At 41.2% G+C, this 128,260-nt stretch overlaps 2 protein-coding genes across 4 annotated transcripts; one reads left to right on the forward strand and one right to left on the reverse strand.

Annotated features, from left to right (window-relative positions):
• Positions 1-1,353: 1,353 nt before the first annotated feature.
• LOC144500454 (zinc finger protein Pegasus-like) lies at positions 1,354-17,340 on the reverse strand. 2 transcript variants are annotated; one of them, XM_078223389.1, is made up of 4 exons: positions 17,199-17,340; positions 10,859-11,023; positions 7,294-7,476; positions 1,354-2,587 (listed from the first exon to the last, which is right to left on the reverse strand). In XM_078223389.1, exons 2-4 carry the CDS (start codon positions 10,989-10,991, stop codon positions 1,662-1,664), a joined length of 1,242 nt encoding a protein of 413 aa, XP_078079515.1. In that variant the 5' UTR covers positions 10,992-11,023; positions 17,199-17,340; the 3' UTR covers positions 1,354-1,661. The 2 variants fall into 2 exon arrangements, with proteins under 2 accessions (XP_078079515.1, XP_078079516.1); XM_078223390.1 differs by lacking the exons at positions 10,859-11,023; positions 17,199-17,340 and adding an exon at positions 10,270-10,453 and having other exon boundaries at positions 1,614-2,587.
• Positions 17,341-17,616: 276 nt separating this feature from the next.
• acadsb (acyl-CoA dehydrogenase short/branched chain) lies at positions 17,617-68,583 on the forward strand. 2 transcript variants are annotated; one of them, XM_078223388.1, is made up of 12 exons: positions 17,617-17,851; positions 31,860-32,019; positions 41,400-41,500; positions 46,207-46,413; positions 53,774-53,944; positions 59,292-59,417; positions 62,861-62,953; positions 63,409-63,498; positions 65,657-65,794; positions 66,262-66,361; positions 66,809-66,925; positions 67,547-68,583. In XM_078223388.1, the coding sequence occupies exons 1-11, from the start codon at positions 17,825-17,827 to the stop codon at positions 66,877-66,879; spliced, it is 1,284 nt and encodes a 427-aa protein (XP_078079514.1). In that variant the 5' UTR covers positions 17,617-17,824; the 3' UTR covers positions 66,880-66,925; positions 67,547-68,583. The 2 variants fall into 2 exon arrangements, with proteins under 2 accessions (XP_078079514.1, XP_078079513.1); XM_078223387.1 differs by lacking the exon at positions 67,547-68,583 and having other exon boundaries at positions 66,809-67,278.
• The last annotated feature ends 59,677 nt before the right edge of the window (positions 68,584-128,260 follow it).

Below are 128,260 nucleotides of genomic sequence, written 5' to 3' on the forward strand. Positions count from 1 at the left end.
GGATTGATCCACAGGATCAGCCAAGCAGGATGTCATACCACCAAGAACAGAACGAGTTCAGGTTATTCATTTTCAAGTATCCAGAGACCTTTACCCATAATCATCATCTGACCAGGTTTTAAACAAACAGAACTTGAGTAACAGGAACAAACAACTTTCAAAGTAATTAGCAATATCTTACTTGTGCACTCTGGGAGTAGGCCCCTTGACTTAACTCTTGACTCAACCCTTTGAGGGCTCAAACAGGTGTCTTATAAGAAAAATCTCTAGGTTCCCGCAAACCTTCGCCTTGTTCTCTTCCTCATCAGAGCAGGCTTCAGGATTTCAAAGTGACACCCTCCCCCGTCCATGGCTCCAATCTTGGAAAGCTGGACACTGGCTCAATGTTCATTGACCTTTCTCTTGGACCATTTGTGGGGATCGCGGTCTCTTGTCCCTTAACCACCTGATAACATCTTTGAGGGTCAAATGCTCGGATTACCACAAGTCAGAAGAGAATCTTACCATTTTTGTTAAGTGGTGGCAGGCCTCACATTTAACATTTTTTGCTGTTCTCAGCCAGTGTATTCAGTCACCACCTCTATGCCAACATGTAGTGAACATCATCCCTACAGGACCTCAGGTTATGTAGTCACTGTTGTTTAGAACAGCCAAGATGACCACAGATTTATAACCAGCTCTCAACACAATCCATTATCAATGAAGTGGAAAAAGTTTAACATCCCCTGACTCGACTGTTGTAAGTGCATACAACATAGGCATTTCAACCATACTTCCTGTTGGCTGGACGAATAAAGGAGAACTATCAGCGGAAGAGAAACACTCGCTATTCAATTCTCCACAGTTGTTTTAGCCATCACCACTTGGTGCCCAGAGGGACAGTGCAACTCACTATGGCATTGATAACAGCAAGATTCCCACAACTACATTAACCAGCTCCTCAACCTGATTTGAGAGTCATAGGTACTCCCACCAATAAAAAGCTTTTCAAATGGACTTCATCAAATGCCTTCTAGAAGTCCATATAAACAACATCCATAGATATTCCCTGTCCACTACTTGAATCACCTCTTCAAAGTCAAACCAGATTAGTCAGGCATGACTTGACAAATTAGTGTTGGTTATCTGATCAGCTGAAAATTGAAGGTATTCAATAACATTTTCCTTAATTGTAGACTCCAAGAGCTGCCCAACAGATGTTAGACTAACTGGTCTATAATTCCCTGGTTTCCTCCTTAAACAGAAGACTGACATGAGCAATTTCGCAAAAGGAACAGATACTGGAGAGAGAGTTTTGCAAGACTATAATTAGGATACACTGTATGTACCAACTATTTTAGAGAGAAACAAGCTGGAGGAAATTATTTTCTTATTTTCTCATTTTGTTTCATCTTTTCCATCAACTGTTTATGCCTTCCTTTTGGTCTCAAACACATGTTATAGCTTGTTTATGTTTTAAGAACATAAATGATAAACCAAGCAATGAAAGAGTAATTGGGTCATTAACAACCCAGAAAATATAATTCACGTTTACTTAAAACAAAATTGTAAACTAATTTAACTTTCATTATAGTTTTACACAGGATTGAGAAAAAAGTTACCATACAATAAAACAAGATTAATTTAGGTTATTTTTTAATAGCTTTTTAGTACAAATAACATTAAGTTTGCTTATGCTGACCTCTGGCAAAATGACAAGCAAAATCATATTGGTTTTTACATTTACATCCACATATGTTACACTGAAATGGATTCTCATAACCATGGCACCCCATGTGAATAGTATAAAGGATATTGTCTGCAAAGTACATGTCACAGTGTTGGCAGTGATGCAGAAGCTGGGGATCCTGGACTTGAATTGGAGGAGCAGGAGTGCTAGGTTGGCTGTTCGTCATGCAGGGTGAGCTCATGTGAGCACTGCGCTCACTATTAGGGCCTGGAACAGGACTGAAGGTTCTTTGATTATGCACAGGATGTCTATCAGGACTAGCATTGGATGAGCTTTGAGCCACACTAGAAACTACAGTAGTAACTATTGGTGCCATAGATTGTGGTATAAGATATGGTTTCTCATCTCTGCATGTCATATCAGAAGATGCTGGAGCTTGGTCATCTTGCGAAAGGCTGGAAAGCTGGCCAGCTAAGGCAGAAAGCTGGTTTAATGGATTATCCACCATCATGTCCTGTACATCCCTTGAGATTCCACTAGTCTGTGCTTTTGTCAGACCCTCATAAGATTCAGCTGAGATGTTATGAGAAAACTCATCAAGGTAATCTGTCTTCTGTGCCACCATGGGAGGACTGAAATTACTCAGAGGTCGTCTTCCATAACTCAGGGAGTAGCTGGATTTTTTCTGCAAAATTCCCATCATTCTCTTATTGGTCAGTGATGTCCTGCGTCCTTTTAGAGGAAGTAGTTTATGCCTGCGCCTGCGATGGTGGGATAAATTACTTTGATCACTGCAGCGAAAGGAACAAAGCTCACATTTATATGGTTTTTCACCTCTATGTGAGCGCATATGTGCTTCAAGGTGACGCTCATAAGCTGAAGCAAATGGACATAGGTGGCATCTGTGGGGTTTCTCACCTGCATGAGAAAGAACAAATCAGCAAAGTTATTCCACTTTTCCTCTTAAAACTTTATATCTTAAGCAAAATCTGAAAGATTTCTCTCCTTCAGGTTGGAAAAAATACCACTCAGCTTCCCAAATGCTTCTGTAAGTATTTGACATGAGCCAAACAGAGGAAAGCTTCAAGATTAGACCCCCTGCCTGTGCTGAGTTAGCTGATCTCAGTTCGAGCTGTATAACAAAAATGCCCGTTTGCATTTCTAGGGAATGAGGGACCAGTGTTACTCATTCAGTGATTCATACTGGGAAATGCAAGTATATGGATATATGAGGCGAGGGGCAGCCAACTAGTCAATATGACCTGACGCGTCTCAGAAAGAGGTGAACATTTGAATGAGACAAAATTCCATGGGCATCCATGAAACTGTAGACCAGCAGAATCACCGTATTCAGGAAAAGGGAAAATGCAAACAAGTGAACATGACAGATAATATACTTAGTTTGAATATACGCCAACAGCTCCTGTTTTACCAAGGCTATTTTTTAATCTGTAGCCCAACCATTTAAAAATGATTGTCCCGTGACCAGAGTGTGTAAAAAGGAATATTGTTCTGGCTGTCACATTATAGAACTCCATTGGGAAAAGAAACTGTGCAAAGAATTAATGAAAAATTCAATCATGTCCAATAATAGTAACACAATAAATGTAAAATTATGGATCAAGGAAGTTGTTTGCGTCTTCCTGAACTTATACCACTGATTTTCCTATAAAGGAAACTGAGAAAAAAAAAGGATCTTCAGATGCAATCATTCTCTAAGCTTGCACATCAGAAAGACACACAATTTAATAACAAGCATTTTTAAAAATGACTACATGTTGGCCTGGAGTTTGCAGAAACAATGGTTAGGCTAACGTATATGGCCTAAATCAGAAAGCAACTTGCAGCAATCACATGTGCACATTTAAATGAAAAAAAAACAGACATTGCCGTCAGGAATACTCCGTCCCTCCACTGTTGCATTGCAACAGTTCTCGCAAATACTCAATATCACTGATGGTATCAAGTTGTGACAGTACCCAATAAAAAGCCCCAAAAAAGGTAAGGCTCAGTGCATTCAAGATCAGATTAAGCTTTAATGAAATAAGTGATGATCACTGCCAAACAACCTTCCTGGCCCCCAAAAATGTGACGTCTTATTCCTTCGAAGTTTGAGATTTTTAAATATATGCATTTTTCACATATTGTTTCTCATCTCTTTTAATCCCTTCTTTCCCAATCATAATTCCACTTTCTGTATGTGATTTTATATAGTGAATTAAGTGTATTCATACTTTCACTTCAGGCTTCCTGGTTTATACTCTATATCTCAGTGAGAATTCTTTAGTCTAATTTGAAGAGCCTTGCTGTTTTTTGTCCTGTTTAGACATCTAGATCTCCTGGAGAGTGCACCACACTAGAAATGATTTAATTGCATAACTTGCTTCAAAAGCTCATCAAAAATTTGTGGGCAACTGTCAATGTAATGCACAGCAAGCACCATTCCTGTCATTGACCGAAAGTCTAGATCAATATATCAGGAATAAATACCTCCTCCTAAGGTTTGCTTTATGGAATTAGTATGTATTCTTTTGTCAACATCAGTTAATATCTATCTTTGGAAAAACCCTGCACTCATCATCCTTCAATCTCCAGTGACCCCAAAATTTAATTGTTCTGGAGAAGATGAGCCTTGTAGCTTGCATTTCCAGACTGCAATATATATTCCAACTACATTTGGCTTGCAAAGCCAAAGTGAAGTGTTATGAAGCATAGACTCATGAAAATGTTCACCTGGAACACATTTGTACAAAAGCAACTGTACCATACCCCTCTGCATGTAAAGAATTAGTAATAATATCAAGTGCTGCAAATAAGCATAATGGCCACGATTTTTCAGGCCGTTCACCGCGGGCACACAATCTGAGATCCCGGGCCCTCCCTACTGACATAACCAGGTTCACACTCAGTGAGGACGTGTACCAAACAACCAAGAATTTAAATTTAAGTATTCATAAATGGCCAACGCCATTGCTTTCGGGGTCATCAGATGTTCCGTCCTGCCAGCATGACGTAATGCTGGAGGCGAGTATAGCACCTGGGTGATGAGTGACATGACCAGATGGGCACTGCCGTGGGTGGGGTCAGGGTCTCTAGGGATCACATTGGAGGGGGTGGATTCATATTATGTGGGATGCAGGCAATGGTGAGGGGAGGGGAAAAGTGGTCAAATAGTTCCAAGTCTGGAAGATGTGTAGCTTGGAGGGCAATGCTGCCCTTGTCCTTTGAGGTGGTAGAGGTTGCGGTTTTAGAAGGTGCTGTTCAAGCAGCCTTGGTGAGCTGCTGCAATGCATCCTGTAGAAGGTGGTTAAAGGGGTGGCAATGAAGCAGGCTGCTTTGTCCTAAAAAGTGTTGAACTTGTTCAGTGTTGTCACAGTCACACTCATACAAGCATGTGGAGAATCTTCCATTGAACTCCTGATTGTTCATATTTTAAAGGCACAGTCTTTGGGGAGTCAGGAGAGGAGTTACTTATCACAGAATTCCCAGCCTCTGACTTGGTCTTGTAGCCACATTATTTGTGTGTTTTTTTCAGTTCAGTTGCTGGTTAAAGATAACCCCCAGGATAGAGCGGCAAGGTGGCACAATGGGTAGCACTGCTGTCTCTGGGCGCCAGGGACCTGGGTTCAATTCCAGCCTTGGGCCAATGTCTATGCGGAGTCTGCATGTTCTCCCCATGGCTGTGTGGGTTTCCTCTGGGTGCTCTGGTTTCCTCCCCCAGTCTGAAAGCCATGCTGGTTAGGTGTATTGGCCATGCTAAATTCTCCCTCATTGTGGTGCCGGAGTGTGGTGACTTGGGGATTTTCACAGTAACTTCATTGCAGTGTTAATGTAAGCCTACTTGTGGCACTAATAAATAAACTTTAGGATGTAGATAGTGGCTAATTCAGTGATTGGAATGCATTTGAATGTCAATGGGAGATAGTTAGGATTCTCCCTTGGAGATAGTCATTGCTTCGCACTTGTGTGACATGAATGTTACTTTACGTATCCAGCCCAAGCCTGGATACGTCATCCAGCTCCTGTTGCATGCCAGAGTGGACTGTTTCAGTATCTATGGAGTCACGAAAAGTACTGAATACGGTGCAATCATCAGCAAACAACCCCATTTCTGATCTTATGATGGAGGGAAGATCATTGATGGAGCAGCGGAAGACGGATTTACACTGGGACACTACCCTGAGGAACTCCTGGTGCGACATGCTGGATTTGAGATGATCTTCCTCCTACATCCATTTTCCTTTGTGCTATGTATGGCTCTAAACCAGTGATGAGTTTTCCCAATTTTCATTGACTTCAGTTTTACGAGGCCTCCTTGATTCTACAGGTGGTCAAATGCTGCCTTGATGTAAAGGGCAGTCATCCCAACCTCATGTACTTAGAGTTTCAGAGACTAGAAGAAGTGATATGTAAATCGCAAAATTCAGTATCAAAATTGACCAAAAACAGAAAATTTGGTGCCTGAAACATTTTAACAACAGGAATATAAAAGTGTTTTAATGGCAGAGTGCAATGTGTCATGTTGTATGGGTATGGATATATGTTATATATGCACAAAGGTATGATGTAGGTATACATGAAATATTCACTGTTTTTAAACTAATGACTGTATGATATTTTATACTGGAAGTAAAGCCAAAGACAAATTTTCACTGTTGCGTGGACAATAAAGCTTCCTTCTATTCTATTAGCCGGTAAGGAATACTAAAATTAATGATGTGAAGGAATTGATAGAGGTTTTTAAAATCCTTTTATGAATAGCATAGGGGTCTAATTAGCTCAATTGGCTAGCAAGTAGTTCATAATAACACCAACGGCATGAGTTCAATTTCTGTTCTGGTTGAGATAGACTTGGGATCAGTCCCCTCACCCTGCTCCTGAGGCTGGAAGGCAATGGCAAACCACTGACAAAAAAAAGGTAAGAAGTCTCATAACACCAGGTTAAAGTCCAACAGATTTATTTGGTAGCAAAAGCCACTAGCTTTCGGAGCGCTGCCCCTTCGTCAGGTAAGTGGGAGTTCTGTCCACAAACAGGGCATATAAAGACACAAACTCAATTTACAAAATAATGGTTGGAATGCGAGTCTTTACAGGTAATCAAGTCTTAAAGATACAGACAATGTGAGTGGAGAGAGCGTTAAGCACAGGTTAAAGAGATGTGTATTGTCTCCAGACAGGACAGTTAATGAGATTTACCTTTAAGACTTGATTACCTGTAAAGACTCGCATTCCAACCATTATTTTGTAAATTGAGTTTGTGTCTTTATATGCCCCGTTTGTGAACAGAACTCCCACTTACCTGGCGAAGGAGCAGCGCTCCGAAAGCTAGTGGCTTTTGCTACTAAATAAACCTGTTGGACTTTAACCTGGTGTTGAGAGACTTCTTACTGTGTTTACCCCAGTCCAACGCCGGCATCTCCACATCAAAAAAAAATGCCAGGGGAAGTTGCTCAGGATGAAGATGATGAACAAACGTCCTACTTTTGTGCAAAGCACAAATGAATGAAGCATCCAATCAAAAGCATGTGAGTAGTCACACTATTTTACCTAACCAGTTCTGAGTTCAACATAGTAACTCAATAGTTGGTGCTTAATTGTGTAAGCTATCCTGTCAAATCTATTACCTGTGTGCATTCTTGTGTGCTCCATCAATCGTGCTATCCCTTTGCTAGCATAGTTACAGTACTGACACTTCAGTTTTCCATCAACCGTTCTTTCTGGTCCTTCTCCTATCATTCCAGCGCCATCATCAAGAGAAACCTCAACAGAAGCATGGTGGATTCCATTTTGGTGATTTTCAGTCCCAGCTGCCAATAAAAGTAAAAGTATTGACTAAGACAACTTCACAAATTTTAAAAAGTAGTTCAAAATATGATTACAAACAAGATAATACTAATAGACCGTAGCTTAAACAGGCATTCTTGTATAGTAGAGACATAAAAGTACAAGACCGATAAACCAAGGTTACTACAGAGGTTTTTACAAAAATAAATGTTTGGAATTACAGAATGTAATTCTAGCCCATACTCAAATCCAAGTCCTGCAAGTCCCATCACATCCAGTTGTGAATGGTGTTGGACCATTGAACAACTAATGGCTGGGAGACTTGATGCCATCATTGAGGAAAGGGAAGGTGGAAATAGGCAATCTTCGTGGTGGAACGGACATTATTGGAAACACACCTCAGGGTCAAATATAACACCAAGATTGTAAACAATCTAATTCAGCTTTAAACATTTGACAGAAAGATGGATTCAGTGGCAGGGAACAAAGTTTATGGAGCGATGATTTTGATCTTCCCAATACTCAGCTGGAGGAAATTTCTGCTCATGCAGTACTTTCAAGTTTTGAAAACTAATGAGACAAATTGACTAACATCACCCTAGAGGTTACCATTGACCAGAAACTGAATAGGACCAGCCATATAAAGACTGTGGTGACAAGAGCAGGTCAGAGGCTGAGAATTCTGAGGCAAGGAACTCTTCAGTTATTCCTGACTCCTTAAAGCCTGTCAGCATTCGACAAGGCGCAAGATAGGAGTGTGATGAAATACTCTCTCCACTTGTTGGATTAGCGCATCTCCAACAATACCTAGGAAAAAGTAGCCCACTTTATTGGCACCCCATCCACCACTCATACCATTCAATTCCTTCACCACCGACACGAAGTGCCAGCAGCATGTACTATCCATAAGATGCACTGCAGCAACTCACCACAGCTCCTTCCAAATCCGTGATCCCTACCACAGGGAAGGACAGGGGCAGCAGCTGCATGGGAACACCACCACCTGCAATTTCCCCTCCAACTTGCACACCATCCTGATTTGGAGCTCTGTTACCATTCCTTCAATGTCACTGGATCAAAATCCTGAAATGCTCTTCTTAACAGCATTGTAGGTGTACACTGCAGTTCAAGGCGGCGGCTCACCACCAGCTTCTCAAGGGCAGTTAGGGATGGCCAATAAACGCTGGTCTAGACATGACGGCCACATCTCGTGAACTAATAAATAAATAAAATTGGACGTAGTGGACCAGTCAAGAGAGGTACTGGTGAGAAAGAACTGTGTGTCAACAACTTACATGTGGAACTGAGGGGCGGCATGTATTTGAGAAATAGGAAAGGGTGTGGGGGCGTGCAGGGCAAGTGGCAGCCCTTTGGGATCCCTCGAGTTAACAGTGCAGGAGCAGGAAGTGAACAGATAATTTTCTGAATATGACTGGCTAGTTAAACTAAGAAACCAGGTGAGTATAGTCCTAACAAATTAGATAAGAGAAGAGACATTACAGGGGGGATAGTATGATCAACCATGTCAGAGGCTGAGAAGTAGGAAGAGGGATAATTTACTATGATCACAGTCACATAGGTTGAAAGTTTTGACTTTGACGGCTAGGGCAGAAACGTGATTCTAGCGTGAAGTTCCAGGGCAGAATTTGGGAGGCAACAGCACTTTTAAGGATCTGAAAGAAAATAAGGTTGGAGAAGAGGAGCTACTTTCATTAAACATTCAAGAAGTAAAAGTATGTAATGTTATCTTCCTCAGTTTCCTTCTACTACAATGTGTTTAGTGTTTTTGATTTGTTTTAATTATACAATACCCAATACCTCAGCGGGTATAGGCACCAAATGATTTTGGATCAGATAGGTCTCAGGTTCACTCAATCAATGGTCTGTTCTGGTAGTGGAACGCAATGACTGGATCAGGTTGACTATTTCTGGTCGCTATTCAGTAATCCCCAAGTCTGCACATGGATATTACACAAGGATAACTTTGAATTTGGCTGCAGTTAAACAGCAAAGCTCATGTTCAACATAAAAAAATAGTCATTAAGTGCTGAAAGGGTGATAGAACTCACAGAACTAACTATAAGACATTAATTCCAGGAGCAAGAGAAAGTTGAAAAGATAAATGTACAAATTCAATACATTTTCATATTATACAACACCTGTTAAAATGTACTTCACAGAAATACAAGGTCAACTGCATTTCAAAACCTCGATTTCTTCACAGAAAGTAGGCTTTTGCATGCAGATATATTGACCACGCACAAACCACTTGATTGTTAATTTACGAGACATTTAAATTGATAAAAAGCTAATCCTTCCAAATAGGAAGGAACTCAAGAACAAACTAAGATGGGATCAATAATACATTGACACAGTAAAATACAGCCAATCGGGCATGATAAAATCACGCAAGTTAAAAATACTGACTTCTTTTGTCATAAAACTCTATTATATGAAGCCTTTTCTTTTAAAACTGAGTTTTTCAAAGATTAATTCCAAGAATTATTAAATTTATGAAAAATTTGCATCTTAATGTCTTCTACACACTGCACCTCAGCTAAATGAGAAAGTGTAAATACACAGGTGTTTTTAAGTCCTTGTTCACTATACCATCATGCATAAAAATTCTTGGGTGTTTGTTACAAGTCCAAAGTAACCAAATCAAAAGTTTCCTTAGTTTAGGGCAGTGGTTCCCAACATCTTTTATATATTATGGCACACCACTATACTATAAAAATATTTTGAGGCATATCTATTTTTCCTGTTTTCTTCCTGTACTGGGAACTTTGTTTTTAAACTTCTCCCTGTCCGCTCACCTGTTTTTTTTTAACCTTTCCCTGTCTCTCACTTCTCCCAGGGATTTTGCAGTCTTTGAGTTTTCGCTTTTTGTGCAGGTGCATGGGACTTCTGTCTTCAGCTTATGCGTAGTTTAAAAAATCTAAACCACGCATGTACAGCTCTTTCCCAGTTGGCGCATGTGCAGGAGCCCCAAGATTCGTCCAGTCTTGGAGATGCCAACCACTGAGCTGAAGATGAAGGTTAGTTTTAGTTTAATCACATGAATTTTGAAACATTTTGAATCTATTCTCATGGCACACTTGGGGAGTCTTTATGGGACACCAGTGTGCTGTGGTCCACTGGTTGGGAACCGATGGTTTAGGGAAACATTTGAACCCTTAAATTTTGCGTCACTGTTGGTATATACTTAAGAATCATATTCTCTCCGTGAAAGTTTTTGTAATCTTCAAGCAGAGACTTGATATACTTCAACCCAATATTTTATATAAACATTATCTTGACTATAGATGGTAGAGGTGGTACAATTCTTTTAACAATTAAATTCACATCCAAGCTTAAGTTTGCGCAAGCACATGTTTAACTACAATTAGCATTTTCTTTCCTTACCAGGCTGAAGTAATTCTGGTTCCTTTTCATTACATACTGAGCCGGAAATCATATTTACATGCTGTGTTTGCTGAGTGAGATACTCTTGAAAATCCTTGACAAAGTCTACAGAATCATTTCTCTTTTCTCGCATATTCTTACTCTTGATTGAAGCTTCTTTAATTCCTTAAGAAAAAAGGTTTCAATATCAAATATTTCATATCCACCATGTTATTGGACAATATTATTCAGTATGCACTTGCATTATTCAGATCTGAAAATACTTTCAAGAATGCTGTTTTATGCAGCACAGTGGTTAGCACTGTTGCCTCACAGCGCCAGAGACCCGTGTTAGATTCCTGGCTTGGGTCACTGTATGTGTGGAGTTTGCACTTTCTCCCGTGTCTGTGTGGGTTTTCTCCGGGTGCTCCGGTTTCCTCTGACATTCTGAAAGACGTGCTGGTTAGGTGCATTGACCCGAACAGGCGCCAGACTGTGGCGACTAGGGGAATTTCACAGTAACTTCATTGCAGTGTTAATGTAAGGCTTACTTTGACTAATAAATAAACTTTTATTTTAAATCAGAAGTCAAGAGTAAATTTCTCCATTCATTCGATCCATTTTCTAGTTCCACATATAGCATATTTCTTTCCCCCTCCCCAGGATTGGGTCAAATTCTGAAAATATACAATATTGAGCTCCAAATTATAGCTCATATTGTATTTGCAGTTATGTTACATTATTGATTTACATTAAACAAAGAATGATGGAAATACAAACATAGGAGCAGGTCATTCAGCCCTTCAAGACTGCTCCATCATTCAATCACTGCTCAGCCAGCCGCTCAATACACCCCCCCAACCCCACCCCATCACTGGTATCTAGAAATCTGTTAATCTCTAATTTTAACATACTCAGTGACTGAGCTTTCACAGCTGTTTGGGTGAGAGAATTCAAAAGATTCACAACCCTCGAGTAAAAAAAATGTCTCCTTATACAGTCCCAAGTGGCTTCCCCCTGATTTTGACTCCCCAACCAGGGGAAACATTTTGCCTGCATTTACGCTGAGGAAAGTCTAACCCTTTTAATCATTTTGTAGGTTTAATGAGATCACCTCTCATTCGTTGCAACTCTAGGGGACACAGGCCCAGTTTCCCCACTCTCTCTTCATAGGACAGTCCCACCATCCCAGGAACAAGACTGGTGAACCTTTCTTGCATTCCCTTTATGGCAATAATATCCTTCCTAAGGCAAGGATACCAAAACTACATACACTATTCCAGATGTTGTTTAACCAAGGTTCTACACTACTGAAGCAGGATTTCACTACTCCGGTGCTCAAATCATTGTGCAATGAAGGCTAGCATTCCATTAGCTTTCCTAATTGCTTGCTACACTTGCATGTTAACTTTCAATGATTTATTGATGAGGATACCCTTTGTACACCTATACTTTCTAATCTCTCAGCATTTAAGAAGTACCCTGCACATCTGTTCCTCCTACAAAAGTGGATAACCTCACATTTTTCCACATTATATTCCAACTGCCATGTTCTTGCTCACTCACCGAGTCTGCTCAAATCTCCTTGAAGCCCCTTTAAATCTTCCTCACAATTCACATTCCCACCTAACTTTGTGGCATTTGCAAACTTGGAGATTGTACATTTGGACCCCACATCCAAATCACTGATCTGCTAGGGCCCCTCGTACTCATCCTTGCAGCACCCCACTAGTCACAGCCTTCTTAACGGGAATGATCTGTTTATTCCTACTCTCTTTTCCACCTATTAATCAATTCTTAATCCATGCTGATATATTACCTCCTATCTCATGTGCTTTAACTTTACGAACCAACCTCTTGCGGAGTCTTTATCAAAAGCTTTCTGAAAATTCAAGATTGTTACGTTCACCGACTCCCCTTTATCAATTCTGTTAGTAACATCCTCTAAAAAACTCCCAACAGGTTCAATATGATTTCCCATTCATGGATTTCCTCCGGGTGCTCCGGTTTCCTCCCACAATCCAAAGATGTGCAGGTTAGCTAGATTGGCCATGTTAAATTGCTCCTTAGTGTCAGGGATATCAGCAGGGTAAATACATGTGGTTATAGGGATAGAGCCGGGGTGGAATTATTGTCAGTGCAGGCTCAATGGGTTCCTTCTGCACTGTAGGGATTCTATTCCATGATTCTATTATTAGCAATGCAATGCATTTAAGTGTAAGGAAAGGCAGGAGTGAACTCTATCAATGCTTTAAGACATTCTGGTGCAATCTCATCAAGGGAACACTGGTGCTGTACAAATACTCAATAATTGTGGCTTAGGACATGTTCTGGTCTATATCGCCACACAGAGCAAACCTGCTGGAATGGTACCAAACTGAAGTGAAATGTTTGCAGAGAGAAAAAAAACGGGAATTGAAGTTTGTAAGAAAATTATTTTGGGAGCAAAAAAGTTAGTTGTGCTAAAACAGTTCACCATAAAAATGTAGAATGTTAGGTTGACAGAAGAAAAGCACTGTCTCAAGTATAACAAACTTTTGCCATTATATTTCACAATGATTAATATTCATAGGGGTCAATGGAAACTTCAAACTGACGGGAAGGTTGAGTGACATTTAGAACTGACAGTAACCTCAAATAATATCAACCAACAGGAAGTGGGAAACCAATATTGGTCACGGAGGAAATATATAAAGAAAAATTTAAGGTAAGAACTCTACATGCTTGCAAACCAGACAGAAACCATGAAGTGTGTCACTGTTATAATGTATACACTGATTAGCATTCATTGTTGCTACTGCAGGCAAGAACAGTCGGGTGATAACTGCTTCAGCTATTCCATGTTCCCAGCTCACCTCAGATCTTCATATCGGAAAATCAAGGCTTATTTTGTGAGTATGAAAACGAAATGCATCTTGTGCAGTTGTGGAGAATGATTTTTTATGACAATCAATGATTCAAAGTTTATATAAAATGTCTCAATACTCTAATTCAATTAAAGCCTTTGTCAAAACTAATTTAACTGACGTCGAACTGCTTTAATACAATTATTATTGTAACTTCTTGAATTTTCATCTTCAAATCTAATTCAAACTATTTTAATTCCTAAAATACTGTTTGCAGTGCATTCATATGAAAACAAACTAAAGAGCTCTAATTATTCCTTGTCAGACTCGTCAGTGACAGCATTGACTCTGCTGCACTTCATAAATCGTAACATACCAGACCTGTAATCATATACATGAGCAAACCTTTTAGATCTAGCAATGATCACAAAAATATCTGCTTCAAGTTATTAGAGAGCCAGATCTATGATTTCATTTTTAAAGTTAAAATCTCCCCATACACGACATGTACTTCTACAAAAATAAAAGTAAATCTCCATAAATTTAAACCCTTTTTCTCAATAAGCATCTCCATCCTCTATAGTCATCTCTGAAACACCCCCAGGTTTCTTCTTTAGTACCCTCGTTGACCACATCTACATATATGGTCAGTTTCTACATTTAAGTTGACCACTGTGCAGGCCATCACTAGCTTCGACTCCATACCCATCTCTGTTGCCAAATTATTTGTCCAATGTTTTAAAGAGCCAGAATTCTCCCAAGTGGAACACTGAGAATAACAAAATTGGTAAACAGCTCATGCTTGAAGCTCCATTGCTTTGCTATCCATCCCAACTTGTTACCTGATAAAGCATAAGACTGTCTTGTTATTACTCTGGACTCATCTTCAAATTCCATATGTATTCAACACCATAATAATGTTTCCAAATCATCCACATTTGCCTTTATCCGAATCCTAAAGTTGCTGAAATTCTGATGTTTTCATTCCCTCAATTTTAACTTTTCCAAAGTCCTCCTCTTCAGCCATTGCAAGCTCCATCTTTCCTGCCGATTGCTTGCTCCATCTCCCAGTGAAAATAGTTTGTCTATAAGTCCTAGCCTTACTCCTTTAGCCTCTTCAGCTTTAAGTCCAAGCCTGCAGCCTTTCACTCTTTTGAATGAATAAAAACTCCAGTGTATCTTCCCTCCATGTTGGTGGCAGTCTTCCTCAGTACTGTCCTATTGTTTGGAATTTCCTCTTTAAGCTAATCTATTTGCTACTTCTACCCATCTTTAGGAGCATCCACACAACAGCCTATGACAGGGATTGGAACATTTACTATTTTACAGTTACATTTAACAGTATTACATCACTGAATCCCACACCAACAATATCCTAGGGATCATCACTGACCAGAAACTTAACTGCACTAGTCACATAGATACTATGATGGCAAGAGCACATCAGTCTTTGGAAATTCTGCAACAAGTATCTCACCTCTTGACTTCCCAAAGCTTTTCCACCACTGACAAGGCACAATTCAGAAATGTGATCGAACGCTTGCCTGGGTGAGTTCAGCTCAAAAGGACAAAGCAACCTCCTTGATAGGCATCACCTCAATCATTCATTCTCTTCATCATGGTTGCAATGTGTACCACCTACAAAGATGCACTGCAGCAACTCACCAATACAGCATCTACCAAACTTCTCTCAGAGGGTAGTGAATCTCTGGAATTCTCTTCCCATTGAAGCAGTGGAGGCTACCTCGTTAAATATGTTTAAGTCGCAGGTAGATAGATTTCTGATCAATAAGGGAATTAAGGGTTATGGGGAGCGGGCAAATAAGTGGAACTAAACCACTATCAGATCAGCCATGATCTTATTGAATGGTGGGGCAGGCTCGAGGGGCTAGATGGCCTACTCCTGCTCCTATTTCTTATGTTCTTATGTAAACCCGCAACCTCTACCAAACAGAAAAGACAGCAGCCAGACGCAAACACCATCACCTGCAGGTTCCTTTCCAGGACACACCATCCTGATTTGGATCGCAATAGTCATGGAACTCACTTCCAAACAGTAATATGGGTGTACCTATGCCAGTAAGAGTTTTAACAACACCAGGTTAAAGTCCAACAGGTTTATTTGGTAGCAAATGCCATTAGCTTTCGGAGCGCTGCTCCTTCGTCAGATGGAGTGGATATTTGCTCTCAAACAGGGCATACAGAGACACAAAATCAAGTTACAGAATACTGATTAGAATGCGAATCTCTACAACCAACCTGGTCTTAAAGATACAGACAATGTTGGACTTTAACCTGGTGTTGTTAAAACTCTTACTGTGTTTACCCCAGTCCAATGCCGGCATCTCCACATCATGTACCTACACCACACAGACTGTAACACTTCAAGAAGACAGTTCAACACCAACCTCTCAAGGACATATAGGAATGGGAAATAAATGCTGGTAATACAATTTTGTTAATGAATAAAAAATGCAAGCCACTGTAGTCAGTAGAACTATTGTGTACTTACATTTTTTATACATTAGCCCTTTTGTTTTCTTTTGCATCATTGGGATAGTTTTTAAACACAAGAGCTTTCACAGGCCCCACCAAAAGGCACTTCTTTGTCCCCTTCACAGACCTCTATGTGGAATGGCTGTATGCACACAGGCAGTCACATATGCTTTGTGACTTTTGAAGTCACATATGCTTTGTGACTTTTGAAGTCACATTGCTTTGTGACTTAAAAAAAATAACGGAGATGTTTATTTACGTTAGGCGGCTCTTATAGATTTTGGCGGCGGGGAGGTGGAATGTTAAGTTTTGTACGGGACACGTGTGTTAACCAGAGTAACTGCTTGCCTTCTCATTGGGGGAAAAACATAGTGGCTTGCACCAGTCCACTCCTCTGAAATCAAAATGAAACACCATCCTCGACATAAAATAAAAAACGTCTTTTTTTTTGTTTACGCGTTTAAAATTGGATGAGCTAAAATACCAGAATTAATTACGTAAAGGAAGAATGATCCTCCCGCCTGCCCAGCCAGCCAGCCCTCCTGTAAGGCCGGGGGCTCCAGTTTACAAATGGCTGTTGTGGTGACTCCAACAACCTGGCTCCGACAAAGAGCCCGCCCCCTTCCCCCGCGCCCATTGGTTCAAATCAGCGGAACGTCAGAGCCGCGCAGCCTGCGATTGGTCAGTCGGACTGTCACTCACAGAGCGGGCGGCTCAGAGTTAACATTGAGAAACGGGCCGCGTTATTTTAAATATCGACAGACACAACATTCCCCCCCCCCTCCAAAAATTACACACTAAACAGGTACAAGATAAATGGCTTGGGGGGGGGGTGGTTAAAATCGTCAGTCTCTTCTCCACCCCTCCCCCAATGTTTCTCACAAGTTGTGTTGTCGGCCGACGACAGAGGCGGCTCGAGCGCTTTCGGTTATTTTTCAAATGGCCCATCCGGGAGTTGGATTGTTGGGGGGAGGGGAATCAGGCCCGGGGAGAGCAGAGTCTCCCCCCTCCATCCATACCTTCAGCTTAATTCCATTCACTCGACAGCGGCTTCCAAACAGCACAACATAGCGGGGCTCCCGCTGAGGGAGAAAGACGGGCTTGTAGACAGGAGGCGAGATGGGCGAAGGAGGAGAGGGCCACCCCCACTTTGCTTTTTTTTTGGATGGGTGTCCGAGGGAGGAAGCTTTTCGCTTTTTAAAAGATTTTCTCCGGCCGATTTCCCTTTAACCACAAATCCCCTCCGAAGACGAAGGGAACAAAAGGCCGGCGTCGATGTCACAGTTGAGATGGGACACACATCCGCGGGTATCCAGCTGGAAGTGACATCAGCGGGCGGGGCTGCACCATGCCTATCACCGGAGCTTAGGCCTGTTAGCGGGGCAAAGCCAGGAGGCAGTCCTACAGTAGGCTGCTGCTGTTGTTGCTCCTCCTCCACTGCAACCTTGTGGGACTAATTTCCCCCGTACTCGTAAAATACACGGTATTTTCTTTTAAGCAAAATGGAAATAGCGTCAGTTTTTTGTTTTTCCGGGTCAAAATCAATATAGTGGTGATGTTACGTGTGAAATCTCGCCACTCCCTTTAAACAGCAGTTGCATACTAATTTGTCCAAGATACTCTAGCGTCTGTTACAAAGGACGAAATGGCGATTTGGTCATTGCTTTCCAGGGTGAGTAGAGTTTCTGCTACTCAGCAATTTGGATTTGCCTCCAAAGTAGCTGGATATTTATCGTTTGCTTAATGTATAATAAATGCTTTGCGCAAATACATCACTAACAACGGATTCTATTTGCATGGAGCTTTTGATGTGGTAAAATATGATGCTTCACCGGAACATTGCCAAGTGAAATTTGGCACCAAGCCACACATGGGCAGTTAACCAGAAGCTTGGTCGAAAGGCTAAGTTTCAGGGAAAATCTTAAAAAGACGGAAGCGAGTTAGTGAGGCGAAGAGATGTAGGGAGGAAGTTCCGGGTTGTCGACCTTATCTAGTTGAGGGTGCAGTTGCCAAGGTGTACAATGATTAAAATTGAGGTTGCTGAAAAGATGAAAGTTGCATATATCTTGGAGGGTTGCAGGGCTGTTGAAGATTACAATGATAGAGAGGGTCAAGGTCAGGGAGGGATTTTAAAACAATTGTGAGAACTTTAAACAAAAACAGAAAATGCTGGCAAGTCTCAGCAGGTCTGACAGCATCTGTGCAGAGAGAATGGCGCCAACGTTTCGAGTCTGGATGACCCTTTGTGAGATTCCAGCATCTGCAGTATTTTGCTTTTATCTTGTGTGAGAATTTTTAAATTGTGTTGCACTGGGAGCCAATATAGACTAGTTAGTACAGGGTTAATAGTGGCGAGGATTGTGAGAGAGTTGGGACCAGCGTGCAAACATTTTGGTTGACCTCTAATTTACAGAGAGTGCAAAGTAGAGGTTGGCCAGGAGTGTGTTGAAATGATTTGATGTTGAGAAGCAATAGGTGAAACAGAAATGGAGGAGGGGTAATAAAAAATGGATAATGCTGGATAAACTCAGCAGGTCTGGCAGCGTCTGTGGAGAGAAACAAGACAAATCCAAACGACTTTTGCACAGAACTGAAGAAAGGTAGAAATGAAATGAGTTATATCGTGGTAGAGGTGGGTGGAAGAGTTGGGGCAGAATAGAAGAACAGAGATAGGTCAGGGCACAGGAGAGGTTGACAAAAGTGTCATGGAAATGGTGTCATTAAAGGATGAAGAGTGCAAAAAGCAACACAAGGTAAGATAGTAGAATGTGTTATGGGAGCAAAACTGAACAAGAGACAGGTGGCTAAGTCGGAGAGGAGTGGGGCTGTACTGCGCTGTAATGTTCTATGTTTATGTTATGTTAGGGCAGGCCAAGGAAACTAAAACAACAAACCACAAAAAGGGGGATGGGGATCAAGATGGAGGGGAAAGGTCACAGTCGAAAGCTCTTGAACTCCATGTTTGAGCCCAGAAGGCTGTAATGTGTCGAATTGGAAGATGAGGTGGTGTTCTTACAATTTACGTTGGGTATCACTGGAGCATTGCAGCAGGCCTAAGGTTATCAATTAATCCTGTCTCGTTGCACAATATCATGCCCAGTGTAGCCTGCTCTCTGGTTAGCTCCATATATGCTTTTCTAAGAAACTATCATAAAAACATTCTTTGAACATTTAGGCTACTTTTGCCCATCTTTTTCCAGTCCATATGTAGATTAAAATCCCCCTTCATTATCACCGTACCTTTCTGACACGCTCCCGTTATCTCTTCCTTTATACTCTGTCCTATCGTGTCGTTACAATTATACCACTCCCACAAGCGACTTCTTGCCTTTATAATTTCTCATCTGAACCTAAACCACTTCTACATCCTGGTTTCCTGAACTTGGGTCATCCCTCTCTAACGCGGTATTACTATCATTAATTAACAGAGCCACTCTTCCACCTTTTTCCTAGCTTCCTAAATATTACATACTCTTCAACATTCAGGTCCCATTCTATGTCATCCTTCAGCCATGACTCTATAAAGGCTATCAGATTGTACTTATTTATTTCTATGTGCACTATCAGTTCATCTGTTTTGTTTTGAATGCTTTGTGCAATCAGATACAGAGTCTTTAGTTTTGTCCGTTTTTATTATTTTTGTAATGCCTGACTTTATCTTCTGATGTACTCTTAGATTTGTACTCTCTGGCCCTTCCTCCCACAGCCTATATATCATGCACATTTTAAATAGTGGCAAATCTTTTCCAACTCTACCCCATTCATTTTTTTTATTCATTCGTGGGACATGGGTGTCGTTGGCTGGCCAACATTTATTGTCCCAGTTGCCCTTGAGAAGGTGGTGGTGAGCTGCCTTCTTGAATCGCTGCAGTCCATTCAACTTATGGTATTTAAAAGTTATCCAAAACAAATTCTTTCCAGCACTGTTCATCCAGTGGAAATGACATTCTTTGCAGCAGCATTGTTTTAGCTTATTGTAGTACCTGATATTCTTACTGATATTGTGGTTTGTTAAATTAATATTTGTTCATGTTATTCACAGCACCAATGGTACCAAGGTTACTATTTCGATATTCATTATGAAAGGAGTTGCTTCAAGACATTTTAGCTGTGACACTTTCATGTGTAAGGCCCATTGATCTTGCTGTGGTGGGGAAATTGTTGGAGTCATTAATCAGGGATCACCTCAAGAAATTCCAGTTAACCGGGGAGAGTCAGCATGGATTCATATGGGGTAGGTCATGCCTGACAAACCTCAGAATTCTTTGAAGAGGTGACAAAGATGGTGTCATTTATATGCACTTTCAGAAGGCTTTTGCTGAAGTCCCACACAAGAGATAGTTAGCCAAGGTGGAAGCCCATGGAATTGAATGTAGATTGCTGACATGGATAGGAAATTGGTTGAGCAACAGGAAACAGAGTTGCAATAATAGGTTAGTTCTCAAATTGGGAAGATGTGATTAGTAGTGTCCCACAGGGATCTGTCTTGAGGTTTCAATTGTTTACAATGTTCATTAACAATTTAGATATTGACATAAAAAATCAAACATCCGAATTTGCAGATGACACAAAATTGGGCAGCATTATAGATTGTGTTGAGGAGAGCATAAAACTACACCAGAATATTGATAGATTGGGTGAATGGGCCAAGCTTGGCAAATGGATTTTAATATAAATGAGTGTGAGGTTATCCATTTTGGATTAAAAAAGGATAGATCAGGGTATTTTTCAGAAAGCACAAGGTTAAATTTAGTGGATGTCCAAGATTTGGGGGTTCATTTGCATAGCTCCTCAAAGTGCCATAAACAGGTGCAGAAAAAGGTCAAGGCCAATGGAATGCTGGCCTTCATATCTAAAGGGTTGGCGTATAGGGATGCAGATGATATGCTGCTGTTGTACAAAGCCCTAGTTAGACCCCACTTAGAGTACTGTGAAAAGGACTGGGCACCATACATTAGGAAGGATGTTTTGACCCTGGAGTGAGTTCAATGCGGGCATACAAGAATGATACCTGGACTTCAGGGGTTAAGGAGAGATTAGTCAAATTGGGCCTTTATTCTCTCAAATTCAGAAGGTTGAGGGGGTGATATGATAGAAGTCTACAAAATATTTACAGGGAAAGACAGGGTAGATAAGGATAAACTGTTTCCGCTAGTTGAAGGCTCGAGAACCGGGGGTCATAATCGAACAATTAGGGCCAAGCTGCTCAGGAGAGATGTTGGAAAACGCTACACACACAGTGGTAGAGGTTTGAAACTCTCTCTTCCTCAAACAGCAGTGGATGCTGTTTCAATTGTTAGGCTTAAGTCTGAGATAGACAAGTTTTTATTGAGTAGGGGTATCAAAGGATATAGGCCTAAGGTAGATACCGTACCGTAGGCCACAGATCAGCCATGATCTTATTGAATGGTGGAGTGGGCTTGAGGGGCTAAATGGCCTACTCCTGTTTCCATTTTCCTATCTCTTCCCCCCCCCCCCCCCCCCCCCCCCCCCAAAAACCAACCAACCCACAGCCGCAATGTTTCCACAGACCCCTGATTGTGGTCATTCTGGCCTGCCGTTGAGCATGAATCTGGAGTAATTTATTTACATGGGGCCCTCCTGTCACCAACTTTGCCAGATTCTTTAGCCAGTACGGGCTCCCCGCACCACTCCTGGCTCTCTCATATATTACAGTCCTTGTCTCTGTCAACTCCCAAATTGCAGTAGTGTTGTGATTTTTGTTTCTTATTTAATTATTTTCTCTTGCAATAGTTTGCTGGTTTCTATAATTGAGCTTTGACTTTTACAACCCTTGCAAAGTTGAATAACTAATCAATTAACTTATTTTAATTGCTATCTTACTGAATTTAATGTAGTCTCACATCCTCTTACTAAATCTACTTTTCTGCTTCCTGTTACTATTTGCAGTCAGTAAAATTGAGGTGTGGGTGTTTGCTGGATTTTGAGATGAAGGGAATGATATTTTTGGGCATGTGTAGCGGGATCCCCTTTTTAACTCCACTGGGCTTATTTTAGGTTTGGTTCTCCGTTACCCAAACCCCACCAATGCCCGAGTGATTCTCTCTCTCGCCGATGGAACAACGGCCACCTTGCGTCTACTTCACTAGAGTAGCGCTCCCAAGAGAGAGAAAAGGAAACTGCTGCCTATCCACTACCTGGCAGCCTTTCCTGAGTGGGCGGTTTCGAAGCGCCCAGGGTACCCTCAGTTCTAGACTCCAGAATTATGGTAAGGGATATTTAATATTGTGACTTGGTCAGAGATCATTGGTGAGAAATTGAAAAGATCAAAACGGACTCCAATGGAAGTCAAAGATATATATATTTATTAAAACATCAAGGTCAAGATCACCAAACACCAGGAAAACAACACACAATGCCTTATGCTCTATAAGACTATAGCTATGGAAGGAATACTAAAACGGACACGACGGAATGCTTACTTTACACAAGTTTACCAGTGTCTTAAACTATGAAAAATGCACGCAAAAGCCCCCCCCTTTCTCCAAAGCCTCATCCACTGTGATGATCTCGGGAACTTCGCGAATTACCAGGGGATACTCACAATCCTAGTTTAAATTGCTCAGTGGGCTTCGGGCTGCGTGCTGGAGACGAACGAGAGGCAGGAACAGGAGAAGAGAGTGGAGACTGATGTCATGCTGGTCCGAAGAGAAAAAAGAGAGATGGCCGGCCTGACCATCCTTTTTAAAACCTGAAGCAGTGATTCTCTCCCACAAAAACAGTTTCTGATCATTGATAGTTTCGATTGACTGGGACAAAAGGGCCGACAGCCTTAATTGACATTTTAATGTCTTTTAAATGTTCTCAAGTCATCCTGATTGAAATCCCATCAGCGAGATGAGTCATTGATGTTGTCTGTGGATGGAATGATCTCTGTTTTCATTGTCTCGCTGCTGGGCTATTTACTCCTTGGCTGCTGGTCATGGTTTCTCCTTTATTTCCTGTTGATTAGATTATCCCTGTCTCGACCTTCTCGTTATCCCAGCCTCTTGCATATTGATGTGGCCTGACAACCAGTCGGCCATTTTCCTTATCTCTGGGTTTTTTAATCATGGAGGATTTGCCCTAAAACTTACACATGATCACTGGAGTAAGGGTGTTAATGGGTAGGGCAATGAAATGGATCATAGGAAGACTCTGACACGAATATGTTTGAAACTGGAAGTAGTGGGGAGGCTTGTCCAGATTGAAGAATTGTGTCTTTTAAATTAGAAATTGCAAATGTGTTTATTTAGGAATGGAGTGAATGAGAAAGCAGGCAATCACAAAACAGTCAATTTAATATTGTCTGAGCTGAGCTTGGACATGTATGAGCTTGTTAGAGTCAAGAGGGATTTTTGAAAGGTAGGGCACATTTGATCAAAGTTCCACAGAAGATATTGGTCTATAACCTCTGAGCTCTGGGGCTTTTTCTTATCCAAGGGAATCCCAGAAATGCACTGGGAATGTCTCCCGGAAGTCCCTGCGTAAGGATTGCATGACAATTGCCCTTCAATGGGATCTTTCTGACACTCCTGATTCAAATGATAAACTTCGGAAGGTTCAGGCTGTCTTCCAGCAATAGTTATCCAAAGAAAGTTAGAATTAAAACCACGTCTTACTCCTAGGTAACTATAGTGCTGACCCAGCCCTCTCCCTGGCAACTAGTCTAAGGCCAATCTGGTCTGTTCACAAACCCAATGTCATATTTGGTCCTGAGATGAGTTTTTAATCCTGTATCCACGCTGTCACTAAGACTATTTGCGCTTTCACAATGTTGTCCATCGCCCTCAACTCATTTGCTACTGAAGCCCTCATCCACATCTTTCTTTCTCTCGAATTGATTGTTTTTAGGAAGTAGAGTTGGCTAAGTAAATGGTATTTGGCATAAACTATAGTTTTATGTTAGGGTATTAATTTTAAGTTCAAGCTAAATTTATATTTCTCAATTTGTATGTGACTTGAGTTATTTCACTTTAAAATATGCCTGCATTTTAATTAGATTTTATGACTCTAGAGCATGTAGGGCCAAAACAAAAACTGATCTGGGCTGTTGCTTAGTCACAAGAAGCCACAAGGGAACAGAAAGCAACTTGAGGTTCAGTTGTTCTATGGTGAAGGGAGCAGTTTAAGCCTCAGGATATGAAAGGAGACTGCAGAGAACAGGCATTAAATTAAAAAACTGAAAGACCCCAAAACCAGGGAGAGGGACAGAAGGAAGTCCCAAGAAAACCTTCTAGTCGTAGAAAAAGAACAAGAAACTGGAAAAGATCCAGTTAAGTGCAGTGAAGAGCAGAAGTTCCAAGTTAAAAGACAAGATGCCGACCTGATATAACGTGGGCTTGTGAGAAGCCAGAGATCCAAAGGGACCCAAAAGTTGGTGACTCTACCACTGCCTGTAAAGCAGTGGTATTTTTTTGGCATGGTTGGGTATCTGTGAGTTTGCGTAGAAGCCAAAACTTTAATGCACATTATGCTCCAGGGCAGAGGAACAAACAAAGAGAGATTCAAACACTGGAGGTCGGTTCTTGACATTCGGGAGAAGATTCCATCTTCCAGAGTTGAGATCGGCAACCCATGTGTGGGAGACAGCATTCCAGTGAGATCAGTTGACTCACAAGCATCTAGGGAATTGATAAGAAATCCAAAGAAGTTGTTTTGGATGGCATTTGTCTCTTGGTTTCAGAGTGTGGTGTGTCTGACCACAGTTATAGAGTCAAAGGTTTACAACATGGAAACAGGCCCTTTGGCCCAACTTGTCCATGCCACCTTTTTTTTTTGAAACCCCTAAATTAATCCCAATTGCCCGCATCCCTCTATACTCATCGGATCCATGTAACTATCTAAATGCTTTTTAAAAGATAAAATTGTACCCGCCTCTACTACTACCTCTGGCAGCTAGTTCCAGACACTCACCACCCTCTGTGAAAAAATTGCCCTCTAAACACTTTTGTATCTCTCCCCTCTCACCTTAAACCTATGCCCTCTAGTTTTAGACTTCCTTACCTTTGGGAAAAGATATTGACTATCTACCTTGTCTATGCCCCTCATTATTTTATAGACCTCTATAAGGTCACCCCTCAGCCTCCTACGCTCCAAGGAAAAAAGTCCCAGTCTATTCAACCTCTCCTTATAACTCAATCCATCAAGTCCCGGTAGCATCCTAGTAAATCTTTTCTGCACTCTTTCTAGTTTAATAATATCCTTTCTATTATAGGGTGACCAGAATTGCACACAGTATTCCAAGTGTGGCCTTAACAATGTCTTGTACAACTTCAACAAGACGTCCCAACTCCTGTATTCAATGTTCTGACCGATGAAACCAAGAATGCCGAATGCCGCCTTCACCACTTTGTCCACCTGTGACTTCACTTTCAAGGAGCTATGAACATGTACCCCTAGATCTTTTTGTTCTGTAACTCTCCCCAGCGCCCTACCATTAACTGAGTAAGTCCTGCTCTGGTTCAATCTACCAAAATGCATCACCTCGCATTTGTTTAAATTAAACTCCATCTGCCATTCATCAGCCCTCTGGCCCAATTGATCAAGATCCCGCTGCAATTGGAGATAACCTTCCTCACTGTCCACCATGCCACCAATCTTGGTGTCATCTGCAAACTTACTAACCATGCCCCCTATATTCTCATCCAAATCATTAATATAAATGACAAATAACAGTGGGCCCAGCACTGATCCCTGAGGCACACCGCTGGTCACAGGCCTCCAGTTTGAAAAAACTACTCTCTACAACCACCCCAATTTTGTATCCATTTACATACCTCACCCTGGATCCCATGAGATTTAACTTTATGCAACAACCTACCATGCGGTACCTTGTCAAAGGCCTTGCTAAAGTCCATGTTGACAGCATCAACTACACTGCCCTCATCTACCTTCTTGGTTACCCCTTCAAAAAACTCAATCAAATTTGTGAGACATGATTTTCCACTCACAAAGCCATGCTGACTGTCCCTAATCAGTCCTTGCATCTCTAAATGCCTGCAGATCCTGTCTCTCAAAATACCTTCCAACAATTTACCCATCACAGATGTGAGGCTCACTGGCCTGTAGTTCCCAGGCTTTTCCCTGCAGCCCTTTTTAAACAAAGGCACAGCATTTGCCACTCTCCAATCTTCAGGCACCTCACCCGTGACTATCGATGATTCAAATATCTCGGCTAGGGGACCCGCAATTTCCTCCCTAGCCTCCCACAATGTCCTGGGATATACTTCATCAGGTCCCGGGGATTTATCTACCTTGATGCGCTTTAAGACTTCCAGCACCACCTCCTCTGTAATATGTACACTCCTCAAGACATCAATATTTATTTCCCCAAGTTCCCTAACATCCATGCTTTTCTCAACAGTAAATACTGATGAGAGATATTCATTTAGGACCTCACCCATCTCTTGTTGCTCAGCACATAGATGACCTTGTTGATCCTTAAGAGGCCCTACTCTCTCCCTTGTTACTCTTTTGCCCTTTATGTATTTGTAGAAGCTCTTTGGATTTTCCTTTGCCTTATCTGCCAAAACAATTTCGTGTCCCTTTTTGCCCTCCTGATTTCTCTCTTAACTCTACTCCTACACCCCCTATACTCCAAGAGATTCACCTGGTCCCAGCTGCCTATGCACGTCATGTGCCTCTTTCTTCTTCTTGATTAGGGCCTCAATATCCCGAGTCATCCAGGGTTCTTGACTTCTGCCAGCCTTGCCCTTCACTCTAAGAGGAATGTGTTTACCCTGAACCCTGGTTAACACACTTTTGAAAGCATGCCACTTATCAGACGTCCTTTTTCCTTCCCACAGACTCCCCCAATTAACTTTTGAAAGTTCCTGTCTGATACCATCAAAATTGGCCTTGCCCCAATTTAGAATATTAACTTTTGGGACAGACCTATCATTCTCCATAGCTATCTTAAAACTAATAGAATTATGGTCACTGGTCCTAAAGTGATGCCTCACTAACACTTCTGTCACCTGCCCTTCCTTATTTCCCAAGAGGAGGTCAAGTTCGCCTATATTGGTTTACATAGATTGTGTACTTACTGAGAACAATAGAGTGTAAGACTTTGTCACATGTCCTACCCTTGCAGATCTATAAAGATATAGTTGCAGTGAAGGAATAGTGTATTATAGTTTCATCTTTTCTTCTTTAATAGATGCTTTATTATTTTGTTAAAAGTTTCTTAGCTGACTCCTGTGATTCTGTTCAGTAGCTGCTCTACACATATCTAAACAAAAGTTGAGTTCAATCAAGCCAGGTCCCACCCTAGGATCTGAGTTGTCCAATAGTAGCATCAGCTGGGATCGTAATACTGTTCTAGCACATGCCTGGCTAGCTTCCTAATATGACAAGGCTGGATGGCATTTATTTTTATGCAAAGAATTTAATGGGTCAGGCAGATGAATTGAGGGCTTAACACATGGGAGTATTATATAATTGCTTTCACAGAGACATGGTTGAGAGAGGGGCAGGATTGGCAGCTCAAAATTCCTGGATATAGAATCTTCACGTGAGACAGGGACGTGTGAAAGAGAAGGTGGTGTCACAATATTAATAAAGGAATTAATGACTGCAGTGAGGAGGGATGGTATCTTAGCAGGCTCCTCAATTGAGGTTATCTGGGTGCAACTTAAAAACAAAAAGCAGCATTGCTGGGAGTGTACTACAGACCCCCAAACAGTCAGGGAGAAATAGAAAAGATAATTCTGAGGGACAGACTTAATCTCCACTTGGAAAGGCAAGGATAGTCAGCATGTCTTTGTCAAGGGGAGATCACGTCTAACAGATTTCATTGAGTTTTTTGAAGAGGTGACTCAGTGTGTGGGTGAGGGCAGTGCAGTTGTTGAAGTCTACATGGAATTCAATAAGGTTTTGTAGGCAAATCTCAGAGAATTGTAGTAGGGGATTTCAACCTCCCCATTGTTAATTGGGATGGCCAAAGCATGAAAGGCTTAGAGGACGCGGAATACTTGAGTGCATCCAGAAGAGCTTTTTGAGCTAGCATGTAGAAAGGCCTGCAAGAGACTGGGTGGTACCGGACCGAACTTTAGGGAATGAAGCCAGGCAAGTTGTAGAATTGTCAAATGGGGGAGCATTTGAGGCTAGTCATGACCAATTCCAGCCTCCTGGACTACCTGGATCCACTACAGTTTGCCTATCGTCGCAACAGGTCTACAGCAGACGCCATCTCCCTGGCCATGCACTCAACCCTGGAACACCTAGATAACAAGATCACCTATGTCAGACTCCTATTTATTGACTATAGCTCAGTCTTCAACACTAATATTTGCACGAAACTCATCTCCAAACTCCATGGCCTGGGCCTCGGCACCTCCCTCTGCGACTGGATCCTGAACTTCCTAACTCACAGACCATAATCAGTAAGGACAGGCAACAACACCACCTCCACTATGATCCTTAACACAGGTGCCCCACAAGGCTGTGTTCTCAGCCCCCTACTATACTCCTTATGCACCCATAACCGTGTGGCCAGATTCCCCTCCAATTCGATTTTCAAGTTTGCTGACGACACCACCGTAGTGGGTTGGATCTCAAACAATGATGAGACAGATTTCAGGAATGAGATAGAGGAACTGGTGCGGCAACAATAATCTCTCCCTCAATGTCAACAAAACGAAGGAGATTGTCATCGACTTAAGAAAGGGTAAAGGAGAATGTGCCCCTGTGTACATCAACGGGGACGAAGTAGAAAGGGTCGAGAGCTTCAAGTTTTTAGGTGTCCAGATCACCAACAACCTGTCCTGGTCCCCCCATGCCGACACTATAGTTATGAAAGCCCACCAACGCCTCTACTTTCTCAGAAGATTAAGGAAATTTGGCATGTCAGCTACGACTCTCTCAAACCTTTACAGATGTACCATAGGAAGCATTCTTTCTGGTTGTATCACAGCTTGGTATGGCTCCTGCTCTGCCCAAGACTGCAAGAAACTACAAAAGGTTGTGAATGTAGCCCAATCCATCACGCAAACCACCCTCCCATCCATTGACTTTGTCTACACTTCCCGCTGCCTTGGCAAAGCAGCCAGTATAATTAAGGACCCCACGCACCCCAGACATTCTCTCTTTCACCTCCTTCGGGAAAAAGATACAAAAGTCTGAGGTCACATACCAACAGACTCAAAGAACAGCTTCTTCCCTGCTGCTGTCAGACTTTTAAATGGACTTGCCTTACATTAAGTTGATCTTTTTCTACACCCTAGCTATGACTGTAACACTACATTCTGCACTCTCTCATTTCCTTCTCTATGAATGGTATGTTTTGTCTGTATAGCACAGAAGAAACGATACTGTTTACTGTATGTTAATACATGTGACAATAAATCAAATCATTTCAGTAATAGCGACCATTACTCGGTAAGATTTAAGGTAGTTATAGAAAAGGACAACGTTAGACTGGAAATAGATGTTCTGAATTGGGGAAGGCCGATTTTAACATAAGACAGGATCTGGCCGAAGTGGAGCAGCTACTTGTAGGAAAATCCATGTCAGAGCAGTGGGAGTCATTCAAATAGGAAATAGGGCCAACACGTTCCTGTATAGGTAAAGGATGGGACTAAAGTCCAGAGAGCCCTCGATATTAAGGGATAAACAGGATTCGATAAAGAAAAAGGGAGCCTCATGGCAGATGCGGGGGCTCAAAGCAATGGATGCCCTAAAGGAGTTTGGAATTGCAGAGGGGTACTTTTTTTTTAAAAAGGAGAGCGAAGAGAGGGCACGAGAAAACACTAACATGCAAAATAAAGGAAAATTCCCAGGTATTTTATAAGTATGTTCAGGGAAAGAGTAGGACTTAAAGACCAAAATAGCAATCTGTTTGGAGCCAAAATACATAAGTGAGGTATTACATTAGTATTTTACATCTGCGTTCACTGTGGAGAAATACAATGTAGATACAGAAAGCAGGGAGGGGGACTGTGAAGCACTTGAACAGATTAGGATTGAGAGAGAGGAGATATGAGCAGTTTTAGCGGACTTGAAATTGGATAAAAATCCAGGCCCAGATGAGATGTATCCTAGGCTGCTGTGTGAGGTAAGAGAGAAGACTGCAGGGACTCTGATGCTAATTTTCAAATCCTCCTTTAGCCACAGCAGAGTTGCCAGAGGACTGCAGGACAGCGAATGTTATACTATAATTCAAGAAGGGAGGTAGGGAAAATGCAGGTTATTACAGGCCAGTGAGTCCAACATTAGTGGTTGGAAAATTATTGGAAAAATTTCTGAAGGACAGAATTAATCTCCACTTGGAAAGGCAAGGATTAATCAAGGATAGTCAGCATGCCTTTGTCAAGGGGAGATCATGTCTAACAAATTTCATTGAATTTTATTTGAGATGACTCGGTGTGTGGATGAGGGCAGTGCGATTGATGTACTCTACATGGAATTCAATAAGTTTTTTGACAGAAGTCCCACATGGGAGACTGGTCAAAAAGATAAGATCCCATAGGCTTCAGGGCAATTTGGCAAATTGGGTCCAAAATTGGCTTAGTGGCAAGAGGCAGACAATGATAGTCGAAGGTTGTTTTTGTTACTGGAGGCCTGTATCCAGTGGTGTACTGCAGAGATTGGTGCTGGGTTCCTTGCTGTTTGGAATGTATATTAGTGTGCTAGATGTGGAAGGTATGATCAGTAAGTTTGCAGATGACACAAAAATTGGTGGTGTGGAAGATAGTGGGGAGGAAAGCCTTAGATTGCAGGACGATGGCGACAGGCTGGTCAGATGGACAGAATGGTAGCAAATGGAATTTGACCCTGAAAAGTGTGAGATGCATTTTAGGAGGACTAATAAAGCAAGGGAATAATTTTGAACAGTAGAATGCTAGGCAGTACATAGAACCAGAGAAGCCTTTAAGTGCATGTCCAAAGATCCCTGAAGGCAACAGGACAGGTAGATAAGGTGGTCATGAAGGCATAGGCTGAGGGCTAGAATATAAGAGCAGGGAGGTTATGATGGAGCTCTACAAAACTCTTGTTAGTCCACAGTTAACGTACTGTTAATAGTTCTGGTCACCACTGTAGGAAGGATGTGATTGCACTAGAAAGGAGGCAGAGGCAATTCATCAGGATGTTACCTAGGCTGGAGAGTTTCAGCAATGAAGAGAGAGGTTGGTTAGGCTGGGGTGGTTTTCCTTAGAGCAGAGAAGGCTGAGGAAGCCTAATTGAGGTGTACAAAATTATCAGGGACATCGAGTAGATGGGAAGACATTTCCCTCCTTTAGTAGAGGGGTCAATAACCAGCGGACATGGATTTAAGGTGAGGGCCAGGAAATTTAGAGATTTGAGGAAAAGCTTTTTGACCCAGAGAGTGGGAGGAATCTGGAACTCTCTGCCTGAAAGTAGCATTTAGATGAGCACTTGAAAGGCTATAGCACACAAGGCTACGGACCAAGTGCCAGAAGCTGGAATTCGAATACATAGATGCTTGATGACTGGTGCAGACATAATGGGCCACAGTGACTCTTTCCATGTTGATGAACGGCACAGACATGGACCAATGGGCTTCTTTCCGTGCTGTAAAACTATGACTTAGTAGTTAATTTACTTTTACTCCTTCGGTGCTGCAAGCAAGCTATGATTCAATAACTGTCTCCTGATTTATAAGTTAAATGACACCCATTTCTTTTTGTTCTAATCTATATTGCATAAATGACCAAAAGCTGGGAAGAAGTTTTGTCAGACCCAGATGCCCAAGGGTTCAACCACAGCTTTCAAAATTTTCCACTGCAGATGTTGTTTTGGATAATGGCACTGCATGTGGCACTCGTTATGCACCACTGCAGACTTTCACTGAAGAAGAGATGATGATGAAAGAAACAGGTAAATTGGTTTCAGTTTGTTTTTGCACTTAAGTATTGTTCATTATTAAGACTAGTGATTTGTCAGGTGTATTCTTGTCAAGAATTAATTATAAGATAGATTCAGATAAATCTTTTAAATCCCTTAAAATTACGTTTGAGGGCTGAACCAGTTCATCCTGCTTCTATTGCTACTTGCCTTGCAGCTTGATTATTGTGATATGCATTCTGCAAGCCAGTTTGGTCAATTCTTGTGTTCACCCCATCCAGCAGAGGACAAAGAAAATACTAAATGAAGTTGTGGTCTTCCCTCCTAACAGCATGACAAATTGCTTGCTATCTTCTATCGTTTTGGTTGTTGCTCTGCTTTTATGTTGCATCCAAGAGAGCTCTGTTGGGCCTAGATAATGAACAGGATTAGAATACTTTCTGTGAGAACTAGATTTCAATTTGTGTGTACCTTGTAAGTATAAATAAAAGGAATGGAAAATTAGGAGAGGTGTACAGCTAGCTGGTTATCTGTAACTGCCTGTTTTACAGACCTGCCAAAGTCAGAAGTTCTCCTTTTCATCTGTAAATGATTGTGGTATTCCTAATTTACTTTCCAGTACATTCAAGCCCATATATCTGTAAATTGACAGTCTTGATCAGAGATGCTACAATAGTGACTGGCATGGCAAGTAGAAAAATGAAGGTGATGCTGTTCTTCATATGACCATAAGATATAGGGGCAGAATTAGACCATTCAGCCCATTGCATCTGCTCTATCATTCTCAACCCCATATCTCCTGCCTTTTTCCCGTAACCTTTGATCCCCATGCCAATCAAGATCCTATCTATCTCTGTCTTAAATACACTCAATGACCTGGCCTCCACAGCCTTCTATGGCAATGAATTCCATAGATTCGCCACACTCTGGCTGAAGAAATTCCTCCTTCATAGTAGCTCTTTTTCTAAGGTTGGCGATAGAGCACTTGGGGGCAGAATAGAGGGAGATTTATCTCCTTTAAATGATCCATTGCTAACTCCCTAACTTGAATGTGGGGACATGATTGGAAAATTTGCAAACGACACAAAGACTGACCGAGTAGTGGATAGTGTAGAGGATAGTTATTATCCACAAAATGATATCGATGAGTTGGTGGAGTGGGTGATAAAGTGGCAGATGGATTTTAACATAGAAAGTGTGAGGTAATGCATTTAGGGAGGTCAAACAGTTATAGGGAATATTCTAAGAGGGGTAGATGAAGTGAGAAATCTTGGCGTACAATTTTTTTAATTTATTAGTGTCACAAGTAGGCTTACATTAATATTGCAATTAAATTATTGTGAAAATTCCCTGGTTGTCATACTCCAGCGCCTGTTTGGTTACACTAAGGGAGAATTTAGCATGGCCAATGCACCTAACCAGCATGTCTTTTGGACTGTGGGAGGAAGTCGGAGCACCTGGAGGAAACACATGCAGACATGGGGAGAACGTGCAGACTCCGCACAGACAATGACCCAAGCCGGGATTGAACCTGAGTGCCTGCCACTGAGGCAGCAGTACTAACCGCTGTGCCGCTCCAGTACACAGGTTTCTAAAGGCAGCAGTTCAAGTAAGCAAAGTTGTAAAAAAGGCGTATGGAATGCTCTCCTTCATTGGCACAGATATAGAATATAAAAGTAAGGATATAATGCTGTAACATTTCTATGGTTCTATAGTAGTTGATGATTTCATGTATATCTTGCTTCCTTTGGATTATTGTGCTAGAAATATCGCTGGAGATTCTGATACCAACAATCAGTCCATTTTTTAAAAAAAAATAATTTTCCACTTATAAATTGCATGGTAGAAACACATAATTGCCCAACAATTAAAGATGGAGTTTATTTATTAGTCACAAGTAAGGCTTACATTAACATTGCAATGAAGTTACTGTGAAATTCCCCTAGTCACCACAGTCTGGCACCTGTTCGGGTCAATGCACCTAACCAGCACGTCTTTCAGAATGTGGGAAGAAACTCGAGCACCCAGAGGAAACCCACGCAGACACGGGGAGAACGTACAAACTCCACACAGACAATGACCCAAGCCGGGAATCGAACCCGGGTCCCTGGCGCTGTGAAGCAGTAGTGCTAGCCACTGTGCCGTCCAACACAACAATTGCTGTTTTTAATGCTTTTTTTTTACTATTTCCAATTCTATCTGGCTCTGTTGCTTGGATGTAGATAGTGTATTGATAGATACAATGACCACTGAGATTCCTTCTCATCGACAGAGCTGAAGCCTAAGAAATGCAACTCCAACCTGGTGCGTATTGCATACCATTTTTCTGCTGACAGGTAGCTTATTTTGCCAGTGTCCAGTCTTGAGGAAGCATTTTTAATTGGCATCCATAGTGCAGTTGGGAGCTGATTTTTAAATTTAACTGCTGCTGTTCCCAGCACTTGGGAAAACAGTCAGTAAAAGGCTGTATGTTCAGAGAGCAATTGTTTTTTTATAACAAACCCAGTGGCCCAGGAGGTGCATGAGTGTCCTTCCTCATTCCAAAGGAGACCTTTTGTCTCCCTTCGGCCAATCGTGGCCTCCCTGGGCTCTGTCGTGATTGACGAGTTCCCCACCACACCTACCTCCGTTTCCAATTCTCCACCCTCCAAGCCATGATAAGCAGCATGCCCTTCTCTCTGATTGCCATGGAATACTGTAATATCCTGCCATCAAATTCCACATTCCTTGATCAGTGACCACTTTTTCAGCCTCACCAATTCCTCCCTGTAAGATCAAAGCCAATGCTCCACACTCCTATCTATCACTCTGTTTTCACTTTATTTAAAATAAGAAATAAAACTGAGTACAATAAATAAACATATGGTTAATAACAGTAAATGAAGGCATGGGCTACAGGACCTGTTGAGATTTACTGCTTTATTAAAAATGTTATTTATTTCCTTAGCTTTCATTTTGTGGGGGGGAAAAGATAAATCAGCTCTAGTCTTTTCAATCAGAATGCAATCTTTCAATGTCTTTCTGAAAGGCTTGCTGTTTTCAATTGTCTGAACCTGGCAATTATTCAGATTATGTGGGAACCCTCTTCAGTTACCAGTAGCTCCAGAATCGATCTTGAATCTGTCCTGCTGTTACTATGCAGCTTTCTGATTCTGCTCACGTTACATCTGTTAGGAAACATGCATGGAGGTAATCGAGAACAAACTAGACAGACAGTCAAAATGAAAGAGACAGAGAATGAATGTAGCCAGATAGGAATTAACAGCAAAAGAAATTGGAGAAATGAGGGAAACAAAATGAGACATTCAGTGGAACAAAAGCCATGCTGTGTTTTTCTTTGTTTGTGTATAGTGGAGGATGTTAAAGCACTACAACTGGTGTTACAACTCGCATTCTATAACTACCAGTATCTATCTTGATTTGATATCTCTGTGGGAGTTTCTAATGATGTTTGATTTTCTGTGGTCATTCTTATGAAGTCTAATAATGTAGGGGGAAGGAAGTTGATATGTAAATTACATAAAGGCCAGAGTTAGCTGAAATGTGGCATGAACGACAAGGGATGGATAAATCAAATTTGTTTGCTTTCACTAAGATGAGCCACTTCTCTTGCTCAATTTATTCATATCTTTATTTTGAATGACCAGAAGTATTTGGGGGAACATCTGTTCTATAACATTTGCCAAATTTTAAAAAAATAATTGAAATTGAAGCTTTACTGATGATGGGAGAATGTCAATCAATACAAAAGTTGAGCATAGGATTTTACTTATTAATCCTTCCAGATTCTAATAAAGATTTTACCTACATTAAATGTACATGCAAAACGTTAATTTTGAAATATGTTTCTAAAGTATAACAGCCTGGATTTTGCAGTCAGTGGCAAACGAATGGCGACTGGTATTCATTTGCAATTGCAGCTGCCCACAGACTGTTCGTGGGCTTTGAATGGCAACATATGGTCATCTGGAGTCTGATTACAGTGCATCATCCTCTGCAGGGGATCTGGGACCTATGCGAATAGGGAAAGCAACAACGTGTTTCTTCAGCCAGTCATATTGCAGAGTTTAAACCAGGAAGTGTAAGTTAGAACATTTAATTCAACGTAAAATCATGTACAGAAAGTGAAATAAAGAGAGAATGAAAAATGGGATAAAGAGAGATAAAAAGTTAAAATATGTATCTTTTAAAGATGGAGGCACGAGTTGCCACTTGCAAAAATAAAATTTCAGTGCCAAAGGGTTGTTTGGCAGTCATTAATACTTGGGCTTGGGGGGAGAGTAGGCAGAGGGCAGACCAGACAGCAACTTTGTGATTTCTGTATTTAACTACGGATGCCAGAAATTGCTGTTCAATTTACCCATTAATATGATAGCCTCATCATTATTCTTACTGCAAAATCCAGGCCATCATATTACCAGAAATGCAACAGGACTAAAGTTCTAACTAAATAATAAAAATCAAAAGCTACGTGGATTATTGATTGCGATGGAATAGAGTTAGAAATTGGTGAAAGTTAAATAATTCAGCCCTCCATTTAGAGCCAACCTTTTGATTCTTTATATGTTCCGTTACATCATTTCTTTGCCTTGCATCTTTACCCCTTTTGTCATTTAGTCTCTTCTGCCTTGCACTCTATCAAATATCTTGCCATTTGTTCTTTCCCCTCTTCTGCGTTTTGTACTTAAAACCTTTTGATTTGATTTATTATTTCACATGTACTGGTATACAGTGAAAAGTATTGTTTCTTGCACACTATACAGACAAAGCATACCATTCATAGAGAAGGAAAGGAGAGCGTGCAGAATGTAGTGGTACGGTCATAGCTAGGGTGTAGAGAAAGCTCAATTTAATGCGAGGGAAGTCCATTCAAAAGTCTGGCAGCAAGGAAGACAGTTGATACGTGCCCTCAGACTTCTATATCTTTTTTCTGACAGAAGAAGGTGGAAGAGAGTATGTGCAGGGTGCATGGGGTCCTCAATCATGCTGGCTGCTTTTCCGAGGCAGCGGGAAGTGTAGACAGTGTCAATGGGTGGGAGGCTGGTTTGAGTGATGGATTGGGCTTCATTCACGACTCTTTGTAGTTTCTTGCGGTCTTGGATAGAGCAGGAGCCATACCAAGCTGTGATGCAACCAGAAAGAATGCTTTCTATGGTGCATCTGTAAATGTTGGTGAGAGTCGTAGTGGACATACCAAATTTCCTTTGTCTTCTGAGAAAGTAGAGGCATTGGTGAGCTTTCTTAACTATAGTGTCGGCATTGGGGGACCAGGACAGGTTGTTGGTGATCTGGAACCTAAAAGCTCTCAACCATTTCTACTTCATCCCCATGGATGTAGACAGGAGCATGTCCTCCACTACGTTTCCTAAAGTTGATAGCTATCTCCTTCGTCCTGTTGACATTGAGGAAGAGATTATTATCGTTGCACCAATTCACCAGATTCTCTATCTCTTTCCTGTACTCCATCTTGTCATTGTTTGAGATCCGACCCACTACGGTGGTGTCATCAGCAAACTTGAAAATCGAATTGGAGGGGAATTTGGCCACACGGTTATGGTGTATAAGGAGTATAGTTAGGAGCTGAGGACACAGCCTTGTGAGGCACCGCTGTTGAGGATGATTGTGGAGGTGGTGGTGTTGCCTATCCTTACTGACTGTGGTCTTTGGGTCAGAAAGTTCAGGATCCAGTAGCAGAGGGAGGAGCCAAGCCCCAGGCATCTAACTTTTCCCAGTTCTGATGATGGGGCACCGACCTGAAAAATTAACTGTTTCTCTCTCAATAGATACTGCCTGACCTGTATTCCCAGCATGTTTCTTTTTCAGTTTTCCAACATCTGCAGTGTTGTACTTGAACAAAAACTATGCTGTATTAAAATTTGTTCATATTTACTGGAAGCACAATTCCACAGTTTCTAACACAAATGTTTTAATATTAAGTGTTGATGTTTAGATTGAACAACTAGTTGTACAATATTTACCATTGTTAAGAGAATCTGGGCATTTTGTGAAGGGGGTTGAAAATTGAATAATTTAGAATTGATCTAATCTTTAATAACTCTGCTTTGAGGGAGATTTAAAGAATAAAACTCTTTTGTGATGGCTGTGAATGCCTCACCAACTTAGCTGAGAACCAATCTTATTCAATTCAATGCATGTTGTTACAAAGTATGTTGAGACCAATAAACTTATTTCTTCCAGTTAATGACTGAAAGAATGACACAGCAAGATTTCACATTTTAAGACTTTTACTGCATAAGCAAAATTCTTTGCTCCATTTGTGTGGACAACTTGTACTTTAAACCACCAAACAAAACTTTCCTCTTTTACTTTTAACACAACCGAAATCCCACTTCACAATTATACATTATACTGTCTCCTACGTAGACATTCAATTCTCCTGGAACCAATGCAAAGTGATTCTTAGCTCTTGAGAGTTTAGTTTCATTCTTTTCCTCTCCCAGCCTGGTAACTTTTAACTCCAGAACTGCCTTTCAAAAAGAGGATTTTCCTAGAATTTCTCCTTCTAACTCCAGCTAGTGGAATCTTCCAGCTTTGTTTTAAATAATCGCAAACTTGATCTTTTCATTCTGTGCACAAGTTCTCACCTGCATTTCTGTGCAGTAAATCACAGAAACTATTTGCCTCCAGCTGCTCTTTCACTTCTGTATCCTAGCAGACTAACTTGTTGGTGAGATTCACAGATCTTTTAGGAAAGCTTGCAACCTGAATCTTCAATGGTTTCTTAAGGACTCTTCTCCCTCTCAATACCCATTTCCATGGCAATGTGAATTACATATGTTTTGTATCCAGACAGAAATGCTGATTAGCGAATTTTTGTTTTTATGGGCATCACTGGTACAGCCAGCACTTGTTGCCCATTCCAAAATGTCCTTGAAGGTGGTGGTGAGCTGCCGCCTTGAACTGCTGCAGTCTCTTTGGTTTGGTAATTTCACCGTACTGTAAGGGAGAGAGTTCTAGGATTTTGACTTAGTGACAGTGAAGGAAGGGCCAATTCAGGATGGTGAGTCACTTGTTAGAAGCATCTAAATGGTAGGGTTCCCATGTATCTGCTGTCCTTGGCCTTCTAGATGAGAGTGGTCATAGGTTTGGAAAGTGCTGCCTAAGGAACCTTGGTGAGTTTCTGCAGTGCATTTTGTAGATGGTACACACTGCCATTGTGCGTCGGTGGTGGAGGAGGTGAATGTTTGTGGAAAAGGTGCCAATCAAGCAGGCCATTTTGTCCTGGATGGTGTGTTGCTTCTTGTGTTTTGGAGCTGTATTCCTTAAGAAACCATGTAAGAGTATCCCATCACACTCCCGACTTGTGTCTTGTAGATGATGGGTGGGCTTTGGGGAGTCAGACCATGAGTGACTTGCTGCCGGACGTCAAACTTTTGACGTCTTGTAACCACTAGGTGGAATTTTCTCTCTTTTTTCCTTCAATGTGCTGTCTTGAGCGGGAAAGGCAGCCCGCCAGCTGCCTTGCTAGCTTTCACCGCCAAATTTTATAATACTTTGAAAGACTAAATGGAAAGGATGCAACCCATATATCACGCTGACGGGCCTGGGCATGACCCTCTTTTCCCCCCACGCCCCACAACCCGGATGATTGTACTTCTCTGTGCATCCCCGGCGGGTTTTCACCAGGTCGCTGTTCGTTGGGACCTGTTACAAACCTCACTGACATGATATCATGTCACTTGGAGAGTGTTGGGATGAGGGCAGATTTCTAACATGGGGGATAATAAAGCGGGGAAGCATGTTAATACTATTTAAATGTATGGTGATTGGGTTCCTGACTTTTCATTATGTTATTAGCAGGCGGTGAGGACAATGTGAATGAGAAATCCCATTGGTATGAAAGCCATTTGGGGAGTCCTGTTGGATTCTCTACCCCACCAGCTTTCTTGCCTGCTGAAAATGAGGGTGGAAAATCCTGGCCATAGTACCTATCTAGTTAGTTCAATATCTGGTCAATGGTAACCCTCTGGATGTTGATAGTGGAGGATTAAAAGATGGTAATGCCATTGAATGACAAGGTCCTTGGTTAGAATCTCCCTTGTTGGAGATGGTCATCTCCTGGCATTTGTGGCACAAATGTTACTTGCCACTTGTCAGCCCATGCCTGGATATTGTAGGACTTTGCGGGGTCAACTGGTTTGGGTTTGCTGTTGTCATTTCTAGTGCCTAGGTCAGTTTAGGGTGGTCTGTCCAGTTTCATTCCTTTTTTATTGACTTCTTTGTAATGGTTTGATACAACTTAGTGGCTTCCTTGGCCATTTTAGAGGGCATTTAAGAGTCAACCACATTACTGCAAATCTGGAGGCCAGACCAGGTGAGGATGATAGATTTCCTTCCCTAAAGGGACATTAGTGAACTAGATGGGTTTTCATGACAGTGGTTTCATGGTCATCATTAGACTTTTAGTTCTAGATTTTTATTGAATCTGCTGTGGTGAAATTCAAACCCAGGTCCCCAGAGTTTGGATTATCAGTTCAGTGATAATACTATTATGCCACCACCTCCTATCTTGGAAGTAAATTGATTGTTTAAATTCTGACCATTTTTAAGTTGACATTCTCAACACCTTCCTAGGATTTTGGAGACCAGCTGTCTAACACTGTAAACACAGATGCTATTGTCATTATCTCGGAGTGTGAACACCTTTTTCCAGCCAAACGACTTAGGCCTCCATTAATCTTTCAGCTGCATCACCTGTTGTCAGGCAGACTTCAGAACAGGTCAAGTTATCCTCTTCATTTTATCCTAAAGTTTAAAAAAAGTCACAATAAGTGGAGCCATGAGGAACAAAAATATCTTGCAGGAACCCATCTCTATGAAATCAGCAAAGTAAAATGTCCATACTTTGCACAGATATGCTGTCCTTTAGATTGCATTACCCAACTTATTCCATGAAAGATGGCAACCATTTGGAGGAGTTGTATGGGTGTGTATCCTTGGTGGATTTTCTCTGTTGTAACATTTCTTTTGTTCTCAAGATGAGGAGCATAATTATTGGGAAGTTACATTTTAAATACCAAAACCTTTATCGTTTGCCGGAAGAACAGTGGGTAGGAAATATAAATCTACCAGTCTACCTACCAAGAAATCTACCAGCAGAAATGGTTGTTCACCTGAGCTTTTAGTTGGAAGTGTATTTCTCTTGTTGATCTGTCGCATCGATCCCAGAATACTTAGTACTGATGCTGGGTGTAGAATAGCACTGGTATATTCCTACCAGTGACATCCATCATTTTGATAAGTAGATAAGCACATCAAAAGGAAATGGATGGTATAAACTCCTAACTGTAAGCTATGACAAATACTGTATACTTTATTTCAGAATCTTTACTTTTTCAGTATCATGAAGCATCATTTTGTTTCTAACTGACAGTTTTGGATTTTTTTTTTAGTTGCCAAGTTTGCTCAGGAGCGAATTGCTCCACTGGTTCGCAAAATGGATGAAGAGTCTCACATGGATGAATCTGTCATTGCGGGATTGTTTGAACAAGGGGTTAGTAATATTTTATTTTTGGAATTTTGTATTTCTTTACCTTGTGATAGAACTATAAAGTCATGGAGATTAACTTTTGTATCCATTAACTGATTGTGTTTAAGAAAGCTTTTAATGCTATAATGTTTTTAACATAATTTAGTAAATAATTGCTTGTTGTCTTGGTGGAGCTGTAATTTGGAAATCATGTCTCTGAAATATTGACTTTAATCCAGACTAGACAGAAAAGATGCACATATCCACTCTGAAAGATAAAAACTTCAGCATGGAGCAGGCAAAGCTTATTACGGACAATTTTCTGTTTTCCTTATGGGAGGGAAGGGAGGCGAGATGATGGAATTCTCTGAACAGCAAACAACTCCTTTTATCAATCAATAATTGTCATACATTACATTGAGTATTTCTAAAAAGACATTTTGTTGAAAATTTTCATCTTGCACTCATGAGGACAATCCAAGAATACCAGCATCAGAAGGAATAACAACTTCATACTGTTTGAGAAGATAATGCTGATTGGATGGCATATGAACTCTGATTGATAGCATGGCATTGCCATAGAGAATGCATCAGTTGATGGTGACTGACGATTAGCTGCTGTCACTTCCTGCCTTGAAAAGTGCCCAGTCTACCTCCGATTAACCTGGAAGGACAAGGTGGCTCAAATATCTAGCTGTTTCATGCAGCTACTATGCAGTAGCAACACACGTGGTATTTGTCAGTAGCAGGGTGTTGCCGCCAAGCCAAAAAGAAATTCTGCGTATCACACAAGTGAATAATGTGGCATATCGATTTTGGTGCCAGTGTAATGCTAGGTATGTGGGCCATACATCCCAAAGACTGGCAGATTGTATCAAACAGCATGTCCCTTCTGCTGTTTGCAACCGGCATGGTATAAGACTACCCAAGCAGCCCATGCTTACAAAACTCAAAACACTGTCCAACGGTAGATGTGATTCCGTGACTGGACAACAATTTGCTAAATAATCCTCAGTATGCTAAAAACTATGCTGACAACCAATTTAAGATTATCACTCAGGTTCACAGTGTGGCGTATTTATGTATGCTGGAGACTACATCTATTAATACACAAGGCCTTGTTCTTTGCAGACCAAACGTGAACAAACATTACGCCTGTTTCAGCTAATCGAAGTGAAAGCCAGTCGCTGGTTCATTCCTCGGGGCAATGCCTTGACCAATCAGAGTCCAGCTGCCTGGTTTCAATTTCAAACAATGCAGTTCCCCTGATGTTGGTATTCTTGAGATTGTCCTGATGAGTACAAGATGAAAAAGTTTGAAAAAAAATGTTTTTTCAGCAATATTCAAGTTCTATACCACCAAATGACAGTACATTATATCGTCAAACAAGCATTATTTAACCTTGACCAGTAAGGATCCTAAGAAAAATGAGTAAGTACCCACTGAAGTTCCCTTATGGAAACCAATCCACAGCACAATCCTGATAGCATTTTTGCAGTAATTGTGCAATTTTGTTCCAAAAGTCATGATGGGTAGGAATTGGACATGACACACTGCTTACAGCGTGTGATAGGGTTGAGGCATATTGCTGTAGCGCTATTCCGAACTTTAGATGACATCCAATACATCTTGTGTCAGGCAAGAAATTTCTGATTCCATCTGGCTGAACTACAATAAAGTGTTTCATGTGCTTGACATTTTAGTGGAAGAAAATGCACTAAAACTGCCGAATTGTCCAGTGAATTCAAGTGATGTGAAATATAAACTCCCTTCTTGAACATCATTTGGAATTTTCACCAGCTGCTGTTTACATATGATTTTGTGTATCTTGTACTAAATATTACCATGTAGAATTGGGAAATTTAAATAGCTTTGGAAAATAAAGTATTTTGCATGGAGTAGCAAATTAATCTTCGAAGGTGCACGTCCTGTAATTGGTTACAGATAGTATTGAAAAAAAAGTGTCATCTTTCGTTCTTCTGAGGGATTCTTCCAAGAAAACAAACTTGGAGAGGAAATAATGGCCAAGAAATAAAACATACTATACTGATGTAGACACTGAAAGAGCATCAGAATATATTTTCAAAAAAAATTGAGTTTAATATGAATCGGTACAATTTGGTCACAAAATCAACCCAGAAGCAATATGAATACTGAAGTTTGGTTGATTTAATTGAGAGTGAGGCCAAGTATAGAGCAAACTGCCAACCTCAGTAATGTTAATGGTTTGAAATATTGCTGAACGAGGCACATTCTGGATGGAATTTTGCAGACTGTGGTGAAGAAATTCACCATTCACTTGCGAACAGCAGCCCACAAAAGTCTGCCAGCTTTAGTTCATATTTGTTCTAATTCTGTATCTGATTCAATGCGGCGTCCTCTGAAGAGGGTCCTTTGACCACTGTGAGCAGGGCAAAAAAAGAGTGAGGCTCTTCAGCCAATCATATTGAAGAATCATGCAGATTACTGTCCAAAGCAGGAAGTCTAAATTAGAATTAAATCTTGTGCAAATACATAAAGAAAAATAAAGACTGGAAAAATCCATAAGGTAAAGAGAGATAATGTTCAAGTTATTTTTGGAGTTAAACTCTACAGAGTGCGTTTGGTAGTCGTTATTAATAATTATCATTTCATTAAAAATTAACTTACTCCTGAATACACTATCTCTTTCATATCTTAATCATGGCCTCCTTCTTCACTGTAAGGATTCTATTTGGCCCATCAAGTCTGCACTGACTCTGGCATGTCTTACGCAAGCCCTCTCCCCTGCCCTATCCCTGTAAATTTGCACATTCACCATGGCTAATCCATCTAACCTACACATCTTTGGACTGTGGGAAGAAACCAGAGCACCCGAAGGAAATCCACGTAGACACGGGGAATATGCAAACTTCAGTAGTAACCCAAGGCTGTAATCGAACCTCGGTTCCTGGCCCCCACCCTGCCACCCAAATCTTGGGTGGATATTTTTGGAAATCATAACTTTAGAATATTTTAAATTGCCAGAAGGTGTTCTACATGAGCGCAGTCATCTTGGAAACTTTGAAATCTTAATTTTTCTACATTGGAGACATTTTTTACTTGTGTTGTATCACTTTGGGAAAATCTTGTCAGGAACCCTGCTCCTCACCATGAACAAGTAATGTATCAAAAACATTTCTGCAGGAATATCAGCAGAGATTAGATCTGTCTCTAGACAGCTGGGAAGGTTGGTAAAATGGAGTTGGAAGGGAGGCTCAACTTCTCTCCACAACTCTGGGATAATTCAAAAGATGGGAATTGCAGAAGCTTGCCTATCCACCAATCAGAGGTTGCCAACCAATTAATCTTATTACATTTACACCCTCATCATGCAGAGTAGCCCTGTGCTACAGACGGTATTACCAGGATTTGGGGGTGTCTTCAAAGCCTTCAATTCTGGTGACTCTATGTCCCATGGAGGAGTCTTGTGACAGCAATGGTTGCCCCAGAGACTCTGTTGCCATTACTGGAGGGTTCACCCTTCCAATCACCAGGCCTTGCCTGCGGCACCCACCTTTTGAGGGTGCCTCCCTGCAACCTTAGTACTGCCACATCCATCAGTGGTGCTGCAAAGCTGCCAGCTCTGTGATCGAGTTAACAGCTCGGAAAGGTAAGCTGCTGTCCTTATTTGGAAGACAGCCCCACCGATAAATAGCAGTCCGCCATCCTGCCTTTCACCTGACAGGCTCAGCATCCACATTTAATCCCAGTAGCAGGACCCCACAGTGTGGCAGTAGATTTATGGCCATAGTGTACAATTCTTTTAAATAGAACAAAACCTTTTGTTAGTGGATTCCTATATAACTATTTCTGACATTACTGTTTATCTGTCTTAATTACATTTACCTGATCATCATCTTTCCTTTTACTTGAGTTTCTAAGCTTCATCTTCAATTTAGCTGGCACTATTCTCTTCAGTGTTCCCTGCTGCATTCTTCCTGTCTCCAGGTTGCTGTCTCTTTCCACTCTTGCTTTTCACTTTATGAATAAGCACCAGCTTGAAAAATTACAAATGGTCATCAAGCAATGCCTGCCATTTCTCATGTAGCTTCAATACCTACTCTTGTGCTTTTTAATAATTTTGTTTCTCATCATCTGTTATTGTTGCAATCTGTGAGTCACGTAAAATGTACCTTAAATCTCCAATTGCCATTTGGCTTTCCATCTTGCTTGGATAATTTTCACATCCTGCATACCTACTGGATGCTTTTAATTATCGCCAACTGTTTTAATTGCTGTGAAATTCAAAAATAAATTATTAAATGGTTTCCACTCTCAAATAAAAAGTCTGCTCAATAATCATGTTCTTGAATGAACAGACCGTTAATGCACTTGAATTAAATGTACCAACCATCCTCTTCCCACACTAGTATTTAGTTATGTATGTACTTGTTTAATTGCAGCCTCTTCTGCACCATTATTTATTTTGTTTACATGTTCCTTTAAATAATCACTTTATTTCTAACAATACAATCGTTTAAGCAGTTTTTCATCAATCTCACTAGGCATAATACTGCTATCATTTCAAAACTTATCTGGGTTGATGGTATCACTGCTACTGCAGGACATATGTGCATAAATCTATTTATCATACCTTAAAAGTTCTGAGTGTAAGAATATAGGAATACTCTTAATAGTTGTCGGTCAATTTTACCGAATATTAATTGTTGTTTGCATGTTCCTTACTTTTGATTCTCTTTCATTTCTAGTTGATGGGAATTGAGATTGAAGAACAATATGGTGGACCCGAATCTACGTTTTTTTCCTCTATTCTTGTCATCGAAGAGTTGGCCAAAGTGGATCCATCAGTAGCAGTTCTATGTGACATACAGAACACTCTGATCAACACATTGTTGAGGAAATGTGGGACAGAGGATCAAAAGATAAAGTATCTACCTCGTCTTGCTGTAGATATGGTGAGCTATGACTGGAGGATTCAAAATTTCAAATAGGCTATATAAAATATTTCTATACTTGTAAAAGGAGAACTAAAACGTTATCTTGATATTAAAATCCCAGCAGAATTTTCAGTGATGAAAAAAGTTTTTATTGAAATGTAATAAATAAGATGGTTGGGTCCAAGTGTGGTGCTGGCTAGGTTGTTGAAAAGGAATGGGTTAATTGACATGTTGGTACTTATATACACTCTGCTCTATTTTTTTCTGCGTAATTAACTTTTATTACCTATTTCTCATGAGGGCTGAAAAGACAGACTATTTAGTTTTTAGCAAGAATCCAATTTGTTAACTGGCTGCAGGAATGTTGAGATAGATGAATGCTATATTAGTGTGTGAGGTAATCACATTTCAGGTACAGAGTTGGCCATCCAGAGTATGTGGGTGTTTTTGGGCAGGATGTGGTGGTGGGGGGAGGTGGTGGGCGGGGGGGGGGAGAGAGACTGTGCCCAGTCAGCAAGGAAGAGAGAGAGAAGGGTGGTATTTGTTCCTAACATTGTTCCATAGCTAACCCAAAATTCAAAGCCTCCCATGTTGAATTGGCACACACCTGAAGATGTGCTATGATGCTTGTATTAAGTTTAACACATAGGAGATTCCAAATTACTCCATTCGCTCCTCCATTTCCCCCCAACCCCCTGCTCATCCTTTCTCTCCACCTGAGCTTTCTTGCCCCACCACCCACCCCGCTCCCCCCGCCTCTCTTCCCTCGCCCTGCCTCTTTTTCCTCCACTTCCCACCGCTGGCTCGTCCTCTCTTCATCCAGCCACTGACTCCAGCTTGTCCCCTCTTGCCCACTGTGCTCTCAGCTGTCACTGACATTTTAGCTCGTTATAAAGGAAGTCAGCAAACCAACGTAGTCACTTCTGTGGCATGAACATCACTTTCTACTTGGTAGTATATAAGCCTGAATGTTGTCCAGATTTTGCTGCATTTTTCCACAGACTGCTACATTATCTGAGGAGTTGCAGATGGTATTGAACATTATGCAATCATCAACAAACATCCTAACTTCTGACCTTGTGTTGGATGGAGGTAGTGAAACAACTGTAGCTGATTGTACCTAGGACACTTAACCTGAACAACCCCTGGAGTGATGTCCTGGGACTAAGGTGATTGCTCTCCTGGAGTTTAGAAGAATGAGAGTTGATCTTATTGAAACATATGATTCTAAGGAGCTTAAGAGAGTAATGGGAATCTAAAACTAGGGGGAACAGCTTCAGAATAAAGCAGAGTTGAGAAGGAATTTATTTTCTCAGATCATCAGATGACCACGCCCATCTTCCTTTATGTTAGGTATGATTCCAACCAATGGAGTGTTTTCTCCGGTATTGATTATGCTGTACTCAATTATATCCGTGCAGGCAGCTCAAATAATTACATTGTGTAAACTTCAGAGGATAACATAAAGGCAAGTTCTGGATGTGACATGTCAGTCGACATGAGAGACTGCAGCTACAGCATGGTGAAAGGATATCTTGATTGCCAGCTCCTCGGAAGACAAAGTCACTGGTTCTGCTGCAATGGTTTCGGAGGAGGAATTCATCTGATGTTGGGGTAGCATTTAGGAAGTAGCAAATCAGCATACATAATGATGTGCTTCACGCATTGGCAAGCCTGCTGTTATTGCAGAAGCTTAACTTCTCGTTTCCAGCATGGAATGGTGGCCATTTCAATGAAAGTACTTGCAAACCTGACCATGATGCAGTGTCCAATGGTCAATTAAGTTTCGTTCACTGCAACCATAGTCTAATGGGGTTCTGGGGACCTGGGCTCAAATTCGATCTTGGCAGATGGTAGAATTTGAATTCAATTTTTTAAAAATCTGGAATTAAGAAACTACCAATGACCGTGAAGTCACTGTCAATTGTCGGAAAAACCCATCTGGCTCACTAATGTCCTTTAGGGAAGGAAATCTGCCGTCCTTACCTGGTCTGGCCTACATGTGACTTCAGAGCCACAAGCAATGTGGTTGACTCTCCACTCCCTTGGGCAACTAGGGATGGACAATAAATGCTGGCCAAGCAATGACACCCATGTCCCATAAATTAATAAAAACAACAATCTCATTTTTTTCCCACCTTATATTCCATCTGCCAATTTTTTTCATACTCGCTTTACTCATCTATATTGCTTTACAGACTGTGCACTTCTCAACTCACTTTCCTGCCAATTTTTATATTTTTTTGATTTGACTTATTGTCACATATTAGTATACAGTGAAAAGTATTGTTTCTTGCACACTATACAGACAAAGCATACTGTACATAGAGAAGGAGAGGGTGCAGAATGCAGTGTTAACAGTCATAGCTAGAGTGTAGAGAAAGATCAACTTGATATGAGGTAGGTCTGTTCAAAAGTCTGATGGCAGCAGGGAAGAAGCTGCTCAAGAACTGCAAATATGCTGATGATACAATCTGTCTCTTCAACAAAGTAATTAACGTAAATAGTTGAGGTCCCTGCACCCATCCCTATGGCACTCCACAAGTTACAATTTGCCAAACTGAAAATGATCCATTTATGCTGGCTGTTTTCTGTTGCTTAACCAATCTTCTATCCATGCAAATATATTACCCACCAACACCATGAATTCTTATCTTTTGGAGTCATCTTTTATTTGACACCTTATCAAATGCCTTTTGGAAATCCAAACATAATACATCTTTTGGTTCCCTTTTATCCACTGTGCTCATTACAATCTCCAACACTAATTAATTTGTCAAACACATTTTTCCTTTCATTAAACCATGCTGACCCATAATTGTATTAAGATTTTCTAACTTTCTAGCCCTGCAAACACCTTCCTTAATAGTGTATTCTAGCATTTCCCCAAATAAAGTTGTTAGGCTAACTGGCCTATAGTTTCCTGCTTTGACTCCATCCTTTCTTGAATAGGACCATTGCATTTAATATTTTCCAATCCACTGGGAGCTTTCCAGATTTCTAGGGAATTTTGGAAGCTTACAAGCAATGCATCACTATCACTGAGATCTTAGATGCATGGCATCAGGTCCAGGGTCCTTTTAGAAAATGGGAAAGGCCATTTTGCCTTTCATGCCTGCTCCACTATTCAATATGATCATGGCAAATCCTATTCAGTTCATGTCTCAAAGAAATGGAACTAGGACTGCTGCCTCACAGTGCCAGAAACCTGAGTTCGATTCCGGCCGTGGGTGACTGTCTGTGTAGAGTTTGCACGTCCTCCCCTTGTCTGTGGGGGTTTCCTCTGGGTGCTCCTCTGGAGTTTCCCAGCAATGATGTGGAGAAGCCGACGTTGGACTGGGGTAAACACAGTAAGAGTTTTAACAACACCAGGTTAAAGTCCAACAGGTTTATTTGGTAGCAAATGCCATTAGCTTTCGGAGCGCTGCTCCTTCATCAGATGGAGTGGATATCTGCTCTCAAACAGGGCACAGAGACACAAAATCAAGTTACAGAATACTGATTAGAATGCAAATCTCGACAGCCAACCAGGTCTTAAAGATACAGACAATGTGAGTGGAGGGAGCATTAAGCACAGGTTAAAGAGATGTGTATTGTCTCCAGACAGGACAGCCAGTAAGATTCTGCAAGTCCAGGAGGCAAGCTTTGGGGGTTACTGATAGTGTGACATAAATCCAAGATCCCGGTTTAGGCCGTCCTCATGTGTGCGGAACTTGGCTATCAGTTTCTGCTCAGCGACTCTGCGCTGTCGTGTGTCGTGAAGGCCGCCTTGGAGAACGCTTACCCGAAGATCAGAGGCTGAATGCCCGTGACTGCTGAAGTGCTCCCCCACAGGAAGAGAACAGTCTTGCCTGATGATTGTAGAGCTGTGTTCATTCATCCGTTGTCGTAGCGTCTGCATGGTTTCCCCAATGTACCATGCCTCGGGACATCCTTTCCTGCAGCGTATCAGGTAGACAACGCTGGCCGAGTTGCAAGAGTAGGCACCATGTACCTGGTAGACGGTGTTCTCACATGAGATGATGGCATCCGTGTTGATGATCCGGCACGTCTTGCAGAGGTTGCTGTGGCAGGGTTGTGTGGTGTCGTGGTCACTGTTCTCCTGAAGGCCGGATAGTTTGCCGCGGACAATGGTCTGTTTGAGGTTGTGCGGTTGTTTGAAGGCAAGAAGTGGGGGTGTGGGGATGGCCTTGGCGAGATGTTCGTCTTCATCAATGACATGTTGAAGACTCCGGAGGAGATGCCGTAGCTTCTCCGCTCCGGGGAAGTACTGGACGACGAAGGGTACTCTGTCCACCGTGTCCCGTGTTTGTCTTCTGAGGAGGTCGGTGCGGTTTTTCGCTGTGGCGCGTCGGAACTCAGCGCAGAGTCGCTGAGCAGAAACTGATAGCCAAGTTCCGCGCACACGAGGACGCCTTAAACTGGGATTTTGGATTTATGTCACTATCAGTAACCCCCACAGCTTGCCTCCTGGACTTGCAGAATCTCACTGGCTGTCTTGTCTGGAGACAATACACATCTCTTTAACCTGTGCTTAATGCTCCCTCCACTCACATTGTCTGTATCTTTAAGACCTGGTTGACTGTAGAGATTCGCATTCTAATCAGCATTCTGTAACATGATTTTGTGTCTCTGTATGCCCTGTTTGAGAGCAGATATCCACTCCATCTGACAAAGGAGCAGCACTCCGAAAGCTAATGGCATTTCCTACCAAATAAACCTGTTGGACTTTAACCTGGTGTTGTTAAAACTCTTACTGTGTTTCCCAGCAACACAGATGATAGTCTACAGTGAATTCAATTCAAACCACATGACATCAAGAAATGGCTGAAGTCACTGAATACTGCAAAGACTGTGGACCCTGACAATATTCCAGCAATTGGACTGAAGACTTGTGCTCTGAAATCTGTTACACCCCTAGCCAATCTGTTCCAGTACAACTACAACACTGGTGTGTACCCAGTAACGTGGAAAATTGGCCAGATATGTCCTGTACACAGACAGCAGGACAAATCCAATCTGGCCAATTACCACCCATCAGTCTACTCTTGATCATCAGTAACGTGATGGAAAGGGTCATCAACTTAGCAATAACCTGCTCACTGACACATTTTGGGTTTTGCCAGGCCCACTCAGCATCTGATCTCACACAACCTTGATTTAAATATGGACAAAAGAGGTGAACTCCAGAGGTGGTGAGTGACTGTCCTCGACATCAAGGCTATATTTGACTGAGTGTAGCATCAGGGAGCCCAAGAAAAGCAGGAATCAATGGGAATCAGGTGAGAAAACTCTGCTGGTTCGAATCATACCCAGCACAAAAGAAGATAGTTAAGGTTGCTGGTCATCTCAGCTCTAGGATATGATGCAGTCATTCCTCAGGGTAGTGCCATAGGCTCAACCAAGCTTGAACTGTGAGATCAAAAATCGTAATTCTGGTGAAATGCACTATCACAATTTGCCAACTCCCCATATTTTTGGCACATGTTCCTACCATCTGTACCGCCTTACCAAGATGGTGCCTAGCAAATCTCATTTTGGAAGTGTCCACACGTGGCACCTTTCCATTTTGATACCAAAATGGCATCCATCACTCTCAAACTGTGCTATGGAGTCCAATTTTTCAGCCGTTGTTTCTACAATGTTTTACAAGTTAAACATTTACAATTCAAAGCAAAATATAAATCAACACTTCCTCTGCATGAACATTAAGTTTTATTCTTCACATGGTGAGATATAAATTTTGGTGCTAAACCTGAGTCAGGCTGAGAAAGGTCCTTTCCATAGTCATGGAAAATTTGAGGAGAATTCAACCCAATTTTCATGTATTTCCTTTCATATGCATTAAAATCTGTGTGTGGATCCTCTGCAAATATTGATATTCCACATACTCGCTTTCCCAATTTCTGCAAGATCATAGATTGGCCTCTTCTGCACTATAGGAATTCTATGACATCAACTATCTAAAGCAAAATAATAGAGAAAAAAAGTGCATGAGTGCTTTTCGCCTCCACAAAGCATAAGGTTTTCCAAGGTTAAAAGTATTGCTCAACAGCCACTTCTAAAACTCAGTCACGTTTTTGTAATGTAGGCTAATGTGCAACCAGTTTGAACACAAAAAGGTCCCACAAACAGAGCTGACATAATTGATCAGATAATTTATTTCTAATGGTGTTGGTTGAAGGATGAATATTGACCAGCCGATCTCTACTTTTCTCGAATAGTGTTGTGAGATCTTTTATGTCAGTCTAAGAAGGCAGATGGGAATTCGGTTTAAATATCTCATCCAACAAATGGGACCTCTGACAGTACAGGACTGATGTGTCAACTTAGATTATGTACTTAAGCTTGAACTGGCAACCATCTGAGTCCAAGATAAGGATGGGTGCTACTGCTGAGCTAAGAGAAAGATCTAGTACAATTATTGCAACAAAACATTAAAATACAACTACAGAGATTAAGTGCTACTAACTCAACAAAAGCAGGAAGCTAATGGTAGAAAAACAAAATTCAATAATGTTCCATTACTCTGGGAGCTAGGAATGCCATTTGAAAATTTATAAAATAAAATGACTCATTCCAGGATGTGGTGTCCTCAGCAGAGGCCACTAAGTCCAGATCAAAATTTGGTTTGAAATGTTGTCACAAGAGGACTTGAATTTATAAATCTAACATCTATATCACCCAGTCGCTCTTCAAAACTCTTAGCAACCAGTCTGGTTTAAGCTTTGAGTCCATCTGTCACTTCCTCCTCGAAGGATAAATTTCAGCTGTTACAAAACTATGCCATATATCTCGTATTCTAGTGCACGTCTCATTTGCTAATCATTCCCCGTTTATGTTCCTGATCTACATTGGCTACCAGTTTCCACATGCCAGCAATTCAAAATTCTAATATTTATGTTATGTTCCTTTTTGACCTTCTCCTTCATATCTTTAACTTTCTCCGGCTCCATTACCTCCAAAAAAGTCTATGCTCCTCTGTCACGAGCCTTATGCATTCAGGTAGTCACCAGTCAGGACTGTGTGGAGTTTGCACATTCTCCCCATGTCTGCATGGGTTTCCTCAGGGTGCTCTGGTTTCCTCCCTCAGTCCAAAGATGAACAGTTAGATGGATTGGCCATGGTGGATTATCAGGGTTACGTGGATTGGGGGTGGGTGGTGGCCTAGGTGAGATGCTCTTTCGGAAGGTCGATGCCGATTCAATGTATTCAATGGTGTCCTTTTGCATTGTACGGTTTCTGGAAAGCAAAATGTGTTTGGGAGGTATTCCTTTTTTTTTTGTTACGATCATAGTAAATATAAAATCAGCAACATGGATATTTTAACCAGTTAGCATGTTGCAAGCATCTTAGCTGTTTTTAACATCTCTTTTAGGTTGGCAGTTTCTGTCTTTCAGAAGTTGAATCTGGAAGTGATGCATTTTCTTTGAAAACTTGTGCTGAAAAACACAAAGATTATTATATCATTAATGGCTCCAAGATGTGGATTAGTAATGCTGATATTGCTGGAATATTCCTCGTTATGGCAAATGCAAACTTCTCAGCTGTAAGTATCAAAGTAAATCTTTTTTGCAGATCTGAATTTATAATAAATGCAGAATCTCACGTACTGACTTTCTGGAAGAAAGCAATCTTAAACTTAAGATAGATTTGTGTTTGTTTGTGTGTGTCCTATTTATATAATAATTTTATTTAGTTAAGGAATATCCATCTGTAGTTGAAACAGTAGATAGGTTCATGGACGAAAAGAAATTGGTTTACTGTAATGTTCTATGTTCTATGTTCTAACAGCTTGCCATTAACCTCCAATCATGTATACATAATACAGTAAACAGCTATCAAATACAAGAATATATCATAAATATTCAAAGTTGAGTCTGAAATCTACCCAGAGGTTTTCATGGCCCAAATATTGTAACAGTGCATCCAGTGTTATTTTCCTGTAGAAATGAGACTCCGCACTTAGTTATTACATCATTATGACCATGACCTGAAGTTGCTATACTATTTGCATTGAATAAAGTGAGTCATTAATCTGTTATTTGGACAACATAATCTGGGCCAATATATTTGTGCCTCCCAATATAATCTTAGGGCAACAAAACACACCATTGAAACACCATGGCTTTCTATAAAACTTCCATCCCCGTTGAAAATCATTTGAAGGTGAATGTCCTCGAGCTCCAGCCACTCTTGCCACCATAACTTGGGCAGAGTTCAGTGGAAACTCTGTTTATATAGGCTTCTTCCTTATGGCAGCAATGGAGCAGATAAGCTCGGAAAGAGAAAACTCACTCCTATGCTCTGGATCTACCACCCTACAACTGAATTTAGGAATTTATGTCAGATTTACAGACAGACCCCAGTATTTCTTTTAAAGTAGAAGAATCTTTCCAATTCGCACACAAACATTGCTGACATTGTGAATGTCCTGCATTGTGACAAAAACAGCAAAGGAATGCTACTGTACAGCTCTCCTGATTGACCCCCTCATTACATTTCTATCAATACGTTGACAGATATAGCATTCCTTAATACTTCCAGTACATTAAACATCAATTGTACCCCCAAGTTCACTTTAGATCATCAAGATGAATTTTTCTGTACCAGAATACATTTTCAATCGTTTGTCATATTCTTCCAGCTAAAATTCATCTAATTCAGAACAAACCCATAATACATTGTGCACTTGTGTAAAAATCCTCCCACTTACTTCTACTTGCAATCATATACTTTTATTCTTAATAACTACAACTGCTATTATTTATAATAGTACCTTTTGAGTCGAAAAATGTCCATGGTGCTTCAGAGACATAAAAATGGACAAAAGGACAAATAAAATTAGGAAGGATGACAAAAAGCTTGCTCAAAAGTAGGTTCAGCCACCAGTGTTTGGGCAAAGGAAAGGGGAATGCACAAGGTCTGTGCCAGAGGAACATAGACATTTTTGGAGGTAATGGAGCCGGAGAAAGTTAAAGATGTGAAGGGGAAGGTCAAAAAGGAACATAAATATGAGAATTTTAAATTGCATGCATGTGGAGACTGGTAGACAATGTAGATCAGGAGCAAAAACGGGGAATGATTAGCAAATGAGACATGCAATAGGATATATGGCATCGTTTTGTAATGGCTGAAATTTATTGAGCCGGAGCCTTCGGGGAGGTAGTGACAGATGGGATTTGCGGCTAAACTTAGTCTGATTGCGAGGAGTTTTGCAGAGCGACTGGCTGATACAGATGTTAGATTGGACTTTCCCATTAGGTATTTTGGGCACAATGACGAAAATGTAGATCAATCAACATAAAAGCTGCATTCCTGCAGACACTTTTATTTCTGAAATGTTTGCAGGGAAGTAGTATAGTGGTAATACCGGCAATCCAGAGGCCCAGATTAATGCTCTGAGAACTCGGGTTCAGTTTCCACCATCGTGGAATTCAAAATTAAATTAATCAATCTGGAATTAAAAGGTAGTCTAATGGTAACTGCAAAACCATTGTTGATTGTTGTAAAAACCCATCTGGTTCATTCATGCTCTTTTATGGAAGGAAATCTTCTGACCTTACCTGATCTGGCCTACATGCGACTCCAGACCCAAATCAATGCGGTTTACTCTTGATTGCCCTCTGAAATGGCCTAGCCAACCTCTGTTTTATTGGTATCATAAAGGAAATCTTTCAGGCATCTTCATGATGTGTGACAATGATTTTTTAGTGGCCCTGTTGCAGAATTTGAGAAGTAAAATTGGCAGGCAGGCTTATTGAGATATTAAGCAAAGTAGTTCTGGAATAATGTGTACTTAATTTCGCATACTCGGGTAACCCAATTAACATGAAGCTAGACATTTTTAGGTACTGCTTCACATGCTACCGTCTTCAGCTGACTTCATAATGTTTCTTGTGGGTGAAAATGGGAAATATCCTTTGGGAAAGAAAAGGGTTGTTAAAGTACTATACGGCAACTCAAACAATGGCTGTTGAAATTTAGACTTTTTAAAATTCATTTACAAGATGTGGGCATCATGGCTAGGCCATCATTTATTGCCCATCCCTAGTTGTCCTGGAGAAAATCAAATAGGGATGAACAATAAATATTGGCAAGCCAGCATTCTTCTACTTGACATTTCTATTCTATACATCCATTTGTCAAATAATTTAAAGTCAGATTCTTTGCAAAGGGTACACTGAAGATAATATGCACATTAATTAGCTGTTTTGTAGATATTCATTTGAGCACAAAAATATGAGTAAGCAAACACGACCTATTCATCTTGCTAGTTTGAAAAAAATGCTAGAGAATCAAGGACTTAATTAGACTTATGGACAGCAAGACTGCAACGGTCCTTGTCCATCACAAGCTTTCGCTGCTTCTCTCGGAGGTCCTCCTTAAATGTATTTTGCCTGGTCATCATCATCTTTGGCCGGCCTCGTTGTCGTCTTCCACCTAGTGGTATCCACTCTATTGTCACTATGGCAGGATGAACAACCAGGAGACAAAGAACATGTCCTGCCAGCATCAGTCATCTCTGTCACAATGTCCCACAGGTACCTCTGAAATTAAGTAGGCTAGGTCCTTGTCATCAACTGAGAGTTTTGCAACATAAATGTATGTATGAGGAAATTGTTAGGGGTCCTTGAGGGATGTCTTGCAGTTTAATATTTTGTATAGAATATGGGGGTTTTAAATCAATTATTAAGTTTTGTTTGTACATTTAAACTAATTTTTATTTGGAGAGAAAAGGAAATCTCTTAATTGTTTGCAGATGATGCACATTAACTGCTGATTCACGTGTCCCATCATAGACACAGACTGAAACTTAGGTTGTTCTGTTAGGATGTGCATGCTTCTAGTGAGTTAAGTATGTAAATAAATGCTTATATAAGTTTGTCAAATGTTGGCTGCAGTTCAAGCCTTCGCCAGCTGCCTTTCTGGAATTTAACAGTCGACTTGGGTGTGACTTTCAGCCGCAGATGTTTTAGAGATGGAAGTAAGCAGTTTATGTCATGGAAAAGATACAAGGTTGGAAGCCCAGCTCAAGGTTGTAAACTGCCTGGTTCAGCTCAGGACAATTGTCTGGAACGGGGATTAAATCAGTGACGAGGATATGGAATTCGTACTGAGCTGAAGATGATGGCTCGAGTCTTTCCAATATTTAGCCAGACCAAATTTCGGCTTGAAAGACAATATGCCAGTCAAACTATGATCGCATAGAACAGAGGAGGCGTTGAGATATGATGGTGACCTAGAGCTGAGTACCTTCAGTATACATATGGAATCCAACCCAATATATTTGAAATATTTTTTCCAGAAGGCACAACGAAAATGAGGAAGAGGAGGGGGTCAAAAATACATCCTTGAGAATATGTATAATTAGGAAGAGGAGACATTGCTGAAGATGTTGTACTGTGATTAGATAGGTAAAAGGGAAATCAAGAGAGGGCAGTTCATTAAACTGGACAACAAAAAGTGATGTCAAAGGTGATTAATTAATCAACTGTGTCAAAGGGCTACAGTAAGGGTGATGTACAATAATGAACCACAATCCAAACTAGAATAATGACGGTCACTTTTTCATTTTGGTGGGTGTGGGGGGAATAATGAGAAAGGAAAGTAATACCTAAGCAGAAGGAACCATTTATAATATTTACCAGCACAGGCCACAAAAAGAAGTTGGATGGTCAACAGCTTTCTGGGAATCGGATTGAGAACAGGTGATGGGTCTCATGGACAAAATGAGCTGGGAGAATACATATGGGAAAATAAACAAAATACTGTGGATGCTGGAATCCGAGACAAGAACAGAGGATGCTGGAAAACACTTAACATTTCGAGTCATAGATTTTTTTGTCCAATGTGAAAGGAGGGAGAATGTATTAGAACTACAGAATACGTCTGGGAGATTGGAAGAGACCAATGAATGATACTGGCTCAGTGCTAGGACTCCTGGGGGTGGTGGGGACAATGGATTGGCTTGGTAAGAAAGTGAAAAACACAATCAAGGTAGCTGAAGGATGATCACAATCTTGGTGATGACGAATTCCCCAAGATATTTTCGCTCATCAAATTCCACCCAAAAGCTGGCAATAGAATTGATGATTACTTATGAATTTGTATTTATTACTAGAATTTATCTATAACCTTATTGGATCAGGTTGGCAGCCAATTAAAATATTCATACAAATTTCACCATAACTTGCTATATAATTTTGTACTAAATAGGTACTATAGCTTCGTTGCTAAATTAATTAATTATTTAGCTCCCGTTGCTAGATTTTTAAATAAATTCTAAAGGTTCCACTTTCATTGCAAAACCAGCCTTGCCTTTTTTTTCTCCACTATTAACTGTCTCCTTAAACCCCTTGGCCCTGATTCGTCCACCCTCATCAATAACATGTGACCAGCTTCTGACAATCTTTGTCATGAAAATGGAGAGCATCTCTTCAACTTTCTATGTGACTTCCCCTTGTCCATCTAGTCCAAATGCCACCTCTTTCCTGTCTTCTTTCATGCATCTAGTCCATGAAATGCGTTGTTCTTGCTTAGCTGCTGGCCACCCAATTTACCTACCTGTCCCCCATGCAACAAGTATAAAACTACTGTACTCTTTGCAACCAATCCTCAAATTTAGCTTCAGAATATATAGAATATCAGTCTTCAAGCTATAGTGGTAATTCTGTTCTTTGAAGTTTGTTTTATTATTCAAATAGAAACAACATCAACCTCCAACAGCCCACCTCATGCCATCCCACATTTAAAATGTTTGTCATTGAGTTACCATGTGACTGTGTGAAGCTATCCTTTTGTGAATGACAAAACTAAGCGCACTTAGTTTTTCCTTCTTGCAACTATTCTTGAAATCAGTTTGCTGTTCCTAAGTTATTGTCATGTATTTCCAGGGCTACAGGGGGATCACATGTTTCATAGTAGATAAAGACACCGAAGGTCTTCAAGTGGGGAAAAAAGAGGATAAACTTGGAATCCGTGCATCATCTACTTGTGTGGTCAATTTTGATAATGTCAAGGTACATTTTTTTTAAATTTGTATTTGGAACCTGCTGTAATGTTATACAGTAAGAAATCTTCACTACAAACACATTTCTTTTTGCTAATTTCCGAACTCCTTTGCTGGAGGGATGGGGTTCAGCTCGGGTATGGTTCCATATATACCAATTGCCTGCAGGTATCTCGCCCAAGTGGCAACTTTTCACATGCAAGCCTATAGCTTCACCATTAGGAGGTAGGTTGTTCGACTGTGAGGTACCACAGTCAAGCCTAATCTATTTTTTAATCTAGTATTGGTGTATTCACTCTTCCAACAAAAGGTGCTAGATCACAATTGTGAACGTGAATCTTGAGTAGTTTAGCTCTCCTCAACAACAAGTTAACCACATGCCAATTGTAGTACCATTATTACCAAGCATAAACCAAAAATCAATCTTGGGACCTTATAGTTTGTATGGCACTGCCGAGTCATTGGGAATACGTAGTTATTTACTTGAATGCATTGTAGTGTGTAATGTATATAGTTATTATTTACCAGCCTTTTAGTCTAATTTAGTTTATATTGCATTTATTTATTATATGTAAAATTATATTTTAATAGTAACTGATGATCTGTGGGATACAAGTAAACTCCTGTCTTGAACACAATTGCTAACCTTGCCTCTGATTTTAAAGCCACTGCATTCAATAGGAAAATACAGATAACTGTAGCCACTAATAAACTGTTACGGTCATGCAGTGAAGGAAAAAGGATGCAAAGGAATCCAGAACAGTGACAAGCATGTGGGGCAGGTGGTAGGAGCAAAGGTCATAGTTGTGCTGGATGAAATTGAGGCTTATTCCATGAATGGCTGTCTGACAATAGAGGCAATGGAGGATTGAGAGAGGTCGTGGTGTATTACAATTTCTTCTATCGTGTGAAAGGTGACCCCCATCACTGTAGATGTTATCACCAATGGACAACATGTTCATGAGCAAGAGAGGGGGTCAAGGATGAATATTTGGGGAGGGCAGGGGTGGTGGTGGTAAGTGTATGAATGTGGGGGAAGAAGGCAATGTTAGAGGTACTCTAGTCACAGAGGTAAGAGAGAAACCCAGCAAGTTCTGTTTTCATGGAATATGGTGGGTCTGGGGAAATGTTTTGGGGGATTTTGGTGGGTAACGTCATGCAGCATTGGAGATTTTGAAATCTCTCTGTAACAAAGGAGGATCCTAAGGAGGCCTGGAGAAAGGAAACAAACCGATAATCAGGCCCCAACTTCTCGATCATAATCACATCCTGTCTGAGTTCCTTTCTAACCCTTTTGCATATTGGACACGTTTTATTCCACTCACTGCTTTCTATTTTGACAACTGATTTCTGTCTGTTTTCGTCATGAAGCAATTAATGCACTATTAGTGAGTTAAATGGCCATTACATTCTTCAATTAATCATTTTCTGGATACAATTGAATTATGCCAAATGTTCAAAAGTATATTATGCAATTTTTCAAAAACGAAAAGGGGCAGCATAGTGGTTAGCCCTGCTGCCTCACAGCGCCAGAGACCCAGGTTCAATTCTGGTCTCTGGTAACTGTCTGTGTGGAGTTTGCATGTTCTCCCCATGTCTGTGGGTTTTCTCTGGGTACTCTGGTTTCCTCCCACAGTCCAAAGAGTGCAGGTTAGGTTGATTGCCCATGCTAAATTGACCATTAGTGTCAGGGGGATTAGTAGGGTAAATACAAGGGATTATGGGGATGGGGCTTGGGTGGGATTGTTGTCGGTGCAGGCGTGATGGGCCAAATGACTTCCTTCTGCACTGTGTTGCCTTCCTTGATGTGTGAGGCTGGAGGTGTGTTGCTCATCAGGAGGGGGAAAAGTCAGATGAGCTGAACCTCCCCGGGGTTTCCCGAGCGGTAAGCCCCCGGCTGTGCCCTAGACAATCCTCATCCTTTCGGGTGCCCGTTGAACCCAGTGATCCTCCATGGGATAGAGGGGTAGCTGGAGTGAGGTCCAGAAGCTCTGCCATCCTCTACTGCTGGCATTTGTAAATTCCCACTAATGCCTGCAACATGAAACCCTGCACTATGGAGTGCATGCCCTCAAACATGGAGGTCCTGAGCTGAACCATGGTGCAGACATCTCCTGCCATGGAATGCACGGCCTGCACCAATGTCTCCACTGCAGACTCCACCCTTGCAGTTGGCCTTGTTGCGCTGAGTGATAACTGTACCCAGGGGCACATCAATGACCAGAGACCCAGCAGAATCCTGGCCTCCGGAAGCCCTCCAAGTGCCGGTTTCCTGGAATGTCCCTTCCTCCTCCTCCTGGTGATTTTCAACTGTGAGGTGTTCACCAGTGAGTGACCCAGAAGCCTGCCTCCTTAGGGAACCCACTGAGGTGAGTAACTGCGCTAGTGCTGGGTGAGGGTGACAGTTGTGACGCCTCTTCAACAGTAGGATCTAAGGAGTTTCCCTTGGGAGCTGCTCTTGTCCAGAGCGTTCAGGGGTCACTAGGATGGTCTGGGCTGCTTGGCTGCTTTGCTTGAAAGAGCAGGGAGATGGCATTAGTGCATTAAATGGAATAAAGGAGGGAACATTGATTACTGACTTGAGGAATGACCGCATGCCTTGAGGATTCTCACGTTTGCCTGCTGCCCCCACTTCATCAGCACAGGCATGGTCTTCCTCTTTCACGGCCAGCTCAAGTGCTCTCTCTTTGAATGGTTTGAGGGTTCCAAGCTCCAGCATGACTCTGGCTGGCTGTGCCTGCTCACGCTTGTTATGGTTGAGTTAGTCCTGCAATAACACAGATAGGGAGAGTGGAGGTGGGAGTCGTAAGATTGAAGATGGCGATGAGCTGTGGCAAGCGTGGGGCTTGAGTGGGAGCTGGAGTTTGAGGAGCATGGCAGCTACTGCTGGGAACATGGTGATTGTGGGAGGTGGGCCTCATGCCTGGTGTTAGCAATCCCAAAGTGGCTGGGGTGAGAGTTTGACGTGAGAGGGAGTCCAGAGAGAGACTGGAAGTGATTCACTTACACTGGCTGAGCATAGATCATCGTTCAACTTCTGACATTGCTGTACTGGAATGTGTTCACACACAAATATGTTCTAAACTCTCAAATATTGAATATTTCACTTTCCCTGCCCCTCCATGTAACTGGCTGTGTAGGTATCCAGGATTGCTGAATATGTAACTTACCTGAATGATTAGGATCTGGAATGCATTACCCAAGAGTGTCATTAAGGTGCATTCATTTATTCATGGCTTTCAAAAGAGAATTGGATCATTATCTGAAGAGAGAAAATTTGCAGAGCTACAGGGAAAAGGAAGGGGAATGCCACTAAGTGAATTTTTCTTGTCGCGAACCATCACAGACATGACGGAACAAATGGCTGTCTTCTATGCTCTAACCGTTCTATTGTTCTATTCTATGATTCTGTATTTTATCAGTGAATTGGATCATATTTTACTTGTGTTGCAGGTTCCAGAGAGTAATATTTTGGGACAGCTGGGTCAAGGGTACAAATATGCCATTGGAATGCTAAATGAAGGCAGGATAGGGATTGCTGCACAGGTTTGTGGAACTATATATCTCAAGAATTTTTGCAGCTATGTAATTTTCTGTCAGGCACCTGTTGCCATTAGAGGAGAGGATTCCTAGAGTGGCTCAGGGTCTGCAACTTTGGACCCAACATTGTACCGCTGTGGGAGCCGAGCTGTGAGTACTTGCATAAGATTTTTAAGATATACTTAAGCTAAGTATGTATGCTTTGTTAAAGAATTGATTAACTGAGTCAACTGGGGTAGTTCCAGGATCACTCCTAGTCTGTGCTATGTTTACGTGATCTTGGTTGGATTGTCTTTTGGCCTAAACACCTGGAAAATTGATTGGCATTTCTTATGTAAAATTCTGATTTAGTGTTTCTTTTTTTTTTGGAAGTATAAAATAGGTGGATGCTTTGTAGGAAAAGCACTAAAATTTCCTTCATCTTTCAGGAAATAATATTTGTTTCAAATTTTGTTCTCTAGATGCTTGGATTGGCACAGGGATGTTTTGATAACACTATTCCTTACTTGAAGCAGCGAATTCAGTTTGGGAAAAGGATTTATGATTTCCAGGTACATATGTCAAACCTGCTTTCCTATCATTCTGAGATTTATTTTCTCTAAGGTACCATATGTTCTAAGTAGAACCCTCTTCAGCTTTCCTTCCTCGTGCCTTCATCAAGAAGAATGTCATGAGTCAGGAAATTGAACACTGCTCTAGGAGAGTAGAAAGCTAACCGCGCAAAGGACCACGTTGAGCTAATGTGAAATATCAACTTCCTGTGATTGTCATCTTGTAGACGTTCTGAAATTTAGTATTGATGGCCAATTTTGTACTGAATTTTGCACTCACGAATAATTGCGTCAAACAACACATCATATATCTGCGTCTATAGACCACAATTTTAAGTTCTTTCAGGCCAGACTGAAGTTCGCTGCCAGGAGATAGGTGGTTCATTTCCCACAGTAGGGTGAAACTTGGAGCATGCTCTTATCTTGTGCACTGTGCATTGGCTTTCTCATTTGTTTAAGCACAGTTTGGACTTGTTTCTGACTTGGGCAAAGATCATCTCTCACAAAAAGTATTGCGTAAAATTCAGGACCAGAGCGATCTTCCGGACTAATTTTGAATATGTGAGATTGGATTGGAAAGGAATTTTTCATTTTATTTCCCAAATTGGTCTGCGTTTTTTCTTCCACTAGGAAATCATGTGGCTTTAGAATAACAGTGTATATGTTGTGACACACACCTGGTATCACAACTGTGTGGGACAGAGTGGTTGATTCCAAAGGTCTTTTCCTATCAGCCATTGTTCATATCATTTCCATTGGTAAACTTGTGATCTCAGCTGGAGGGGACCACGATGGAGGCAATCTATTTTCCTATACAGGCAGAAAGTCATTAGAATAGCGTTGCTCAGGGTTTCAGAATAGGATGCTAGCCTTTGTTCTTGCCTGAATATGATTTGTTGGACGAGGAGACAATGGAAAATAAAACATCAAAAAATGTTGCAGATGAACATTTCACATCTAGCAGAGCTTTAAAATGTATTATTTGAACATAAATCCTACTTCAGGAGTAATTTCATATATGGCAATTTTTCCCAATAGAAAAAGGGACTGTTTGGACTCTTAAAGCCCTGGGTATAGAATCAAAGGAACAGCATGCTAATTTGCTGACCCACTCAGCCTTTTTGTATAATATCCTGTTCATGCTATTGTCTAAAAGATAAAAGTTAGTTAATAACTACCTCTATTAAATTTCATTACTGTGCTCAATATCCAAGACAGTGACTTCACCAAGTAATTCAGTATTATTATATTATGAACTGCAGTTTTTAATCACAACTGACCATTATGCAAATTGCTAATAATTGGCCTGAGTTTTGTGGTAAAAAGAGAAGTGAAGCTGCATTATTGAGTACATTGAACAGCAACTTGCATGTAAAATCAGGAAGATGCTGTCAGAATTTCTTTGGTACACCAGATGGACTAGACCAATACTGCAACAAGAGTTGCAGTATTCAAATAAATGAAAAGAGGTGAAGTTGAATTATTTGCATGATAATGTCCGCTGAACATGGAACAAAATGTTAGTTTGTTCATTTTAAGTGTTGGAGAATCTTTAATAATGTGCTAAGTCATAAATACTGTCAAACAACCTCAAATTTAAATTACAATTCAAGATTAATTTTGACTTTTATCTCTCCCTTAAAGAGTGGAAGAAAGATGGAAACATTTTGTTTACGTATATGATTTGGCATTGAATTAACTATTCTAATTTACACTCCTGGTTTGAACTGCATGTGTCAGCAAGGATTCTTGAAACTAATTACCCAAGGAGTTTACACACTTGCTTGCTCTGGACACCAAGGTCCCAAATTTAGTCTTGAGGGTAGTGCACTGTTTTGGATTTCTAATCTGAGCAGGTTTCATTGCAAAAGCCTGTAGAAAGTCTGTGGACGTGTGTAAGTGTGAGGAATGTCTAGTGCTATTTATTTACCCCAAAACCGGAACCATTCTTTTTTTTTAAGGATACATTTTGCAACAGGTACTTAATGCACTCTTATTAATGGGGTTAAAATGGTAGAAGTTATTGTGATTTGTAATATTTCTGTAAAGATAATTGTGACTAATCTTAAAACAATGTTGAGTAATACATGGCTACAATGTTGCAAATAGCAAAAGAGATGTTGCTTAAATATATATATATTCCAATCTCATTGTACAGGGTATGCAACACCAGGTTTCTCAGATTGCAACCCAGATAGAAGCTGCACGACTGCTTACTTACAATGCTGCTCGACTGAAAGAAGCAGGGAAGTCCTTTATTAAGGAATCTTCCATGGCAAAATATTACACTTCTGAGGTAAGAAACTATGAACAAGGTGAATTTGAGGAACAGTGCTTGTTAGACAAGATTGCAATATTTAACTTTGAATACATTTAATATCTCATGGATTGGTTTGTTCAATAGTTCTAAACATGGGAAGCAAAAGCAGTACTTTGATGAATCATTGGAGCTCCATATGCTTATCCTAAGTTTCTAACTTGGGTCTTGAGTAATGCTGAAAAGAGAGTGGATATTTCCCTTAAAGTGAAGGCAGGGTAGAGGGAAATAAAGATTGCAAGGTACATAATATTTCGCAACCATTCTGCAGTGGGTAATTTAAAGGGCAGCATTAGTAGAGGGCCTGACATTAGATGCTTGCTCAACATGAGAGAAAGCAGAACATATGAAACCAGTTGTGCTGGATGCATGAGTGAAGAGTTACATGTACTGTATATATGTTCTGAATTTGAGTCATGAGACTTATTTTTATCTATTTCTTACAGATAGCAGCCTTGACTTCTGCCAAATGTATTGAGTGGATGGGAGGAGTTGGTTTCACCAAAGATTATCCTATAGAAAAATACTATCGTGATTGTAAAATAGGTGAAAACAAACTTTTCCTGTTTATTATTTACAAGAATACATACGTAATGTATTTTAAGAAAAGCGGTAAAAGATTTTCTGCGTTATCTTACTAACGATTGCATAAAATTTCATACATTGAGTAGCATTTTGCACTTTCTTTTTAAAGGGTGGCACAAATAGGAGATATCAATGGGCAAATAATAGGCAAATTCCTGACTTGAAGTGGTAGTTCACCTTCAATAAAAAATAAATACCCTAAAAGCAGTTAGAGTATCTGTAATTATATGTTACTTTTTGAGATTGATGTTATCCCTCTAGCTTCACAAGCAATTGTCTTGTCAGTACCAGGCTCCATTAAACTAAATGACCCAAAGCAACCACCAAAAATAGGTTTTCTGTTGATCTAGTCTCTGCCTTTGAATTTACTTTTTATGAACTGTAACCCTGTTTATTATGCTTTTCCAGGTTCAATATATGAAGGAACTTCAAACATCCAGTTGAATACAATTGCAAAATTGATAGATCAAGGATTCTAATGTTACGCTACATTATCAACAGCCCCATTGATACTGTCTTAATGAGGTACAGATGCAGTATAGTTTACTGTAAATCAACAAGGATGCACAATTCTGCTTCAGAAAATTATTTCCCCATCTGCACAGAACGTTCCTCATTCATTGCAATAAAGCTCCACAAGTAAAATTAAATATCAGTTTGTTTGAGTTATTTTAACATCGATTTCCTAAGCTCCTCTTTGACTAGCTTTGAATAGTTATGCATTGAGTTTTGATATTGTTGTTCCTGCATGAATGGAGATAAAGTTAATAAATCATTGATTTTAGTCTATATCTCCATTACGTATGTTTAAAATGATTTATGGTTGTAACTGTACATATAAGATCAGCAATTAGCAACAAAATAAAAATACTAACTTTTTTGTAGTCCACTTTAACTGTCCTCAAGTCAAGTTGCTTTTGAGGCTATTAATTATTGTCATTTCTTTGACAAGCTGAAAGTGACTGAGTAAGCTCTACTGTGGTTTTCTATCTGTGTATAAATTCTGGCAATATTTTTCATGATAAAGTGATACAATAAACATTTGGCTTTAAGTATGTATGTGTTTCCTATGGCTAGTTAATTAGTTACCATTAATGGTCACAAATTTAAAATAATTGGCAAAATATAATTTTTTTACGTGCACAGTTGCTGAAGATCTGGAACGCACTACTGGAGAAGGATGGTGAAATCAGATTCCAAACAAATTTTCAAAAGGTAATTGGACAATTACTAGAAGAGAACTAATTTGTGGTGTTATGTAGGAGAAAGCTAGGATTTGGGATTAAATTGGAAGATTCTTCAAAGAGCCGACAAGGGTACGATGGACTGAATATCTGCCTTCTGTGCTATACAATTCTATGATTCGAACCAAGTAAAACAATGTATAAATTTTGTGCTGCATATCTCTGGTGGTTAAAAAGGTGGGTGTGCACAAATTATGGTATTGAGCCAGACAGTCCATGAGGTTTTAAGTTCAATGCTTGATTGCTGCTGAATTAGTTGGCCTCAGCCATTTATTGGCTTGCTGCCCTTAGCCTCAGCTTCTCGGAGCTAAGAAAGCTCACTGTTCAGTGACACTCTACCCAGCTTCTACAATCAAACTGACTGCCGACATTTCCTGTTTACTCTCCCATCAAGTATGGACAATCAGTGAGGTACTAGAGGGCCTCTAAGACTAAAGAACACAAATATAAAATTTATATGTCTTGAGTAATGCTAACTGTTACCAATTTTGGTTCATCCTCCATTTCAACCACATTTAACCTCTTAAGGGACTTCGCTTTTTTCTTGATAACCCTTTTGCTGTTGCAATACTAGAAAAATATTATTGTTCCTAAAACTATAAACAAGTTCCCTCTTTTTTTTTCTTCTGATCATTTTTTACATTCCAGGATATTCTTGTGTCCTTTGGTTTTACACAGCTTTTATCCTACAGACTTTGGGAGATTAGTTTTCTTATTAATTTCACCAGAAAGACACACATCCATGTTATCAATTAAGGTTTTGTTCCTTTTGATCTGCACTTCAACCTTTAATGTACACTTGTCTTGCGTGCTTAATATTATGCATTTTAAGATATTCATTTATCTTCAACTAAAGTTCTTCAGTCCTGATCCCCAGCTGATTTGATTAATCAATTACTGTCTTGCCTTGACATTGGCTCCTTTAAACTGTTATACCTGAGCAATGGTTTGTGGTCTTGTTTATTACAAATCGTCAAACTTTAACATGTTAAGATCACTGTTGCCTGTGGTGCCACTTTTTACATTATCACTGTCAGACCTGAATCACTTGCCTTTACCAGGTCAAGATGCAAATAATTTCTTGTGGCATGCCGAATGTAATGAGTAAGAAAGCAGCAGTGCATTACATTTGCCAGCTTTACACTCAACATCATTTAGTTGTTGGCTGGCATGGTGGCACAGTGGTCCCTGCCCCACAACGCCAGGGACACGGGTTCAATTCCGGTCTTGGGTGACTGTCTGTCTGTGTGGAGTTTGTACATTCTTCCTATGTCTGCATGGATTTCCTATGGGTGCTCCGGTTTCCACCCACAATCCAAAGATGTGCAGGTTAGGTGGATTGGCCGTGCTAAGTTGCCCCTTAGTGTTCAAAGGTTTGTAGGTTACATGGATAAGTCGTGGTAAATGCGTGGAATAAAGTAAAAAGTTTGTTTATTAGTCACAAGTAAGGCTTACATTAACACTGCGATGAAATTACTGTGAAATTCCCCTAGGATAAGGGGAATAGAAGAGAGCCTAGATCGAACTCTTTGAGAGAATGTGGACTCGATAAGCCGATTGGCCTCCTTCTTCTGCACTGTAGAGATTCTGTGGATTCTCCATGGGTTGCCTGAAGTGCTAGTCTCTGACAATGGGGCTGTATTTACGAGCAAAGAATTTCAACACTTTGTGCAAACCAATGGGATTCAGCATGTAAGAACAGTCCTTTACCACTTGGCCTTAAATCAGTTAGCTGGAAAAGCCATCCAGATGTTTAAACCTGCCATGGAAAAACAGTCCTCTGTGCCTTTAAAACTTTGAATAGCCATTTTCTACTCTGGTTCAGCAAAACTCCTCATGCCACGACAGGAATTACCCCTGCTGAATTCCTCATTGTAAGATGTCTTCAGACCAGACTTGATCTAACATTTCCAAATTTGGTGGAGAGGATAGAAACAAAGCAAGATGGGCAGAAGTGATGATATGACTCTACCAAGGTTGAAAGGGCATTTCAGGTAAATTATTTAGCTTATGTAAGAAATTTCCATCCTGATCTGAATTGGATCCCTGGGAGGATCGTGACCAAGACAGGTCCAGTGTCACGTGTAGTTGACAATCCAGGGAAGAGATTGAAGAAGCATGTAGACCACGTGAGGAGAAGAGAGCCACGCACAGTACCAATTGAGCAGTCTGTCCTTGCTAAAACATGTTACAATTACTGTAGCCACAATAAGTAGAACCGAATCCAGTAACCCTGAAGAGGGTCCCAGTAACATTCAGGTAGGAATTAGAGGGATTACTGGTAATAGAGCAGCTGTGCAAACTGGAAGCCTTCCTGCTGCTGTTTTCAGATGAAACTGAAGAATTGTGATGTGTTCAAATTAGAAAATCCCCAGACAGACCCGCATACTGAGATTGTTAAGTTCCCTGTTTACCCCCCCCACCCCTTGCTGTGTAATCTTGTAAAAAGATTTATTATTATTATACTACATTAAGAAATTGAAAGGGGAGGGATGTGGTAACACCTCATTGTGGTAGGGGTGGGATGTGTTTAATCGGGAGCTACATGTCACAGTGGGCCAATTGTGGATAGGCGATTGTTTGATAGTTGGAATCCAGGAGTTGTTGAGCTTACAAGCTTTCTTATCACTGTCCTATGTAGTTAGTTGTTTTCCCAAAATAAACCTGTTTGTTTATCTACCTTGTTGTTCATCAATTCCTCACAGTCATTACAAGGGGCCAGACAAGACTTCCGGAATAGTTGAGTCTTGAGGTAACAAGCATGAATGAAGTTTTCAACAGCAAATGGGCTGAGGTAAGGGCAGAAAGAGCAATATTATAGAGGTGGAAGTAGACATTCCCAGTGATGGAGAGCAGAGGAGATTCACTAGGTTGATTCCGGAGTTGAGAGGGTTGGCTTATGAGGCGAGACTGAGTACACTGGGGCTATACTCATTGGAATTCAGAAGAATGAGGGGAGATCTTATAGAAACATATAAGATTATGAAAGGAATAGATAAGATAGAAGCAGGGAAGTTGTTTTCACTGACGGGTGAAACTAGAACTAGGGGGCATAGCCTCAAAATAAGCTCAACTCATGAAATAGGATGCTACTGTTGCACACTGTGTGGTACAGCCTCATTATGGCCTGAGATGGGAATAGAATCAGTGACTAGGGAACAGAATTTGTGGTGGAAATTTAATTTGTTCATCCAATGGTGGATGTGCTATGCAACAAATCAGATACAATGATGGGGTCAAGAGTGGAGAGTTGTATTTTGTCAGTAGACGGAAATGGAAAAAAAATCATTGAATGTTTACAGCACAGAAGAAGGCCATTTGCCCTGTGGTGTCCGTGCAACATGCGATCAAACTTCTTTTTGGATGTTGCTGTAGTGTAGATGAGAAATATGATGGGACTCCAGAAGTAGCAGTGTAGGAATGCAAAGAAATGCCATTGCAGAAGATTCTCTGCGTATGATTGGGTAGATAAGAATAGAACTGAGGGCAGCCCAAGTCAACTGAACAATAGAGGATAGTGTGGTGAACCATGACACAGGCTGCAGACAGGCTGATGAGGAGGAATGGTACACCACAGTAACCATCACAAAGGATGTCATTTACTTTGAAAAGGGCCATTTAGCGGATTTGACAGTGGTGGAAGCTTGAATGTGAGTGAGATGGACACAGATTTAGGAAGTGGCAATACATTCAAAGACTTGAGAAAAAGGAGGTTCAAATTGGAGCAATAGTTTTTAAAAGGATCAAAGTTGTATTTTTTCAGATGTGGGTATTAATGGCACATTTGAATAGAATAAGATGGTACCAGAGGAGAGAGAACTGTTAACAGCTGGCATTAGACCTGTTTGAACAGTATTCCAGTGTCTGCGGATTTAAAACCGATCCTCTACATATCTTTTACTGTTTACCTCATCTATGTTACTACTCAAGATCTTGCAGTTCAAAAAAGAATCTTAACTCTTCAAACTCCCTGCATTCTACTCTTCCCTATATCTTGCATTTTTTTTCAGTTCTTGCAATTATCTCTTTTCCAAATCCTGCCAAAATACTCGGTCTAATATAAGAACTAGGAGCAGGAGTAGGCCATCTGGCCTCTCGAGCGTGCTCCGCCATTCAATAAGATCATGGCTGATCTTTTTGTGGACTCAGCTCCACATACCCGCCTGCTCACCATAGCCCTTAATTCCTTTACTGTTCAAAAATTTATCTATCCTTGCCTTAAAAACATTCAATGATGTAGCCTCAATTGCTTCACTGGGCAGGGAATTCCACAGATTCATAACCCTTTGTGTGAAGAAGTTCCTCCTCAACTCAGTCCTAAATCTGCTTCCCCTTATTTTGAGGCTATGCCCCCTACTTCTAGTTTCACCTGCCAGTGGAAACAACTTCCCTGCTTCTATCTTATCTATTCCCTTCATAATCTTATATGTTTCTATAAGATCTCCCCTCATTCTTCTGAATTCCAGTGAGTATAGCCCCAGTCTACTCAATCTCTCCTCATAAGCCAACACTCTCAACTCCAGAATCAACCGAGTGAATCTCCTCTGCACCCTCTCCAGTGCCAGTATATTCTTTCTCAAGTAAGGAGGCCAAAACTGTACACCGTACTCTAGTGAGGCCTCACCAGCACCTTATACAGCTGCAACATAATCTTGCTGTTTTTAAACTCTATCCCTCTAGCAATGAAGGACAAAATTCCATTTGTTACCTGCTGCACCTGCAAACCAATTCCTTGAGATTCCTGCACGAGGACACCCAGGTCCCTCTGCACAGTAGCATGCTGCAATTTTTTACTATTTAAATAATCGTCAATTTTGCTGTTATTCCTACCAAAAATGGATGACCTCACATTTACCAACATTGTACTCCATCTGCCAGACCCTCGCCCACTCACTTAGATTATCTATATCCCTTTGCAGACTTTGTGTCCTCTGCACACTTTGCTCTTCCACCCATCTTAGTGTGTCAAAATTCACAGATGACACTACACTTGGTCCCTAACTCCAAATCATCAATGTAAATCGTAAACAATTGCGGTCCCAGCACTGATCCCTGAGGCACACCACTAGTCACTGATCGCCAACCAAAAAAACACCCATTTACCCCCACTCTTTGCTTTCTGTTAGTTAACCAATCCTCTATCCATGCTAATACATTACCCATAACACTGTGCATCTTTATCTTAGTAAGAAGTCTCACAACACCAGGTTAAAGTCCAACAGGTTTATTTGGTAGCAAACGCCACTAGCTTTCGGAGCGCTGCTCCTTGGTCAGGTGAGTGGGAGATCTGTTCACAAACAGCAAACGGCATATAAAGACACAAACTCAATTTGAGTAAATTGAGTAAATTTGGGTAAATTGAGTTTGTGTCTTTATATGCCCTGTTTGCTGTTTGTGAACAGATCTCCCACTCACCTGACCAAGGAGCAGTGCTCCGAAAGCTAGTGGCATTTGCTACCAAATAAACGTGTTGGACTTTAAACTGGTGTTGTGAGACTTCTTACTGTGTTTATCCCAGTCCAACGCCGGCATCTCCACATCATCTTTATCTTATGCAGCAGTTTTTGGTGCGGCACCTTGTCAAATGCCTTCTGGAAATCCAGATACACCACATCCACAGGTTCCTCATTGTCCACTGCACATGTAATGTTCTCAAAGAATTCCACCAAATTAGTCAAACATGACCTTCCCTTCATGAACCCATGCTGCGTCTTACCAATGGGACAATTTATATCCGGATGTCTCACTATTTCTTCCTTGATAGATTAAAGCATTTTCCCTACTACAGAAGTTAAACTAAACAGCCTATAGTTACCTGCTTTTTGTCTACCTCCTTTTTTAAACAATGGTGTCATATTTGCACAGTAATATACACAGTAAGTATTCAAAATTAGCAATGTCTTTGAAATAGGAAGTATTTTTAAATGTCCAGAACAGCGAATTCTTCAGGGAAGCAATAGAAATTTACTTTATGTTAAGTCTTTTTTTTGAACAGCAAAGATATTGGTTCATCTGATTTTAGAACATAGAACATTACAGCGCAGTGCAGGCCCTTCGGCCCTCAATGTTGCGCCGACCTGTGAAACCAATCTAAAGCCCATCTAACCTACACTATTCCAATATCATCCATTTGTTTATCCAATGACCATTTAAATGCCCTTAATGTTGGCGAGTCCACTACTGCTGCAGGCAGGGCATTCCACACCCTTACTACTCTGAGTGAAGAACCTACCTCTGACATCTATCCTATATCTATCACCCCTCAAGTTAAAGCTATGTCCCCTCATGCTAGCTATCACCATCCGAGGAAAAAGGCTCTCGCTATCCACCCTATCTAATCCTCAGATCATCTTGTATGCCTCTATTAAGTCACCTCTTAACCTTGTTCTCTCTAACGAAAACAACCTCAAGTCCCTCAGCCTTTCCTCATAAGACCTTCCCACCATACCAGGCACCATCCTAGTAAATCTCCTCTGCACCCTTTCCAATGCTTCCACATCCTTCCTATAATGCGGTAACCAGAACTGTATGCAATACTCCAAGTGCGGCCGCACCAGAGTTTTGTACAGCTGCAACATGACCTCCTGGCTCCGAAACTCAATCCCTCTACCAATAAAAGCTAACACTCCGTACGCCTTCTTAACAACCCTATCAACCAGAGTGTGAACTTTCAGGGAACTATGCACATGGACACCGAGATCTCTCTGCTCATCCACACTACCAAGTATCTTACCATTAGCCCAGTACTCTGTAATCCTGTTACTCCTTCCAAAGTGAATCACCTCACACTTTTCCGCATTAAACTCCATTTGCCACCTCTCAGCCCAGCTCTGCAGCTTATCTACGTCCCTCTGTAACCTGCAACAACCTTCTGCACTGTCCACAACTCCACCGACTTTAGTGTCATCCGCAAATTTACTAACCCATCCTTCTACGCCCTCATCCTGGTCATTTATAAAAATGACAAATAGCAGTGGCCCAAAACAGATCCTTGCGGTACAACACTAGTAACTGAACTCCAGGATGAACATTTCCCATCAACCACCACCCTCTGTCTTCTTACAGCAAGCCAATTCATGATCCAAACCGCTAAATCACCCTCAATCCCATGAGTCTGTATTTTCTGCAATAGCTTACCGTGGGGAACCTTATCAAACGCTTTACTGAAATCCATATACACCACATCAACTACTTCACCCTCATCCACCTCTTTGGTCACCTTCTCAAAGAACTCAATAAGGTTTGTGAGGCACGACCTACCATTCACAAAACCGTGTTGACTATCCCTAATCAAATTATTCCTTTCTAGATGATTATAAATCCTATCTCTTATAATCCTTTCCAAAACTTTGAATAAAGCTCATTGGTCTATAATTACCAGGGTTTTCTCTACTCCCCTTCTTGAACAAGGGGACAACATTTACTATCCTCCAATCTTCTGGTACTATTCCTGTAGACAATGACGACATAAAGATCAAAGCCAAAGGCTCTGCAATCTCCTCCCTAGCCTCCCAGAGAATCCTAGGATAAATTCCATCTGGCCCAGGAAACTTAGCAATTCTGGAAAGTGTGAAAATAGTTAACACCTCCTCCTTATTAACCTCAATCCCGTCTAGTCCAATAGCCTGTATCTCGGTATTCTCCTCAACAACATTGTCTTTTTCCTGCGTGAATACTGACGAAAAATACTCATTTAGCGCCTTTCCTATCTCTTCAGACTCCACGCACAACTTCCCACTACTGTCCTTGACTGGCCCTAATCTTACCCTAGTCATTCTTTTATTCCTGACATACCTACAGAAAGCTTTAGGGTTTTCCTTGATCCTACCTGCCACAGACTTCTCATGGCTCTTCTTAACTCTTTCTTTAGGTCCTTCCTGGCTAACTTGTAACTCTCAAGCGCCCTATCTGAGCCTTCACGTCTCATCTTTACATAAGTCTCCTTCCTCTTCACAAGAGATTCAACTTCTTTAGTAAACCACGGTTCCCTCGCTCGACCACTTCCTCCCTGCCTGACAGGTACATACTTATCAAGGACACGCAGTAGCTGTTCCTTGAACAAGCTCCACATTTCAATTGTGTCCATCCCCTGCAGTTTCCTTCCCGAACCTATGCATCCTAAATCTTGCCTCATCACATCATAATTTTCTTTCCCCCAGCTATAACTCCTGCCCTTCGGTATATACCTATCCCTTTCCATCGTTAAAGTAAACGTAACCGAATTGTGGTCACTATCACCAAAGTGCTCACCTACCTCCAAATCTAACACCTGGTCTGGCTCATTACCCAGTACCAAATCCCATGTCCGTAGTTGGGAAATTGCTGGAATCCATCATTAAAGAAGAAATAGCAGGACACCTGGAAAAAAATGGTTCGATCAAGCAGGCGCAGCATGGATTCATGAAGGGGAAGTCGTGTTTGACGAATTTACTGGATTTTTATGAAGATGTAACGAGTGCAGTTGACAGGGGGGAACCGGTGGATGTGGTGTTGTTAGATTTACAGAAGGCGTTCGATAAGGTGCCTCACAAAAGATTGCTGTAGAAGATTAAGGTACACGGAGTTGGGGGTAAAGTGTTAGCGTGGATTGAGGATTAGCTATCTAACAGGAAGCAGAGAGTTGGAATAAGTGGGTGCTTTTCTGGTTGGCAATTGGTGACTAGTGGCGTGCCACAGGGATCGGTGCTGGGGCCTCAACTGTTTACCATATACATAGACGATCTGGAGGAGGGGACCGAGTGTAGGGTAACAAAGTTTGCGGATGACACAAAGATGAGTGGGACAGCGAATTGCGTGGAGGATGCAGAAAGTCTGCAGAGAGATTTGGATAGGCTAAGTGAGTGGGTGAGGATCTGGCAGATGGAGTATAACATTGACAAGTGTGAGGTTATCCACTTTGGAAGGAATAATAGTAAAATGGACTATTATTTAAATGGTGAAAAATTACAACATGCTACTGTGCAGAGGGACCTGGGGGTCCTTGTGCATGAATCGCAAAAATTCAGTTTGCAGGTGCAGCAGGTGATCAAGAAGGCAAATGGAATGTTGGCCTTTATCGCGAAGGGGATGGAGTATAAAAGCAGGGAGGTCTTGCTGCAATTGTACAAGGTACTGGTGAAGCCGCAACTAGAGTACTGTGTGCAATTTTGGTCCCCTTATTTGCGGAAGGATATATTGGCCTTGGAGGGAGTACATAGAAGGTTCACCAGGTTGATACCGGAGATGAGGGGGTTAGCTTATGAGGAGAGATTGAGTAGATTGGGCCTGCACTCATTGGAGTTTAGAAGGCTGAGGGGAGATCTTATAGAGACATACAAGATAACGAAGGGGCTAGACAGGGTAGAGGCAGAGAGATTCTTTCCACTTAGAAAGGAAACAAGAACTAGAGGACACAGCCTCAAAATAAGGGGGAGTCAGTTTAGAACAGGGTTGAGGAGGAACTTCTTCTCTGAGGGTAGTGAATCTCTGGAATTCTCTGCCCATTGAAGCAGTGGAGGCTACGTCGTTAAATATGTTTAAGTCACAGGTAGATAGATTTCTGATCAATAAAGGAATTAAGGGTTATGGGGAGCGGGCGGGTAAGTGGAACTAAACCACTATCAGATCAGCCATGGTCTTATTGAATGGCGGGGCAGGCTCAAGGGGCTAGATGACCTACTCCTGCTCCTATTTCTTATGTTCTTAATATGGCCTCACCTCTTGTTGGCCTATCTACATACTGTGTCAGGAAACCCTCCTGCACACATTGGACAAAAACTGACCCATCTAAAGTACTCGAACTATAGCTTTTCCAGTCAATATTTGTAAAGTTAAAGTCCCCCATAACAACTACCCTGTTACTTTCGCTCCTATCCAGAATCATCTTTGCAATCCCTTCCTCTACATCTCTGGAACTTTTCGGAGGCCTATAGAAAACTCCCAACAGGGTGACCTCTCCTTTCCTGTTTCTAACCTCAGCCCATACTACCTCAGTAGACGAAACCTCATCAAATGTCCTTTCTGCCACCGTAATACTGTCCTTGACTAACGATGCCACACCTCCACCTCTTTTACCACCTTCCCTGCTCTTACTGAAACATCTAAACCCCGGAACGTACAACAACCATTCCTGTCCCTGCTCGATCCATGTCTCCAAGATGGCCACAACATCGAAGTCCCAGGTACCAACCCATGCTGCAAGTTCACCCACCTTATTCCGGATGCCCCTGACGTTGAAGTATAAGCACTTCAAACCAACTTCCTGCCTGCCAGTACACTCCTGCGACCTTGAAACCTTATCCATGACCTCACTACTCTCACCCTCCTGTACACTGGAGCTACAATTCAGGTTCCCATCCCCCTGCTGAATTAGTTTAAACCCTCCTGAAGAGCATTAGCAAATTTCCCCCCTTGGATATTGGTACCCCTCTGATTCAGGTGTAGACCATCCCATTTGTAGAGGTCCCACCTACCCCAGAATGAGCCCCAATTGTCCAGGTATCTGAATCCCTCCCTCCTGCACCATCCCTGTAGCCACGTGTTCAACTGCTCTCTCTCCCTATTCCTCGTGGCACGGGTAACAAACCAGAGATGACAGCTCTGTTTTTTTCTAGCCCTAAGCTTCCACCCTAACTCCCTGAATTTCTGCCTTACATCCCCATCCGTTTTCCTACCTTTGTCTTGGGTGCCTATGTGAACCACGACTTGGGGCTGGTCCCCCTCCCCCTTTAAGGATCCCGAAAACACGATCCGAGACATCACGGACCCTGGCACCTGGGAGGCAACACACCAGCCGCGAGTCTCTCTCGTTCCCACAGAATCTCCTATCTGTCCCCCTAACTATGGAGTCCCCAATAACTAATGCTCTACTCCTCTCCCCCCCCCCCCCTTCCCTTCTGAGCAACAAGGACAGACTCCGTGCCAGAGACCTGTACCCCATGGCTTACCCCTGTTAAGTCATCTGCCCCAACAGTATCCAAAATGGAATACTTGTTATACAGGGGATCCAGGGGATCGCTGCTCTGACTGCTTCTTACCCTTTCTAGCCATCACCCCCGTAGCATCATTTCTAGGAGTAGCTACCTCCCTGTAGCTTCTATCTATAGCTGTCTCTGCCTCCCAAATGATCCTGAGTTCATCCAGTTCCAGCTCCAGATCCCTAACACGGCCTTCAAGGATCTGGAATTGGGTGCACTTCCTGCAGGTGTACTCAGCCAGGACACTAATGGTGTCCCTCACCTCAAACATCCCACAGGAGGAACATTGCACTGCCTGCACTGACATCCCTGCTAACTTCCCTTCCTAAGAACGAAAGAGAGAAAAAAAAAGCTTACTTGCTCTCACTCCGAGTCTTTTCTTTTAGGTTAGAGGAGGGGGGAGGGTGGGAGACTCTACACGTGTAGAGTCTCGGGTTTCCTCCCCATTCAAATTTATTGGGCAAAAAAAAACCTTCCCAGGCCTCTCCGCGGCCTACTTCCTGTTTTCTGCTGCACTGAAATAAAACGCGAAAAAGTAAGATTAAAAAATCAAACTCTCTTACCCTCAGCTCTCCTCACTCAAATTGCTCCCTCTCTGCTTGCTCCGGTTGAACAATGAGGTCGATACCTCGAAGATAAGTACCTTTTAAAGGAAAAAAAAAACCTTCCCAGGCCTCTCCGCGGCCTACTTCCAGTTTCCTGTTTCCTGCTGCACTGAAAAAAAACGCTACAATTGTGCTACAATTTGATGTGAATGTGCTATTAAATGAGGAGTATCACAACAAAGGACAGTAAATAGCATGTTCAATGCACTGCTCAAAGTACACAGTAGTTAGTTGACAATTTACAACATGAACTCAGTACGTCTGACTATGGGCACCAGATGGCAGTGTTAGCTGTGCTTTAGCAAAGCAAAAATGAAGCGTCAAATGAATACCAGCCTGGTAGTGCAGCAAAATGAATTTAAATTATCAGTTTTATCAGGATTTTGGGTCTAACTTAATCATGGTGGCCACAGTTATTTTCAGTCGGTCATTGATTGCCCATCTCAATCAATGAAAATGGTACTTGGATAGAAAGAAGTTAATTTCTAAGATTGGTGTTCTTTCATTGAAAGCAACAAGACACTTGTGGGTAAAATCCTGAAACCCCCTTCACAACTTTTAATCATGGATACCTATGGATTTCTAATAGTGAATGATTCTTAGTCAACCCCATTGTCTCCCTTTAAATTACAGTCAAGCTTTACAACTGCAAAAATCATAGAAATTGACACTGAAAACAATTTCTATCACACTAGTGATACATCTATTCAATAAGAGAATATAGCATCTGAGGTAACATTACACTGATCAACTAGCAAGATGGTAATATATTACTCTAAGATTTGGAACATAGAGTTTTGCAGAAATTGACAATCTGACTTCCATGCCAAATCAGTATAATCTGAATGGTGTATTTTCCCAAAATATTCATGTACTGTATGGTTCTCCCTTCATTTAGAGAAAGAACCTAAAGGAGTATAAGGGGAAATTCCAACTAAAACAATTTTTGGCTTCTAACTGCAATTGAAATAGCCTTTCTATAGGATAGCAAAGATCTTTATAACTATAGCTGCATTCTGTTGAGCCAGTTACTATTAACAATTCTAACAACACTATCATAAATTTAATAGAGTCAAAATTGAAGTAGAATTGTGGCACTAATTAAAACGTTCAGCTTACCTGAACTTAATTGTGAAACTCCCCAGAAATGAAGTTCAGTCAACCAATGGAAATCAAATATCAAACAGACATAATATGAATAGGTGATGTCCATCACGGGCGGCACGGTAGCACAGTGGTTAGCACTGCTGCTTCACAGCTCCAGGGACCTGGGTTCGATTCCCGGCTTGGGTCACTATCTGTATGGAGTTTGCACGTTATCCTCGTGTCTGCGTGGGTTTCCTCCGGGTGCTCCGGTTTCCTCCCACAGTCCAAAGATGTGCAGGTTAGATTGATTGGCCATGCTAAAATTGCCCTTAGTGTCCTGGGATGCGTAGGTTAGCGGGATTATTGAGTGGATATGGGGGTAGGGCCTGGGTGGGATTGTGGTCGGTGCAGACTCGATGGGCTGAATGGCCTCTTTCTGTGCTGTAGGGTTTCTAAGATTTTCTAAGATTCTAAGATCAGGAGATACTTGGCTCCCTTGACATCACTGCATTGATCTCTGGATTTCACACCTCCTGCTTTATTATACCAGAATCATAAATGCACACCACTTGCACCTGACTTTACCAAGCACTCTACGAACCTCTGCATCTACCCTTGCTGGCTCAAGGTTGAATCTCCATTTACCTCTGTCTCTTCCCAGTGGTTAACCACCAGCATTATGTCCACTGATGCTCTGAATCACCATTGATGGCCCAGTGGTATTATCACTAGACTATTAATCCAGAAACTCAATAAATGTTCTGGGGACCTGGGTTGGAATCCCACCATGGCAGGTGGTGCAATTTGAATTCAATTTAAAAAATGGAATTAAGAATCTACCAATGACCATGGAATCATTGTCAATTGTCAGAAAAATCCATCTGATTCACTAATGTCCTTTATAGAAGGAAATCTGCCGTCCTTACCTGGTCTGGCCTACGTGTGGCTCTAGAGCCACAGCAATGTGGTTGACTCTCAACTGCCCACCGGCAACTAGGGATGGGCAATAAATGTTGCTAGGCAGCAATGCCCATGTCCCACAAATGCATTTTTAAAAATCTCTAGTTATGTCCAGGTCAGGTCTCTGCTAATCTCCTCTCTACCCATGTAAATTAAATTCTCTGACTTCATATGTGTGCATGTTGTGGCTGCCACTTTGGATCTGAGCCTATTATTTCTATTTAGGATATTTTTCTTCTGTATCCTCCCCTCCCCAATCATTTAGTAAAATAATTCACCTTAGCTTTGTAAAAAGTAGATTAACTTCAAGTTTTATAAAATATATTAAATGTGAGGGATAGATGCAAGAAATGCCATAAAAACACATTCAGTACCTGTAGATGGAACATATTTTTGGGTTATAGCATATAAGGTAATTGCATATCACCTTGTATGTTTCCTCGTCCACACTTTCTGTCCTTTGTTCCATATAGAAATGGATTAATTTCTCAGCCACGTACGATGCAAAGATCTAAACATGATATCTGAGGAATGGCTACAGCAAATGTTTCATTAATTCTGTGGGTGTAAATTATTTTATATATGAGGAAACAAGTAATTATTCATGCCAGTGAAGATTTACTCAAGCAGATAATTGTTTCCATCTATACATCTTCAGCCATGTGCTCCCTTCCATCATTACAAATCAAGATGTTAATTGGGTGAGTTCTCACTTTTATTCTTTCCTCAAACACCGTGGAACTGAGATGTACAATACTTTATTTTCTAGTTTCTGATCGAGTTAAAATGTTTACACATTGGAAACTGAAAAGCTCACCATAATATCAACAATATATTTTATAATAGAATTTTATAATGGGGAGATACTTGCACTTTTTCAATAAATGGAGATGCAAAACTGGTCAATAATACACTGTTCTTTGTTTCTTTAGTTATAGCTTCGAGAAAAACTACTTTAGTAAAAGGAATTAGTTTTGTTCCATCATCTTTGACCTAAGGGCAAAGTGAATTGACCATACTTTTCAATACTGTTATTTCATTCCTAAATCAAGATAGGGCAGAGAGACCGTGTTAACGTTACAAGTCCATAAGACTCTAGTCATATAGACTCTAAATGTCAATTCTGTTTCTTTCCTCACAGATGCTACCAGACCTGCTGAGTTTTCTGTTCTTATTTCAGATTTCCAAGAGCCGCACTATTTTGTTTTTATTTAAATCAGGGCAGAACTGCTTCTATGCAACTTCCTTCCAGCAGTTCTGGAGCATACAACCCTGGTAACATAAAATGATTCAGCGATACTGGTATATATTTAAAATTAAACCCTAATTTAATGTAAATGCTCTGATAGTGCAAGAGATGCAACAAACCTATTATATACTTAAATGTTTGAGTCTTTTAAACATCACGAGAAAGCAAATGCTGTTGTTTGCTCCCTCTCTTCCCCTAACATTAACAGCTCCTTGGTGCCAAGAGGAGGATGCATGCACAAATCTCTCATGTGATGTGACTGTAGGGGAACAAAGCCTGAAATGTAAGTCAGTCTCCTTCATAGACAGTCCCTTGGGATAGAGGATGACTTGCTTCCACTCCAGTTCAATGGATTCAGAGATGGCAGATAAGTCCAAGGCATGATGTGCACAAACTCAGCCATATGCAGGACAGGTGGTGCTTGAAGGGTTGGGTAGATGGATTGTTTGGGTATTTGTACACTCCCTCCGATGCCTCAGTTTTTAGTCAGCCTTATCACCTGTGTTTTGCACTCAACATCTACTGGTCTCAGATCAATGCTGTGGTACAGTGCAGTCTTGTACTGTGGTATAGTGCAGTCTTGTACTGTGATGTTACTCAACAAATTGCCAAATAAAGTGATACAGATTTAAAGCTACCTTTCAAAAAAAAATGTGGAGTGGCATTTTGGCTTCACCCAGCACTCCTATTCTTGGTGTACGAACACCAAATACTGTGTCTCTGTGTACAAGAACTTATGTTTTCCTGGACAATGTTTTTTTTAAATCACGAATGCTCCAGACTTATTGACAATGTCTGGCTCAGAGATAAGTTCAATGGAGTCAGAACTTGTTTGGTTCAGGGAAACAATTCTTGACAATTTAGGTATCTTGACCCAGATAAAGAAACAAGAAAATTAAAGAGTGATGGGGTTGGAGGGGGAGAGAAAAGAGGAATGAAGTTTCAAAACATTGAACAAGAAATGATTAAGTATAAGCCAGAATAATATATATCAGCCAAAGTAAAATAGAAAAAAATAAAGAGAAAAATGAAGAAACCATGAAAGTTAAGTGGAAATCAGAGGAAGAAATGAATTAAATATATTTGAATGAGAAAGTTAGACCACATACAATGACAGATATGAAACCTTAGCGACTACACAGGCGAAAGCAAATTAGAGAGAGAAACAAGGATTAAGCATTAAATGTAAACTGGAAGACTAATGTCCAACATTAAAGTTACAAATCAAGAGTTTATAAAATAATATGGAAGGGATGAAGGGAGTTTTCATTTGAGTTTCTCCACAGAGAGGGGGAGATGGAGATTGAAGCCCGCAGCAGTTATCCGTATTTTATAGAAAATGGTGGAATATCCCGTCTTTCCAACCAAGAGCACATCTCTAACGTTATCTCAGTACCGGGATCTTCCTCGCTCACAAACTATACATAGCTTTTTGGGTATCCATTGCACATCCTCCACAATAGCGTGTATTTTAAAGAAATTCTGCCAAATTGACGGGGACAGGTCGATTTAAATTGTCACTCTAACGAAACAAATACCGTGTAAATCTTGTCTGGATTCATACTTGTGGTTGTATGTCTGAAATGAGTAATTGGATCAGATTTGATAGTATCGTCTATGGCGTGCAGCTCTGAATATTAATAGTCCTGCTTTACACCTGTTTGCTCAGGAAGTCACAGAGTTATTCACTTATCCTAATTCAAATTTAAAGGGGTAATTAGAAGGAAATAGGAATTACGTCTCTAAACTGGTTGATTTATGCGATGTTTGCAATTTATAGGACACAAAACAATTAATTTAGGTGTGAAAAGAACAGTGCACTAATCCAACAGGCCCCGGAGCTTTTAAAGACTTGAATCATATGTTGGGCTAATTTAAAACTTGCATAAGAAATTACTCGGAATAAAACCATTCATTTTGAAAAGTGCATAATAGTGATTGTCCCTGGGATTTCTGCTAGTTCATTACACTGAAAGGTTAAGAAGACTTTATTTTTCAGATTCAGTATTTATTTCCCCCCATTTCAGCTCAACATGGTGCATTTCAAAGCGTAAAAGGAGAAGATAAAAAGAATAAGAAGCTTTTCATTCCCTACCACTTAATTTCCTGATTGCCACGCGGATCTCGGTAATGAATGTAATTGCTACCTTTGATGAAAATACCATTATCTAGATCACACATAACATGTGAAACGTTTTTTTAAAACACAGCCACTGCGATCTCTAATTATGCGTGGACTAAGTGGCACCTTAACAAAAGGGGGACGGTGTTCACAATTACTGCGAATTCAAGCAAGCCAAATTTACACAAAAGAGAGATTAGATTTGCTACACGCTCCACAAAGCCCATTCCCCTGATTAATTTCCGCAAAAGTGAAGCGATTTTCTCCCTTTAAATAGAGCGTCCCCGGCTCAGAGCGATCTGGTTGTGAGATGTGACACTTCTAGATCGCCTTATTGTGAAAAAAAGATTGCGAATTGTTCTGCTTTATGCTTCTGCGTTACAGGCAGAAACATTTGTTTCGTCCAAGTCTCTGTTCTTCGACAACCTGCTTTCAGTTTATCATTTCATCCTATTAATGAGGATATTAGTTATGAAACAAACCCAAACCAAATCCTCATTTAAATGGAGCGTTCCTTGTTTTGTAATTAAGTTAGGGACTGTTTACTGCATCGTTGTTCTGTGAGCGAGGACTCGGTTACAATGTAAATACAACCTGAATCCAGTTTGGCAGTGTTTTATCCGGGAGGCTTTCTTTAGTTTTTGGCATCCGTTTTAGGTTTTGTATTGATGTGGAAGTCTAAATATACCATTACACTATAACTACAAAGCAAATGTGTGCGACTGTTCTACCCCAATCCAGGACTTTGCTTTAGTACAATACAGAAGTTGTGCTACATTGTCAGAAGCACCATCTTTCCAGGGAGACCCGAAATTGAAACCTAGTATTTGATTTGGTTTGATTTATTATTGTCACATGTACTGGGGCCCAGTGAAATGTATTGTTTCGCGCCTGCTATACCGGTAAAACATGCCGTTCATAGAGTACATAGGGGAAAAGGATAGCGTGCAGAATAAATGTTGCAGTTACAGGCAGGGTGAAGAGAAAGCTCAGCTTAATATATGATAGGACCACGTGGCGATCCCTTGCTACACGTTGGAGAGAGAGAGTATGTGTGTGTTTTTCTGACCAACAACTATCCCTGAATCCACATCAAAAACTAACTCCAGCTGAGAATCAGTTCAGGTTTTAATGTCCAGTTATTGATTTGCTCCAATGCTAAACTTGCATATCTTGTAATACTTCAAACTCTCACCAGAAGAGAGTGCTACTTCCTTGGAGCAATTGCTAACATTGGGATGGCGCAAACAGGAGAATCCTTTTTCTCGGGAAGTTAAGAACTTGGTGCTAAGTTTATGTAGGTTTGAACAAAGATCTCAGCAATTAGTCTGGCATCTTAAGTTATATTCCACAAAATAGTGTGTCACCACATGATGATCTTCTGACCACATGTTGGTACCATCACTAAGATTGCCTTTGTAATGTTGCTCAACTCTGTTCCTGCCTCAGCTCATTTGTTGCAGAAACCCTCACCCATACCCTATTACTCCAGGTTATTTCATCACTCCTGGCCAGCCATCACATATCTGCCCTCTACATACTCTAGATCACACAAAGCTCTGCAGCTGGTGTCCTATTTTACACTGAGCCCCACTCACCCGACACATTAGTGCTCATTGACCTATGTTGCTGACTGGTTAAGCAATGTCTCTCAATTTTTAAAAATCTCCTCCTTGTTTTGCATCCCTCCATGGCCTCATCACTCCCACCCTCTGCAATCTCCTCAAGCCCCACAACCCTCTCAAATATCTGTTTCTCCAATTCTTTCCTCATGTGCATCACTGATTTTAATTGCTTCAGAATTCATAGCTATGCCTTCAGTTACCATGGTTCTAAGTTCTCGAATTTCCTCCCTAAACCTCTCATTGAGGATGCTCTTTAAAACATACCTTTTCGACCAAACTTTATATCCTCTGCTTAGTATCTTATGTGGCACAAGTCCAAATTTTATTTGATAATGTTCTTGTAAAATACTTTGTGAATCTGTTATTGCCTGGCTTTAGTGTCCTCTACAGTTGGTTTGGGAATATATTCTTGAGTCATCTTGCCCCTCTCATAGTCATAGAGTCATGGAAACAGGCCCTTCAGCCCAACTTGTCCATGCACCCTTTTTTTTAAAACCCCCCTACGTTAATCCCAATGCCCGCATTTGGCCTATATCCCTCTATACCCATCGTACCCATGTAACTATCTAAATGCTTTTTAAAAGACAAAATTGTACTCGCCTCTACCACTACCTCTGGCAGCTTGTTCCAGACACTCACCACCCTCTGTGTGAAAAAAGTGAACCTGTGGACACTTTTGTATCTCTCCCCTCTCACCTTAAACCTATGCCCTCTAGTTTTAGACTCCCCTACTTTTGGAAAAAGATATTGACTATCTAGCTGATCTGTGCCCCTCATTATTTTATAGACCTCTATCAATCACCCCTCAGCCTCCTACGCTCCAGAGAAAAAAGCCCCAGTCTATCCAGCCTCTCCTTATAACTCAATCCATCAAGTCCGGGTAGCATCCTAGTAAATATTTTCTGCACTCTTTCTAGTTTAATAATATCCTTTCTATAATAGGGTGACCAGAATTGCACACAGTATTCCAAGTGTGGCCTTACCAATGTCTTGTACAACTTCAACAAGACATTGCAACTCCTGTATTCAATGTTCTGACCGATGAAACCAAGCATGCCGAATGTCTTCTTCACCACTCTGTCCACCTGTGACTCCACTTTCAAGGAGGTATGAACATGTACCCCTAGATCTCTTTGTTCTGTAACTCTCCCCAGCGCCCTACCATTAACTGAGTAAGTCCTGCCCTGGTTCAATCTACCAAAATGCATCACCTCGCATTTGTCTAAATTAAACTCCATCTGCCATTTGTCAGCCCATTGCAATTGGAAATAACTTTCTTCATTGTCCACTATGCCACCAATCTTTGTGTCATCTGCAAACTTACTAACCATACCTCCTATATTCTCATCCAAATTATTAATATAAATGACAAATAACAGTGGACCCAGCACTGATCCCTGAGGCACACCGCTGGTCACAGGCCTCCAGTTTGAAAAAGTCATCTTTACTTGAAACTATTTTGTGTAAATGTGAGGTAATAAAACTGCAGTTTTAATGCACTACAAGAATGAGCTTGATGACTATCTTTTTCACCCCGATTTTTCATGTTGATGTGTTTTTTTCTGATGCTGTGTTATATACTGTTGACAACCTGTGCACAATGCTATGATGCATATTGTAAAAAGGAGATTTCTCTCTTCTGGGCATCCTTCTCAAAACAGCATGAAAAAAAGATTTCACACAATGAGTGAACCACACAGACTGCATTCAATCTTTGACCTGTGTTGGATGATTCAACTTAACTTTGATGGTGGTAGCGGAATTACAACAAATCCAAGGGCCTCACTCCTAATAGCATTCAGTGACTCGTGTGGATATTTGGCGAGGAACGCACTGGTCTTGGATGTGATGTGTCCTGTGATAGAATGACTCACTATTCACATATGACAAACACACTAGAATTAAAGCCCAACAAGGATTCAATGGGTGGAACATTCAACTTTGTCAAGAGCGTAAACAAGCATGATTTGCTTGCACATAGCCACTGGAAAGGAAATCAGGTAGAGGGGGCTAATAGGTGAGTGGTCTATAAACATATAAACAGAAAATGCTGGATAAACTCTGCACATGGACTCAAAACATTAACTGTGTTTTTCTCTCTCCACAGTTGCTAAGTTTATCTAGCATTTTCTGTTTATATTTCAGATTTGCATCATCTGCTGTATTTTATTTTTATTGATCTGATATGAGTTTTGCACCCCTGCCAATGTTGGAAAGTCCATCCAATGTCTTCAGGAAAAGGATAAATGAAAGGGGAGAAAATGATGAGAAGTAAAGTTTGCTATGTACTATTTCCATTTATTGCTGTTCTTTTAGAACGCCCTAAGATCCAGCTATATAATGATGATGGTAGCAGCCAAGCATTCCAGCCGTTACTTTTGATTATATTGCCTCAACAGGGCTTAGTACATTGGCGTTCTAAATCTTGATATTATCCTGCATCCCTATCAGGATAACATCAGGACTGTAAGCCAAAATTTGGCCTGTAGCCAAGCAATTCACAAAAGGACCTGGCTGTCCAATAAAAAAGGTGAGACATACTGAACCTTAATGCTTTGACAGAGGAACACAATGAGATAAATGACAGCGTAAACTCTGAGGCAGCGAAAGAAAATTGGAAATACAGAAGTGGTGCCAGCTAAAGACTGGCAAAAAGGTTTATTTTCTAAAGGGCTGTAACTTCATATCTTATTATTTTCTTTAGTAAATCCCACTGACTTAAAAAATATTTCTACAAACAGTTTGCATAATTTTAAATATTTACTTCTAACCCTCTCTAAAATGATGCTCTAGTCTCTGCCTCAGTAGCCACTTGTAGTGAAGCATCTCCTGATCTAGTAGCCTTCAGTTCAAAAACATATTTTTCCATTCCTCCTTGATTCTTTCAGAGGTAATCCTTCATTTCTCTCCCCTTGCTTCCCATTCACCCACAAATGGAAATTATCTTGTACTATTCACCCAATATGAAGTCCTCATCTTTCACTTACCCCTTTACTGGTTGCTTCTCTCAGCGCCATTCCTACTCTTCACGTTGCTGCTATTTTCAGCTCTACAGGGAATGCTGGGCCCCACGTCTATTTCATTCCTCAGACCTCTCTTGTCCTCTCTCCCCCAACACTGCATCTGAACAAAGATCCCCAGACTTCCTTTCTCCATTGTCCCTCTCTTCCCCAGACCATTTTTCAGTCACCCTGTCTCCAGCAAGTTCTCCTCCCTAACCACCATTCCCAAGTCCCCCTCTCTCTAACAATCCCAGTCTCCCTCTGCCCCTGTACCCAGTTTATCATCAGTATTTTGTCCCCAAACCCAATTCTCATCTTCTAGTCACCCTCAGTCCCAGTCACCGATTCTTTTTTCCCCTCTGAGCTCTAAACCCTCTCTCTAGATCATGTTAATTCGAGCCCCACACGTCTACCGGTTCTGTCTCTCTAACCAACCCTCCCCCTACCCTGTCGCCAACTCCTATTAACTGGCTGATCTCATTTCTTGCCATCCCTCTCCCTAACTCTCCACAGTGGGGAGTTGACATCACCAATCTGATAGCCTCCAGTATGGCAGCAGCCAATGGCATCATAGAATCCTACAGTGCAGAAAGAGGCCATTCAGCCCATCGAGTCTGCACCAACCACAATCCCACCCAGGCCCTATCCACATATCCCTACATAGTTACCCACTAACTCCTCTAACCTATGCATCCCGGGACACTAAGGGGCAATTTGGAATGGCCAATCAACCTAGCCTACACATCTTTCGACTGTGGGAGGAAACTAGAGCACCCGGAGGAAACCCACGCAGACACAGGGAGAATGTGCAAACTCCACACAGACAGCGACCCGAGCCGGGATTCGAACCGAGGTCCCTGGAGCTGTGAAGCAGCAGTGCTAACCACTGTGCTACCGTGCCGCCCACTGGATTGGGGATGAGGGAAGAGGGGATAAGGGGAATTATAAGTTCATGTCAATTCACAGATTTGGAATTGATTTCCACTGCAAGAATTTTAACAACACACCTTGTGGAGGAGTGGGGAATTATTAGGAGCAATTTCTGGATTTTTGCATTTAACTATGTATGGGTAGATGCCAGATGCTACTGTTCGTTTGAGTAATTAAAGCAAGCACCAACAGTTTTACTGCCATTGCAACTGCACGGTTTGAAATAATGAAGCACATGTTTCAGTGTACAGCTCATTGACCTTACCTCAATCTAACATTAGAATACAAACCCTCAAATTTAACACAATAAATAACTATAAAGCTTTGAACAGATTTTTTTTTTGATTCAATGATTACTGCTTAGTGAAAGCCTTATGGGTGATCTTCCCGAAAAAATTCTAAGTGCCGAACAAGTGTGAAAATGGGAGAGAATCACGCCCATTTGTTTGGGCAAGGTCTTAGATGCAATTGTATGGCATTTAGGAAAAAAAGAGTCCAAGTGTGATTCTCACCAGCAAGGGGAGTGGGTGGAGCCTATCCATGCTTGGAAGCTGACTGTTGAGCTCGAGAGGCATCATTGCGCAGGCAACCCAATCACCGGGAGGTCTGTCACTCCTACCTCCCTCTCCCCCCCCCTCCCCCCCACCCCCCCCAATCACAGCCCCAGTCGATCCCCAACCCCCAATCGCCACCCCAGCTGATCGCTGGCCCCACTCCTACAGTTGCTCTGGCCAATCACTGCCCCCACCCCTCTGATCGCAACCCCAGCTGAATCCCAAACCAACCCTCCCCTCCCCCGATGCAGAGTACCCAATTCTCTCTCACCCCGGTGGTGCTCCCCCCATCTCCCCATCATGGCCCTGCCCCTTCAGGCCCCACCTCCATGGCAGTGCCAGGGTACCTGGTGGACAGTCAGGGTGCCAATGATTGCCAATTCCGGCCCTTGCTTTTACATAGGGCATTTTATTACATTAAAGGCATTATAATAATAACTTGACATTGGGATTCATAAAGCAATATTAGGACAGGTGGCCAAAGGCTTGTTTAAAGAGCTGTTTTAAGCAGTGTCTTAAAAGAAGAAAGAGAGGTGGAGAGGCAGAGAGGTATAAGGAGGGAATTCCAGAGCAGAGGGCAAAGGTGCTATCACTGATGGTGAAATGATGAAAACCAGGGGTGCACAAGAGGTCAGAATTAGAGGAGCACCTTAGAGGGGTATAAGGCTGGAGGGGACAACATACAGGGAGGGGCAAAGTGATGGAGGGATTTGAAAACAATGATGAGAATTTTAAAATCATAGAATCAACAGTGTAGAAGGAGGCCATTCAGCTCATCGAGTCTGTACTGACCACAATCCCACCCAGGCCCTATTCTCGTAACCCCTCATATTTACCCTGCTAATCCCCCTGAGACTATGGTTAATTTAGCATAGCCAATCCACCTAACCCGCACATCTTTGGCGTGTGGGAGGAAATCGGAGCACCTGAAGGAAACCCACACAGACACGGGGAGAATGTGCAAACTCCACACAGACATTGAGCCAAGCCAGGAATTGAACCCGGGTCCCTGGTGCTGTGAGGCAGCAGTGCTAACCACTGTGCCACCCCACGGGGAGGCATTGCAGATCCAGGAGCCAATGTAGGTTAATGAACACACACATGATAGATGAAATGGACTTGGTGTGAGTTAGGGCATGGACAACAGAATTTTGAATGACGGGAAGAACGTGGGATGCTGACCAGGAGTGCATCAGAAAAGTCAAGCACAGAGGTAACAAAAGCATACTAACGGCTATGATATAATTGGGTGACTATCTCAAGTATCCTTAGATGCCAGAGTGAATTATGAAATTGAGATTCTCTGTGGAATACATAACTTGACAATGACAATGGAATAATGATCTGGTACTTTTAACTTTTAGAACATTTTTCACCTCTCTAATGTGAGTTAAAACTAAACAGATTCATATTATTTCCTAATATTAAACCAACTCTTGTTGAATAAGCATTTGGTCTGGGGAATAGCCTGAATTTCGAAAGTAAATAGGATGTTTCTAACTAAACTAATATAAACATTTTTAACCCAGTTTACACAGGTGATTGAATTCAATTTAGACCTATTGATCAGAACTGAATTCAATCTCCCTTAGTGTTTAAGTGGCACCTTCTCCCTCAAGCAATACTGCTCCTGATGACTGTGTATCGATAGTTCTGTGTTGTACATTACTGAAGGTACAAACTCCAATGAAAGATAGATTGCAAAAACCAAAATAAACAAAATGATTCTACAGGAGGACAACTATCAATTGCCATTTAAATTTGACAATTACATGCAAACACAACTCAAACTGTTTTGAGTTGCATGGGGTAATGGAAGGACGTCTTGTTTCTTTACAGTTCCAGCCAATTAAATTAAACTTGATTGCTTGTACATTGTTGGTTCTTAAACAGCTGTAGAGTTAGTGTAAAACCAGACTGGGCTGAAGGGATAACTCTATAACCGGGAATTCAGATTAGAAGGTCATCCACCTTATTTGCTGTTTGTGGGATCCCACTGTGTACAAATTGGCATCCTCATGTATTCACAGAAGAGCAGCATTTGCAAAGCAATGCGTTGGATATAAAATATTTTGGAGCATCCTGAAACTGAGATTTTTAATAATTTCTCTGTGCTGCTCAATCAACATAATCATTGAAAACTATGGCTTTTAGTCAGATGATGATATTTTAATTTCAATTATAATGTCAACAGTCCTAGACTAATTTCAGCAGAGGTTTTACTAATATGTTTGATCAGGCTAGTCCAATTAGCTTTGAAAATTTAATTTATGCATCTCATCCTCTTCCCATTACTGATCCGAGCTCGGTTTTGTCACTGGAATCATTCCACTAGAATCAATGATAGTGATTTATTTTTAGAGTTCAAATTTATCATAAAGTCATGTCCTTTGAGTGATTAAACCACTTTCAGTCATATACCATTTCATACCTACATTTAAATTTTGAGTAATAGAAAATCCATGAAATAAAGGACACCTATTTATTTAATTTTTAAAACTCTAGTTCAATAATAATATCTTTCAATATTGTCACCTATATGGTTCTGGTGGGGAGTGGGGGAGTGCTTAAGCAAAACAATTTTGCTCAAAGGTTATATTTATTTTTAGCTCGTGTATATACTTAATTTGCTTTCATGTGTCACCAGATCGTGACAAGTAATTAGTGTTTGTTGTGAAATATTAACTTCATTTCCAAGCAAAAATTCAAACAAAGAATAAATATATCATCAATCTCTAACCACAATTGTGTAATATGGAAACTAATTCATTGGTTTGACCTAAACTGAAAAATTGTGTGGTTTTACTAATAATTCTCATTTTATAATAAAATTGCTAACTGAATACACACAGCACAATATACAGATTTGACAACATGCAGTTCTGCTATCTCATCTCTATCTCCCCCTAATAAAGTACGGTTCAGCAATCACTTCCTCATGTTAAAGATGGCATCCTTAACATGTTGAGTATATACTATAATCTATGCAGTTTGCCATTGAGAATTAAATGCAAATTTAGCAAACAGTAGTTTCAAAACATGATGAAAGGGACTGCCAATTTCTAATCTTATTTGTGCTACAATTGGATCAACATTAAGTTCATCTATATTAACCTTACCCTTTAGGCTTTTAGCTAACTAGTGCTACTGAGTCATTTAAAGTTTATTTATTATTGTCAGAAGTAGGCTTACACTTACACTACAGTGAAGTAACTGTGAAAATCCCTTAGTCATCACACTCCGCTGCCTGTTTGGGTACACTGAGGGAGAATTTAGCATGGCCAATGCACCTAACCAGCACGTCTTTCAGACTGTGGGAGGAAATTGGAGCACCCAGTGGAAACCCACGCAGCCATGGGGAGAACGTGCAAATTTCATACAGAGAGTGACCCAAGTTGGGAATCGAACCCGCGGTCCCTGGTGTTGTGAGGCAGCAGTGTTAACCACTGTGTACCGTGCCGCCCACGTTTAAAGGATTAAGTAGCAGTTTCAAGAATTCTTTGCTCTATGACTGTAATGATCATTTCCTAATGCACACTACCAAAGCATAAGCATATTTTGCACAAACATCTCTTCATTTCATTACCAATTTGCACTGAAGAATCTTAAATAAAGCTAAGAGTTCATGTCTTGCTTTTAGTTTGTTCTTTATTAATTATTAACTCTCTGCATTACATTTTTTCCAATGTGGTTAATCTTTCTCTTTTAATCCTTGTATAGGTACAATACACACCATGAAGCCCCTTCAGCAAAATTCACATTTTAAGGGGAGTTTCTGATCTCCCTTCAGGACATTTAGGATTAGCTAGCACAGTGAATATCTTTCCACTTGACATCATGATTGTTGTATTTTTACCCTTATTATATTATCCACCTTATTATAGTGAGCTACCACTTTGCAGCTTTCTCTTAGAGTCGAAGGTAAATTAATGTATTGCTTCAACTCTTCATGATGTGGACTACAGGATAAAACGCTGCTGGGATTCAACTCCCAAAATTGGGCGTCTATCAAAAAACAAGATGGATACTGACAAAATTAATTAGATATAAACTTAGCTAATCAACCACTCAGAATATATGCATTCATTTGAATTGCTATTGCCCCCAAAAATTCTGGAAACATTGTTTTCCACAATAACATTATGTTAAGCCAATGCATAAGCAAATTGCAGGATTCTTCCTTCTAGCCACTGATATTTTTGTGTCTTTTTATTTCAAAGTATAGAGACCACATGAGCAGTGATCAGAGGGAGTAATCAGCTGCTAGATTCCTCTAGGCAGTACTGCAGCTGCACAAAAGACTTCAATTCAAATAATCAGCTTGATGACCTATCCCAGAGAATCCATTACACTGCTCTCTCTCTCATGCTATATCATTAACAGTTGGTTACACATTTTGAATTAAATGTAGAAAAGCATTTGCCACAGTTTGCACTAAAAATAACAGCGTTCACTGTTATTGGGGAGAAAATTGGACAGCAACTTCCAGTGCTCTCACATGCACAATTAAACATGGAAATCAGGAAGTTCCTGTCTGATATGCTCTGCTCCTCCACAAACTTTGCCACTCTGGTACCTCGCTGACAGACTTGAACATTGAAATACATGTAACAACATGAAGTTGCTGTAATTACCTAATAGTTACCAACTAAACATTTCAGAAAAATAGGGCTTGTGCATTGTGTCTACTTGTGATTCCTTTGGGTGCTTCGGTTTTCCCCCACAGTTCAAAGATGTGCAGGTTAGGTGGATCGTCCATGATAAATGCATGGGGTTATGGGGATAGGGTAGGGAGGTGGGCAGGGTAAGATGTTCTGTTGGAGAGTTGATGCAGACGTGATGGGCTGAATGGCCACCTTCTGCGCTGTATGGATTCTATGTATGAGTGGAAATTTTAATGCTGTGATAAAACTTAATCACTGTCAAACAATCCGCATTGAAATTTTACTTCTACAAGTGTGAAGTCTCATTCCTTCAGCTTTTAATTATTGTTAGATGTTTTTTAAAAATATATATATTTTTCTTTCTCTTAAACTCATCTTTCTTTCCCTATCTTTGCTAATTTGAAGTGCATTAAATGTTCTACTTTAGACTCCGCAAGCTTGATCTCAATTCTTTCAAAACCCACACACTTGTCCTGAGTTAAAATCCAGCCAAGCGTGTCTCAGTGAGGATTTTCCAATCTGACTGATGTGCTGGGATGAAGTTTCCTGGCACATGTAGATAAACTTGACATCAGGAGGAGTTGGGAAAGCCACATTGCATTAGTTCTCCATGTCTTCCCCTGCCGGGCAAATTTCCCAGAAGCAGCCAGAGAGAGTTCTGGGAGCAGAATTTCACTAACCAACGGCAGGTATTGATTGAAGTTGTTAAAAGGGTCATTAATGGCAATTTCATGCAGTAATTTGAATTTTGTGGATGCCACACGAGTCCTTCACCAGATCGAAAGAGGCAAGAACACAGCAGGAGGTGATTGTTTGCCTGTAACTGAACAGCATTAAGCTGTGCAGAGTTTCTGTGCAGGAAGGTTCAGGGCTGCCATTGGAAGGGAATCTGCTTTAAACGCATTCCTCTGTGGAGGAACAGCTGCGGAGGCCAATAATTGTGTTGAGGGATTCAAAATACACTGGGACTAAAACACTAATAAAGACTATTAAAACAGAGTGAATTAACTTAGGATGAGTCACCGACTGCCTTATACATATATTTTACAGAGGTACTGTCTGCATAGAAACTCATGTAACCACAGTTAGTGAATTCAAACATGCATTTCTGAAAGTTATTATTGAAAAAACATGCATCTTGGCTAATGGCACAGAGTTCTAAGGCACTATGGGAAGTTGTCAGGTAAAGTGAACCACATTCCTTGTAACAATACACTCAGAAATGTTGCTTTTATTGGCATGCGCTCTAGACAGTCCTCATGAATATAATATTTCATCAGCCAAGGACAAAGCTAGTGATCCCAGACAGCTTAATGAATAGGCAAAGTATTAAGATAGTCTGGAGCAATCAACAGGTGGCCAGGGGAGAGACAGTCAGAAATCACTCCTAAGCACTGTTCCCTTGGTGTCAGAGAATAAATGTAATTGGCCAAGGTATATGACATTTACTAATAATGATTGACCTGTACTGATGATGATTGGTTCATTTCTGACTGGGATGAGCCAGTGGGAATTGGAAATTATATAATTATCTTGCCAATATGATGTAACTTCAGAGAAGTGTTGGAATTTTTCTCAGCACTTTTCTTCCAGTGTATGTTGGTCATAAAGAACGTCCTTCACAAGGATACTGTCATCGTGAGTCTTTGTATTAGCTAAAGTTTGGCTTAATACTTAGCCTCTAAAACCTCTACAAATTGGAAGGTTTTCTTCCAGGAATCCTGTAGCAAGCCCAGGCAAGGCAAGGGAGTCGACACCTATTGAGAAGTGTTGGCTGCAAAAGGGAGATTGGATACCCTGCACTCAAGAATTTGTCTTTCCCAAGCAAGAGGAAGGTGAATGAGAGGAATTTCAAAGTCATGTGGGAACAAACAATACTGGGCAGAAGAGTGCCAGGGGCATGATGCTATGATGGCATGTATAGAGGGTGCATAGGGCACTAAGACAGTCAAATGCACAAAGCAGACACTACTCAGTATAATTTGACCACAGTCAAAGGTTTGGGTTCACGGAATTGTTGGAGCACTAGTCTCTCCAAAGACTGCCATTATCAAGACATGTGGTCACTAACCTGTGTGGCATGCTGGGGATAAGGTGACCATGGCTCTCAACCTTTTTGCTACAGGGTCATTCCAGGGATTGTCTGGAAACATTTGTGGGATCTTGCCATCTACGGCCCATCCTAGCATAAGGTGGATGATGGATCTCTTGCTCACAAAAGCAGATGAATGCATAAGATTCTGGACCCATAATACAAGTCATAGACCTGAGAACACCACGCTAGTGTTTTAATCCTGAATAAAGGTAATTATATGGATATAAAAGCAGATTTAGCTAAAGTTAATTGGGAAACAAGGTTAAAAGGCAGGACAGTAGAGATACTGTCTTAATATATTAGGCAAATGGGATGTTGGCATTTATCGCGAAGGGGATAGAATATAAAAGCAGAGAAGTCTTGCTGCATCTGTACAAGGCATTGGTGAGGCCGCAGCTGGAATACTGTGTGCAGTTTTGGTCCCCTTACTTGCGAAAGGATATATTGGCCTTGGAGGGAGTGCAGAGAAGGTTCACCAGGTTGATACCGGAGATGAGGGGTGTAGATTATGAGGAGAGATTGAGCAGATTAGGTTTGTACTCGTTGGAGTTTAGAAGGCTGAGGGGTGATCTTATTGAGGCATATAAGATAATGAAGGGGCTGGATAGGGTAGAAGTGGAGAGATTCTTTCCACTTAGAAAGGAAACCAGAACTAGAGGGCACAGCCTCAAAATAAAGGGGGGTCAGTTTAGGACAGAGTTGAGGAAGAACTTCTTCTCTCAGAGGGTGGTGAATCTCTGGAATTCTCTGCCCACTGAAGTGGTGGAGGCTACCTCGTTGAATATGTTTAAGTCACGGATAGATGGATTTCTGATCAGTAAGGGAATTAAGTGTTATGGGGAGCTGGCGGGTAAGTGGAACTGATTCACTTCAGATCAGCCATGATCTTATTGAATGGCGGGGCAGGCTCGAGGGGCTAGATGGCCTACTCCCGCTCCTATTTCTTATGTTCTTATATTGATACAACAGCAAATTGTGAAGGAGAAATTGAATAACTCTCAGCAAAGATTCCTCATGGTGAGAAAGAAAGACACCATGGCTGAATAAGTGAGTTAAGGATGTTATCAAATTGAAAGAAACACTGTACAAATCTACAATGATTAGTGGTCGGTCATAAGATAGGTCCACATTTTGAGAACAGGAACAAATGACTAAAAAAAATAAAGGGGGAGAAAGAAGAGTATGAGTGAAAGCTAGCTAGTTAAATAAAAGCAGATAGTAAGAGTTTCTACAAGTACTTAAATAGGAAGAGAGTGCTGGTCCTCTAGAGCAGTGATTCACACCCAGTGTGTAAGAGTACACTGGTCTGCCATGAAAACCCCCGAAGCGTGCCACAAAAAAAGATTAAAAATGATTCAAAATTCATGTAATTAAACTAAAACTAACCTTCGTCTTCAGCTCTGTGGTTGGCATCTCCAAGACTCAACAAATCTTGAGCCTCCCACATATTCGCTGGCTGGGAAAGAGCAGTACATGCGTGGTTTAGATTTTTTATGTTGGCCAGGCCCAAGTGCATGACCAACAGGATATGGAGCTGAAGACAAAGGTCCCATGTGCCTGCACGAAAAGCAAAAACTTGAAAAGAGGGCAAAAACCCTGAGAGAAGCCGGAAAGACAAGGAGAGGTTAAAACAGAACAAGCGACAGGACAAGGAGAAGTTAAAATGAAGTTCCCATTCAGGGAAAAAGACAGAGAAACTAGAAGGTGTGCCTCCATTTTATTTTTATGGTATGTCATGACATATAAAAAGTTGGGGACCACTGCTCTAGAGAATGAGTCTGGGGGATTGTTAATGGAAACCAAAGGAATGGCAGAGGCATTGAACATATATTTTGTGTCTGTCCTCACTGTAGAAAACTTTGAAAATTTTCCAAAGATACTTGAAAATCAAGAGGTGAACAGGAGGGAGGAACATAAACAATTTCCATCTTAGAGAAAGGTGCTGGGAAAACTATTAGACCTAAATGCCGAGAAGTCCCCAGGACCAAAGGGTCTTAAAAAAAGTGGTTGCAGAGATGGTAGATGCATTGACTATAATCATCTAAAATTCCTTAGATTCTGGAAGGGTCCCACTGAATTGGAAAAAGCGAATGTAATACATTTGTTTAAGAAAGAAGGGAGACAGAAGTCAAGAAATTACAGGCCAATTAGTCGAACATCTGTCCTAAGGAAATTGCTGGAATCCATTATTAAGGTGGTTTTAGCAGGATACTTTGATCAGGCTGAGCCAACATGGGCTTGTCAAAGGGAAATTACATTGGTTTTTTGAAGAAGTAACAAGTAAGATGGATAAAGGGAAACCTGTAGAAATGGTGTATTTGGATTTCCAGAAGGCATTTGATAAGGTACTACATCAAAAACTATTACACAAAATAGGATTACATGGTGTAGAGGGATATATTAACATGGATAAAGGATTGGTTAGTTAACAGAGCTTGGGATAAAGGGGTATTTTTCAGGTAGGTAAGCTTTGACAAGTGGAGTGCTATAGGGATCTCAGTGCTGGGGCCTCGACTATTTACAATCTACGTCTATGATTTGGATGAAGCGACTGAATGTATCGTAGCTAAATTTGCCAATGATACCGAGATAGGCAGGAAAGTAAGTTGTCAAGAGGAGATAGAAAGTCTGCAAATGGATACAGACAGATTAAATGAGTGGGCAAAAAATTGGCAGCTGTTGAGGTGGATAAGGACTTCAGTACAGTACAACAGTCACTTTATTCAAGTGCACACAGGGTTTTTCACGCGGTCAAGAGAATTCTAATTCTATAGCAAGCAACAGCTACTTTTATGCTCGAAGATGACAAGAAGGCACATACTCATTATTTTGCACATACTCATTTACTTAGAAAAACTGCAGGCACCCACTTCAACGGTTGTTCTTAACACCTGTAGCAGAATTTAGCTTATTTGTGACAGCTACCATCTACTACCTGAGCTGCATCATGCTATGCTTGGCTACTCACTATGTGGTTTCATTGTCTAGGTTACAGTATTCCATCCTAGACTCATTTCTCAAGTACAGAATTTAACAATTTAGGTTAAGCTTCCCAGTGTTCTCTGTGTTTCACTGTGTTAGCCTGCCTGTCCCAAACGTGTGCCCTAACAGAGTATAATGCAGGAAAACATGAACTTGTTCATTTTGTCAGGAAGAATAGAAAAACTGTATACTATTTAAGTGGAGAGAGGTTACAGAACTTGGTGGCACAGAAGGGTTGGGGTGCCCTGCCACATGAATCACAAAATTTTAGTTTGCAGGTACAGTAAGCGATTAGGAAGGCAAATGGAATGTTGTCATTTATTACAAGGGGAATGGAATATAAAAACAGAAAAGTTTTTACTGCAGCTGTACAGGGCACTGGTGAAGCCAAATCTGGCGTATTGTATACAGTTTTGGTCTTATTTGAAAAAAAGATATCATTGAATTGGAAGCAGTTCAGAGAAGATTCATGGGACTTACTCCTGGGATGAAGGGCTTATCATAGGAAGAAAGTTTGAACACGTTGGGTCTATACCCATTAAAGTTTAGAAGGATGAGGGGTGACCTTATTAAAACACAAGGGGTGGAATTTTCCCGTCCCGCCCACCATGGGAATAGTAGCGGGCAGGACATGGACCATGCAAAGGTCCGCTGTCCTTGGGGAGGATTTTCCGACCTTGGGGCAAGCACATCCGGAAAATCCCACCCAAGATGTCTATGACACAAGACTCTCTGGCTCGAAGATTATGAGTGGATTTGATAGGGTAGATAGGGAGGATGATTCCATTTGTAGGAGAGGCTAAAACCAGGGAGCAGGGGATCTACTGTTGACAGAAATTAAGAGATGTTTCCTCTCAAAGGGACATTAATCTGTGGAATTCTCTTCCCCAGAAAGCAGTGGGGAGTAAGGGTCATTGAATTTGCTCGAGGCTGTTAGATGGATTTTTGATTGACAAGGGAGTCAAGAGCTATGGGGGGGGGGTTGGGTGCAGGTGGTGAGACCACAACCAAATAAGCCACAATCTATTGAATGGCAGAACAGGCTTTAAGGGCTAATTGGCCTTTTTCTGCTCACAAGTCTTATGTTCCAATGGGCATTGGCATTGACACGCTGACAGGATTCCTTCAGGTCCAGGAGATGACTGAGTGCATGAACGTGACTATCAAGGCTCTCTCAAAGCAGCCAATTGCTCTCATTAGCAGGAAAGGGTTTCACTTCCTCAATGTGTTGATCATGTGCAAAAGGATCCTGCAGTGTGTGCTAGGCTCCAGGAAGCTGTCATGACTCTTTCATCAGGACAATCCTAGATGCTTCAATTGTTCCCTGCATCAGAAAGCCTTTGTGGTTGGATCCTGGGTGACAAGGAATATCCACTGAGGCTGTAGGTGCTCCCACCAATGGAAAGAAACAAGCAACCACAACCATCTAAGTGCTAGGGTCTGAAAATGTGCATCAGATGTTTCACCCACTCTGGGTGAAGAATAAAAGGCTGACCAGGGTGAGGTTAGGGCCGGTCAAGGACAGTAGTGGGAACTTGTGCATGGAGTCAGAAGAGATAAGAGAGGCGATGAATGAATACTTTTCTTCAGTGTTCACCAAGGAGAGGGGCCATGTTTTTGAGGATGAGAGTGTGATACAGGCTGATAGGCTGGAGGAGGCAGATGTTCTGAGGGAAGATGTATTAGCAATTTTGAAAAACCTGAAGGTCGATAAGTCCCCTGGGCCAGATGAGATATATCCTAGGATTCTTTGGGAGGCAAGGGATGAGATTGCAGAGCTTTGACTTTGATCTTTGGATCCTCACTGTCCACGGGGATAGTGCCAGAGGACTGGAGAGTGGTGAATGTTGTTCCTCTGTTCAAGAAAGGAAATAGGAATGACCCTGGTAATTATAGGCCGGTTAGTCTTACTTCGGTGGTCAGTAAGTTAATGGAAAAGGTCCTGAGGGATAGGATTTACGACCATTTAGAAAGATGCAGCTTAATCCGGGATAGTCAACACGGATTCGTGAAGGGTAAGTCTTGCCTCACAAATTTGATTGAATTTTTTGAGGAGGTAACTAAGTGTGTCAATGAAGGTAGAGCAGTTGATGTCATATACATGGATTTTAGTAAGGCGTTTGATAAGGTCCCCCATGGTCGGCTCATGAAGAAAGTAAGGAGGTGTGGGATAGAGGGAAATTTGGCCGATTGGATAAGTAACTGGCTATCTCATAGAAGACAGAGGGTGGTGGTGGATGGAACATTTTCAGACTGGAAACCGGTTACCAGTGGAGTGCCACAGGGATCAGTGCTGGGTCCTCTGCTATTTGTGATTTTTATAAATGACTTGGAGGAGGGGGCTGAAGGGTGGATCAGTAAATTTGCGGATGACACCAAGATTGGTGGAGTAGTGGATGAGGTGGAGGGCTGTTGTAGGCTGCAAAGAGACATTGATAGGATGCAGAGCTGGGCTGAAAAATGGCAAATGGAGTTTAACCCTGACAAATGCGAGGTGATTCATTTTGGTAGGACAAATTTGAATGCGGATTACAGGGTCAAAGGTAGGGTTCTGAGGAATGTGGAGGAACAAAGAGATCTTGGGGTTCATATCCACAGATCTCTGAAGGTTGCCACTCAAGTGGATAGAGCCATGAAGAAGGCCTATAGTGTGTTAGCGTTTATTAACAGGGTGTTTGAGTTTAAGAGCCATGGGGTTATGCTGCAACTGTACAGGACCTTGGTGAGACCACATTTGGAATATTGTGTGCAGTTCTGGTCACCTCACTTTAAGGGTGGATGTAACTGTTACTAGGGTTTTCACCCGATTATAACAACCTGGATATTATAAGAGTCCGGGCATCATTCTTCAGTGATGTACCTCTCCACTGACGAGTGTACAGCAGTAATGAGCAACCCAGGCCAGTGAGTGATCCGCATGAGTGGCCCTCCATCATGTCTGTGGGCTGCATGAGTGAAATTGTCATTTGTATTAACCATGACCCCATGAATAAGATTAAACACATGCCAAATATTTCATAACCAGTTACCGGACATGCTTAAATAAACATTCATGTATTAAACAGAACAGTCAACAACTTCAAATTGCAAAAAAAAATGTAATATTCATACTTACATTATTAATGTGACTTTTGGTTGGGTCTGCCCTCCACAAGTTTTCTTAGGTTAGGACTCAGTGATGTGCAGACACTTCACAATTCAACACTAAAGTTTCCATCCGTCAATCTGTTGCGCTTGCATTGGATGTGACCCATGTATATGTTGATACAAACACTGACATCAACTTTGCAATGCAATGAAAACAAAACAAAGAAAACAAACAAAGAACAATACAGCACAGGAACAGGCCCTTCGGCCCTCCAAGCCCGCGCCGCTCCCTGGTCCAAGGCTAGACCATTCTTTTGTATCCCTCCATTCCCACTCTGTTCATATGGCTATCTAGATAAGTCTTAAACGTTTCCAGTGTGTCCGCCTCCACCACCTTGCCCAGCAGCGCATTCCAGGTCCCCACCACCCTCTGTGTAAAATACGTCCTTCTGATATCCGTGTTAAACCTCCCCCCCCCCTCATCTTGAACCTATGACCCCTCGTGAACGTCACCACCGACCTGGGAAAAAGCTTCCCACCGTTCACCCTATCTATGCCTCTCATAATTTTATACACCTCTATTAGGTCACCCCTCATCCTCCGTCTTTCCAGTGAGAACAACCCCAGTTTACACAATCTCTCCTCATAACTAAGCCCTTCCATACCAGGCAACATCCTGGTAAACCTCCTCTGCACTCTCCCTAAAGCCTCCACGTCCTTCTGGTAGTGTGGCGACCAGAACTGGGCGCAGTATTCCAAATGCAGCCGAACCAACGTTCTATACAACTGCAACATTGGACCCCAACTTTTATACTCTATGCCCCGTCCTATAAAGGCAAGCATGCCATATGCCTTATTCACTACCTTCTCCACCTGTGACGTCACCTTCAAGAATCTGTGGACTTGCACACCCAGGTCCCTCTGTGTATCTACACCCTTTATGGTTCTGCCATTTATCGTATAGCTCCCCCCTACGTTAGTTCTACCAAAATGCATCACTTCGCATTTATCTGGATTGAACTCCATCTGCTATTTCTTTGCCCAAATTTCCAGCCTATCTATATCCTTCTGTAGCCTCTGACAATGTTCCTCACTATCTGCAAGTCCAGCCATTTTCGTGTCGTCCGCAAACTTACTGATCATCCCAGTTACACCTTCTTCCAGATCGTTTATATAAATCACAAACAGCAGAGGTCCCAATACAGAGCCCTGCGGAACACCACGAGTCACAGGCATCCAGCCGGAAAAAGACCCTTCCACTACCACCCTTTGTCTTCTGTGACCAAGCCAGTTCTCCACCCATCTAGCCACCTCCCCCTTTATCCCTTGAGATCCAACCTTTTGCACCAACCTACCATGAGGGACTTTGTCAAACGCTTACTAAAGTCCATATAGACGACATCCGCGGCCCTTCCCTCGTCAACCATTCTAGTCACTTCTTCAAAAACTCCACCAGGTTAGTGAGGCATGACCTCCCTCTCACAAAACCATGCTGACTATCGTTAATGAGTTTATTCCTTTCTAAATGCGCATACATCCAATGCCAGAGAACTGGACTGGAGTAACTCAACCAAAATTCTCACATACCTTATGAAGTAATTCCCCTTCAACCTTTGACATACTGAGCCACATTTGCTTAGATCAAATTCAAATGGATTTGAGAGCAATGAGGGAAAAGGTTTCAGATCACTCCGGGAAGAAAAGTGGCTCTCAAATCATTCTGCTAGTGTAGACTGCACTTGTATGCGTACTGATGGATATTTATTTCCTTGATCAGAGTGTTTTTCCAGATTTAGGAAGCGAAGTCACTTGAAAGTAACGGAGTGGACATTGACTGCAGGTGCATAATGAAATTTCTTACACTCTCAATATGTTCAAGAGCTGATTTCTCCCTGTAATAACTTGTCCAATAAGTTCAGGTGACCAGTGATGTTGGTGAGAAAAGCCACATCCAAAACCCAGCTTTCATCTTCTAACTCTGGGTATATTTGAGATAACAGTGCAAGAAACTTCTGGACTTCTGATAGAAGTGGTCCAATACTTTACCATGGCTCAGCCAGCGTACTTCACTATGCATGACAAGATCTCCAGATTCTGTTTCAATTTTGATCCACAAGTTCCACAAACTGACGGTGATGTAGGGGGCGAGCACCTATAAAGTTAATGATCTGTACCACTTTGTCCATTACAGCTTTAGGCCTGTCTCCCTGGTCAGGTTTAGCACAAAGCACGTGATGTATTATGCAATACACAGCAAATATGTTAGGTACACAAACTTTCTACAAGCTACAAATCCATGGTGTATTCCAGACCTGAAGAGGCACCCATCTGTTATAACCGATACAATATTTCCAAAATCACTCGTGCTCTTTAAAATAATCAGTAAATGCCTTGAAAAAAAGCAGGCCCTGCACACACCCATGTATTACCAAGAGATCTAAAAATTCTTGTCACATTCAAATCATTGTCAGCACAAAAAACCCGCATGCAGAGCTGAGCAGTGTCATTAATATCTTTGCATTTGTCCAGCGCTACATTAATAGCCTCATTTGAAGGTCCAGATTGGAAAAGCTGCTTTGCCAGATCGGCAGCCATTTCTTGCACTCTGCGACTCACAGTACTCCCACTGAGTTGCAGACATTTAACACATTTGATAATTTCCTTTTGGTTTTTAAACTCAGTACATTAAACATCTGCAGATTTGATGATGCATTCTTTCACCAATGCGCCATCGGAGAATGGCTTTCCATTTTTTACCAAGCAATACGAAAGCTAGCCAAAGTCACTTCATACTTGTCGAATTACCAGCCTCTGTGTTTTCATGGCTTCCTTCAGATTGAAAAGCACGCTGGGCAGAATGGACAGGAATCTTGTCCTGTAAGAGGGATGTAATGTTCCAAAATGCCTGTTAACATTGTATTTTTTTTGGAACTGCTATCACCTCATTGCAAGTTAAGTGCAACGGTCTCCCTTTCCATTTAGCAACAGAATAATCCAGTTCCCACTCTCTTTCTGCCCTCAATCGCCCATTTTTCTCTTTTTGGCAACTTCTTTTTCCTCTGCATTTTTTGATTTTGCACTCTATTCTCTCTTCTCCCCACACCACTTCAACAAAAAAAATGATCCGTTCGGCAGGCGCAAAGCAGATAACACGGGATCATGTCCAGTCTTTGTGTAAGGATCAGTCATGTTGCTGCTCATGATATGGCTGTTATATTATACATGTCGGCCTGCCATCTTGCCAGCGTGCATTCCATTCACCTTGTCATCCCTCACTATGTTATTGAAACATTTCTGCCATTGTAGTCAGGTTTGTCCCACAATCCATATCTTTGCTCGCTCCAGCCAGGGCTTTTTCATGAGGCTCTTGGCCTTCTCCATTTATCCTCTGGAAATAGTACCTCTCTCTTTTTCCTCACTGCCTGCAGCAGCACCTCCAAGGAGGTGTCACTGAAGCACAGAGTGACCCTTCCACGCACTCCAGTCATCCCTGCACCCCTTCTGTAGCCTGCTCTACATGCAGCCAGTTTGAAGTTTGCAGAATGATCTGTAAAGATGGCACCCTCAAGCTCACTGATAGCACTAACCTCCATCCACCACCTCTTGGTCTGCTCCCCCAAAGGGTTGCCATTACTTGGCTGCATTATGCAAAGATACCTTCAGAAGCACCACCATTCATGCCTCCGGAAAAGACCTTGGCACCAGCCAACCACAAAATCTAACCCACTATAGCTGATCCTGCTTATACTTTCCACCGATCCCCTGTAGACGGTGCCATGATGAAAAGGCTCTCTATTGCAGAGCAAGTTGCTGCTCAAATCCTCAGGAAGTTTGTGGCAGTTATAATGTAATGAAAGGCAAGCACCATTCTTTCTCAATGACAGCAAAATCTGGACCTTGGCACACAGGGCAGTATAGTACAGCCACACACTATTCTTTCACCTCTGGAATTTTGTTCAAATTCAATCTAGGATGAATTAATTTCCAGGCTGGTTTTGAGGTTGCTATGTGAAGTAATTTTAGGTAGTCTCAAACAAGAACTAGATGCAAACTTGTCTTGATTTGATGCCAAGTTAGATAACTTACTCAAGGATGACTGGAATGTTATAGAGAGCGGTAGAAATGTTCACCAATGGTTGGGTTTAGACCTGTTAGACAACACGGTTATGATTTTAAATTTGGAAAATAAGATCAGATAGAACATAGAACATAGAACAGTACAGCACAGAACAGGCCCTTCGGCCCACGATGTTGTGCCGAGCTTTATCTGAAACCAAGATCAAGCTATCCCACTCCCTATCATCCTGGTGTGCTCCATGTGCCTATCCAATAACCGCTTAAATGTTTCTAAAGTGTCTGACTCCACTATCACTGCAGGCAGTCCATTCCACACCCCAACCACTCTCTGCGTAAAGAACCTACCTCTGATATCCGTCCTGTATCTCCCACCACGAACCCTATAGTTATGCCCCCTTGTAATAGCTCCATCCACCCGAGGAAATAGTCTTTGAACGTTCACTCTATCTATCCCCTTCATCATTTTATACACCTCTATTAAGTCTCCCCTCAGCCTCCTCCGCTCCAGAGAGAACAGCCCTAGCTCCCTCAACCTTTCCTCATATGACCTACCCTCCAAACCAGGCAGCATCCTGGTAAATCTCCTCTGCACTCCTTCCAGCGCTTCCACATCCTTCCTATAGTGAGGTGACCAGAACTGCACACAATATTCCAAATGTGGTCTCACCAAGGTCCTGTACAGTTGCAGCATAACCCCATGGCTCTTAAACTCCAACCCCCTGTTAATAAAAGCTAACACACTATAGGCCTTCTTCACAGCTCTATCCACTTGACTGGCAACCTTTAGAGATCTGTGGATATGGACCCCAAGATCTCTCTGTTCCTCCACAGTCTTCAGAACCCTACCTTTGACCCTGTAATCCACATTTAAATTAGTCCTACCAAAATGAATCACCTCACATTTATCAGGGTTAAACTCCATTTGCCATTTTTCAGCCCAGCTTTGCATCCTATCTATGTCTCTTTGCAGCCTACAACAGCCCTCCACCTCATCCACTACTCCACCAATCTTGGTGTCATCAGCAAATTTACTGATCCACCCTTCAGCCCCCTCCTCTAAGATGAGATCTAAAAAGGGGCTGGTTAATCAAATTCCCCATTAGGTTAAAATTAGCCACATAGGATGAGCTTTACTGCACAAAATTCTATCCTGGGAAGGTTTGTGGATGACAGAGAATGGTGAAAATAGGAATTTGCTCCCCTTCATGGAGCACAAAAAATGGTTATTTCATCTTTCTAAAGAAGGGATATGCAAGGATATGTTCTGATGCCTAAATTGTAGTATATTTCCCATTGCAGGAAATAATATGGCAAGAAACTTTTTTCAAACACGTGATTGTTGGGTGAGCAGATTGTAAAAGTGAATATTGAGTCTAACACCAGTAGATGTATTTTTGGCTGCCAAAGCAAATAATTTGGACATTTGATATTGAATTTGCGAGGTGTAGAGCATTGGAAGTTGCTAAATTTTAGTAAAATAGGATGGAATATTGAGGTAAATCTCTCATAGTAATCCTACTGAAGTGAGTGAATCCTGTAATCTTTCCAAACTACTCCAGCCAAGTCAATTATAATAACAAATAATAAAATATTTAGAAATGACCAAGAAGCAAACATATGTTCATTTTGAAATTGGGCACTTTGGTTTGATACAGTAATGCTACTTACAACACACCAATGACCGAGTACATTGCTATTTTACTTTTATTTTTTAAAATTAAAATATTGCAATACAGGTTACAACAAATCAGAATTCATCGAATCAAATATGCTGTAATTTATTGATATATTTTGAAAGAACTGACAAATACTTTTATATTTATTCAACCATGAGAAGGTGCAATAGAACAGTGCACAAATAAAGAAGATGGGATAATAGTTTTTGACTCGAAATGGAATGTCCACTGTGAGTTATTGCAAGCTGGCACCATTTGTACAGGTTGAAAAGCGAGAGCATTTTTCCAGCTTGTCACTGTTAGTAATAGTTCATTCAGTTGAATGATACCTCGAACTGCTCTGTTGCAAGTATCTCTCTCTTGCCATGAGCTGAAATGTATTAGTCTGTACGTAGGGATGGGGTGCATGCAGGCATATCATTTGACACATGCTTATATGTCCTAAATATATTGCATTAACGTGCGAGTTGTTTTATTGCCCATTTCTGTTTGGTGTCTAGATCTCAAAGTTTATGTGAGAAAAAAAATTAAATGAAACGAACAGCACATTACCCTGTATTGAGTAAATTATGCGGATATCGCCCGGGTTTTTGTACATTTTTGTTCCTGCTCATCTGATTGGAAATGTGTTAATTAAAACTTAAAGGTCCAAATGATCTCGTGTACAAGGATTCCCTTGTAGAATATTGCTTTCTTACATCTGATGATCTGCTTTAATGAACAGTTTAATACTTATATAGTTAAAGCAACTCTCAGGTGGGGGTAAAAGGTACAGATTTATGAATGAAATATTTAATTGTTCAGTAGAGAATACCAACAATACAAAGAATTAACATGTTTGCTGAGCAGGTATGAGGTGGGTTACTCCAGCTGCCAGAGATAGATTTGGAGTGATAGCGTTTTACAGGTCACTATACTGAATTAAAAGTTAACAACAGGCAAAGCATCAATCATAACCTTTCAGCTGGATATTATTGTAGTAGGCATTCATCTTTGAGAGAATGCTGTGAAGGTAGGTTGCTAGTTAAAATAAATGTTGACATCATTACATGCTCCTGGAAGTGTTTTAATGGTTGAGGTAATAAATATACAACATAAAAGTGTGACTCGCATTTTACTTTGATTACAAGGTGATAAGTGCTGAAGCAGCATGAATATTATTGTACAATGCAATAAATTTGTGAGAATTAAGAGGATGCCGTGGTGGCCATTCAATGGCCGTTCCTCCTTGCCTGCCTATTCATCTCAGTTTTTTCTTATGTAGTCACAAGGTGTGTGATCCCAATGATTTATATGTTTTACTATTGGATTAATGGTATAATTTAGGAACATTTCACACATTTTGTACAATTAGCAATAAAACTACCACGAAGTCTTGGGGGAGGGAGTGTTATTTGGACACCTAAAACAGGTGCATTTGCGTCTGGTAGGAATCTCAAAGCCAAACCCTACTGCCTCAAAGTGTCCCTGATCAGAACACTTATTCTCTACATCCGATGGTCTACTGGCCTGCAACTAAGAGGAACAACCAAATCTGTTTCCAAATGATGAGAGGCAATGACTTTACTGCAGCACAATACTGGCTTTAAATTAACCCTTCTGGTATTTGTAGAGGCAGGACAGGGGGCAGAGGAATGTGGATGACCAACATTGTCCAGAAAATTAATTATTTTAATGGGTCGGCATGTCTTGGATTTTTCTTCTCTTCCAGGCTAAACCTGGGTTTATTTGGGTTTCCTGGTCCTCCAGGAAGCTGTCTGCTGAAGGGTGGCATGTACCAGAGTGTGGTAAAGGTAGGTAACCTTACAGCACAGCTTGTGGGCCAGGAGTACTTCACCCCAGCCCGCTGAACAAAACTTGTTTCCGACATCATGCATGATTAAGCCCTCCATCCTGTGATCATTGACCAATCCATTATTCCGCATTTCTATCGAAAACCCTGCGATCACCCCCTGCCTTCCAAACCACACAGTTTCCAGACTACACATTTCTGGACTGTGGCCTCCCGCGGAGTTCCCTCTGGTTTTCAAACAGGGAACTTAGCAAAAAGAAAATGTACACGGTAGAGTTCAAACTTCTCAACGTTTGGAGAAACCTGATCTTCCAAGTTGCAGAATTCTTCCCTGCATGCTGCTTGGAAATCCCACCCCAGTAATCGTTGGACCTGTATTTCCGAGATCTGCTTAGAGTATTTGATCTTTAATGTTGGAAAATAATCTGTAAATTTGCAACCCTAGTGCAGCAATGCAAATGTACATTGTCTTGAAGAAACACGTAAGAGAGTTACTCACCTTCCCCATTCAATGCTAATTCCAAGGAGCTTGTATAACAAAAATATTGGGCACAATCTAATGGCCCAGTTAGCCACTGGCACTAATCCTGTAATGGCCACTAAATCTTGCGACTGGCCGGAAATGGGATTTGCGCAGACAGGAACCCCTGCCCTCTGCCAGTGACTGAATCAGATTCACGCCCATAAGGACCTGAACCTGCCACACCAACCCCTACCCCCACCCCCCACTCCTCACCAGCGGTGTGCTGTCACGCCAGGGAATTAATCACCACTGGTTTTCAAAGTGGAAACCAGTCATGATGACCACACTGGTGGCACTGAGGTTAAGGGACTAAGGTTGCACATTACTCCTGGCATCCTGACAGTGGGCAGTGCCCAGAGGCTACCCTCCTCCATGGGTTGGGTGGGTTCCCCTTATATGTGGTGGTGAGGGGAAAAAGGTGGAGAGCCCCAATGCCAATGAGATGGTGGGAGATGGCTATGAAGGGATTGGTGCCTGCAATACCGGTGTCACCCCGATGCTTGTTGGGGGCCCTCTGTGTCCATGGTGGGGGGGGCGGGGGAGAAACTTTATTCTAAATGCAGATTGGGGCACACTTTAAGGATGGCACCTGGATCTCTGTGGAGCCAGCCTTGCTGGCTTTATCAGGCCTCGCCTCGCCTTGCAAGAATGGAACAAACAACACCCCAGATTTTCTGTGCACTAAGTCCAGAAAGTCTTGTTTAGGAACTCAGCCGTGTTACTGAAGAGAAACACACGGATTTTCAGTCAGAGACTGACACTCCGACAAACTTGGGAAAATTCCGTCCATTGCAGGATCAGCTTATCATAGAATCATAGAATCCCTACAGTGCAGAAGAAGGAGGTCATTCGGTCCATCGCATCTACACCAACCACAATCCCACCCAGGCCCTCTCCCCATAGCCCCATGCATTTATCCTAGCTAGTTCCCCTGTCACTAAGGGGCAATTTAGTATGGCCAATCCACCTAGCCCACACATTTTTGGAGTGTGGGAGGAAACCGGAGCACCCGGAGGAAACCCACGCAGACCTGCGGAAGGGTCGTTCAGCCACACGAGATTGAGCTTGATTACATCATGCTATTTGATTTCATGCTCTTCTTCCAGCTCAAAAAAAAGAGAATGGCAGATGGGGGTTGGGCAAAAGGAAAAGATACACAGCACAGACGCCAACCCCGGGATACACAGCGCAGATGCCAACCCACCAATCAGTAGAACTAGTGTGCTCCAGTGTTTGCACTCTACACAAGCCTTCTCCCATTCCATCCAGCTGTACATTCAATAAATCGAGTCTTTCTTCTACAATGTTAAAACAAACTGTTTAACAACTCAAATAACAATGACAAAAAAGGAATTTCATACATACAGGTTGAGCATTTCATACGCCAATGTTGCACAATGTAATTTGATTAAAGTTTAATTTGTATTTCTTTTTATTATAAAACTGTACTATTTTTTCTTTTAACTGACAGTAATACTTTTGGGTTTCATTGCAACTGAGAGGGTTTGTTAAATTTGAATCTATCTTAGCAGGAAAATTAATCTTCCTGATAGGATTATAAAACTATCCTTTACTAACCATATCTTTAAAACATGTGCAAGTCCCCATTGTTTTAAATTAGTTACAAGTGTATTTTGAAGTATTGAAGACATTTAGACAACATGTATATTTTAACAGACACTTCTAATGTGTGATAGAGCTTTAACATTTTGTGACAAACAATTATTGCTCTTAATAGATTTATAAGGTTAGATAGTGCTAAAGACCCATTTATAGATTGGATCTTTTAAGTATGCAATAAGAGTAAATGTTCTAGATGGACTTTCTATTTTCATAGATCACCTTCAGGCTCTTTGTTACAGTTCATGGGTAGTTGGTGTGTGAACGTGGAAACCTCACTGTACCTGCAGGCATCGTTAGTTAGACTGTACAGGGCTGATGGAGCTGATGGAAATGATGGAAATGCTGGCTGCCCTGCTGCCCTTATCGATCCAACCCAGCGACATCCAGCTGTGGCCTGCACCGAGTCAGGTGGCAAGTTCCAAGCGAGAAATTCAAAAGCAAAATGCATTTCAGTAAAAGACACTTGTATCATTAATTACAACAGTTTCACCTGTGACAGTGATAAACATGCTGTACTTTAGGAGGGTTTATGTGGTTAGTACATAAAGTAAATACAAATGAAAAAGATGATTCCAGGCATACAATAGATAAGGACTAGATGTCCCCTTAAAGATCACCAGCGAGTTTTGCGGTCTACACACCTTTAGTTTGTTTAGGTGTTGATAAAAATCGCAGTATGAATTGATGCTGGAACAAAAAGCAGCTATATCTTAAGAGGCTAGATAGCTGGCATTTACTTGGTAATATACGATATCATAGTTCGAGGTCCATAAAACATATTAACTGTGGGTACTTTGATATGTTTATCGTGTTATTAGTGTGTTACATAAAGAATATACAAATTAGGTAGGTAATTACCATTTATTTTCTCTGGCACATAGCTGTTGAAATTTGAATTTTCTAAAGTAGTGCTAATATGTTAAGCACCATTCACATTACAATCATTTTACTACAGTGTAATGTCTTGAGAATGGACATCAGTAAAAACCTAGTGCTTTTGGCTGCCATTGAAGCATTTATAATGACAAATTCTGGCATGGGGTAAAATCACTGATGCTTGACTAACATCCATTTTCTCATATCTCAGTGCAGTAAAATGATAGTAGTATAAAAGGAAGATAAACTTGCCTTGCCCCTCATATTTTGAATTAACACTACAATTTTATAAAATTAAAACCTATTAAGAGCATCAATCTTTACTGCAAAGATTTTCTCCTGATCTCCTTAGTTGAAGCCCTATTAACATTGGAAATTACTTTTCTGATGCCCTGGGGTCAAAGTATTTGACCCTAGACTTCAGTAAAATAAATGTAATATGAAAAGGCTTGGTCACTGTTCAAAAAAATTGTGAAATGAGGCAGATAAAATTAATCTGAAATAAATACATGAAATAAGTTTTTGCAATAGGAAAAACTGTCTACAGTTTGAATTATCCTTTGTAATCCGCTATCTTTTTCTTTACCTATTTTCAAGAGCATTCTTCAGTTATAGACTTCCTTGCCCCTGTGTCATATAAGCAGCTCTGATTGAGAGAATGAATTGACAGCAACCCATTTCCAGGTCCATATCTGAACAGTATAATGGTTGTTTTTTAAGAATGGTTGGGCAAGCTTAAACTTCCACCAATTTGTAAAACTGAAACATCTATGATGTTCATGATTTAACTTAGTGAGTGATATTTAATGGGACTTGCAAGAAACATGGCGGGCAGGGGGATTTAATTAGGCAGAGGTTGAAATCTCAAGTCAGCCTTGAACTTGTTCTGTCTCAACAATTTCTCCTTTAACTTGTCTCACTTCCTCCAAATAAAAGGTGTGGCAATGGGTCCTAGTATTGCCTGTCTCTTTATGGGGTATGTGGAATATTCCTTCTTCCAGTCCTATGCTGCTCCCTCCCATATTTTTTGAGAGATGAACGCACTGGTTGGTGACAGGAACTAATTTACCACTCAGTTGTATACCATGAATACTCATTCATTGGAAAGCGCATCAAATTAAATTTTACCTTCAAGGTCAAGTCTGTGATGCGTGGGAAACTTGAGCCTCCTGTCTCCTGATAGCTTGCACCAAGAGAGATTGTCCAATCTTTGGATTGGAGTTGAGTTTTGCTGTTGTTTAACTCTCGCTCAGGAGCTGGGCCCAGGAGAAGATGGATCATCCGGTAACAGAAAAGACGAGAGAGTTAAAAAAAAGATTGTGGTGCTTGGGTTCTCAAATGGCACAGTGGTTGGGCTGGCAAGAGGGCATGGCTGGTGCTCAGGTCCTGAAGCTGCAGCACAACTTGGCAAACATGGCAGGGGACAGTGGGGGTGGGAGGGTGAAAGAGATGTCTGAAAGGAGCCAGGCACCAGCCTATCAGGGAGGGAATCCATCATTACAGTGATCGTGTCCTGAATGTCCAAGGGAGACAGCTGCACCACACTTTTGCAGGTTAATAGTCAGGTAAGGGACCTTGAGTTTGAATGATCCAACTACGGGGGGAACAGGTCAATGCTCTCTGAAGGAGGGCCCAGGGAAAATGAAGGATGATGATCGAAGTCTCCAGGACAAGGACTGAAAGGTTGTGGGTGAAGGTGGGAGGGTTGAGAGTGAGAGATGGAGGATTGAGTGTCAATGGCTCTGGGTCAAGAGTAATGGTTGGATATCCCAAGGAAGGAGCTCGAGGGAGGAGTCAATAAAAGATATCATGAGCCATCCATCAGCTCCAAGCCACAACTGCATAAGCAGCACATCACTTCTCCCACTCACCAGTGACCATGGCCAATTGCCGTGCAAATTATTTATGGAGAAGTCAGCAGATGCTGTATGTTCAGACATGTTGCATTGCCTTGGGAATACAAATCACGGCACACATTACCATCCAATGAAGATTAACATCTAACAAGCTGTCAAATGTAGCTGACAACAGGTGAGATGTCTCTCGGTCCCCTTCATTCAGCAACGTGAAGCATGATAATACAATATACATTGCATAATACACACAATAGTCAAGGTAGCAAAGTGACATCTCTACACACATGTGTATACCATAACAGTGTCTCACCTCTCATGTTACCATTGTGCCCTCAATACTTCTTAATTTTTCATTTACGACTACTATGTCTTGGCACAGCCCTGACATCAGCAGCTGAGGTGTAGTTAGTCTGCTCAGTGTGGTGCCTTGGATGATCATAGCAGGTGGCCCCTGGAGATCTGGGGCCCTGTGGGCTACTAACTGGAAGTTTCTTGCACTGCTACAAGGCATCCCATTTGGCTTCACCTGCTGGAGGTAATGGGGTCAGCATCGGAGAAGTTGAGGATACACCGATCACCTGAGAGTGCCCTGAGTGGAAGGTCCTGGGGGCTATCTCCTTCTCCATCTAGATGCATGAAGGCACATCCCTGATTCATTGAGGAGGGAGGGGTTGGTGGGGGAGGTGCAGGTGCCTCATCCTCCTCTCATCTAGCCACTGCTGGACTGTACGTCAGTGGAATGCAGGACCGAGTGCATATGGATCAAATGCTCGACAGGACTCTCCATTGCAGTCGCCAGCCTTTCCCCTAAGGAGGCTTGGTGTTTACATGCCTGGGACATGTCAGAATGCATGCTTGTATGGACTCCTCCATTACCCACACAAATATGATCTCAGACATCTCTGACACATTTTCCTCCAACTTCAGGTTTGCTGTAGCCTGTCAGCAGTGTGGGGCTCAACAAGGGCCTGGTACCCAATAGTCCTCAGTATCAGAGATCCCAGCTGACACAGTCTCCCTCGATTGCTGGGGTATCTTTTGGGTGCTCAACAGATTGTGACAGCTATACATCAATTCTACATGTGACCCCTCCGCCAATCGTGTGGGTGTAACTGCACTGGAGGAGGCTGCTGGTGATGGCACATCTTCTGGGGCATTGGGCTAATCGTCCCCAGATGATGACTTGTCTGGCTCCTGATCCTGGAATGGCAGTGACCATAGTGGAGAACAAACAGAACTAGATTTAACAAGATCAAAAGCAAGTGCGTCACATTTTCTTGTGTACATCCTGAGTGCCCCTTACCACCACTAGGATCGTTGCCTCCTCGTCCTTAGACTTGGTTGTTCCAGTCTTGGCATCTGCAATGGCCTGACCTCCCTCCTCTCTTGAAAACACTTTGTCTACTTCAGCCCCATCACAAGTAACAGCTGCCCAGTCCACTTCATCAGGCAAGAGGGGTTTCTGATTCCATCTGGAGGAAAGAGCCTTTCCCAAATAGCCTGGAGGAAAACCTGCAGCAGGCATTGCTGAACTGTGGAGCTGGCCTCCATGTAAATTCAGACATCTCTTCTACAGTGCATTGCAGAGGCTGGGACATGAATGAGGGGGTCCCAACACAAGAGAAAATAGTAAGGGGGCGGAGAATGAGGGTATGCAACAAAAATGGAATAAAGTACTGAGAATGGAGGTGGCCAGCAAAGTTGTGGCCATGAAGGAGAGTCTCCCCGTTTTTTGTAGGAAGTTCTCTTTATAGCTTGTCCATACTTGCTGTATTGCTGACTAATGGTAGATTAGGTTTCACAAATGAAAAAATGCCCCCACCGTCAGAAGGCATGCATCTCCCACTCCCACCACTGGCACCACAATTGAAATTGTGTGGGAACCAGCACCCATTTCCAGTTCAGCTATCAGGAATGGCTCACCCCAGGTTAAATACTGCCCAGTATGTGGGTACAAGAATCACTGAAAATGCTCAGGGTAGCTTTTCCCCCTTTGTAGACCATTAAATATACATAACACACTTGTACCCTGTAGGAGGTACATCTGCAAGTGCCACAGTGATCACAGTTTTAATATCAAAGGTACCCCACCTTGTCTGTAGCACACTCAATCTTTTGTCTCATTCAGCAGCAGTGATTATACTAGTAATATTATTTGTCGCTCTGCCATCTGCAGCTGAGTTAAAATAGTGAAATTTAAACTACTTGTTCAGCATCTGCACAAGTAAATTTTCTTTGAGGTTTTAAGTTTCAAAAGGGTGACACTTGCAGATGATGTTCATTATGTGAATTCAAATCAAGAACAAACCGGATAAATGAAACTATAAACATTAGGTGGAATAAAAGTTTAAAACAGATGCCCTCCAAATCACAGAGATGAACTTTAGCATTACCAGTTCATTATGGCTCTCACATTTGAGAAAGAAAAACTGATTGAAATTCTGTCAAAATGTGTGGGGCAGAATTTAATTCCCAGAATGAGATTGTTTTCATTCTGGTACAACTCAGACTAAACATTAGATCCAAATTTAAATTCAAGTGTTGTTTGTTCTGTAAAGTAGACTGGACCTGTTTTGATATTTGCTCTGTACCATTCCCGTGCAGGGAATTTAATGCAATAGCGAAAAGAAAATATGAGCTTTGGAAATGCACTTTCTGAATTTAATGTGACAGTTGGTTCAATGTTCGAGGCATGTGTGGACTCTTAAATGCACTAATGGTCGTCACTGCTTTATGACGCAGGTTTACAAAGTTTCCCACTTCTTGATATGAACTTCCTGACCAATACTGAAAACAGCCCTTATACGGTGACAAGTTGGGGTTCAGTGAGTGGGACCCACTCTTTATGCCTGTTGACCTTCTTGTCCCAGGCACTGTTCTATTTTATGTTTTTTCTAAACTTGACAAAAGCTCAAGGACGTTTTTGTCAAGAAATATGAGGCGGCAACCTTGGTTTATGGACTTACCCCTGCCCCTCCCATCTTCTGACCCTCTCACTTTTGCTCACCTTTATTCCCTCGTTCCCTCTCTCCTTGCTGTAGTTCAATATCATTTAATACATTTATCCACACCCTTTGTAGACCATTAAATATACATAACACACTTGTATTTCCTGCTACAGTAAGTGGCTGCTCATATCTATCAATAACCTGTCTCTCCTATTCTCCTTAAAGCTAAGATATGGCCAGATTGCTTTGACTACATGGGTAAGATGGATTGCTTCAAATAAAAAAGGGTAAAACAGATGGTTCTTTACTCCATAGCCACTATCACCGCTCGTCTATAGTTCACAACAAGATAAACCCATGACAGACCATGTCACAAATGGAACACATTCCCACTAGTACTGGTTAATGCTAACCAAAGGTAGGCAATAATTACTTAAAGTATATTGAAGGTTATGGAGAGAAAGGAGACAAATTGGGACAACGCAAAATAAGTCTCAGAGGGATGTAAATTCAGCATGGGCAGAAAACCCAAACAGCCAAATTGTCCACCAGTGCTAATTTCTGATTCCAGGTTCCATTATAGTACACTATCGTAGTGTGGCTGAGAGCTGATAAAACTTAACTCTCCCAACAACTGTGGGTGAATTTTGGTGACGGGCAGTCCTGAATTCGTGCCAGTGCTCATCTGATTGGGAAGCCAGCGGTGAATTGCTTTGTGTTACTGGGTTGTTTGTCTATAATCGTTCATTGTTTTGTAATAAATAAATGATTAAACAAAAATGGGACTAAATGGGAACAAAATGGCAGCAAAGATCAATAACAATGAAACAATACAAATACTTGAGGGGAAAAGAAAATGTTGCCACAAATGCATTATTTCTCTTTAAGGAAATAAATGCACATAATAAATATGTTAAAACAATTACTTGGCTTCTTTTTCCCTTTCAGCTATGTGCAATAGAAATTCTCCTTCTGTCCTTAAGCATCAATACAATGGATCAAAATAAAGTAACTGAACATTTGTTCTCTTGCATTACTGTTCATTAAACGGTTAAAGTGAGGAATAATACTTGCCTGAGAGTTTGCTATGGGGCTATAACATTTTGGAAGTTAGAATAACATGAAAACACACACCAGTGAATGAATTCACAGCCATCTTTGAAGGTAGTACAAACCCGGAGTATATTCCCAGATATTCGGTAATCTTTAAAGTAAATGGACCCCTCTTTTTCCCTCAAGTAAAAATTTGTTTCTTTTTTGGTTTGTGCTTCTTTGCATGGAAATTCCACAGGGGTTCTACCGATGTCCCAGAGTAATTCCAGAAGGAGACCACTGGAAATTCCAGGGAATTTTAAACAGTTATTTGCACCATTTCGTTGGGAGATCCATGAGTCTTGTTCTAGCAGGAGGATTCCCGGGCCCATTCTTTACCGTACTCAGCATGACGATTGGTAAGTTTTGTCACTGTGAGATTTGAAGAGAGAATTTGATGATGCAAGACCATTTTTTAAAATCAGAAAATAACAATAAATTAGAATTTGATGTCTCTTGTTCTGATGCCAGGATGTAATTTACAATTTGAATTTTGCACCAGTAGATCTACACTTTCCCCTTTACCCATTTGCACCTAGCATATCTTGGATCAAGAATAGACAGCAAACTTATAGGATCACAATAATTGTCTCTTCCTTGTGGCAACATTATTTTTATTATTTCACTTCCCATCTTTTAGATTAACATAAAAGAAGAAAAAGGAATCACGAGCTTGAAGATGAATGAGATTGAGTTACTCACCTGCTGCAGAGAAGGCTACTGAGTAAATTTGCACATAATTGCATGTATTGTGAATATTTTTATGTCACTGCGTGCAATTAATATTTTACTGAATGTAATATGTCTTCATTGTTTTTCAGCATCTGTGCATTTATGATTCATTTTTGACTCATTGAAGTTTACATTGTTAAAACCAGATGAACTGCCATTCCTCTTGATGAGGACAAGTTATTTTCTATGGGAGTTATCTCTTTCGCTATACCTGCATTCTCAACTACTATGGCCTGGAGATCCACGATGGTGCCATACTTCATTGCTCCTGGGGGGTTTTAACTTTTGTCAGGTGCTGCAAATATTTAGTTCATGGTTTCATGTTAATATTTCAGAGGCAACATTTAGTTCTGGGAAGATTATTGTTGTAAAGGTAAGGACATTAAAATGCTGGGCTTTAGTGATTTCAAGACATCCAAAGAAACAGTTCAAAAATTTATCATTGTTTGTTAGAACCATAAAAAGCAGTTGGGTTCGCTTAGCTGAAGAAATTGTAAAACACTGCTTAAACTCAACAGGTCTGGCAGCATCTGTGGAGAGAGAAACAACAGTTATCGCTTTGTGTCCAATGATCCTTTTACAGCATCTGCAGTATTTTGCTTTTAGTTGTAAATGAGGTTTGATAAGCTAAAAGGCCGGTTTGAGGATAGCCCAGAATAGATTAGGTCATTGTGGAGATAAGTGGAGCAAACAAAGGTTTCAATTTAGAACATAGAACAGTACTGCACAGGAAAAGACCCTTCAGGCCACAATGTTGTGCCGAACATGATACCAAATTAAACTAATCCCTTCTTCCTGGCCTTGGTCCATATCCCTCTATTCCTTGCACATTCATGCGCTTATCCAAAAGCCCCTATCGTATCTGCCTGCACCACCAGCCTTAGCAGTACGTTCCAGATACCTACCACTCATGTAAAAAAAATACTTGCCCTTCACATCTCCTTTGAACTTTCCCCCTCTCACCTTAAGTGCATGCCCCCTAGTATTAGACTTTTCAACTCTGGCAAAAAGATTCTGACTGTCAACCCTATCTATGCCTCTCAATTTTATAGGCTTCTATCAGGTCTCCTCTCAGCCTATGCCGCTCCAGAGAAAACAACCCTAGTTTGTCGAGTCTCTTCTTATAGCTCAATAAAAGCAAATTTCTGCAGATGCTGGAATCTGAAACCAAAAGAGAAAATGCTGGAAAATCTCAACAGGTCTGGCAGCATCTGTAAGGAGAGACAAGAGCTGATGTTGAGCCCAGACGACTCTTTGTCAAAGCTAAAAGGCATAGAAAGGGGGAGATATTTATACTGCAGGGTGAGGGAGTGAAAAATGAGTCATAGCCACAGAAACCAGGGAAACCAGGTAATGGCGGGGGGGGGGGGGCGGGCAGGGGCAGGGTAGGTTTCATCCATTAGCATCTTTCATTCCCGGCTTGGGTCACTGTCTGTGTGGAGTTTGCATGGTCTCCCCATGTCTGCGTGGGTTTGCTCCAAGTGCTCTGGTTTCCTTCTACAGTCTGAAAGACATGCTGGTTAGGTGCATTGGCCATGCTAAATTCTCCCTCAGTGTATACGAACAGGTGCCAGTGTGGCGCGACTAAGGGATTTTCACAGTAACTTCATTGCAGTGTTAATGTAAGCCTACTTGTGACACTAATAAATGAACTTTAAACCAAAGCAGCATCCTGGTAAACCTCTTCTGCACCCTCTCCAAAGCCTCCACATCCTTCCTGTAATGTGGCGACCAGAATTGAATGCAATACTCTAAGTGTGGCCTTACCAAAATTTTATAAAGCTGCAACATGACATCCTAACTCTTGCAATCAATGCCCTGACCAATAAATGCAAGCATGCCATACGTCTTCTTTACCACCCTAGCTACTTGTGAGGCCACTTACAGGCAGCTATGAGCTTGAACCCCAAGATCCCTCTATACATCAATGCAGTTCAGGATCCTGCCATTAATTGTATACTTCCCCTAACGTTTGATCTCCCAAAGTACAGCACCTCATGTTACTTCTTCAAAGAACTCCAATAAATTGGTCAAATCAAACATGATTTCCCTTTCACAAAACCTTGAGTTTACGCTGCCTGATTAACTTGAATGTATCCAAATGCCCTGCTAGAATATCTTTAATAATAGCTTCTAACATTTTCTTTTTCCATTTAAGACTGTTATACGCAATAAAGTGTAATATGTTTAAAATAGTGAAATCATGTGGCATTGTTCTGTTGGTTAAAACAAAGCATACAACCTCCTAACAGTAACAGCATACAGGATGGACTACAAATGAAGAAAAAAATGGCAGCTTGTCAGAAAGGTACAACGATAATTATGAGAAATTTTAATTTACATATAGACTGGAAAAATCAAATGAACAAAGGGAGCCTTGATGAGGAATTTTTGGAATGTTTTCAGAATGCTTTCTTAGAACAGCAGATTCAGGTGTCAACCAGAGAGGAGGCTATACTAGACCTGATATTGTGCAATGAGACAGGATTAATTGACAACCTCAGAGTGAATCTTGTGAGGAACAGGAGCTGGAAGATTACCAAGTTTAAGGCTAGTGGGAGAATCCACAGTAGGCCTCATAATGTCTTCAGCAAAGAAAGTAACCAGAGCAGCTTGAAAGTATCGGAAAAGTAACTTGACAAAGGGGCCTGCACAGGGCCTATTGGGGAAAACAAAAGCAGCAATCATAATGTAACTGAATTTAACATTGTTTGAGACAGAGAAGTGAGTCTAAGACTAATATTTTAAACTTAAATACGGGAAATTATGAGGGGATGAAAGCATAGCCAGCTACAGTGAACTGAAAATTAGGATAAGCAATAGTTCGATAGAGATGCAGTGGTCAACATTTAAAAGGATATTTCAGAATACACAGAATTGATACATTCCAACGAGAAAGAAAAATTTCAAAGGGGAGGACCTGCCATATATGGTTAATTAAGTTAAAGATAGTATCAAACTTAATGAAAGGACATATCATTGCACAAGGAAGGGTGGCAGATCAGTAAATTGGACAGAATATCATAAAAGGAATGACTAAAAGATTAATGAGGAGGGGAACATTATATTTCTAGCTGGCTTTCTCTCATACTCTAAAGACATATTTCCTATAGACATTTTAAAAAGAGAGGAGTTAACAAAGTGAGCTTTGGTCCTACAAAAAGTGAGGCTGTGGAATTAATAATAAAAAATAGAGATGGCAGATGAACTGAACAGGTATTTTGCATTCACTCTAGAGGATACAGTAACATCCCAGACATAGCTCTAAATCAGGAAAGGAAGGAAGGGAGGAACTCGGGGAAAATAACAATTACCAGGGAAGTGGTACTGAACAAATTGTTAGATCTGTCTAACAAGTCCTTGGGTCCTGGTGGACTTCATCCAGCCTTAAAGTAAGCGGCTAGTGAGAGAATTCATGCTTTGATTTTAATTTTCCAAAATATCAAACTTAACTGTTTTATTCAAAAGGGGAAAGAAACAGAAAACAGGAAACTACCTTAACATCTGTCGTAGGGAAAATGTTAGAAGCAGACATTTTGGCAGGGCACTTAGATACATTCAAGGTAATCAGGCAGAGTTAACTCAACATAGTTTTGTGAAAGGGAAATCACGTTTGACCAATTTTTTGGAGTTCTTTGAAGAATAACACGTGCTGTGGGTAAAGGGGAACCAGTGAATGTACTCGACTTAGATTTCGATCAAGCATTTGTTAAGGTACCTGATCGAATATTACTGGGGATAAAAGCTCATGATGTAGTGGGTAACATATTGGAATGGATAACAGATTAGCTAGCTTAACAGGAAATGGAGAGTAGGCATAAATACATCGTTTTCTGGTTGGCAAGATGCAAGAAGTGGTGTGCCACAGACATCAGTGCAGGGGCCTCAGTGGTTTGCAATTTATATAAATGAGTTGGATGAAGGCATCAAAGATATGGTTTCTAAACTTGCTAAGTTGTGAAGCGGACATAAGGAGGTTATAAAGAGACCGGTTAAAGGAGTGAGCAAAGTTCTGGCAAATGGAGTATAATGTAGGAAAATGTGAAATTGTCCCTTCTGGCAAAAGGAATTTTAAAAAGCAGGTTATTACATGGTGAGAGATTGCCGAGCTCTGAGATGCAAAGGAATCTGGGTGCTCTAGTGCATGAATCACATAATGTTTGTATACGGATACAGCAAGTAATTAGGAAAGCTTATAGAATCTTACTGTTTATTGCAAGGGGAATCAAATACAAAAGTAGGGAGGTTTTGCTTCCAGGGAATACAGGGAAATGGTGAGATCAGATCTGGAGTACTGTACACATTATTGGTCTCCTTATTTAAAGAAAGTGTAAATACGTTGGAATCAGTTCAGAGAAGGTTTACGAGACTAATACCTGGTTTGGGTGGGTTCTCTTACGAGGAATGGTTGGACAGGCTAGACTTATATTCACTGAAGTTTAGAAGAGCAAGAGGCAACTTGACTGAAACATAAGATCCTGAGGGGTCTTGACAGGGTGGATGCAGAAATGATGTTTCCTCTTTTGGCGAAGCTAGAACTAGGGCTCTGTTTAAAAATAAGAATTGTCCATTTAAGAAAGAGATGAGGAGAATCTTTTTCTCTGAGGTTCAGGAATATTTGGAACAGTCTTCCTCAGAAGGCAATGGAAGTCAAGTCAAGCAGAAGTAGATAAAATCTTGATAAGCAAGGGGATGAAAGGTGATCGGAGGTAAGCAGGAATATAGAGTTGAGCTATGAGCATGAGCGTCTTAATGAATGGTGAAGCGAGCTTGAGAAATGGAGTGGCCTACTTCAGCTCCTAATGCATATGTCAATATGTATGTTTGTAAAAACTTGGCAGTTACCTGTTCCCTGGTGTATTTCATGGCAATACCTCTACCATTTTCTAACCAATCAGCACTCTCTTCTCATGCAGCATAAATTGTTATTCCCTTTACTATTGGGATTCTTGCAAGTGCAAGATGAAAAGTTTTAACAGCATCTCTCTTTGTTCAGCTGTACAAACGTTCTATACTTCCAAACAGTGATTCATTTCTTTATAAATCCAACTTGGTTTCCTATTTCTAAGGATACATCCTTTCTTGACCTGAACTTTCAGAACTTGGGGAAGGAGTCCAAGGAGAAATTTTCTCCAACAAAAAATGATTTTTCCCTTGGCCTACAATTGAATTTTCCACTTCATTGGATATGTGTGTCAGATTTTGACTTGGATCTGAACTGGTTTCCAGCACACCTTGTATTGCAGAAACTATTGGTATGTTGTTTGTACCCCAAATATCCAATTCAGACTTCTTCATCGTGAACCAAAGGCAAAATATGATCTATATAAACAAACCTAAACTTTCCACCAAACCTCTTGACCAAATACATGTTTTGATTATTCTTCCTGGTAACCACTTATGATGATGATCTTTCATTCTACCATGATCATGATTCTTTTTCCATCTGGATTCTTCCTCTTCTACTGATTGTACCAAATATGACTTCAGCAATGAAAACCTCATTCTACAGCCCATGAAAGAATTTGGTTGACTTTCTGCTGGTAGTAGTTTGAAGTGTTATGATGTGGCAATTTGACATTTATTCCAATTTGTATCTAGAGAGCATTTGCTTAATAGACTTGGTGCACTTGGCTGCTCCATTTGAAGCAGAATGATATGGTGGACCTCTGTTATACCCTGTTCATGTTAATGAGCTTTACAGTGAATTTTGAAAATTCTTCAGCACAAAATGGAGGTCTGTTGTCACACAGTTTCCTCTGGGAACCCATTGGCAGCAAAACTATGCAAAATAAAGAGTCTTGCTTGTCGTTCAATTCATCGAGGACCCCTCAACTCACTTTGAATGGCTATTATAATGCGTAGCTGGTGCCTTTAAATTCTGCAAAATCCTTGTACAGCCACTGCCACACTCTAGCTAGTTATTTCCATGGTTGCTTCTTTTTTAGAGTTTGATATGCTCTATGCTGTTTTATAGTAAAATGATGTGCCCTTATCTGCCTATGGCCACCAAAGATAGCTTCTCGCTGAACTAGTCAAGCTCATCCTCAAGTATTGATCATGAAAATCACATAGTAACTGTGATCTGTACCTTTCAGGAATGATAACTCTGGCTCCCCACATGACATAACCTTTATCAACGGACAACTCATGCTTACACATTTCTAAATCCAGTATCTGTATAGGCCATCCATTTATAAAATGGTCATATACCTTACCAATACAGGGTCCTTATGAGTTGTTCCACCAATGTCACCGACAGTGGCTGGCAATTCATCCACGTGTGAAAAGAAAAATATGTTCTCCATTAGGCTCTACCACTGAGAGTGATGGTGATTTAAACATTGAATCAGCATTACAATGATCTTCCGATCATTTGTACTTACGGCATACCAATGAGCAGACAAAATTAAAACCCATTTCTGCATTTGAGATACAGCTAAAGTATATTCTGGAGACTTTGGGTTCAAAATAGCTATCAGTGGCTATGACCATAGAAGTGTTTATGAAATCTTCTTTCTCCAAAAATCAAAGTCAATACTTCACATTCTATCAGAGGTTCATTTTGCTCACTGGCACTGAGGGTGTGCAAAGCAAATGCAATCTATTTCTCCTCACCATTATCCAACATGAGATATCGCAGCACCTATTCTGTATGAAGAACTTAATCTCTTAGGACAAATCGTAATGTAAAAGCTACCAATATACTTTCATACAATGTAAAGTATATTTATTAGTCACAAGTAGGCTTACATTAACACTGCAATGAAGTTACATGAGAATCCCCTAGTTGCCATACTCCAGCGCCTGTTCGGGTACACTGAGGAAGAATTTAGCATGGCCAATGCAACTAACCAGCACGTCTTTTGCACTGTGGGAGGAAACCAAAGTACCCAGAGGAAACGCACGCAGACATAGGGAGAACGTGCAAACTCCGCACAGACGGCGACCCAAGCCGGGAATCGAACCTGGGTCCCTGGTGCTGTGAGGCAGCAGTGCTAACCACTGTGCCACCGTGCGCCCCCAATGGAATGCCTTGTCACACACCCTTGTCCAATTCCATGGAATGCTCTTCTTCAAGGATGCAGTAATGTTGCCAGATTTGATATGAATTTTCTGCGGTAATTGACTACGCTGAAAAATACGCTACTTGGGACTACGATTGCCCTGCAAATTTCCATTGAATATCATTGTCCTTTGGGTCATATGGGCTTCACTGACAAATGTGAATGGTTGTCTCAACAACTGTGTGCAGTGACTGGTGTATCCACCAGCCAGTGTTTTCTCCGTTGACATTATTTCGACATGCCTTGGCAAGATGACCCTTCTTCTTGCTGCTGTAGCACCCTGCCTTCACAAATGGACAACTTCTGTGCCCATTATTGGTCTAAGCACTGGTAACAGGGAATTTTGTTAACTCTGACTTCTCGCAAGTCATGTTCTGCCATGTCCATGGACAATGCTGTTTAGTATGACAAGTCAAAAATTAACTTGGCGTTGTCAGC

Source organism: Mustelus asterias, chromosome 11, assembly GCF_964213995.1.
Source record: "Mustelus asterias chromosome 11, sMusAst1.hap1.1, whole genome shotgun sequence".
In the NCBI taxonomy this organism is placed as follows: domain Eukaryota; kingdom Metazoa; phylum Chordata; class Chondrichthyes; order Carcharhiniformes; family Triakidae; genus Mustelus; species Mustelus asterias.

What these genes read in the sequence shown, in the direction of transcription:
- acadsb (XM_078223388.1), top strand. Translation starts at nt 17,825, where the DNA reads ATGGCGATTTGGTCATTGCTTTCCAGG. An exon ending in GATGATGATGAAAGAAACAG is followed by an intron (nt 32,020 to 41,399) that starts GTAAATTGGTTT and finishes TTTTTTTTTTAG; the next exon opens with TTGCCAAGTTTGCTCAGGAG. An exon ending in CGGGATTGTTTGAACAAGGG is followed by an intron (nt 41,501 to 46,206) that starts GTTAGTAATATT and finishes TTTCATTTCTAG; the next exon opens with TTGATGGGAATTGAGATTGA.
- LOC144500454 (XM_078223389.1), bottom strand. Translation starts at nt 10,991, where the DNA reads ATGCGAGAAAAGAGAAATGATTCTGTAGACTTTGTCAAGGATTTTCAA. An exon ending in ACCAGAATTACTTCAGCCTG is followed by an intron (nt 7,477 to 10,858) that starts GTAAGGAAAGAA and finishes TTTTATTGGCAG; the next exon opens with CTGGGACTGAAAATCACCAA. An exon ending in GCACACAAGAATGCACACAG is followed by an intron (nt 2,588 to 7,293) that starts GTAATAGATTTG and finishes TTTCTCATGCAG; the next exon opens with GTGAGAAACCCCACAGATGC.